The sequence below is a fragment of the Microcaecilia unicolor genome, chromosome 13 (assembly GCF_901765095.1).
Source record: "Microcaecilia unicolor chromosome 13, aMicUni1.1, whole genome shotgun sequence".
NCBI lineage: Eukaryota > Metazoa > Chordata > Amphibia > Gymnophiona > Siphonopidae > Microcaecilia > Microcaecilia unicolor.
Genome location: NC_044043.1, coordinates 70,889,966 through 71,034,144, shown reverse-complemented (window position 1 = coordinate 71,034,144; position 144,179 = coordinate 70,889,966). Strand labels below are relative to the sequence as shown.

At 44.5% G+C, this 144,179-nt stretch overlaps 3 protein-coding genes and 1 long non-coding RNA gene across 10 annotated transcripts in view; 3 read left to right on the top strand and 1 right to left on the bottom strand.

Moving 5' to 3' along the window:
- Positions 1-12,063, top strand: part of LOC115482497 (C-factor-like) — a 36,163-nt gene extending 24,100 nt beyond the window's left edge. The window contains exons 5-6 of the mRNA XM_030222317.1: positions 463-573; positions 11,600-12,063. Of these exons, the coding sequence (XP_030078177.1) occupies positions 463-573; positions 11,600-11,713 (225 nt within the window). The 3' untranslated portion in view covers positions 11,714-12,063. The remainder of the gene's footprint in view (positions 1-462; positions 574-11,599) is intronic.
- Positions 10,121-27,620, bottom strand: LOC115482498. The gene is made up of 3 exons (XR_003944094.1): positions 27,608-27,620; positions 25,737-25,744; positions 10,121-10,261 (listed from the first exon to the last, which is right to left on the bottom strand). It is a non-coding gene; the product is annotated as an uncharacterized LOC115482498 (long non-coding RNA).
- An 8,594-nt stretch (positions 27,621-36,214) lies between these two features.
- Positions 36,215-44,061, top strand: AURKAIP1 (aurora kinase A interacting protein 1). Of its 7 annotated transcripts, none has more exons than XM_030186079.1 (4): positions 36,215-36,327; positions 36,542-36,627; positions 40,343-40,788; positions 43,889-44,061. In XM_030186079.1, the coding sequence occupies exons 2-4, from the start codon at positions 36,576-36,578 to the stop codon at positions 43,997-43,999; spliced, it is 609 nt and encodes a 202-aa protein (XP_030041939.1). In that variant the 5' UTR covers positions 36,215-36,327; positions 36,542-36,575; the 3' UTR covers positions 44,000-44,061. The 7 variants fall into 7 exon arrangements, with proteins under 7 accessions (XP_030041939.1, XP_030041937.1, XP_030041938.1 ...); XM_030186077.1 differs by having other exon boundaries at positions 36,539-36,627; XM_030186078.1 differs by having other exon boundaries at positions 36,215-36,331; positions 36,539-36,627.
- A 31,375-nt stretch (positions 44,062-75,436) lies between these two features.
- MXRA8 (matrix remodeling associated 8) lies at positions 75,437-125,900 on the top strand. The gene is made up of 10 exons (XM_030185965.1): positions 75,437-75,567; positions 100,309-100,332; positions 103,332-103,637; positions 105,672-105,773; positions 107,906-108,364; positions 119,004-119,162; positions 121,735-121,765; positions 122,413-122,486; positions 124,515-124,592; positions 125,105-125,900. Exons 1-10 carry the CDS (start codon positions 75,519-75,521, stop codon positions 125,128-125,130), a joined length of 1,308 nt encoding a protein of 435 aa, XP_030041825.1. The 5' UTR covers positions 75,437-75,518; the 3' UTR covers positions 125,131-125,900.
- Positions 125,901-144,179: the final 18,279 nt, after the last annotated feature.

Below are 144,179 nucleotides of genomic sequence, written 5' to 3'. Positions count from 1 at the left end.
TGCCTGTGCCAGTTAACCAAGATTTCAAATTTACCGCCCCTTTGTCATGTGCCAAACGGCTTCCATATTCCGTGCGTGTGCTTATGCGAAGTCTTTCCTGCAGAGGAGTGGTCTTAAACCATGCATATAAGTGACTCTTACTTATCAGTGGTGCGTTAAACCGAAGTTTGTCCCCATAGAAATTGATGGCGCCAAAACCGGGTCCGAAGTGCGGCATGCAATTAAACAGAGCATGCGCTTATCCGACGTGCACTTAAATGGAGTGCACTGTATATATATATATATATATATATATATATGTGTGTGTGAGAGAGAGAGAGAGAGAATATATGATGATAGCATTCAAATACATGACATCATGCTACAGAGACATTACTTTAGAAGCATAGGTTTATCATATATGACAATTACTGTCCCTGTGCAAAGCTCCTGACCATCCTCTTTCTGTCTTTCTTTCCTTAGACAGCATTGAATATGCTGACGAAATGTCTGGCAGAAGACTTGAAGGTAGATGGGATTCTTTGCATCTCTCTGCACCCTGGCTGGCTCCAAACAGATATGGGGGGAAACCAAGTGAGTGATCTGACCCAGATTAAAACCTGTCCCCTGGTATCCAGAGCTTGTCAGATATTCAAGATATCCACATTAAATATGCATAAGATATAGTGACATGCACTGGAGACCCGGCATATAAGGCATATCAAAATGTATAGAAAAGAAATAGGGTTGCAGAAGATCTTCCAGCAAAAGATGCTTGTGCAAGAACGTATGTTCAAATGTTTATTGAAGTAACAGCTATTACCCAATATGGGACCGTGTTTTTTGGTGTAGTTGCCTTAGGGGTCTAGATAATACTACAATAATTTAAAATTAATTTTAATACAAATTTTTAAAAGGCTAAATAAAAAATACAACATATAAAACGTGTACGTGTGTATGTATATAATGTGATAAAACATGTTATTGACTTTTACATTCATGTTTTATCACATCCTATAATAATTTGCACCTCCAACGTTCTACTACTACTACTATTTAGCATTTCTATAGCGCTACAAGGCGTACGCAGCGCTGCACAAACATAGAAGAAAGACAGTCCCTGTTCAAAGAACGTTCCATCACTGTCTGGCTGCCTGGGTTCGTAACATCTCATGACATCAGCCAGCCTCCATCATTCCATTCCCTCTCACTGCCCTGCCCTCGCGTCAAAACATAATGACGTCAGAGGGCGGAACAGTGAGAGGGAAGGGAACGCTGGAGGCGAGCTGACATCAGGATGTTACCAATGGAAGGGAAGCCAGCCAGGCCAACCAGAGAACAATGAGGTACAAAGGAAGAGAGAATCGCGGCACATCGAGGGGAGGGCAGGGCCGATGGACATGGATGGGATGGGAGGAGAGGACAAGAGAGAAGAGAATCGCAGGACACGGATGGGAGGGCAGGTAAGAGACAAAAAAAAATTGCTTACAAGAGAGCCTTCCTAGGGCCCGTTTCACTGTTGAGGAAACAGGCTGGGTTCCACTAGTACTATGGAATGCACTACCAAACGTCATGAGAACAATGCACAACCTAACAAACTTTCGGAAATCATTAAAAAACAATTTGTTCTAAAAGGCATACCATAACGATCCAACCTAAACACCTGAACCCTGCAACACAGCAAAACTTATACCAGAAATGGACAAAACCTAACTCTTCCTCCTTGACTACCTAATCTTCTCTGTCACTTATGAACTTTAACGTATTACCACTCTGTATTTTCATTCCGGAATTGGCGATCGCCATCACGGTACTATGTAAGCCACATTGAGCCTGCAATTAGGTGGGAAAATGTGGGATACAAATGCAACAAATAAATATTGCAACGTGATTGTTCATGTGAACAAGTGCAAAGTGGCTGAACCACCTTTTACTGAAATCTTGTAGAGCAGTCCAGATCGCCCAAAGTTCCAGAAGGGTGAGAGAGAGAGCTGCATCCTGGGCTGACCAAGCACCTTGAGCATGAGGCCTGGTGAAAGGAACTTCCCACCCTAGGTGGGATGCAGCCACTGTCAGCACCCTGCAAGGCTAAGGAATTTGAAAAGGCAGTAACAGAGTCAAGGAGGAGCGTAGACTCCACCAATGCCGAGAATAAACAAGCTATGGGGACACTCAAATGATAACAGCACCAAGAATCTGGGGTCCACTGAGCAGTTCCGATGTGAAAATGAGGCATGGATGTTACATGGAGGCCATGTGATTAAACAACTTCAATATCTGTCGAGGTGCGACTTGCTGACGGGTTCGAACCTGAATGGCAAGAGTGACAAAGAGTCCACCCCCAGCATGGGAAGAGACACCCGAGCCCGATGAGTATCGGGCAGGATTCCAATGATCTCCAAATGGGAGATGAGAAGCAGGGTTAGTTAAAACAAACCCCAGCAGCCCCAAGACCCAAAACGTCCTCTATATGGACTCCTGAGCATCGATCATCGATGTGCTCTGCACCAGCCAACCGGCCAGAAAGGAAATAAATGGACTCCCTGTCAGCACAGAGACACTGTGAGTACCTCTGGACACTTGGTGAATATCCTGGGAGCCAACTCAGTACTGGAAGTGAAATGCTCCCAGGTGAAATTTAAGATACTTGACGTGCATAAAAGTCCTTCAAGTGCAGAATACATAGCCAATCATGGCCCTGAACCATGGAGAGTTGGGTGCGCAGGGAAATCATCCTGAACTTTTCTGTGATCAGAAAGTTGAAATAGGCCCTTAGATCCAGGATGGAATGAATCCTTTGTGTCTTCAATGGCACAAGGAAGAACCTGGAATAGAATCGCAGCCCTGTTCCCCCTGGTGATACGGACGACCGTAGGGGCCTTCAGAAGGGTGCTAGAAGCTGTTCATGCTGGGAGCCAGTGGCCAACTGAGGCAAGGGCCTCAGGCAGCATTCTCCAGGGAGTGGCACTCTACTCTTCTCTCCTCAAACTTCTTCCCACATTTACCTTATTTTTTCTTTTCCAAAAAGCGGCAGCAGCAGCGATTCCCATAGGCTGCCCTGCTGGCCCCAGCCGCTTCTCCCTATGCGGCCTGCCTTGACGTAACTTCCTGTTTCCTAAGGAGGTAGGACGAAGTAGAGCGAAGAGGCCAGTGTCAGCGGCACTGTAGCAGGGCAGACTATGGGAATTGCTGCTACTACTGCCTTTTGGAAGAGAATAAAATAATCACAGGAAAGAGGGTTGAGAAGGGAAGGGGGGAGATGCCAGACCAGGCAGGGGCGGCAGTGGCGGCAAGGGCAGCATCTCATCTCTGTGTCAGGTGGCAGATTGCCTTCGACCACCCCTGCTGAAAGCTGATGTAAGTCCTGAAGAACTGCAACCTCCCTTCGAATGATAGGTTGTCCAAGATGGTTACTGGCACTGCAGCTATGCTCCCCTGGAGTCAGTAAAAAGCTCACCCCTTGCTGTGACTGGAGAGCTGTCCAGGGCTGGGGTGCATGCTATTGACGAGCACGAATGCACTGGTGCTGAGCCTGTAGAGGTTAACGATAAGAGGTGTTATACCCACATCTCCACAAGTAGGAGGGACTCCTCCCCAACTTGCCAAAAAACTTCCTAGATGAGGAGGGAAGTGCAGAAGCCATCCAGGAGGAGACAGTGCGATGATATCTGTGTATTTCTTTATGAGGTCAGAGAGCCCCTCCAACTTCTATCCAAAAAGGTTATCCCCTCAGCACGTGGCATCCACCAGTCCCCACTGAACGCACAATTTCAAGACAGAGACGTACAGGCATGAGAGTGCACGCAGCGCCACGCTGTGGGCATAGATCCTGGAAGCCACAGCAAAAATGTCACCTGGCCCAAGAACTTGTGACATGCTGTCTGCTGCTCGGCCAACCAGTGAAGCGGCCCAACCCGCTCCAGTGGGAGAGAGGCCACTAAAGCTAGTGTGGCACACACCAGGTCCCGTAAGAATACGCTTATGGAGAGCTGGTAGGACAATACGGGAGAAGAGCAGTGAAACCTGGTGCATTTTCCACCCAAGGAATCCAGGATTCTAGCATCCCCGTTTGGGGGCACCCAAGCATAGTTCCTAGAGCTCCTTGCTCTCTTGAGCACGGATCCAACCACCATGGAATGAGGAGGCATCTGGGCCCTATGAAAACCAGGGAAGTTCTGAAACCGGTCCATGGATTCAATCTCTGTTGGGAGGACAGGGCCAATAGAGGGGCCCCCCCCAATTCTTCATGAGAAAATCAGGGAAGAGCTGATGGAGCAGGACTAGCACAGCCCTCCTAGGAGATGACTCGTAGTCCAGGAGATCGAAGAGGTGAGTTCTGGGCTGATCCTCCACCTCTAAAGGAATTAGAATGGTGTTCACAATGTCCTTGACAAAAGAAGGAAAGGAAAAGATTGCAGATGGAAACGCCATCCGTTCCCGTGGAGGGGAGAGATCAGATGGTTTCTAGAGGACTTCTCCGACGACAAGCACTAAAGGATCTCTGCGATTCCCATGTGCCCCGAACTGTTAGTTGTGAGAAGTAAACACACCTCTCCACACTGCGGAAAAAAAGAGACTGTTGGTCCCATGCTCGCAGGGTGGGCAGAAAGGCACTCACGCATGCATGGTGGAGCACAACGCATTCCAAAGAGCTCTGTAAAACCTTGATACAAGCTCTGGACTGGGCAGTGGGTTGTGCTGGAAGATAGGAGACAGATTCAGGCACCTTTTCTTTTTAATTTTGAATTTCTTTTAAGTTTGATTGATTCTTTCCTGTTTTTTATGAAATTCTTTACTATCTTTTATATATTACTAGTAAAAAAGGCCCGTTTCTGACACAAATGAAACGGGCGCTAGCAAGGTTTTCCTTGGAGTGTGTATGTTTGGGAGAGTGTATGTGAGAGTGACTGTTTGAGAGTCAGAGTGAAAGTGTGAGTGTGTGAGAGAGAGTCTGGGTGTGAGTGTGTTTGTGAGAGAGTGTGTGTGAGAATGAGAGTGTGTGCAAGTCTGTATGTGAGACACAGTGTGAGAGAGTGTGTGTGTGTGGGCAAGAGAGAGAGTGTGTGTGTGAGACACAGATTCTCTGTGAGAGTGAGTGTATGACACCAAGCGAGTGTGTGTGTGAGCCGTGCCCTCCCAATCCATGGCCATCTGTCCCCTGCCCCCTCCATTCATCCTTTTCCAGCAATTCCCCTCTGTCCCTGAGTCGTGCCCTCCCAATCCATGGCCATCCATGTTTGTCTGTCACCTGCCCCCTCCATTCATCCCTATCCAGCATTTCCCCTCTCTGCCTGAGGCCTGCCCTGCAATCCATATCCATCCATGCCCATCTGTGCCCTCCATTCATCCCTATGCAGCAATTCCCCTCTCCCTGAGTCCTGCCCTTCCAATCCATGCCCATCCATGCTCCTCTGTCACCTGGCCCCTCCATTTTTCCCTATCCAGCATTTCCCCTCTCTGCCTGAGGCCTGCTCTGCAATCCATATCCATCCATGCCCATCTGTCCCCTCCATTCATCCCTATCCAGCAATTCCCCTCTCCCTGAGTCCTGCCCTTCCAATCCATGCCCATCCATGCTCATCTGTCACCTGGCCCCTCCATTTTTTCCTATCCAGCATTTCCCCTCTCTGCCTGAGGCCTGCTGTGCAATCCATATCCATCCATGCCCATCTGTCCCCTCCATTCATCCCTATCCAGCAATTCCCCTCTCCCTGAGTCCTGCCCTTCCAATCCATGCCCATCCATGCTCCTCTGTCACCTGGCCCCTCCATTTTTCCCTATCCTGCATTTCCCCTCTATGCCTGAGGCCTGCTGTGCAATCCATATCCATCCATGCCCATCTGTCCCATCCATTCATCCCTATCCAGCAATTCCCCTCTCCCTGTGTCCTGCCCCTTCCAATCCATGCCCATCCATGCTCATCTGTCACCTGGCCCCTCCATTTTTCCCTATCCAGCAATTTCCCTCTCTCCCTGAGTCCTGCCCTCCCAATCCATGCCCCTCTTTCCCCTGCCCCCTCCATTCATCCATTTCTAGTAATTCCCCTCTCTCCCTGTGCCCTGCCCTCCTAATCCATACCCATCCATGCTCCTCTGTCCCCTGCCGCCTCCATTCATCCTTTTCCAGCAATTCCCCTCTGTCCCTGAGTCGTGCCCTCCCAATCCATGCCCATCCATGCTCCTCTGTCCCCTGCCGCCTCCATTCATCCTTTTCCAGCAAGTCCCCTCTTGCCCTTCCATGACCCCCCCCCCGCATCCATGCTACTCTCTCTCCCCTGTCCCAACCTGGCCCGCCCTCTTTCCCCCCCCCCCCCCCCCCCCTTCGCATCCATGCCTCGCATCCATGCCCCCCCTTCGCATCCATGCATCCCCCCCCCCCCGTTCGCATCCATGCTTCCTTTTTTTTTTTTCTTCTTCGTTTTAACTTTACCTCCGTGGCGGTTCGTGCAGCGAAGCGTCAGGGAAGGAGGCGGCGCTCCCGACGTCTAGCTTTACGTCGGGAGCGCCGCCTCCTTCCCTGACGCTTCGCTTCCCGATTTGTTTGGTTTGAGGCGAGGGCGGGGCAGAGACGGCTGGCTGGCTTGAAGGCTTCACTGGGAGTGACGTCAGATGGCTTCAAGGCTTCAAGGCTTCAGCTTGAAGCTTCCGGCTTCAAACTTCCGGCTTCACAGAACGTTGTCTTCAGAACGTTCACGGTGCGTTTTATTATATTAGATGAGGCTGATTTTCAAAGCACATAGACTTACAAAGTTCCGTAGGTTACTATTGGGCTTATTTTTGAAAGAAAAAAAACTTCTAAAAAGTATCAAAGCACCATTTGGACGGATTTCTTCTCAAATTGTCCAAATCTGTATTTTCAAAACCAGTTTTGCAGACATCTATCTATGCATTTTGTCTGCAGTGCGTCCAAATCACAAAGAGGCATGTCCAGGGAGTTCTGAAGGCGGGATTTGGGCACGCCTAATACTTGGATGCTTTATAGCCATAATGGAACAAAACCAAAACATCTAGGGTGAAAACGTCAATGTTTTGGTCTAGACCTGTTTTCAGAATAAATAAGACACAAAAAGGTGCCCTAAATGACCAGATGACCACTGTAGGGAATCAGGGATGACCCCCCTTACTCCCCCAGTGGTCACTGACCCCCCCTCCCACCACCAAAAAAATGTAAATAAAAATAGTACTCACCAGCCTCTATGACAGCCTCAGATGTTATAGCCAAGTCTATTGGAACAGCATACAGGTCCCTGGAGTAGTACAGTGGTGGGTGTGGTACACCGTAGACAGGTGGGCCCAGGCCCATATCTCCTACCCATTACACTTGTGGTGGAAACAGTGAGCCCTCCAAAACTCATTAGAAACCCATTATACCCACACATAGGTGCCTCCTTCACCCATAATGAGGGCACCTATATGTGGGTATAAAGTTGGGGGCAGTGGGTTTTGGAGAGCTCAGCAGACAAAATAAGGGCATGATGGTGAGATGTGTACCTGGAAGCATTTATAAGAAGTCCACAGCAGTGCCCCCTAGGGTGCCCCACTGCTCTCCTGGGATGTCTGGGGGACCAGTCTGCTAAAGATGCTGTTCCCGCCTACATCCCAATGGCTTGATTTTGTGTGTTTGTAACTTGTGCGGGGGGTTCCCCCCCCCCGAAAATGGCCTAAAAAGATAAACACACAAAGAAAACCTTGTTCAAGACAGTATTTAAAAAAAAAGAAAAAAAGACATTTTTCTTTTCAAAAATGGGTATATTTCTTATCGGCTTTGGTACATTTAATGCAAAACGTCCAAAGTCCGACTTAGATCACTTTCGAAAATGCCCCTCCACATAACTTTGTAAGTCTATGTGCTTTGAAAATAAGCACCTTAGTGCACTGTACACCTGTTCCCAAATTAGGCAGTATAGCAAATTGCTAACAAACAATAAAACAATATTTGAAAGCAAATATCTGTACTAAAACCATCACTAATTAGATTGTACACCAACAGAGTTTTTCTACATAACAGATGTCTAACATCATACTGTTTGTCCAAAAGTCTTACTGAACACTACCCACAGATTCTATATAGTGCATCTTACATTGCGTGTACAAATCCGGTCGTATTCTGGATTTACGCACACAACCTAATTAGCTTAACAAGCCAATCAGCGCCAATTGCACCCAATAAGCAATTATTCAACACTAATTGGCATTAATTTAAATTTACGTGCAGAACTGTAAGCGTATTTTATATAGTGATATGCATAAATTCTAAGACGCGGATCTGAAAAGGGGGCATGCCCATAGAAGGGGCATGGGCATTCATTGAATTTATGTGCAGTGTTATAGAACATGCCTATTCTGTGCGTAATTTAGATGTCACCATTCAGTTTTTCACTGGTGTAAACAGCCGCGACTAAATTGAGTTGCAGATAACGGGCGCTGGGAGTATTCTATTAACTACGCTTAGATTTAGGTGCATTCTATAAACCATGCCTAACTTTAGGTGTAGTTTATAGAATACGCCTAGGTGTATTTTTTTTCGGCACCATTGTTTATAGGCATGATATATAGAATCTAGCCCTAACTGGCTGATATACAAAGTGACTTAAGTGAGAGAGGCTACTGCCACTAAAATCACCTAGGGCCACCTAACCAGTTAGCACTGCTGAAAGGGAAAGGGAATATACCGCCTTTCTATGGTTACAATCAAAGTAGTTTACACAGGGCCACTGAGAGACAGAGCCAAGCTGGGCCAGGGGCAGGGCCGCTGCAGCCACCGCCCCACACTTGGGATGCCACTGCTACCACCGCCCCTCACTCGCTTGCACAGGCCTCCACCACCCTCGCCCCCTACCTTCTTGCATCAGTGTGTGTGCTCCTCCCCAGGCTCCAAGGGAGGCTGGCACTGGGGTCTGTCTCTCTCTTGCTTCATGTGTGCCGGGACCAGGTTATCACATTAACGCAATTACCCGGGTCTTTCCAGGAGCAGGGGAGAGACAGACTCTGTTGCCGAGCTCCCCTTGGAGGCCAGGCCCAGGGAATTCCTCCCCCCCCCCACACCTCGGTAGCCCTAAGTTTACATATCATATACAGGTATTTATGTTGTACCTGGGGCAATGGAGGGTTAAGTGACGCCCAGAGTCACGAGCTGCAGTGGGAATCGAACACCTGTGCTTAAACTGGCTAACTTGTGGGTGTTCTGGGGGTGGGGAGGCAGAGTTGGCACTTGACTGCATAAGATACCACTTAAATTGGGGCCACATAAATTGCAGTCCTACCTTTAAGCAGCTCAGCTTATGTGGTCAAGGACTGAATATTGCACTTAGGGTCCTGTTTACTAAGGTGTGATAGCATTTTTAGCACATGCACAAAATTAGCGTGTGCTGTGTAGGCACCCATAGGAATATTGTGGGCACCTACACAGCAGGTTTAAAAACACTAACGTGCCTCTAGCGTGGCTTAGTAAACAGGGCCCTTAATCGGATATTCAATGCCGGTGTCCGGACATGGCCCGGCATTGACTATCTGGGAATACAGTTGGCGGCAGACATAAAAATGTTGATCACTGCCAGCTGAATATCGGTCAGTAAAGTTTTAGAAGCTTCTTAAATGAGCCCATCTCTTCATTTAGCCTAATCTGGGTAGGGCAGTCATAGGAGCAGCTATTGAAAAAGCACATCTCCTAGTTTGTTCCAAATGTATTTTTCAAAACAGGGATGTTCAATAAACCTGTTCCCTTTGATCTTAATGACCTAGCTGGATTGTGTGCTTGAAGAATCATCTTCAAATAGTAAGGTACTCCCTTCTTCAAACTTTATGAATCAGTCATAAAACTTTGAACTGTATCCTAATTTGCATTAGTACTGTTTATTAATTTGATATTCTGCCTCTTTCGCGCAAGAGTCGAAGCGGTTTACAAATAAAAGCTTACAAAGCAAAAATGTTTAATCTAGGTTAATTGCAGGAATTTTATTTATTTCCTACTGTAGCTCCTTGTAACTCTGGGTAAGTCACTTAACTTTCTCCATTGCCCCAGGTACAAAATAAGTAGCTGTATATAATATGTAAACTGCTTTCATTGTAACCACAGTAAGGCGGTATATCAAATCCCACCCCCCTTCCCTTCCCTAAAGGAATGATAATCTCCCTCCCTCCCACCTCCATATCCAACATCTCTCCCTACCCTACCCTCCCTCCCTCTTCTCTTTTCCCAGATCCATCATCTCTATCTTTCCTGGGGTTCATTCTCATTTTCTCTCTTCCCTTCCTTTCTCATTCCCATTGTCCAGCACCTCTTCCTCCCCCCCCCCCCCCCCTTGACCTCCATGAGCAGCAACACAAACTTGATGGTGAGTGACACCAAGCTCTTCTCGTTGCTGCTGGAGCACACTGCTAGCTTCCATCAGTGGTCCCCTCCAGATCTGCTCATGGGTTTGCAGCTTACTCCCTTCCCCCCATGCTGGGTTCAACATCTCCCCCCCCCCCACTCAATCCCCTCTGCCAGTCTACCTCAAAGGTGGTAGGTGTTGGTCCCTGGAAGTGGCATTGCACATATGCTATCTGTGGCCTACCCCAATGCTTTCCCTCTGGGCCTGTCCTGCCTTCTCTGGCATCACTTCTTTTTTCTGCACGGGTGAGATGGGTCAGAGGGAAAGCTTTGGACCAGGCTGCAGGCAATATGTGCAACACTGCCACTGGAAAGGATCAACAGAAGACCATCTTTAAGGTAGACTGGCGGGGGGTGGGGTGATGTTGAAATGCAGGTGGGGGGGAAATGTCACATTGCGCTGAGAACAGGGATTGGTAGTGGAAAAGTGAAGAGATGTTTGAAGGAGACAGGAGACACTGCAATGTGATTCATTTTTTTAATCTTGATTTCTTTTAACGTCACAATCGACTAATGCATTAATCGCAAAATTAACTGCGATTAAACTGTAGCCCTATTAAGGATTACGTATTAGAAAACAATGCCAAACTTTGATAGGACAGAACAACACACACAACCAAAAGTAACAGAAGGTCATTCATTCATAGACTGCCAATCCCTGCCCCCAAACCCATGCGTCCCAGTGGCAGAGTCACCAGCAGTCAAATGCCATGTGGAATAAATGTGCTTTCAACACAGATCTAAAAGAGGAATACGATGTTTCTAATCTCAGATATTGAGGCAGTGAATTCCACAGTGCTGGGGCCACAAAATAAAAAGCATTGCATCTGATTCCCATTTTGCCTTGGAGGGATGACACAGTACCAGTCACCAATGCAGCTGTATAAAACATGGAGTAATATGCTCCCAACATGAAGACCCTGTAATAAGCCTCACTGCTGCATTTTGCACTAACTGAGAAGACAATGCCCTAGTGATGTCAGGTGTCAATCACTGAACACTGGACTGAGACAACAAACTCATGTCAGCTAGTCTTCCAATTGGCTTTCAGATGGAAGTGACCTTTGAGCAGCCACCTAGAAGTGACCTGTGCCACTCACCGAGTGCTACAAGAATTGGTTTAGCTGATTAGCCTAAGCTTGTTCCACGTTTTTATTTGCACCTTTCTTATATCGATGGTTTTTTTTTTTGTTTTTTTGTTTTAATTTTGAGAAGTCTTTATTGAAAACCAAAACTTTTCTCCCCCAAGGCTCCCATGCAGGTAGAAGACAGTGTGCCCAGCATTGTGTCGCTGATAGCCCGCCTTCGGGAAGAGGACAGTGGATGCTTTCTGGACTGGAAGGGGGAGATTGTACCTTGGTAGCTTCCCCCCCCCCCCCCCCATCATCATCAGCAGCTTGGTGGCAACAATAGCTGCAACCTATCAGAACCATCTGTCCTGACCTGTGCAAGCTGAGACAGGTGCCGGGTAGGGGAGTTTGTTGGGTGGAGCTGTTTCACCACTTCTTCCAGCTGTCCAGTGCCATATTATCTTTCATCTCAAATTATTATCATGTTGAACATACAAAAACTGCACATAGATCTCAGGTATTCTGAAATGTGTTTTTTATACCCCTTTTCTACTGTTTCAGTTCTTTGTGGTAACTGTACACAATTTTCATGCAAGTCTCATACTCATCCTGAATCACAGAAAAACATTTCTTCTTAAACTGCTGTCTGTGAAATTCAGTAACCTGCTTTTATCTGTATTGGTAACATATACACTTGCTCTTGCACCTGCTGTCACATTATGTGAGCCCTAGAATTCAGGGACTGTGTCATGAAGAATAAACTAACCCTCCCCCCCCCCCACCCCATTTACTAAGGTGTGCTAGCGGCTGCTGTGCGCTAATGCCGACACAGCCCATTCACTTTGAATGGGATGTGTCGGCATTGCTGCGTGGTTTAGTAAACAGGGGGTCAGAGAGTATTTGTGGGATAATTATTCACTTTTTTAATCCAAATAAATTATGTTTCAACTGTTTTTATTGATGATTCAACATTTTAAACATTGCCAGTATATCTAACATTTGACATTGTAAATAATACAGCATATTAACTTGCATACATCAATAAATTCCATCATCAATGTTTTTGTCATTCCCCCCCCCCCCCTCCCCTTCCTACCCTCCCAAACATTCTCATTAACATCCAAACATTTATGGGGTATTTTGTTAAATAAACATCACATTCATCTTATGCATTTTTTTTTACCCACCTTTCCCCCCTTCAGTTCCTCCCCCCACCCTTCCCTTTCCTGATGTTCACTAAATGCATATTTGTACTTATGGGTTCATGTATGTGTACCATTATTCTATAGTTTTATCAGAGCATGTTGAGTATGAGACTCCGGCCTCTCTGCGATAGTATATCCAACATAGGCCCCCAGATTTTAAGGAAACATTTTTTTCGACGACAAAATCCTTTTGCATCTCTTGCTTCCCATGTCATTAAAAGATGCACTTGGTTTCGCCAATGCCAGTATTCTGGGGATTAATCCAAATAAATTAAATCTGTGAAATAAAACTCTAGGGTTTATCAACCTTACTCCTCGATTCAGTATTTTATTAGAGAACATTCCTTGGGCAGTACAAGTTCATATATATTTTTTCACCGAGAGGGAGGTGGTGGAGATGAATACAGTAATGGAATTAAAAAATGCAGAGGATAAAGGAATCCTGTTCAGAAGGAATGAATCAAAAGAAGCTTAGCAGAGATTAGGTGGCAACTCTAATCATTGGGAAGCAAAGCCAGTGCTGGGTAGACTCTATGGTCTGTGCCCTGATCATGGCTGAACAGATTTAGATGGGTTGGAGTGGAGCTTTTCAAGGGCCTCAATAACAACTTCAGAAGTTTTAGAACAAGGACAGTGCCAGGATGACTTCTATGGTCTATGCCCTGAAAATGGCAAGGACAAATTAAGATCAGATATGCATATGACTACACGCGGACAAAATCAATATAAAGGAAAGAAAGGACCTAACAAACCCAAAAGGCAAGAGAATAAGCAACTAATAAAAATCAATATAACTTAAAACCTAACTGACCCTTACAAGCTATCCAATTGGGATTACGACAGACAACCTCGACCTTCTATTCATCAATGAAACCTGACTTCACGATCATAGTGACCCCATAATTTTAGACTTATGCCCACCAGGCTACAAAATTACTCACTGGACAAGAAAAGAAAAATGAGGAGGAGGCATAGCACTAATCCATAAATCCCAATTCATCATAACAACAACAGCTGAATCCATAACACCCCATCTTGAAATCGCCTCAGTAAGAATCCACCATACATCCTTGCTCGACCATCTGAATGTTGTTCTGTTTTATAGACCACCAGGCAACTGGCCCGAATGCCAACCTCAATTCATGGACTTTATATCGAATACAAGTATAGTTAATTCCAACAGTGGAGTGGAGGAGTGGCCTAGTGGTTAGGGTGGTGGACTTTGGTCCTGGGGAACTGAGGAACTGAGTTCGATTCCCACTTCAGGCACAGGCAGCTCCTTGTGACTCTGGGCAAGTCACTTAACCCTCCATTGCCCTATGTACGCCGAATTCAGCCTGCCATGAGTGGGAAAGCGCGGGGTACAAATGTAACAAAAAAAAAAACATACTTATAATAGGGGATATAAACCTACATCTAGATGATCCTAATTCAACTAATGCAAGGATTTCCTCCAACTATGCGACCTTAACTGGCCAAATATACAAGCAACCCATGACACACTCTCGACCTTTTTACTTACAAACTGTCCTCAGAACTAAACCTGATACTAGCAGACTCAAACTGGAAAGATGTGCTTTGGTCAGACCACCACAAACTAAACCTATCCTTACAATGGCGAAGAAAAGGCTTACGCCTTAACCAAGAATGTACAACCTACACCTCAAGAGGCCAAATCGATCCTGCAACTTTCTGGCAACAGCTTTATAAGGATGGATGGAAAACACAAACAGACTCGAATAACTATCTCCAAGATTGGGACAATAGATGTAGAAATATACTAGATAACATAGCACCACTACAAACAAGAACATCATGGAGACAGAACTCAACACCTTGGTTTAACGAAGAATTGAAAAGACTAAAAACACAAGTTAGAAGACACGAACGAGCATGGAATAAAAGAAAACGATTAACACACACTAAACGCATGGAAAGAAGTGCAAAGGAAATACAAATATGCAATACGTCTTACCAAAAGGTCTTACTACAAAACCAAAATAGGACCAGACTACAAAAACACGCATAAACCTTTCCTACTAGTGAGCAAACTTCTAGATACCACTACAGTCACAACTTGTACAGACACCACATCAGCAGATAACCTTGCTAAATACTTCAATTAGAAAATTGTTAAGATACGACTCACATTCCAGCTCATTTTCGAAAGTGATCGCCGGCCAGTTTCCGACATAAATTGGGAGATGGCCGGCGATCTCGGAAAAGCGGCCAAATCGGTATAATCAAAAGCCGCTTTTTTGACAACATCGCCGCTTTCCCGTCATGTCGCCGGCCAAAGTTCAAAGGGGCGTGTCAGCGGTGAAGGCGGGACATGGGCGGGCATGGGCGTGGCTACCAGATGGCCAGCTTTCGGCGATAATGGAAAAAAAAATGGCAATAAGCAGTATATTGCCGGCTTAACTTGGTCCGACCTTTTATTTTCACGACCAAGCCTCAAAAAGGTGCCCCAAATGACCAGATGACCACTGGAGGGAATGGGGGATGACCTCCCCATAATCCCCCAGTGGTCACCAACCCCCTCCCATACTAAAAAAATAAAACTAAAAACCTTTTTTGCCAGCCTGTATGCCAGCCTCAAATGCCGTACCCACCTCCATGACAGCAGAATGTGTTGTATCCTCCGACAGCCTTTCCCTGGTTGCAATGTGGCTCTCGGGTGAGTGTGACACCTTTTCTGTTAGGTGCCCTGCAGAGTCACATCGGCAATGCATTGTGGTGGGTGTAGGGTACTGAGCTCTACTCCCATAGTGCTCTTCCCCCCTGCTAACTGGGTCAGAGTGTGCCCTGTTTTGTTTCCGGTAGTCCATGAGGTAGTGGCCATTTTTGTAAGCCAGTTTTAGATCCCTTTCATGTGTTACCCACGTTAGAGAACGTTATTACCTTGAATGTACGTTATTACCTTGAATGTGGCTGAAAGAGGGCATTGTACACCATTCTGCCAGCTCTGACCTACTGCTAATCTCAGTACCATGGAGACTCTTTGCCAGTGGGGCACAACCTCTGATCTGCAGTTAACTGTGAGTAAACGTGCTTATTCAAATAAAGGACTTTTTCAAAGAGATTAGTCTTCAGGTGTCAACTGCTGTGCCAAGGTTATACAGCAGCAACAAGTCCTAGAGGCCTGAGTGTATGCAGGTCCCTGGAGCACTTTTAGTGGGTACCGCAGTGCACTTAAGGCAGGCGGACCCAGGCCCATCCCCCCCTACCTGTACCACTTGTGCTGGTAATGGCAGCCCTCCAAAACCCACTGTACCCACATGTAGTTGCCCCCTTCACCCCTAAGAGCTTTGGTAGTGTTGTACATTTGTGGGTAGTGGGCTTTGGGGGGGTTGGGGGGCTCAGCACCCAAAGTAAGGGAGCTATGCATGTGGGAGGTTTTTCTGAAGTCCACCGCACTGACCCCTAGGGTGCCCAGCTGGTGTCCTGGCATGTCAGGGGGGCCAGTGTGCTACAAATGTTGGCTCCTCCCATGACCAAATGCCTTGGATTTCGCCGGGTTGGATATGGCCGGCATTTTTTTCCATTATCGCTGAAAAACAAACCCGGCCATCTCAAACCCGGCGAACTCCAAGGCATTTGGCCGGGCTAAACTGTATTATCGAAAAAAAAGATGGCCGGCCATCTTTTTCGATAATACGGTTCCAGCCAGCTGTAGTGCCACCGCCAACATAGATCGCCGGCGATCTATTTGGCCAGCGATGTTCGATTATGCCCCTCATTATCACCTAATACCACCGATCACGACAAATTCTTAGATTGTATGGACCCAATTTCTGATGAACTCCCGGCTGACAGAATCTGGACTAACTTCGTTACACTTACTGATGAATCCATCACCCAAGTGATCAATAAGTTCGCAAAGTCCCACTGCAAGCTCGACACATGTCCCAACAACCTAATAAGATCCGCTTCTCAATGCTTCATAACAGACCTTACGAAGCACCTAAATCACATGCTACAAAATGGACTCTTCCCTTATAATAAAGGAAATATACTACTTACACCAATACCCAAGGACACAAAGAAAAAAGCAAATGACATAACCAACTACCGCCCAGTAGCATCCATCCCTTTGGCAGTCAAACTAATGGAAAGTATGGTAGCCAAACAACTTACCGATTATTTAAATAAGTTCTCAATATTACATGAAGTTCAATCAGGATTTCAATCCAACCATAGTACCAAAACAGTATTAATCACTCTCCTAACCAAATTTAAGCAAGCAATCACAACTGGTGACAGCATACTTCTCGTACAATTCGACATGTCCAGTGCGTTCGACATAGTAAATCACAAAATACTACTAAATATTTTAGAATATTTCAGAATTTCAGGAAATGTACTTAACTGGTTCAAAGGCTTCCTAACAGCAAGAACATACCAAGTGACATCAAATTTGATAATATCACCACCATGGAAACCAGAATGCGGAGTACCTCAAAGATCACCGCTCTCACTGACCCTTTTCAACCTAATGATGACACCTTTAGCCAAAACGCTATCCAACCAAGGCCTCAATCCTTTTATTTACGGTCTATATCCCGTTTAAACATGACCTAACAGAAATCACTAAAGAAATCAAACACAGCTTCCAAATTATGAACTCATGGGCGGATGCATTCCAACTAAAACTCAATGCAGATAAAACACTGTCTCATTCTCTCATCACAACATAACATGTACAAACCCTCTATTATAAGTGCCCCAAACTTTACCCTTCCTATCTCAGACAGTCTGAAAATTTTAGGAGTCACAATTGACCGTTACCTTACACTAGAAAGCCACGTGAAAAATACAACAAAGAAAATGTTTTACTGAATGTGGAAATGCAAAAGACTTAAACCTTTCTTCCCAAGGGACACATTCAGCAGACTGGTACAATCAATAGTACTAAGCCAGCTAGACTACTGCAATGCAATTTATGCCAGATGCAAAGAACAAATCATCAAGAAACTCCAAACTGCACAAAACACAGCAGCCAGACTCATATTTGGTAAAACAAAATACGAAAGCGCCGGACCCCTAAGAGAAAAACTGCATTGGCTTCCACTAAAAGAACGCATTGCGTTCAAGGTCTGCACTTTGGTTCATAAGATCATACATGGTGAAGCTCCGGGGTATATGTCAAGCCTTATAGACCTACCAACCAGGAATTCTACTAGATTATCACGTACGTTCATGAATCTCCACTACCCTAGTCACAAGGGACTAAAATATAAATCAACATATGCATCCAGTTTCTCCTATATAGGCACGCAAATATGGAACGAATTACCAAAATCCATAAAAACAACACACGACATAAATAATTTCCAAACCATCAATTATCAAAACATGAGGTCTCTGCTCTCCAAAGGGCTCTCATTCTGCCCATCTAGTAAACTAGATGAAATCCAACTATACTCAGACCTAGAAGAATTCTTTAGAAAAATGCGCCTTAAAACACATTTCTATAATAAAGGGAAACCAAACAGACCGAAGTACAGTCTTAAACAAAAGAACACTTATTTCACCCCATAAGAGGGACAAAACTACAAGCTGGATAATTACATAGAAAGTTTCAGACATAGGGTGAAATCCCAACTTTCCAACAAACAAAAGAGAATCCTGTACAATCTTACCCCACCAGAAAGAGCGGCCATAAGAACCCTACAAACTAACGAACGCATTATCATCAAACCCGCAGACAAAGGAGGCGCAGTGGTAATTATGGACATACAAAAATACATTGAAGAGGGGCACAGACAGCTCTCAGACAATAAATACTACAGGAAACTAACTGAGGACCCCACACAGGATTACACAAAACAGCTGAAAGACCTTATCAAAACATTTCCTACACAAGCGCAACCTCACCTGAAGAAACTCATACCAAACCAGCCTGCTGTGGGCACATTCTACATGCTACCCAAGATCCACAAACCGGGAAACCCTGGCAGACCAATCATATCAGGTATTGGCACACTCACGGAAGAAATATCTGGATTCATAGAGGGAATTCTGAAACCTCTCGTACACAAAACTAACAGCTTCATACAAGACACCACAGACTTTCTGAATAAATTGAAAAATATCAAGCAACTACCACCTAACACCCTTCTGGTCACGATGGATGTAGAATCACTATACAGCAACATTCCACATGTGGATTGCATAGCTCACCAGAAACTATTACAAAATTAATCAAATTCATTTTAACTCACAACTACTTCCGCTTTAACAATGATATCTGCAAATAATGGGCACTGCGATGGGCACCAGGACAGCACCCCAATATGCCAACCTTTTTATGGCTGAGCTGGAAGAGACATTTCTGAATACACACCAGACCAAACCTCTAAAATACTACCGGTACATCGATGACATTTTTATAATTTGGACGGAGGGTGAAGAAACTCTGAAACAATTTTATTCTGCCTTCAATACATACCATCCTACAATCAGATTCAAAATTGACTACTCCCCAGAAAAAGTCAATTTTTTGGACACCACGGTCTCAATCAGTGATGGCTGTATACAAACATCTATATACAAGAAACCCACAGACAGATGCAGCTACCTCCACAACTCCAGCTTCCATCCTTCACATACAAAAAGATCCATCATTTACAGCCAAGCCACAAGATACCACCGTATCTGCTCTGAGCCAGGGGACAGAGACAGACACCTTAAAAGCCTTCAAACAGAAAGGCTACAACCCCAAAATAATCTCCAAGAATATTGCCTCCTCCCTCAAAACACCCAAGGGGAATCTGCTACATTACAAGGAGAAAAAATCCACAGACAGAATCCCCCTTGTAGTGACATACAATCCAGAGCTGGAAAAACTGAGGAAAATCATAAGAGATCTACAACCTATTCTCCAGGAGGATGAATTACTGAAAAAGATATTCCCATCCCCACCAGTACTGGCCTTCCGACAGCCACCCAACTTAAAACACAAGCTAATCAGAAGTAAACTTCCATCACAGACTGAAAAGGAACAGAAGGGCACACGTCCCTGTAATTTATCCAGTTGCAAACTATGCCAAAATATTTCACAGGACCCCACAGTTATCCACAAAGGAAAGATATTCAACATAAAGAGATCTTTCACTTGCTCATCTTCCAATGTGGTATATATCATTCAGTGTAAAAAATGTAATGAAGGATGCTATATTGGAGAAACAGGCCAGATGCTTAAGACAAGATTCAATTTACATAGACATCACATGAACAATACTGGTGCCAGTAGGGCCCCCACCCCGATGGGACAGCACTTCACAGAACCAGGACACTGTACCAGTGATTTCACAGTGAGAATACTGAAAGGTAACTTTAAAACCATACAAGAACGTAAGACCTTTGAAGTCAGAATGATTGAATATTTTAACACCCAACAGAAAGGACTTAACAAGGATCTGGGGTTCCTAGCCCATTATAAACCATAAAGCTGTATGTCTCTGTTGATCACCCCACCCCTCACCTATCCACACCCATCCTGTTAGAATATCAATGATATGCTTTGATGTCCCCATGCACACCTCCGACCCACCCCCATCCTCCCACCCTGTCAGACTGTCATAGTAATGCTTGAATGTTTTCACTTATATACACTGTCAGCTAGCACATTTGCTTATTTCCGATCTGACAAAGAAGGGCAACCTTCGAAAGCTAATCAAGAAATGTATTAAGTTATGTCCAATAAAAAAGGTATCATCTTATTTTCTTTTCCATGTTTTATTTTGTTTGATTTCTATGGAAATTAATGAAAACCAACCTATTCAATAAGGCATACCACAAAGATCCATCCTAACTACCAGTAACAAAATTTACACTAGAATTACACAAATCATAACTCCTTATTCCTGATTGTTCAAGCTAATCTATCACGATTGAAGTTTTAATATTCCTGATGGTTTAAATTAATCTATTACAACTGAAGTTTAATCCATACCTTTTATTACTTATTATGAAAATGAACTTTCTTTATTTGACTACCTAACCTACTCTGTTACCTCCATTCTATTATGTATTTCTCTTTTCCATATTGGTGATCACCATTACGGAACAATGTAAGCCAAATTGAGCCTGCAAATAGGTGGAAAAATGTGGGATACAAATGCTATAAATAAATAAATAAATATCACATCATACCTTATGATATGAGTATATGTTGATGGGCAGACTGGATGGACCAGATAGTAGATGATGGCAGATAAAGACCTATGTTATTATATGTTACTATATATGATGTCAGCAATTGATAAGATACATATATATTTTTAATGTATAGCCTGCACTATCCAATCTACTAGGTGGGTAACAATAAAACATACAATATATTCCAAAGAAAAAATCGTACCAAAAAATACATACCAGCCGATATTCAAAGTGATTTATCCAGGCAGGACAGACTTGTGATGTTTAAGTGGTGACACTCAGTAGCACATAAAAGTGGACCGTGTCGCTTACTATCACCACAGACTGCCCCCTCCATTGGGCTATTAGGGCCCCTTTTACTAAGCTGAAGTAAAATGTTTTTGATGCGTGCTGAGGCCTCCCTTTTACTGCAGCAAGTAACAGGCTGTCATTTTTTTTTCTAAGAAATGGCCATACGGTAAGTGAACCACTTGCCATGTGGCCATTTCAGGGGGGAGCACTTACTGCCACCCACTGAGGTGGTGGTCAGGGCTCCTGTGCTAACCGAGCAGCACGCAGCAATGCCCGATTACTGTTGGGTAAACACTAGCACTACAAAATATTTTTGTAGCGCCAGAAATGGCACATGCTGAGAGTGGTAACTACCTGTCGGCAGGGCCGCAGGAGCTGGGCCTGGGACAAGGCCGGTACCGGGCCCCCCCACCCGAGGTCGCCACCCACCCGAGATCGCCGGGCCCCCCCGCCCACCCACCCACCCGAGGTCATCGGGCCGGGCCCTCGGAACTAACCGTAAGCCTCCCTTTCACTTCGCAGCAAGCAGCGGCAGGGCAGACCTCTTCTCCTTCCTTCCGTGCCCCACCCTCGCGGACGTTACGTCAGGCGAGGGCGGGACATGGAAGGAAGGAGTGGCCTGACCTGCTGCTGCTTGCTGCGAAGTGAAAGGAGGCTTAAGGTTAGTTCTGGGAGTGACGGAGGGCGGGCCAGGCAGTGACAGAGGGCGGGCCAGGCAGCGACAGAGGGCGGGCCAGGCAGCGCCGGGCCCCCCTGGAGGCCCGGGCCCCGGGACTTTTGTCCCCCCTCTCGGCGGCCCTGCCTGTTGGGCCACTGCAGTAGCCCAGCGGTAGTTCTGGATTTGAAAGAGGTAAGCCCACATTGGGCTTACCACTGCTTAGTAAAAGACTCCCTTAGTGCTGGGTCAGTCCATGAACAGAGCCTGGGAAAAGCCAGAACTTAACCAGTTAGTGGCCATGTTCAGACAGTTAACTGGCAGTGTTGCTAAAGTTAATGCAGCAAAAAAGGCTGTATTAACTTTAGCCGGGCACCAGTCTGAATACTGGCTGGTGCCAATTTTCTGGTTTGTGACATCAGCCTTCTTGGTTCCCCCTCCCTCCCCTGTGATCCTGATCCCCCCTCCGCCCCTACCGCCCACCCCCACCAGCCTCCCTGGGCCTACCTCACAGATGCCTAGTGGTCCAATGGTGTCCAAACGGTAGAAGTGATGCCTGCTCATTCCTGCCCGTCACAACTGCTGTTACACAATGGCTGCCACAACCTCTAGTGCAGCATTTCCCAAGTCCAGTCCTGGTTGCCAGTCAGGTTTTCAGGATATCCACAATGAATATGCAAGAGCTTGATTTGCATATATTGTCTCCATTATATGCAAATATTTCATGCATATTCATTGTGGAGGAGTGGCCTAGTGGTTAGGGTGGTGGACTTTGGTCCTGGGGAACTGAGGAACTGAGTTCGATTCCTGGCACAGGCAGCTCCTTGTGACTCTGGGCAAGTCACTTAACCCTCCATTGCCTGCCACATAGAGCCTGCCATGAGTGGGAAAGCGTGGGGTACAAATGTAACAAAAACAAAAACAAAAAAAAATCTGACCGGCAAGGGATACTCCAGGACTGGACTTGGGAAATGCTGCTCTGGTGGAAGCCTCACGGAACCAGGACTGAAAAAGCTCCCCAGATGGTACAGACAATGGACTGCGGGACTATATAGTGAGGAAGCAGAAAGCCAGACATGAGCATCGACATTCTTAGACGTAGCTTATGGGCTGCTTATGTTTATCCACTCTTCAATAAAAACACCCAAATTATACAAGTGCAGCATGTCAGTAAATCCAATAGAAAAGTATCACTTTATATATTTGACAGAAGATTTTTTTTATTGCATTTGTATCCCACATTTTCCCACCTTTTTGCAGGCTCAATGTGGCTTACAATACATCATGAATGGTGAAGATATATTAGAAGAATAGACAATCTAGTTAACAGAAGAATCATGGTAACATGATAATGATAGAACATGATAGCAGAGTAACAAACAAATATTATAAGACAGTTCTGAATATATATGAAGGAAATGTGTATGTTTACATTTGTTGATCTTTGTGGTATGCTTTATCAAAGAGATGGGTCTTCAGTAGTTTTCGGAAGTTGGTTAGTTCGTAAATCGTTTTTAAGTTGCGCGGCAATGCATTCCATGACTGTGTACTCAAGTAGGTGAAATTCAACGCATGCTTATGTTTATCCACTCTTCAATAAAACACCCAAATTATACAAGTGCAGCATGTCAGTAAATCCAATAGAAACGTATCACTTTATATATTTGAGAGAAGATACCATTTTTATTTAATGGAACCGAGAGAAAAGGAGGGCCACGCCTTCCACAAAAATGCAAACAAAACAGACCAGGGGTGGAAGACCAAGTCCAAATGACCAGCACAACGAATGAGTAGGAGCTTCAATACAAGTTTATTAGGACCCGACACGGTCCATGTTTCAGCAAAAATGCCTTCTTCAGGGGTCGGGTAATGTAAAACTTTAGCACAACTGAGAAACGCAAAGTGGAAGTGCTAATTAAAGCACAACCAAAAGAAAGCTGTATCAAAGTGCTCTGTCTGTTTCTGGGTAACACAATTAATAGTGCTTTTCAGATTTTTGTAATATGCTAAAAAAATGCAAGGAAGCCCTGGGAATAAAACAAACTAGGAGCAGGTAAGTTGGTATTTTGAGCAATTATCTTATAGCAGTAGTTCCCAAACCTGGTCCTGGAGGCACCCCAGCCAGTCAGTTTTTCAGTATATCCACAATGAATATTAATGAGATAGTTGCATGAACTGTCGCCACTGCATTCAAACCTATCTCATGAATGTTCATTGTGGGTATCCCGAAAACCTGACTGGCTGGGGTGCCTCCAGGACCAAGTTTGGGAAGCACTGTCATAGTAGCAACATGAAGGGACAAGAGGAATATAGGGCAAATATGAAATTTGTTTTGAACACTATTATTTTTCAAAGCTCATATCCCAAGAGCCAGCCTTATGGGTCCAACTGTTGCATAAAATATCAGACTTGACTCGGGAGGGTCGACAAGCTGGATCCGAGCAGGAGTAAGGGAAGAGCGAGAGAGGATGCCGCCACCACTGGCCTAGACCAGGGGTTCTCAATCCAGTCCATGGGACACAGAAAGTAGAGAGCTGCACGGGGACGGGGTTCGCGGGAATCCTGCGGAACCTGCGGGATTCCCGCAGGGACGGAAGCAGGTCCTGCGGGGTTCCTGTGGGGGTGGAAACAGTTCTGCGGGGTTCCCGCGGGGATGGAAGCAGGTCCTGCGGGGTTCCCGCAGGGATGGAAGCAGTTCTGCAGGGTTCCCGTGGAAGTGTAAGCTGCACTGCATCAGCCTCTCATCTACCGAGTACCTTGAATGCTGTCTCCTCCTCCTCCTCTTCCTCCTTGCTTTAACAGCACAAATGTGTAAAGTCTTCCGTTAAGGAGGTGGTAGAGACACAAATGATGAAGGAATTCAAAAAGGCTTGGATGAACACAGAGGATCTCTAATTAGAAAATGGAAGTTATAAAAATCCTAACCTTAAATGGCTGCATGTGTGTGGATGTGTCAAGTGACGCTTAGATGGTGACTCTGGCTGTGATTAACTAGGACCGATACCGGGAAGACTTGTATGGTCTGTGTCTAATATATGGCAGTCTGGTTTAGGATGGGCTAGAAAGGGCTTAGACAGCAACTTCAGTAGCTGGAACATAAGGACAGTGCTGGACAGATTTTTGCGGTCTGTATCCCACAAATGAGATGAATAGACTGGAGTGGGCTTCAGCGAGAACTCCAGCAGTTGGAACATAAGGATAGGGCCAGATAGACTTCTATGGTCTATGTTCCAGAAACACGGAAGAAAAGTATATAATATCACACTCATTGATTTAATCATGGATTGATAATGTGTGACTATTGGGCAGACTGGATGGACCATTCAGGTCTTTATTTGCTGTCACTTACTATGTTACAATCAATCCTCTTTGCTCCCGGGCTGATGCGCAGACCTCAGCTCTGACACAGGCAAGAGCATCGGATGTCACCTGACCTACTGGCGCGTGCATGTGGTGACCTCTCAGCACACAGTGCCAAAAATCAGAGACAAATCTTACATGTGCACACCAGAATGTTCTAAGTTTCAGCTTCCATTCCTTCCTTGCCTACAGTGATGTGGCTCAAATCCAGAGAGAGACTGAAGGAGCTGACCAGAATTTTCTTTTATGTACCATTAAATTCTTGCGGGGATGGGTGGGGATGGGTTAAATTCTTGCGGGGACGGGTGGGGACGGGTTGGGATGGATTAAATTTTTGCGGGGATGGGTAAGATTCCAGTGGGGAAGGGTGGGGATGGGTGAGATTCTAGCAGGGACGGGCGGGGATGGGTAAGATTTCTGTCCCCGTGCAACTCTCTAACAGAAAGCCAGTCTGGTTTTCAGGCTATCCACCATGAATATGCATGAGGTAGACTTACATACCAAGGAGGCGGTGCATGCAAATCTCTCTCATGCATATTCATTGTGGATATTCTGAAAACCAGACTAGCTTGGGGTTGAGAACCCCTAGCCTAGCCCCTGCTAGTGATAAAGAACACTGCTTAGGGATGATGTTGAAGGAACCTCCTTCCCTACCCGCCCCAAACCTGGAACTACCGCCGGCCCAACGTGGCCATTTCTGGTGCAGTGGAATTTTTTTTTCATAATGTGGCGCTAACCCAGCAGTAATCGGGCACTGCCGCATGCTGCGTGGTTACCAACAGGTTACTGAGGGAGCCCTTACCGAAGTGCTCCCCCACATGGCCACGCAGTAAAAGTAATCTTACTACATGGCCATTTTTTTCAGGGCTTTTAACTCGCTGCGGTTAAAAGGGCTCTGGCGTACAGGAAAACTGGCCCCGCCACTACGGCAGGGCCCTTTTTTCCCGCTGCTTAGTAAAAGGACCCCTTAAACTGTTATAGAATAGTAGCACAAAGCTGCTTTGGTGTGCACGACAGCTTATGCTAGATCAATGCAGGCAAAGCTGGCACCTAAGTGCAACTTGCAATCCATGCATCTGATACTATTCTATGACGTGTGCACATTGCTAGGAGGAATGCTCATGACATGCCCATGCTCCGCCCATTGGCACAGTAACATGACATGCGAATAGCTTGCCAACTTTACAGTATAGCATCTACCACCTGTATACATAAATGCCAATTTGTGATGTCACTCACATACGTAAGTGCACTTATTCTATAAATTAGCAAGAATTGCCTCTAAATTCTATAAATGGTGCTCAAAATTGCACACACCTAATTTTTGTGCACAATCTAATTGAATAACAAACCAATTAGTGCCAATAATTGGGTACTAGCAATTATTGGTGCTGGCAACAATTTGAATTTATGCATGCATCTTACTAGTTTCTATTCTGTAAAGATGTGCCAGTACATTTTTTAGTGTGCAAGTGAAAAGGGTGTGTGGCATGGGTGGGAGAGGGGCATCAACTGAAGATGCGTGCAATATTGTAGAAGTTGGAAGAGCTAATTTAGGCGCAAGAATTCACAGCAGGTTTCAGTTGATGTAAATCCTCGTGCCCAAAATTGAATGCGGATCTCAGCACTAAATGTTAGTCTACAAACGGCGCCCAACTCGGAGTGCTGTTTATAGAATAGCTCTCATTTTTCTGGCATCCAAATTTGGGTGCCATTTACTGAATCTAGTTCTTGGTGCCTAAATTTAGGCAGCCTTGTAGAACTGCCCTTCACATATTTCAACATGACAAATACGAGTACAAGTCCTAGAAGGGTAAAACTGGACTGTACCGGCTGATTTAAAGAGGTCAATCGGGGGAACTGGACTAGTATTAGCAGATACCCAACAGAAGGGGGAGGGGGACCCAGGAAACTGATGTCTTCTTTAGTCCCATTTCCCTTTTGAAGAAGGCTGCAATATTGGGATTCTTTCTGCTGGTGTCTTTGGTGCAAAGGGTTGCCCTGGTTCCAGGATACAAATATTTGCTTGTGTATTCACTGAATTTTATGACTCACTGAGCCTGCAGAAGAATTCAGTGATGTGAAAGCAAACAAATAAAATATATAAATCAATAACATTAATAATAAAATAGTAAACAGACTAGAGCAAATGTATTATTCAATATTTATGATGAAAATGATAACCCGTTTTCTGTGTCAAGGGTAAGGATAATGGGATTTGATATACTGCCTTTCTGTGGTACAATCAAAGCAGCTTACACTTATTACATGCAGGTACTTTCTCTGTTCCTAGTGGGCTCACAATCTAAGTATTGTACCTGAGGCAATGGAGCGTTAAGTGACTTGCCCAGAGTCACAGGGAATCTAACCCAGTTCCCCAGATTCTCAGCCCACTGCACTAACCACTAGACTACTCCTCCAATTAACCAATGTCGCCAGATCCTCATCAAAGAGCAACCAGCCCGTTAAGGATGAATGCCATAGCCACATCCCAGTGGCGAAGCCAGAATCACCTCCTTCCCATCACTCATGGAGTGGGAGGAAGGTGAACCAGCTATATAGGACATCAGTGAAAAAGGTAGCCCCCCAACCCTGGTGAGAAGCTTCAGAAGATTTGGGCATCTGCCAATACCAATGCTGTATAACCCTTTCCAGTGGCAATTTTTGGGTGGGCCAACAGGTTGAATGGGTGGGAACTACAACTTTTTTGAAAGAGAAAAAACAGCAACCTGATGCACCCATGCTCTGTCCCTACCCCACTCCATGCTCGACCTCTACCTCACTCCCCATAACTTCAATGAGGGTTGCAGTGCAGGCTTCAGTGGTTGGCCAACTGAGAGCTAAGGGAAGTACAATAGACTGCACTTCAGCCCCATTGAGCCATGGTCCTCCAACACATATATGGTATTGAAGCCAAACACATTCTGCATCCAGAGAACCTCCTGGCCCTCCACCAACAATGGATACAGAGCACAGCATGGACATTTCCCCATAAAATTCATCATACAAAGAAATTTTGGTTTCTAGTGTAATCTCAATAACAGACATATTATAAATTAATTTTAAAAAAATCTATAAAACAAAAGTAACTCAGAACCTAGAGCAAATATACCATGCCAACACTAACTTCCAAAAACAAAGGAACCTACCTATGAAAAGGAAGTGCCTTAAAAATTATAGTGGGGTCCTAAAATATAAATAATCAGGAAAGCTGAACAAGCCAAATTACTACAGAGTGCTACATAGAAACTTCATGCTAACAGAATACCTCAGTCACACACAGAAAACACAACTGCCAAATACAGAATAAGTGACCACAAACTCTAGAAATTACTACTACTACTACTATTTAGCATTTCTATAGCGCTACAAGGCGTACGCAGCGCTGCACAAACATAGAAGAAAGACAGTCCCTGCTCAAAGAGCTTACAATCTAATAGACAAAAAAAATAAAATAAAGTAAGCAAATCAAATCAATTAATGTGAATGGGAAGGAAGAGAGGAGGGTAGGTGGAGGTGAGTGGTTACGAGTCAAAAGCAATGTTAAAGAGGTGGGCTTTCAGTCTAGATTTAAAGGTGGCCAAGGATGGGGCAAGACGTAGGGGCTCAGGAAGTTTATTCCAGGCGTAAGGTGCAGCGAGACAGAAGGCGCGAAGTCTGGAGTTGGCAGTAGTGGAGAAGGGAACGGATAAGAAGGATTTATCCATGGAGCGGAGTGCACGGGAAGGGGTGTAGGGACGGACGAGTGTGGAGAGATAATGGGGAGCAGCAGAGTGAGTACATTTATAGGTTAGTAGAAGAAGTTTGAACAGGATGTGAAAACGGATAGGGAGCCAGTGAAGGGACTTGAGGAGAGGGGTAGTATGAGTAAAGCGACCCTGGCGGAAGACGAGACGGGCAGCAGAGTTTTGAACCGACTGGAGAGGGGAGAGGTGACTAAGTGGGAGGCCAGCAAGAAGCAGATTGCAGTAGTCTAAACAAGAGGTGACAAGGGTGTGGATGAGGGTTTTAGTAGAGTGCTCGGAAAGAAAGGGGCGGATTTTACGAATGTTGTAAAGAAAGAAACGACAGGTCTTGGCGGTCTGCTGGATATGAGCAGAGAAGGAGAGAGAAGAGTCAAAGATGACCCCAAGGTTTTGAGCTGAGGAGACAGGGAGAATGAGAGAGCCATCAACAGAAATAGAAAACGGGGGGAGCGGGGAGGTGGGTTTGGGGGGGGGGGGGGGGGGAAATGAGAAGCTCGGTTTTGGTCATATTTAATTTCAGGTGGCGTTGAGACATCCAGACAGCAATGTCAGACAAGCACACTGAAACTTTGGTTTGGATGCAAGGTGAGATATCAGGGGTAGAAAGGTAGATTTGGGAGTCATCAGCATAGAGATGGTAGGAAAAGCCATGGGATGAGATTAATGAACCAAGGGAAGAAGTGTAGATAGAAAAGAGGAGGGGACCAAGAACAGAACCCCAACAATAGATACACTGCACAGCATGAACATTTCCCCATAAAATTCATCATACAAAGAAATTTTGGCTTCTAGTGTAATCTCAATAACAGACATATTATAAATTAATTTAAAAAAATCTATAAAACAAAAGTAACTCAGAACCTAGAGCAAATATACCATGCCAACACTAACTTCCAAAAACAAAGGAACCTACCTATGAAAAGGAAGTGCCTTAAAAATTATAGTGGGGTCCTAAAATATAAATAATCAGGGATGCTGAACAAGCCAAATTACTAGAGTGTTACAACACCAGAGAAACAAGAAAGAAAGGCATTTCCTCCTGTGTAAAATGGAAAAATTATGTTCTTACCTGATCATTTTCTTTCCTTTAATCATACCAGACCAGTCCAGACTAATGGGTTGTGTCCATCTACCAGCGGAAGGAGACAGAGAAAATAGTTCTAAGTGAACCGCCCCTTAAGGCAAAACAAAAACATATCAGTGTTGTAGAGCACAATTTTCTCTTTCAGATGATAATACTGTTCACAAGCTGATTCAGGCAGACTCTTTTTTAATAATTGGCTTTGAACTTTGGTACATTTTACCATTTGCGCTGACAGTGCCAACTTTGAAGAGATCCTGCAGGGCGGTTATAGATGCTGGTTAGTTGCAAATCTGGCAGTATTATGTCCAGCACAAGCATAATGCTTGTTCAAAATTTCAAGTCTGTATCTTTGTTTGCATGGAAGTTGTTGCAGTCTAAATATTGGTCCAAATATGTTCCGATGAGTCGTGACCAATTTTGATGCACACTTTGAGTCAACTTGTTTGACTGGATTTTGCATCCATAATGTTAAAATGTATTTCATCAGAATTATCATCAAAAACTGTACAGGATTTGAATTTTTTAGCCATTCTTATAAATGTGTTTGGATTTTATTAGACCCCCAAAATGGCATTTTGGTAAATGCCGCGCGCTAATGGACTGACAACCTTTCAGAAAAGGGGGTCTAGATCTGCAACTATTGCAGTTACAGACCTCAAATTTTGGGAAACTTCGTTTAACACCTGACTCGCGCAACATATAAAATTTGAACAAAATTGGAGAACTTGATGGTGGGAACTTTTTTTTAATTTTAGACCACTTGGCATGGAATGACCCTATACACCTATGGTGATGGTGGGTTAGGGTTAAGTAACTTGCCCAGAATCACAAGTAGCTGCAGTGGGAATTGAACCCAGTTCTCCAAGATCACGGCTGCACTAACCACTAGGCTACTAGCCTAACTACCATCAGAGGCAGGCATGGTCATATAATTAACGATTATACTTGTGTTCAGATTCGGGTAATTATTGAGTAAGTGACGTCATCAAATGCATATTCATTGTGCATATTCAGAAAACCATAGGCGTAGACTGGGGGGGGCGAGGGGGGGCAATGCCCCCCCCAAACGATGATGAGGCGCCGCCGCGCCATTAGTTAAAAAAAAAAAAACACATGCAGGCACGCGCTCCTCTCCATCCGCTTGGCTTCCCTGCCCTCTCTGTCTGCGTCCTGCCTTCCTCTGACGTCAGAGGAAGGCGGGACGCAGATAGAGAGGGCAGGGAAGCCAAGCAGACGGAGAGGAGCGTGTCCGTCTACCCCTCTCTCTTCCTCCCTCCCTCTGGCGCAGGCAGCAGTCTTTTTCAGCGTTCCTGGCAGCGGTAGCGATGTACAAGCTGCCTTTGGCTCTGCCCCAAAGCCTTCTCTTCAAGTTCCTGTTCCCGCATCGGTGGGAACAGGAACTTGAAGAGAAGGCTTCCGGGGCAGACCGAAGGCAGCGTGTACATCGCTACCGCTGCCAGGAACGCTGAAAATGCTGAAGACTGTTGCCTGCGCCGGAGGGAGGGAGGAAGAGAGAGGGTAAACGGAGTCACGATCTTGGACCTCGCGGGGGGGGGGGCAGTAGAAGGAAGATGCATGGAACTGGGAGGGGTGGGGAGCAGAGGGAAGATGGATGGTACTGGGAGGGGTGGGGAGCAGAGGGAAGGAGCAAGAGATGGATGGGACTGGGAGGGGTGGGGAGCAGAGGGATGGACCAGGAGATGGATGGGATTGGGAGAGGGAAGGAGCAGAAGATGGATGGGATGGGAGCAGAGGGAAGGAGCAGAAGATGGATGGGACGGAGGGATGGTGAGCAGAGGGAAGGAACAGAAGATGGATGGGACTGGGAGGGGTGGGGAGCAGAGGGAAGGAGCAAGAGATGGATGGGACTGGGAGGGGTGGGGAGCAGAGGGAAGGAGCAAGAGATGGATGGGACTGGGAGGGGTGGGGAGCAGAGGGATGGACCAGGAGATGGATGGGATTGGGAGAGGGAAGGAGCAGAAGATGGATGGGATGGGAGCAGAGGGAAGGAACAGAAGATGGATGGGACTGGGAGGGGTGGGGAGCAGAGGGAAGGAGCAAGAGATGGATGGGACTGGGAGGGGTGGGGAGCAGAGGGATGGACCAGGAGATGGATGGGATTGGGAGAGGTCAGGCACAGCAGAGGGAAGGAGCAGAAGATGGATGGGACGGAGGGATGGTGAGCAGAGGGAAGGAACAGAAGATGGATGGGACTGGGAGGGGTGGGGAGCAGAGGGAAGGAGCAAGAGATGGATGGGACTGGGAGGGGTGGGGAGCAGAGGGAAGGAGCAAGAGATGGATGGGACTGGGAGGGTGGGGAGCAGAGGGAAGCCTACTGGAAAGAAGACATTGCATAAAACAGAAGACACTGGGACCAAAGAGAATAGAAAAACTAAATGATCAGACAACAAAGGTAGATAAAAGTATTTTATTCATAATTTATAAATTGAAATGTGTCAGCTTTTTGAAATGTGCATCTGTGATATTGTGCCTGTAAATTTCAATTCCTTCCTCCATATTAGCATATTCATTTGCATATGTATATATGCAAATGATATGCTAATATGCTCCACCCATTCTTTGCCCCCCCCCCCCCCAAATGAAACAGTCAAACTACGCCTATGCAGAAAACTCACTAGTTTTAGGGAACTTAAGGGCCCGATTGTGAACTGTTGTGCTAGCAGTCCGACTCCGGACTAAGGGGTAGATGCATCAATCAAACGTAAAAAAATCAGAAACGTAAAAACCTTTACCGAATCTGAAATAACGAAGCATGCTCCAAAAACACAGCCCCAAAAAGTTTGGTGCAGTATTGTAAAGAACGATGCACTAATCCCTGTCGGTAATCAGCTCGTAAAGCATGCGCAAAGCAGCCAAGCGTTATGCTGGCTGCTCTGCGCATGCCAGAAACGTAAGAAAAAAAAGAAAACACAAACACGTGGCTCCCCACTTTCCCCTGCATGTCTCCACAAACATTAAAGGATCGGGAGGGGGCAAAGGCGCTCATCAGCAGCGTCCTGTATGGACGGCCTTGCCCCCCCCCCCCCCCCCCCCCCCGAAGTCCCCGCTGCTCCGTTTGTGAAATAAAAGCTTTTAAAAATGAAACCTTTGCAGTTGCTGGGCTCCCCCTCCCTTCCTGTGTCTCTCTTCTTTAGTCGGCAATGCTCCGCCTCCTGCCCTCCTCCACTTCCGTGCCCCGCCCCCCCAATTTCATCCCTGCCGCTCCCCCCCCCCACCGGACCCCCCCTCCACCATAATGGCCGGTGCAGCGCCTCTCACCTATGTTTGAAGGCGCTGCACAGGATGGATCAGCTATTCTTGAGCTCTTCTGTCTCCTCCGACGTCTCCTTTTTCTTCCTGTGTCCGCCCTCCTCTGACGTCAGCTATCTACGTAGATAACTGAGGTCAGAGGAGGGCGGACACAGGAAGAAGAAGGAGACATTGGAGGAGGCAGAAGAGCTCAAGAATAGCTGATCCATCCTGTGCAGCGCCTTCAAACATAGGTGAGAGGCGCTGCACCGGCCATTATGGTGGAGGGGGGGTCCGGTGGGGGGGGGGGGGAGGGGGGGGGACGAAATGGGGGGGGCGGGGCACGGAAGTGGAGGAGGGCAGGAGGCGGAGCATTGCCGACTAAAGAAGAGAGACACAGGAAGGGAGGGGGAGCCCAGCAACTGCAAAGGTTTCATTTTTAAAAGCTTTTATTTCACAAACGGAGCAGCGGGGAGCAGCGGGGACTTCGGGGGGGGGGGGGGGGCAAGGCAAGGCCGTCCATACAGGACGCTGCTGATGAGCGCCTTTGCCCCCTCCCGTAGGGTTACCATTCGTCCGGATTTCCCCGGACATGTCCTCTTTTTGAGGGCGCCGTGGGGAGTCCGGGCGGATTTCCACGATTTGTCCGGGTTTCGTGACGTCGGGACTCGCGGGATCATCATCATCAGTCACTGACTCCTCTGATGCGCCGGCCGACGCAGGCAAGCTACACAGGCAGCGTCTGCGTGTGTGCGTGACAGCCAGCGCCTGCCTGCCTGAAGATCAGCTGATGACGCTGCACGGCACGCAGGCGCAGTTCCTGCTGTACTGCAGCTTGCCGCTTCTGAGCCTGCCATAAAGTCGACGACGACGAGGGAAGCTGCAGCGTGAGCGTCTCTGCTGGAGTCTGGACAGCTCACGGCTGGAGTCCACTGTCCGGAGCGAGTGGAGTCGGTGATGCGGGGCCGAGCCAGCCCTGGCCCGCCCGCTGGCACCGAGAGCCCGGCTCGCCGCTCGCGTATGTTCTGGTCCAAACGCTCCAAGTCTAGCCTGTTGCGGCGCCTGTGGAGAAGCCGAGGAGCGAGCGCGGGGGCGGCGGTCTGGAGCCGCGATCCCGGTCCGGTGGCTGCTGCTGCGGGGGCGAGTCAGTGTGGCACGGTGCATGCATGTGGCAGGACTTGGGAGCTGCAGGACCTGCGGTCTTTGGTGTCTGTCTCTGACTCTGTGCCCCGCCTGGCCCTGGGCCTCGCCTTGCTGCCCTTCTAGACGCATAACCTGGCTGAGCTGCTGGATCTGAGGTAAATAATACTGTTGTAGGAAGATTCGCGATCTTTAAAATTCAGAGGTGGGGAGGGACTGGACCCTAGAACTTGAAGAAGGAAGGAAGGGACAGAGCAGGCAGGGCAGGGGGGCCTGGAACTTGATGGGAGAGAGAGAGGGGGGGCCCTGGAATTTAGAGGGAGGGGGGAACTGGGAAGGATGGGGACTGGAACTGTCTGGGAGGGGAGGGGAATGCTGCATCACCTGTAAAAAAAAAAAAAACATTTCAGCACCCCCCCAATGCTGCATTATGCTAGAAATAAGAAGTGGATTTTCCAAGACAGTCCATGTTGCTTTCACCTGCAGTACTGATTCAGCACTCATCCCCTTCCTCACCCTAGTTCTGTCTATTAGCTTTTTCTTTATTGAAACCTTTTTAAAACCCTGCGCTAACTGTTTTACCACACATTCTCTGGCAACAAATTCCACGTTGTGAGTGAAGAAATATTTTCTACAGTTTGTTTTCAATTTACTACTCAGTAGTTTTGTTATGATCCCCTAGGCGGCGGCGGCCTTGTATTTTTGGAAATAGTAAATAAGCAGTTCATCATGTCTACTCATTCCTCTCCACTCATTATTTCATAGACCTCTATCATACCTCCCTTCAGCTGTCTCTTTTCCAAGGTGAAGAGCCCTAGCCTCTTTATCCTTTTTCTTCATAGGGAAGTCTGTCATCCTGTTTGCCATTTTTGTCACTCTTGTCTTCTCTATACCTTTTCTACTTCCGTTATATATTTTTTTTAGGTACGGTGACCAGAATTGCACTCAGTATTCAAGGTGCAGTCGCACAATGGAGTGATACAAAGGCATCCTAATATTCTAATTTTTGTTTTTCATTCCTAATAGCTTAACAGACAAGGGGGGGGGGGGGGGGGTTTGGAACTGGGAATGAGGTTGAGCATGGGGGAGATATGCTGGATAAGAAGACAGGATGAAAGTGGAAGAGTGAACAGGGAGACATTGGGAATCCTGGACATACAAGGAATAGATATTACAGTTTTCTTGAAGTCTTGCATAGGGGGCGGGGCGGGGAAGGGGTATGTCAGGGGCGGGGTATGTGTCCTCTTTTTTCTTAGGGCAAATATGGTAACCCTACCCTCCCGAACCTTTTTTAATTTAGTTTCCTTTTTTATTTTAGGCACAGGGAAGCAGGGAGCCACTTTTCTTTGAAAACATGCCAGCAATTTGGTTTTTCATCATGCAGGGGGCAGTGGGGAGATGACAGCTCAGGCTTTAACGACAGGTCTGAGCTGACGTTAAATTTCTGGCGGTAAGTGAATCGTTGCTATCGTCGGTATGGTTAGTGCATTCCGAATTGTCTACATTTCAATGGTAGTTTCTCATTTGCATTCCAGTTTCGTTAGCTGCTACTGCCGTCGAAAAATAGGCTTTAGTGCATGGAAAGGATAGGAAATTCTTCCTTAAGGGCTCATTTAACGATGAAAAACGTTTAGTGCATCTGGGCCTAAGTGCAGCCATGCTGAATTATTGAAGGGAAGAGGAAGCGGTACTCGCCTTGGACAACCCCGGCTAGGTAGGTGGTCACCGAGAGGCTCGTACACTCCCAAGAGAAACTAGCAGAAGCCACTCTATCCCCGCGGGATTCCCGCAGACCCCGGCCGTTCCCATGCAGCTCTCTACCAATCTTCGCCCACTAAGGAGGTTTGGCCCTTACAGCTTTCCTTCCCCGGCGGCGTCCCGCCCTCCTCCTCTGACGTAACTTCCGGTGGCTGTTTCCGGCAAAGCGGGACGGAGTGGTCACGACTACCTCAGAGGGAGGGAAGTAATGCCATAGGAGACGGTATACCGGAGAATGCAAGCTGCAGGATTAATGGTGGGCAACCTCTGATGTGAGTTTGATGTTGGAGGGGTGTCGGATAGGGAGGAGAGGGGAAGACCGGTTCCCCGGATGCGTGTTTTTGAATGGATGATGTAAGTCCGGGGTTGTTTTTGTGACGTAGCATCTCCCAGGCCATCGAGTTGAACGGGAAATGGGTTAATTTCTAATGTCGGGGACTGTGTAATTGTAATTGTTTCTTCTTTAGCAGGCTGTGAATATGTCCGAATGAATTTATCACAAATATGTGGTTGACACGGGTTATGTCCCAGGTGGCGAAAACTACAAGACTTGCAGGTAATGACTAAATTGCTATGAACCTTTGAGGAGTAGGAGTGACCTTGTTACGTTGTTCTAAAGCATTTGTGATTTTGAAGGAGTCCTGGACTGTGTAATGAGTAGAGAATCACCTCTGCCATTGCCTTCTGTGCTTTTGGCCAAGTCATTATATCTGCTTGGGTCACAGGTTGAAGAATAAGTTCCAAGTCAAAATCAAAACATATTGTTGAGATCGAAGTAAGAAAACATTTCTTTGTAGTTTAAAACAAATATTGGCAAAGGAAAGTAAAATCTTTCATGAGAAACACTCAAGTGTACTGCATATAAAATCTGTGTTTAATGGCAAGTTAATTTTCAATAAAACATCTAATCTAGCTAGCACTGTTAAATATGCAAGTAGAAATTATACAAAGTATATGTAGAATATTAAATATAATCAGGACATCTACATATAATACTCATGGGGAATTCTGCACAAAAGAGAGAAATAAAGTGTATAGAATGTCTCCATTATAATGGCTGACATCTTCCCCAGGCACACCCAATCAATGAAGAACAATTGCACAAAAATAGGGCAGCTAAAACATAATTGAATGTGAAATACCATACACCAACCAAACCAATTATAAGGTGTTATTGGGAAAAAAACATTTTTAATCTCTTAATTTCTTGATTTCAAACAACAAAAATTTTAATTTCTTAAAAAGGAGGGAAAAGGTCTCAGCAGTGAAAGGTTATTGCCATGAACAAGGGTATAATTTATCGAACCCACTTTGTATCATTTTCACAAACCACAGCACCTTATGACTATTTGCCAAAAACCTCCAATATTTTAAAATTTTAATATGAAACATCTTCAATATCAATCATCAGTGTCACCAACTTGACACCAATACCACTGCAATGTTCAAATTAATGTTCATGAATCAATTAACCTTTCTGCCTTTAAAATTTCACTTCCTGCTCTCTGCCATCCCAGCCCAACTGTTCCTTTGAACCATGTGGGCCTCTGTACAGCTGCATGGCTTAAAGGAACAGCTGGGGACCAAGGTGGCAGAGGAGTAGGAAGCAGCCCAATGTATGATAGGCAGCTCCTTCTTCAGCCAGAGTGGTGAGTGTGCAGGAAGGGAAGGAATCAGCTGGGAAAAAAGTACAACACAGATGCTCCAAGCAGGCACATTATGAATCTACCTGTCACGCAGCTTTTTACTTTCTGGCTTCCAATTATGGAATTATCTTCCCCTCGCTCTCTTGTGTTTTAAGTTCCTCCTTAAAACCCAATCTGGCTTTTGGCTTTTTGCCTCTGGTGACCTAGAAACAATTTCTCAGTTTTATTGTTGAGTGGTGCTCTTTGATGATTGAGTCTGTCGTATTTTACCTTTGGCATTCCTTTTTATTTTATTTTGTTTTTATCTGTTTTGTGAACCACTGCAACCTTTTGTTTAGAAGTGGCAGTATATTAAGCAAACCCATAAACATAAAATTCTGTGCAGTCTGCAGAGGTGGGGAGTTTTGCGCATATTCTGTATTGTTCAGTAGCACAGAATTCCCCCAGCAGTAATATAAGCTATATGCTATCGGAGCTATCCATCGCTATACTACACTAGCAACTACCACAACACTGCCGCTGGTGGTTGTGGCAGCCATTTTGAGGCCTAGAACTGTTGAAAAGTAGGAGCAAGTGGGTATTGCTCCTGCCCCCAGAACCTCCTTAGATCACCAGGGCAAGAAAAGGTAGTCCAGGGATGTGGCTATATGTGTGAGAGCGAGTTGGGGCCTGGTTGGGGCTTCCTGTCTTTGGGAGGAGGAGAGAAGGGGGATCCAGATCATGGGGTAGAGAGGGGACACCAGAAACCCTTCTTACCATTTTTCAGAAGTTAACCAGCCACTGACCAATATTTAGCTTTTTTTTTACTGTACTAACGTTAGCTGTCTGAATATTGTTTTCAACCAGTTAAGTACCAGCTTCACCTACTACCTTGGCAGTAACCACTCAGTACAGGGGCAGTTAGTGCTGATATTCAGCGGCACCATCCAGTTAAGTGCTGCTGAATATAAGTTGGTAGGTTGGCACAAATGGTTTAACCGGGCAGAAGGCTCTCCTGCCCAGTTAAACCACTTTGAATATCAAGCCCTTTCTGTATAGTGGATTTATACAATAAAACTCTGTGGTAGTTATTTTAGAAGCAGCCTGTAAATGTCTGGAGAGGTCCAGATGTTCAAATATCATTTCAAAACATGGGCCTTTCAGACATTTGGAAGCTTATTACATTTAAATTGCAAGGGGATGTGGGAAGGGCAGGGAGAGGTGTGGGTGAGACAACAATACAGATTTCACATAGAGAATCCACATCTGTAGTAGAAAACTTGGACATTGGGATTTAGACTTGATCTGAGGCAAGAATAAGTGCCTGCTATAGAGGCTGCCCTAAATCCCAACATCATGTCCTGCAAAGGCAGGCTCCCCCTCCCTCATCATTGCCGTACGTCAGTGCATTCCTCCCCACCCTTCCCAGACATCATACCATAAACCTCTCTCAGACAAAAGTCAAACCCCCCTCTCCCAGGATTACCATGGTTCCTGGTGGGTGATGTGGCAAGAGCGATGCCTGCTCACTCCCACTTTGTGGCCACCCATGTCCAGTATGGCTGCTGAGACCTCTATGGCCTGAGCCCTAGCAGTAATGCCACAATATTTGGGTTCTCGGTGGCCATATTGGTCCCAGATGACCACAAGGTGGGAGTGAGTGGGCATCTCTCCTGCCCCACTACCCACCAGAGAACTCAGCCTGGGGACTGGGGGAGGGTTTGGGGGCTTTGTGTCCCAACACCTATTTTGGTGGGCATTCTGTCCCAAGGAGGGGGAGGATATCTTGGGGAGGCTCTCGCATGTTGGGGATTGACTCTGGTGATGGAAATTCCATACGTCCTGATGGGGACATTGGAATTCCCCTCTGCAAGTCTTTTCTAAAATGGCCTTCCACTTATATAACATCTTGGGGGGGGGGGGTGTTTTTAAAAACAGTTACATATTTGGCACAGTGCAAAATATAGAGTTGCTGTTTGAATATCAGCCTCCCATGTACATTTGAATGGTGAGCCTATAAATTAGGTGCTGACAGTTAGATGCTCATTCCATGCATAAAAGTTTAGAATAATGACACATACTTGCATATATGTGCACACATACATGTAAATGGCAATAGTCTGTGTAGGCGCTATTCTGCAAATAATTGCTTACCTTACATAATGGGTATTTGCGGGGAGGCGGAGCATGGGCAGGACTTCCCCTTATGTAAATTACAGAACACTGTAAGTTACATGTATCCCTGCCACTTTTAGGTGCTGGCACTTATGCCATCTGTATGACTGGTGTAAATGCTGATGCCTAAATGTTAGGAGCGCTTATACTGGGGTATGCTTGTATTCTGTAATGGAACCCAGGCACCTAGGTTCTGTTGTAGAATAGGCTCCTACTCCGCAGCCTCAGGTTGCCTTTGGGGGACGCCCAGTTATAGAAATATTCCTACTGGGAGGTATAGCCATTCATATTGCAGAAGATCTTCCAATAAGGAGAGGAAATAATACTATTATTGTTTGCCATCTATTACTGTTGGTTAAAATAAAATAATGTGCAAAAATTGTACGGAATGTGTGTGGCAGAGCCAAGACAGAAACCAAAAGTTTGTGCTCCCATATTTAAATGGTTTGGGGTTTTTTTGTTTTCCTTCAGGAAGCTTGTCTGGGTCAGTGCATGCTAGTGTGTGTCCTGGCCTTAAGTATGTGAATTACAGCACCCAGCATAGCAAAAGTACGGGTACACCCCCACAGCGATGGTATGCACTGGACTCCGAACTGGAAGAAATGCTAGTGCCTAGGAGAATGTCCATCAGCCCTCTAGAAAGCTGGTTAACTGTTCGCTATTCTCTGCCAAGGGCAGAAGTCTTCAACATTGTGGAGAAGATAAGCTATGCACCTGGTGGAGCTGCCAGCCAGTACAACTGCCCTCAGCAGGACTTGGGAGAGATCAGAGGCGAGAGAGACCATAACGGGGTGCAGTGTAAAAATGTGCTAAAGATACGCAGGAGGAAAATGAACCGACATCAGTATAGGAAGCGTCAAAAAAGGACAAAGTTTTTACGACGAAAGATCTTGGAAGGCCGAAGGAAGAAACGCCAGGTGAGATACAGTTAGAAGCTCTCAGAAAATACTGGAAGAAAACAGAGACATGTATAAGGACCCCAATGTCCATCTAATCTGTTCAGCTCCATTCCTTCTGCATTGCTGTAGCTTGCGTTTACCATTTTCCATCATTTTTTTCACAGCCTTTCTTCTGTCATTGTTTCTTTTGCCACCAGCTCCTTGAGAGGTTAATTATTGCTCCTGACTCCACTCCCGTAGAGTCTCATACTGTGACCTCTTGATCTATAGCATTCTTTCTTGTGAAAAAGGTTTGCTGCTTTTACGTTATTGGAACCATTGAGATATTTGGAACTTTAGTATCAAATTCTTAGGATTTTGGATGCAGGCAGTGCCCCATTTTGGTAGTTCTCTGGTTTGCCACCATCCTTTCTATTTGGAGGGACAGCCTTCAGCAGTGGGACAGTATTCTAGGTGAGGTCTTGAAAAACAAATTGACATATTCAGAAAGACTTTTGCGTGGCCACAGTTAGTCTGGCAGTCCCTTCAGCCTGATGATTTTAAAATTATGTCATGCAGGCTGTAGTGGGGGTCACACTTACACCATTGTAGCAGCCATTATATGGTCCTTCCAGATAACTTAATAAATTCCAACTAATGAGGGTAGTGGCTGGAATTAAATTCAATTAGCATAAATCTCATAATGTTTAAAATTCTGCCTTAGCTTCCGATTAACTGCTTAATGCTCTGTGACAAGTGGCATATCAAATTAAAAAAATTCAGTAACATTACAGTAGATGGCAGTTCCAAGTTCTAATGCTTGATTTCATGTTTAAGAAGTTGGGTCCAGCTTACCTCCTGAACTGGGTATATTGGTGTTTCCATCTTAGGTTCCTGGGTCAGTGCACGAGATGTTACTCAGGTAAAACAAGAAAACAAGCCTTTTTGGAATATAATGCGTAAAGAACTGCATTTGAAATTAGAATATCTTTCTTTTGAACATCAGCTGAAAAGAATCAAATTAATCTTGGATAATTCTGTACTTTATGGTTTATGCTTTTTATTGGTAAACATCAAGAAAAAGTAATATAAGTCCATCCCTTAACAGTTTTCCCAATCATTTCATCAACAACCAACAATAGAAAAAAATGAACATCAGAACACCACTGTTTTACCCCTTATCCCCCCCCCTAAAAAAAATAAAAAACTAGAATAGAACCCAACCCATACTAACTCCCTGTCCCTCTCCTGAACAACATCCAAGTACTAATATTTAAAGCCCCTAGCTGGAAAGGAAGGGAAATGTTTAAAAAACAGAAGATTTTCCCTTTCCACCCAAAAAACTATAATTTCTGTACTTTATTGACCATCATTAAGTGCAGTTGTACGTAATGCTTACAAATTTACCCCCCCCCCCCCCCCCCCCCCCCGTTTACTAAGCCGCCCTAGTGGCTGCCATGCGGCAATGCAGACACAGCCCATTCAACGTAAATGAGCTGTGTTGGAATTAGAGCATGGCAGCCGCTATTGCGGTTTAGTAAACAGGGAGGTTGGTGTACCTGCTTATTTATCTGTATGAATTACAAGTGTACATGGGGACATAATTTGGTCCACATCCCCAGTCAGTTTTTTCCATCCCCATCATATCGGTACCATCACCACAGTTTTCTTTCCCATCCCCGTGCCCAACCCACATGGCCTCCTTTTTAATTTTAGCTGAGGTGGTGTTTCAGGTTTCCGAATTGAGGTGTGCTCAGGGTCATAATCTCGTCCCCACTCATTTCTGATCTATCCCTGTGATATTAATGACTGTTTTGTTACCAACTCCATGGATATCCTTGGTTTCTCTTTGTCCCCATCCCTGTGCACACCTCTAGTATGGATGTTGACTACTTTACATCTTCATCTCAGTGTTTATAACCATGCTGTTATATTTAGATATTGTAACTGTGTTGCTGTATTATAATATTGTACTGAGCAATTTGTGTTTTTTTTTCTGGGTAGGAACAAATGCTATTAAGCGTGCACACTTGAGTGAGCTCTATTAACCATGATGACACACACATGCAAACCATCATGTGCGTGTACTGTTTGAAAAGAGTGAGTCCTAAGTGCAAATAATGAGCATTCTTTTTAAAATATGCACTGTGTGCACATACCCCTGCATTCTATATATAACACCCAAAGTTGAACACCCAACTTTAGACGTGCCTTCCGAGATGCACGTGCAAATTGTATGAGCTCTGAACCATCAATAATTGGGTGCTAACAACCAATTATTGATTTTACTTGGCACTCATTAAAATTTGTGCATGCATCTGGTTGCATTCTATTCTGTAGGGCACGGCGCCTAACTCCCATGCCACGTATCTCAAAAGGGTCGTGGCCATGTGCATATCAGGGGCATTCCGAAAAGTTGCACATTGAATTGTAGAATAATGCCTATTTTTGGTTGCCGGCATTTATACCAGGTTTTAGGAGGTGTAAATCCAGTACCCAAAAGTTAGGCGTGGGATCCACGCTAAGTGTTAATTCTCTGGGGGGGGTTTCAGTACTGTTTATTACATTCCCTCCATAGTGTGTACTCTTAACAGCAAACAACATTCATTTGAAAGAGTTGCTCCTCCCTAGTAATGAGCTACTCGGAGGTGTGATTTATAAAAAAAGAAAATTGAAACAACCTATACAGAGGCATTTTTGTCTCTCATCTCTCTTCTCCCTGTACACGCCAGCCTTGATCTGGCTTTGACCACCCCTCCGTCACACTGCTTCATCATTTGTAATTTAGTTAGGTTTAAAAACCATGTTTCTTACAGTGCAATCTAGACCAACTTGGTGTACATCACATAAATTATATAGCATGAAAACCATGGTCTGCAGCTGGACTGTGATGTCACCTTCTCATTTTCTTCTTTCTACGCATGTAATGCAAAGAATGTTGGTAGTAATCCCGGCAGCCAAGGATCTTGATAAGTCTTAGACCTTTCTGTTTACCTCTAATTTTTCCCTTCTTGTTGGTAATGCATTTCTTGCAGGAACATGTAGTGAGTCGTCTTTTTTTTTTTTTTTTTTTTTTTTTTTTATGCAATTTCTCAGGTATACTCTTACCTTTTCATGTGCCACCCTTTTTATTCTCCAGAAAAAGTTTGAGATGGACTTGAAGCGTATCTGGAAGAAAGCTGGTCTAAAGAATCCACCTGCAGGATGGGAAGCACCCAAGATATTTCTGAGACAAGGAAAGTCTGAATGAGACACCATATTGTGTGTGTTTTAATAATATGTATTTAAAAAACTTAAATGTGTTTTGAAGTCTTTAATAATGAGACTAACTATGAGGAAACAGCTTTGGGGTAAAATCCTTTTGACTTCTGAGCACTGCAGGTGGTGGTGGTTTCCTCCATATTCATTGAACTAGATGGTATCCTGCCCATCTTACAAAGAAGACTTGGCAGATTGGCATAGAGCAGTGGTTCTCAACCAGTGTGTCATCAAAAATTTGACAGACAGGGTTTGCTTTTCTTAACAACCTTGTGTGCTGTAGGTTGGGAAGACTTAAGAACCAGGAAGTCAGGTACTTGAAATCTCCATATCTGGTCCCTTCTTCTGTCACCACCGTTGCATCTATATTTCCCTTATTTTATTGTTGGGAATAATTAAATGATATATAGTTTTTTTTCCTTTGTTCATTTACAGATTGTAATGTTTAGTGTGTCACACATGCAGGGCTTTCTTTGAGGGGGTACTGAATACCGGCACCTTTTCCATTGTCTGCTAAAATTGACCCATGGTCCCCAAGTTTTACTGAAAGAGCTCATGCTCTACACACCAATTCTGCTGTGCCATAGATCCTGTGATTGGTTGCAGGAGGCCTGGCTATTGTAGGGTGCGTCCCTCAGTGATCATCCTGTTGTAACAGAAGAAAGTTTGAAAACCACTGGTATATACAGACAGAACTTTACATCTCTGTTACTAAGTTATCCCTAACCATCCTGCTGTTTTCACTCCATGTCTGATATTCTGAAACATCCCATGACTTGCACTGCATTTAGCCCTGTCAAGAAATGAAATTGGATGGATGTTGAATGCCCTTCTCAAAATCAATAGTGATAGGCTGAAATATTTATGCCCAGGATCCTTAGGTTTCTAAAGTTTTGCACATGCAGGAACAGCAGTATAATTTCCTTTTCCCAATATCTTACTATTAAAAACACCATCTTTCCATTAATAGTTAACCCTTTAGTGTCCAATGTTCCTGTAATAAGCCATATGGGAACAGATTGATGGGGACATTGGACACTAAAGGGATAAAGTGTGTAGAAAGTATTTGACAAATTCAGAATAATGTGCTTTCTTTCAGAGATTCAAGCTTAGCATAGGACAGGCAATGGTAGTAAGGGCTGATTTAACAGGATGCAACATCCTTTGATATCAATTAAAGAATCACTGATTGCAAACAATATATTGAAACAAAGAGAATAAAGGGGACATAGTCTTTGTAATTAAGCCTCTGAAGGAATATGGGTAGGCCAAGGGCGTCTGCTCTTTTTTGGGGCTTGGCATTGAAACACCAGTGGTTAACAGCTGCCTTTAACTATCATCAAACCAACCGGAGAACTTTTAAAGGGAGATCAAGTGAAACCTGACTAATCTATACCAGTAGGTAATCATTTGTTATAACGTGATGGTAATAGAGGATGAGTAATGTACACCACTGACATACTGCAACTTCTTTCCATGCACCTTGCCACAGAATTTCTGTGATGCTTTGCGTAGAATCACTTTTTGTTATTGCTTACCTACCATCCACAAACAGATGCATGAGCCGTTCATCCAGTCCCACTCCCTGATGCGTGCCCTGTTCTGAGTCTCTAGTAAATTGGTTGTCATCACATACATCATTTTCATTCGCGATGTGTTCTAAAACTGACCCTTCTGCTGCTCTAGAGCCAGAAACAAGCTGGCACTGAAAATTTGCACTGAAGCACTATAGCAGTTTTTCCTACATAAGCACACAACTGTGGAACGCATTTCCAAAAGCCTTGAAAACTACGAACGACCACCTAAATGTCCGGAAAACACTAAAAACTAACCTGTTTGAAAAGGCATATCCTACCGATCCAACATAAATGCCTGATCTTTACAACACAACAAAACTAAAGAACGTAATGGACATAACACAACTCTTCCGTTGTATGATTCCCTAGTGTGGCTGTGCCACATGAACTTTATCTTACCACAGCATCACTTTGTATTTGTTTACACTGGAGTCTGTAACACCTCTCTGGTACTATGTAAGCCACATTGAGCCTACAAATAGGTGGGAAAATGTGGGATATAAATGTAATAAATAAATAGCAAGTTTATATCATTGTGCCAGCTAATCATGGCAAGGTTTGAGCAAAATTTCCCATCACATGTCCCTCATCGAGAAATTGATTCTACATGAAAGTAACAGAAGCAATAGCTCTTCTGACCACTAGGCGGAGCAAGAATCAAGGAATTCGACTTCTGCATTTTCTGTTGAAGAATCCACCTTTTGTAGTAAGGATAACAGTGGCAGGTGGAGATAGCAAAATGTACCCTTTAACTTTTCAATAACTGATCTCTTAGGGTTTTTCAGAATCCCAGTATAATCTGAAGTATGTAGTAACAGTGGATGATGTCAAATGAGGACCAGTTGTCCTCTCCAGTGTATGCATTCATCTTCCTGTGTGGTTGTCTACCACTTTAATAGATAAGCACATAAATTGCTCTATTAAACCAATTCCTTCATTCTCCCGTGTCTTTTACCTGATCTCTGAATACTATGCCTATATTTACAGGCATTCATCTATACACACACACACACACACACACACACACGCTTGCTAGCAAAGGAGTGTTTGAAGTGTTTTATTTATTTATTTATTTTAGAACATTTATACCCCGCTTTTTGCCACGTAAAGCAGCCCCACAGCGGCTTACAATGAACTAATAAAAGCAATTATAATGACAGTTGAGAGGGCAGAAGGGAAGGGTATATAAATACAGTATTTAAACAAATAAACAGCAGGCAGGGAAAAGAAAACAAAAAGAAGAGAAAGCAAAGAGTAAAAAGTCCAGAATATACCATCACTTTATTGTGTGCCAAAAGGGGTCCTTTTACCAAGCTGCGGGAAAAAAGGCCCTGCGCTAGCGGCAGGGGCCATTTTTCCACATGCCAGGGCCCTTTTTACTACAGTGGGTAAAAAGCTCCCAGATAAATGTGATAAGAGAACTTTTATTGCGTGGAACTGTGATAAGGGCTCCTGCAGTAACCTGGTGGTAACCGGGCAGCATGCGGTGATGCCCGATTACCACTGGGCTACTGCTGCGCAAGCCATTTCCGGGATTTTACAGCAGTAACAATTACATTTGCATCTGTCTATAACTATCACAAGTATGTTCAAATTGCAATAAGGTGTTAAAAGGCAACTGCCAGCCTTACCTGTCTTTTAATTAACTTTTTACATTTCTGATCCTTAATCTACAACAAAGCCCCTGTTTTGTTTTACCACTAAACTTTGAAATATTCCAAATAGCCGTCAAACTTGAAACTGTTGTCTAAACTTTCTGGCCATCTTATGCTGGTTGATGTTGGGCATTGTGCGTTATAGTCATGCCCACTCTGTACCAGTTACTTGTAGGCTTTTTGGAAGCTTAATGCAGCTGTACCACTGGCAGGGTTGTAAATGTGGTTTGAAAGTTGAGAATTCAAGGAGGCAAGATTTATAAGTTACATCCTTGTAACAAACATCTACGAATTGTGGGGTTTTTTTTTTAAAAAGGAGGTATATTGGGGTTTGGGACCGACACTGCCTAAATAGTTAATAACAGAAAGAATGCATCGAGTTCATTAGTGCTTATAAAAACAGAAATCAGCATAGCTCCCTGTCTTTCAGGAGCAGCATGCTTGCAGCTTTCCTATCCCTACTGTTTGCTGATGCCTCTTCTGTATCAGCTACACAGTCAGGAGATCTCTGGGCACCAGGATGAATTCTTTGAACAGTGTTCTGGCTGGAGGACATTGCAGACTGAGGAGGAGATCTGTGTTGGAAGTCTAGAATGAATAGCTGGTTCCAGGTTCTAAAGTACAATAGCATCAAATACGGCTTTTCAAATACTATTTATGTTTTTTTGTAATGATAGACTGCTGGACTGATGAACCAATCCCTTGTGACCTGAAGCCATGTGATCATCATTAAATTAATAGCTCGTTCATATCTTGTCTGAACCTGCCTAGACCTATATAGAAACAGAAGATAAAAGCCTAGATTGCAGTTCCTCTGCTCTTTTTGCTAACAGTGTGGAGGAGCAGAGGCAAGGAATAGAGAGAGCTTCTAGTACCAGTACTATGTAGTCTCTGCTGTCTTATACTGTACTGCTATCAACGTTGTCTCCTGTGGCCGTACTTTACTCTGCATGTGGGAATGATGTCATCATAGCACAGCTAAATGGTACAGACCATGATGGAATACTGTCACGTTTTCCAAAAGCAGGAACTGGGTTTGTGAGCCCTTGGACCACTGCCGAGGAGCGGCAGTGGCAGGCAAAACCACCCCACACAGGGATAAGGCAGAACTCTGACAGGACCAGCTAGATGTCACCTGCACTTGACCACCGTTCCTCAGAAGTTGAGCCTCTGAGTGCAGGTGGCCGGCAGGACAGGAACTGGATACCAGCAGGATACACACAGGGAGGCTAGGCAGAATACTAGATTAGGACTCTCAGACAGACAAGGGACAGAACTGAAAGCTGCAAGCAGCCACTGAAACAGGGAACAAACACTGGTAGACAAGAGACAGAACTGAAAGCTGCCAGGCATCCACTGAACAAGAAACACAGACAACCTAGCACTAGACAAAGACATACAAACAAGAACAAGACTGGGAAACAAGCAATACAGTAAACAAGCAGTACAGAACACAAAGCTACACAAAGACTAAACTAGAATCAGACAAGAATACAAACTGTAAACTGGACTAGGCAGAAGTGCAGCAAGCACCAACAAACCAGGGCCTTAGGCGAGGCAAAGCAGAGAGTTTCAAAATGGGCAATAAGCCCAGCAGCAGCTGAGGCTCAGATGCCGCAATCACCAGGCAACTACAGGTGCTGTGTAGGTTCAAACAAAACAAGCAAGTCTGGCAGGCCGGAAGATCCGGACTGGACTGAGCTGAAGTCTGGAACGGGAAACAGCACACAGACAATCCAATGCAGCCAGCACATTGGAAGAACAGACAGGAGCCAGCTCAGAAGCTGACCGCCGGCAATATGGTGAGTCTGAGAGGGGTCACGGCCACAGACGTGACAAATACAAACAGTAATGCAATCTTATGTTGTGAGATATATTTCTTCAAAATATAGATTACATAGAGGGTTCTTGGAAAAGTAGTACTTAAATGCTCTTCATTAAATCCTTGAAATAGCTCCTTCAGTCTTGCCCAGGCAAACAAATAAGGAAAGAACCAGAGGACAGGGCAGAAAAGGAAAGTAGGTCTAGAAAGAGAAAGAATGCAGGGAGTAAGAGGAAGGTGTTCAGCTGCAGAGACAACATGCCAACAGCAATCTGTGAAAATAACAGCATGTGTAGTTCTGGGAGGTGAGTCTCGCTTGGTCCAGAAGCCCCCAGCAACGTTTCTACTAAGGAGTAGCCTGGTGTGTGCAAACATTATTTTGTGTGAGCAAGAAGTTTTAAAAACCAACAATTTTTTAGTGCCAGTATTAGCAATGCATTTCTATGTATAGCACAAAAAAAAAACATTTTTGTGAGCAACCATGTAAAATCTGTGGGAGACACTCCTCCACTCGGAGGAGAGGGAGGGAGGGCGGGAGCCTGAAACTCAGAGGAGGGAGGGGGGCCTGGAACTCGGAGGAGGGAGAGAGAGGGAGGTAGGCCTGGAACTCGGATGAGAGGGAGGAGGGAGGGGGCCAGGCTGGAACTTGGAGGGAGGGCAGGGCCTGGAACTCAGAGTGGGGAGGAGAGGGAGGGCAGGGCCTGGAACTCGGAGGAGAGGGGGGCCTGGAACTCAGATGAGAGGGAGGGAGGGGGCCAAGCTGGAACTCGGAAGATAGACTTGCTAGTGCCCGTTTCATTTGTGTGAGAAACGGGCCTTTTTTTTACTAGTTATTGATAAATTGGTCACTTTGCATAAAATAGGACCTCTGGTAAATTAGATATAAATAAAAACATAAGAATAGCCATATTGGATCAGACCAATGGTCCATCTAACCCAGTATCCTGCTTCCAAAAGTGGCCAATCCAGGTCACAAGTACCTGACAGAAACCCAAATAGTAGCAACATTCCATGCTACCAATCCCAGGGCAAGCAGTGGCTTCCCCATGTCCAGCTCAATAACAGACTATGGACTTTTCCTCCAGGAACTTGTCCAAACCTTAAAACCAGCTACACTAACTGCTGTTACCGCATCCTCCAGCAGCAAGATCCAGAGCTTAACTATTCTTTGAGTGAAAAAATACTTCCTCCTATTTGTTCTTAAAAGTATTTCCATGTAATTTCCTCGAGTGTCCCCTGGTCTTTGTACTTTTTGAAAGAGTGAAAATTGATTCACTTTTACCTGTTCTACACCAGTCAGGATTTTGTAGACCTCCATCTTCTCTCTCTTCAACTGTCTCTTTTCCAGGCTGAAGAGCCCTAATCTCTTTAACCTTTCCTCATACAAGAGGAATTACATCCCCTTTATCATTTTGGTAACTCTCTGAATCTTTTTCTAATTACTACTATAAATCACTTTTATAGTGCTACCAGTCATACGCAGCGCTTTACAATTGAACATGAAGAAGAAAGAAATTCCGCTATATCCTTTTTGAGATACAGCGACCAGAACTGAACACAATAGTGAGGTTGCACCATGGAGCAATACAGAGGCATTATAATATTCTTGTTCTTATCTTGCATCCCTTTCCTAATAATTCTTGGCATCCTGTTAGCTTTTTTGGCCTCTGCTGCACACTGGGCAAGATTTCAGCATATTTGTCTGCTATGACACCTAGACCTTTTTCTTGAGTGCTGACTCCTAAGGTGGATCCTAGCATCAAATAACTATGATTCAGATTATTCTTCCCAATGTGCATCACTTTGCATTTGTCCACATTAAATTTCATCTGCCATTCCAGTTTCCTTCCTTCAATTTTTCACAATCCACATGTGTTTTGAGAATTTTGAATAGTTTTGTGTCATCTGTAAATTTAATCACCTCACGCATCGTTCCAGTTTCCAGATCATTTATAATATGTTAATAGCACTAGTCCCAGTACAGATCCCTGCGACACTCCACTATTCACCCTCCTCCATACAGAAAAATGGCCATTTAACAGTACCCTCTTTAAGAAAGCTTACCTGAAAGACTGTACTTAAACTTTTAAACCAGCCACTTGATCCTGATGACTGTTATTCCTTTAGACTATATCTCCCAATCTCCTTATGCACTTCTCTCTACCTTTCCTTACCGTCCTTCCTACTCCTTACCACTTCCCTCTATCCTTCCTACTCCTTACCCTTCCCTATCTCTTTTCCTTTTGTTATCCCATCTTTGCTTGCATATACATTTAACTTACACTTTCTCAAACCCCACAATTATTACGTTTACTACAATTTGTAATATTCTCCTCCAGACTTTGTAATTGTATTTACTATGTAAGCCACATTGAGCCTGCAATATGTGGGAAAGCGCGGGGTACAAGTGTAATAAATAAATAAATACCCTCTGTTTTTTGTCCAATAACCAATTCCTAATCCACAGGACATTGCCTTCTATCCATTTACTTTTTATTTTTCTCAGGAGTTTGTTGTGAGGAAGTTTGTCAAATGGTTTCTGAAAATCTACACTACCTTTATCCGCATACTTATTCACGCGTTCAAAGAAATAAAGCAAATTGGTGAGGCAAGACTTCCCTCAGCTGAACCCATTCTGACTGTCCCCTTAAACCATGTTTGTCTATATGTTCTGTAATTTTATACTTTATAATAGTTTCCACTATTTGCTCGGCACTGAAGTCAGGCTTACCGGTCTGTATTTCCTAGATCACCCTGAAACCTTTTTAAAAGTCGGGGTTATATTGGCCACCCTCCAATCTTCAGGTACTACGGACAATTTTAACGACAGGTTACAAATCACAGCAGATCAGCAGTTTCATGTTTGAGTCCTTTCAGTACTCTGGGGTGTATGCCATCTGGTTCAGGTAATTTATCACTCTAACTTGCCGATTTGGCTCAGTATGTCTTTCAGGTTCACCGATATTTCTTTAAGTTCCTCTGCATCCGTCATCCTTGAAAACCATTTACAGTACAGGTAGATCTCTTACATTTTCTTCCGTAAAAACCAAAGTAAAGAATTTATTTCATTCAATCTCTCCACTATGGCCTTGTTCTCCCTGAGTTCCTCTTTTGCTTCTTCATTATCTGACGGTCCTGCGGATTCCCTCACAGGTTTTCTGTTTCTGATGTACCTGAAAAAGGACTTACTAGGAGTTTTGGTCTCTTTGGCAAGTTTTTCTTCATATTCTCTCATGGCCTTCTTTATCAGAGCTTTGTATCTAGATTGACACTGCTTATGTTGCTTCTTATTTTCTTCATTCAGATCATTTTTCCATTCTTTGAATGATTTTCCTTTGGCTGTAATAGCCTCTTTCACTTCACCTTTTAACCATGGTGGGTGTCATTTGCTTTTCTTTATACCTTTGTTAATGTGTGGTAACCTAGTAAAATGTTTTAGTAAATCTAGCCCATAGACAGTTACTTGAAAAATCACAACTACATCACTACCTGAAGGGTTAAGGAGGGGTGAGTTTAAAACTATAGATGAGAGATTGACATTTACAGCACAGGGTAGTAGATTTAGACAAGATGGTTCAAAGCCCACGTAGAAAAATATGATAAAAAGAGACAGATACAGATTTTGCAGCACTGAACTTGGAATGGTTATGTCATCTCTCTGTCACATGCTGAGGTCAGAGAAATTGTATATAGAGAGGCACAAAAAGACAGCATATCTCAGGCCAATTACATTCTTAACTTTTCATTGTTAAATTAGGCATTGATTGGCCTTAAGTACTAATAATAGCCTTTAAGCACCACCTGTGTTAGGTAGTGGCAAACGACTACTACTATTACTTATCATTTCTATAGCGCTACTAGACGTAAGCAGCACTGTACACTTGAATATGAAGAGACAGTCCCTGCTCGACAGAGCTTACAATCTAATCAAGACAGACAAACAGGACAAATAAGGGATAAGGACAAAGAGTAGCAGGATTCAAGAGTAGCAAGATTCCGGAATCCCAAAGACTAATACTACTAGTTCTTATCATTTCTACAGAACTACTCGATGTACGCAGTGCTGTACACTTGAACATGAAGCGACAGTCCCTGCTCGACAGAGCTTACAATCTAATTAGGACAGACAAACTGGACAAATAAGAGATAAGAGCAGGGGCGTATCTGGACTCTGGCAGTAGGGGGGGCCAGGGCCAGAGGGAGGGGCACATTTAGCCCCCCCCCCCCGGCACCACCGACCCCCCCCCCCCCCGCCATTGCCAGAGCCCCCCCTGCCACCAACGACTCTCTCCACCTCCTCTCCCGCCGCCAAACCCTCCCCCGCTGACGCTGTTTACCTTTGCTGGCGGGGACCCCAACCCCGCCAGCCGAGGTCCGCTTCCGCCTGCTTTTAAAAATAATTCTTCAGCTGGCGGGAGACCCCAACCCCCGCCAGCCGCCGAGGTCTTCAAAGTTCTTGTTCGTCGTCCTCCGTGGCCATGCTGTACGCTGCTGATTCGGAGTCTATCTGACGTCGCACCACGTTGTATGCGCGTACAACGTGGTGCGACGTCAGACAGACTCCAAATCAACAGGGTACAGCATGGCCACGGAGGACGACGACAAGAACTTTGAAGACCTCGGCTGGCTGGCGGGGGTTGGGGTGCCCCGCCAGCAAAGGTAAACAGTGGGGGAGGGTTGGCGGCGGGAGGGGGGCCAGGGCGAAATCTGCGGGGGGCCAGGCCCCTGTGGCCCCACGCAGATACACCCCTGGATAAGAGCAAACAAGGCAGTTACCCTGGGCCCCCCAACCATAGGGGGGCCCCAAACCTGCCTGAAGCTAAAGGAATCAATCAAATTAAGAGGACCTCACAGTATAAGTGTGGGGACTAATTACCATTTCAAATCAATTTGTCCCAAACACCTTCAGATCATAAGTATTACACAGTCCAAGTTCACATCTCATTGTCTTTAACGTCCCATAAATTTTTTGTCTTTAACTTCACATAATTTGTTTTGTATACGGGGATCATCAGAATAATCAACAGCATAGCCCATTCGGGAACAACGTCCCATAATTTTATGGTGCTGCATACATCTTCATTGATCCACCCGATTTTTATTAAACTCTTTTTTTTTTCTTTCAATCTTCACTCTTCATCAATCATATAATTAGTTTAAACTATTGAGATGCTTGCTATTGAGATGCTTATGAGTAGTACTTAGCTTTGGCAGCGATTTTTCACCCATGCTAAACCTCCGCCGACATGGCCAGGTTTCGTGTTCCTTCTTCAGGGAAGAGGTTCGCATCTCCTTGTTGCTCCTGCATTTTTTTTTTCAGGAAGAGGTGCCAGTTGCTGGTAGTGCTGCTGTTTCATTCCAAACTTTGATGAGCTGGGCATCTAGCAGGCAGGAGCTGTGTGCTTTATGTGGGTGATCTAGGAGATATTAACGCACAGTTTGTAACGTGCTGGAGAGAGGCTTAAAAAGCAGGTCTTTAAAGACGCTTGACCCTACAGAAAAAGCAATCATGCTTTTCATCCCATGCTCCCTTTTTCTTATGAACACACGAAAGCTAGTCATATCATGAAAAAGAAGAATCCTGCAGTAATCCTGTAACCACAATGTGAATGTCATGCTGGCTGCCACTTGCTCCTTTCTTTGACAGCCCTAATGCCAGCTCCAAGCCCTTGTTAAGGGTGCTCTTTGGCGTTCGTCTAAAATTATCTAATTTACATTCTACCCGCGTTAGCCTTTGCCGCACTCGATCCCTGTGCTGGAGCCTCTCTGCGCATCAAGCATTAGCAAATATGGGCGCTGATGGTCTTTAATGCCCACATTTGCTAATGAGCATTGGGGCCAAAATGAGAAAGATGACGATACAATACATGTAAGACCTGTGACAAAACAGCACGTACAAATCAGCAGATTGGGTCGGCCAGAATGGTCCTTTTATGTTAAAAATTTTAAAGTAATTTCCAGACCCTATTTGGTCTGGAACTCCGCCCCCCTCCCTCCCCCCCACACACACACTCTTTTTGTCCACCAGTAATCCTCCGTGCTGTCCCTGGGTTTTTATAACATTCTTGGACCATTTTTTTCCACTGCCCTCTTGTACAGTCACCTTACCCCTACCCCCATGGGTTCTGGAACTGGGAACACGCAAAGGTGCTCTTGACAAAAAGAGGGGGGGTGTTCTCTGTAAAGATAGCACTAGGTGCTTTGGCACCTTTCCAATGTTAGAGAAACAGATTAATGTAATACCTGTCAGACAATGATTTACAAACTATGATTAGAGCTGCAAAGTGAAGGAAAAAAGGTTAAACAAAATGCTGGAAAGGTGAAGGGACTCAGAGGAAACCTTTCTAAGGAAAAAAGCAGTGGCAGATTTAACTCTCCAGCTGCCTCTGGGTATTGGGCCAACCAGCTTCTCCCCTTTAAAATCGTGAGTTGTGGTGGTCCTGTAGGACTTTCTAATTTTGAACTAGCCAGTTTTCCTAAAATAAGGGGCTGTTCAGGATCCCCATTTCTGGTGACAGGCGTGGACTTCCAGTAGAGGGGCAGCCATTGGGAAGTTTGTCCCTAGAAAGGAACACAAAACTTCAAGATGTGAACAGCAGAGCCTGTAGAAGAGGGCGCTCCATGTTACAATAAAGCACAAAGCACTGCAGTGACTTTCTGTACTGGATCTGGTACAGATGTGGGTGGGGTGACAGCTGGAATATGCACAGTACATGGGGAGGAGAGTTGGACAACCAGCCCTCATCCCTGGTCAGAGTAATAATCACTTTTGCTGAATACCAACGGCTTTTGTGAAGGAAGAAAGCACCAGATCTGTTTGCTGCTCCCATATTGTTCTACCATTTACACATTTTTGTGGTCTGGTTTCTAGTCTGGGCCAGAGGGAGTGAGAGCTCCTCCCGGCCAGCCCTTTCTGTGGCTCTTCAAGGGAGGCTGAAGAAAGCCTGAGAGCAGCCAGCCAGTTTGCACTTACAGATACATTCCAGGTCTTGAATTTCACCCTTTAAAGTTAAAAAGCAAACAATTCTGTCCCCAATTCCCAAAGAAAGAATTTAAATGGCCTTTAGCCAGTGTCCTATTCCCAGCTCCCAAGTTCCAGATGAGCCAGAAGTTTCATTGCTTCTCTGCCCTATTCTGGGAAGCGTGGCATTTGCCTTTTTTTTTAAGATGAGAAATATGTAAACAGTTTCCAAATTTAGAGAAAAAAATCACAAGTCAGATACATTCAGAATTCAGGCTGCCGGGAACCCTCTTGCAGATGCAGGGGATACAGAATCAGGCCCTGTATGGTGAGTAGTCCTTAGAGCAGGGTCTGCTTGTATGGTCATTCCATGTGCCAACCTCTGAGTTGTGGATCTGCTGGTAGAAATACAGTATTGAAAAAAAGAAGCCAGCAGATCAATATAACATCAGAAAGATTTTATTGAAGATAACGCATGTAAACAAATTGCCCGACACAGGCCGTGTTTCACCCACTAAGGGCTGCGTCAGGGGCTACAATAAACAGATTGAATTATGAAATTAAATAAAACATCAAATTTAAAATATAAAAACAACATACCACCATAGTTTCTCATATATTCATGAACAAATAGATAATATATAAGGTATAAAATGATAATAAAATGTTATACATATTCCCTTCCCTAACAGCTTGCCCTCTATCGCCCTGCCTACCTATTTGGTTTAAAATTGTATTTATATTCCCTTCCTTTATCTCTCTGTTCCTTCTACCTTCTCAGTTCTCACTGCATTTATTTTAATGGTTCATTGTAAGCCGCTTTGAGGCTGCAAAACTGCGGCAAAAGGCGGGGTATAAATGATCAAAATAAATAAATACATACATGTATGTAAAATCTAACCATAAATAAATAAGTATGTGGTGTACATAGAAAGGACCACTTAATACAAATAAATAAATCATCCCATCACAAAAAACGCATTATATATATTTAAAAATTGTATATATATATAAACATGTATACAGTATTTACATCCTGCCTTGTACACTCCTTGCTGTCCCAGTACTGAGTTCAACCTACCTCCCACCCCCAATATACACACAGCTCTGCTAATAAATCTGCTGCCTCTGCTGTTATTCTCCAAACACACAAAGAGCTCTGCTAGTGCTGTTCACTCCTGCCCTACAGCACCCCCTGCTGTTCCAGTACTGAGACTCTGACTTGTATCTACCGTGTTTCCCCGAAAATAGGACATCCCCCGAAAATAAGACCTACCCAGGTTTTGGTGCCCTTAGTAAATGTAAGGCCTCCCCCGAAAGTAAGGCCTAGCAAAGTCTTATTTTCAGGGGATGTCTTATTTCGGGGAAACACGGTTGGTCCGCCCACCCTCCCTCCGTCGCTCCTGCAAACTAACCCCCCACCCGAGGTCGCCCCCACCACCCGAGATGGCCCCCCCCCCACCCGAGATCGCCGCCCCCCCCCCTCCATCGCTCCGAAACTAACCTGAAGCCTCCTTTCACTTGCCTTCCAGTTCGCATCGCAGCAAGCAGCAGGGCAGGCCACTCCTTCCTTCCGTGTCCCCGCCCTCGCCTGACGTAACGTAACGTCAGGCGAGGGCGGGACACGGAAGGAAGGAGTGGCCTGCCCTGCTGCTTGTTGCGACGCGAACTGGAAGGCAAGTGAAAGGAGGCTTCAGGTTAGTTCCGGTGCGACGGAGGAGGGGGCCCGGCGACTTCAGGTGGGGGGGGGGCATCTCGGGTGGGGGGTTAGTTGCAGGAGTGATGGAGGGAGGGTGGGCAGGCCAACCGTGTTTCCCCGAAATAAGACATCCCCTGAAAATAAGACCTAGCGCCGTTTTGGGAGCAAAAATTAATGTAAGACAGTGTCTTATATTCGGGGAAACATGGTATGTCAAAGCATTTCATTTCAGTCCTGCCCTGCAGGCTCTCTGCTGTTGCAGTATAGACGCCTGTACACAGCACTTTGCTAAACTACCTCATTCCTGCCCTTCAGTGCCAGCTGCTGTTCTGGCACCAAGACACTGACATGCATCCCTGATGAAGCATTTCAGTCGTGCCCTGCAGCATTCCTGCTATTACAGTAGAGCAGGGGTTCTTAATCCAAACCTTGGGCCACACCCAGCCAGTCAAATTTTCAGCATACGCACAAGGAATATACATACAATGGAGGCAATATATGTACATTTATCTCATGCATATTCATTGTGGATATCTTGAAAACCAGATTGGCTTGGTGTGTCCCAAGCATAAGAGTTTCTATGGGGTGACAAGTGCCACCACAAAAGATTGCCTTGTCACCCCTTTACCACCCAAACCACAACTAGCCCCCCCCCCCACACACACACACCTACCTCTGCAGTAGGCCTACAAACGTGATGAGTTTGATGGCAGTTATTAAATCAGGCTGCCTCCAGCCAGCCACGGGAGCCTTCCCTCTGTTGCAACTTCCCGTTGTGTAGGTGGGATGCAGCAGAGGAAAAGCCTCGCGATGGCTCAGAGGCAGCCTGATTTAATCGCTGCCAACAGCCACAAAAAGTTTGTAGTGGAGAGGGGGAGGGAAATAGGGAGGCAATGCCAGAGTGCCTCGTGGGAGGAAACGGGGGGGGGGGGGTTGATACTGGACTCACAGAAGGGAAGGGGTGTACTGGGGGGGGAGGGAGAGATGCTGAACCTACAGAGGAAAGAGAGAAGTGCTGGCTTTAAGTGTGGGAGGAAGGGAAGAGAGAGGGGAGAAGCTACACATAAAGGGAAGAGAAGAGGGAAGGGTAAGTGCTGCAGGTAGATGGAGGAGAAGGGAAGAGAGAGAAAACTAGATAGATTTGAGAAGCAGGCAGAAAAAATGGGAGAAAACTGAACGTGAAAGATCAGCACCAAAGATGGATGTAGGGCAGGAAGTGAAGAAGAAAGTAAGAGAGAGAAAAAAACAAACAGCAAGTGGACAGGAGGCCCTGGAAAGAGAGTTAAGAGCACAGAAAAAGGAAAGAGAAAACCAGAGACTAGGAACAAGGTAATTAGAAAAATAAAATCACCATAGAAAGGTAGAAAAAAATAATTCTATTTTCAGTTTAGAGATTAAATTATGTCAGTTTTGAGAATTTACATCTGCCAGCTTTATTTTGCACAGACAGGAGGAAATGCATTTCTTTCTATTTCTCTGTGTTGCACGATGTGCATTGTCTGGCATCTTAGAGTTTCGGTTTAATCTTTTGCCTATATTAGTACTTCTAGTTTGTAGCCGCTTATCCTGTATTTGAACGGGGCTATTTGTGTTCTGCATATGTGACTGAGCCCAGGATGAGGTGCTGTGGAAGAAAGACAGGAAGGACACCGGACTCTTAAGGGGTTGAGTGAGGAGGACTGAAATGGGTTTAAAATGATTGTGAAAGAGAGGCAACAAGAGATGTGGTATACTGAAGAGAAAACGACATTGACCCAGAATCTATCCACCACCTTACCCTCCTTTCTCTATCACCTGTCTCTACCTGCCTACCCATCCATTTACTACCCATCCATCCTTCTATTATGTTATACTTAATTTCCTACTTTACATAACAAAATTCTGTGTTACCTATTACTGTGTAAGCCGCATTGAGCCTGCTTTTAGTGGGAAAGCGCAGGATACAAAAATAATAAATAAATAGAGCGTAAGAGATAGAATGGCCTGGAGATAAGGGAAGGAAGGAGAGTCAAGGATAGATCTGGGGCTGGTGAGGGAATGAGCTGAGAGGATGAATACAGACAGGAGCAGGCCCAGGCGTTCTGCCACCTGAGGCAGGGATGAGATGGTGCCCTGCCGCCCCCCCCCCCAATCCAACATCTTTCCACACTCTACCAACTCCCTCTTCCCCCCCCCCCCCCCAACCCTGCCTGGCTGCAGTTTGTCATCTAACATGCTTTAAATTAAAATCATGAGTGCTAGCTTAGTAGGAAGCCAATCATTTGGCTAGCAATTTCAAGTGGGCTGCATTTGGCAAATGTGCTACAAATTGGAATCTCTGTTGTAGAGTTTAATTATCTGAATTTTAGTGGGGGAGCTAGCTGTCAGAACACAAGGTTGAAAGTTCACCAAGGACAGAGGTTCTCAACCCAGTCTTTGAGACACACCAAGCTACTCTGATTTTCAAGATATCCACCAATGAATACACATGAGAGATTTGCATACAACGGAGGCAGTACATGGAAATTTATCTCATGCATATTTAGTGTGGATATCCTGAAAACCTGACTAGCTGGATGTGTCTCAAGAACTTGGTTGAGAACCCTTGACTCAGGGCCTTGGTCCTCACGTCCACTCCTTAAGGGCCACTGACAGGCCAGAGTTATAGGATACCCATAGTGAATAAGCATGAGAGAAATTGTCATGTAACGGAAGTTAATAGGAATGCACATCTCTCTCATGCATATGTTTAAAGGTTATCCTGAAAGCCTGACCCATTGGTGGCCTTCAAGGACTGGCAGTGAAGACCAAGGCTCCAGGATGACTAATACTCTAGCATCAAAGTTGGCCCCAACCCAAGCTCTGGGGGTGAGTTACTCCTTAATGTCCCAAACCTGGTTTCAATTTGTGTTTTGGACATACAGTAGTTGGCCCTTGGCCTAGTGCAGGCCTTTGATGATTACTCCATCCTTTAGTTTTTCACATCCTGAAACCAGTTTTGAGTTTGTTCTCTCAGCAGTTCTAACTCCTATTTTTATCAGAAAAAAAATACCACTAATAGTTTACAGAGCGACATTCCATGTTAAATATAGGTGAGTTTCTCTGTAAATCCACTGCAGAACTTTCACTTGTTCTCATCTGCATTTTAGAGTCCCAAACCTCAGAAAGAACTTACAGCTGTGCCCTTACATTCTGTAATGTCTGTGGCTCCCTTATACCTGCAAAGCTTAGGTAACTTATAGGAACATCAGTGCGTAATGATCAGCAGGCTGTTTACCTAAGTGGAAGAAAAATCATTTATTCAAAAAAGATGTTTAATTTGTTGCACAGCAACCCCTTTAATCTTTGAGATCCTGTTAAGCTACTGGGTGATTAACTGATCCTATAGATTTGGGACGATAAGTCTTCTACTGGGGCTGAATCTCCTTATTCCTAGACACACTGTTTATCCTACTGAGAAGAATTTTACACTCATGAAACCTACTTAATATACAGTTATTCTGTAATCCATGAAGAGATCAATTCTTTACTCGGAGAGAGGTTTATGTACCTGTGGCTTCAGGAATCATTACTAGTCTTGACTGCAGCTCAGTCAGTAACTTTTCCCACTGAGATGAAATCTTCAACATAAATCAAGTTTACACTGTCAAGGAGACACAGACTGTAAGGGCAATGCAGCCCCGTCTCCTGCCCACCGCGTTGTTACTGATCCAGTGCCCAGAGCAGCTGGACATCACATCTGGTGCACAGGCGGATCCAGAGAACACATAATCAGACAGTGCGTAAATGTGTTTCCATTTGTTCGGGGTGGAGTGGTTGGCATGTGTGGGATGAAGGAATGCCACCACAAGTCATTGAGAATTGGAGAATTTTTTTTTTCTTCATAGCTGTTTCTGAATTTTAATCAGATGTAAATTCTGAGTTCTTCACAATCGGATTGCCTATTAGCTGACTCATTGCACTCTCGCCACTGGTTTTCCATTGATGAGGAGGCAAGAAGGGGATGTAGTTGGATCATTCCACTGCACACAGTAGGGGAAGCTTTGGACCACTCCACTGCACACAGTAGGGGAGGTTTTCCCCAAAGCCAGAATAACCCCATATTTATATCATGTAAGATTGTCACTGAACATGCAGAGCTGTTCACCTCACTATCTTCTTCTTAGGAGACTTCTGGTAACACTTCTGCAATAAGAGGTTTCACTGCTGCTGCCGCCGGGACCCCGGTGAGATGACTTGGATTGTGGGCAGCATGCAGGAAGGCGAGGGGCAGGCGAAGGACTGTTGTGGGAGTGGGAGGGAGAGCCTGGAACTCGGAGGAAGGAGGGATTGAGGTCTGGAACTCTGAGGAGAGTGGGGGGCTTGAACTCTGAGGAGAGGGAGGGGGGCCTGGAACTCTGAGGGGGGGGGGGGACAAATGCACCACCTGTAAAAAATATTTAAAAAAATTAAGCACCCCCAATCATTTTGAAATGTTGGCTCCTATGCTCTCCCTTAGCTGGTTTTTCCTCAGTTTGGTGTTAGTGGCCGGCTTCCTCGTTGTTCCTGGCCTGGCAAGAGTTGTTTCTTCCTCACTGCCTTACGGCTGCATTTTGCTCCCTATGGTCTGAGGATTATACGGTCTGTGCCAGAGCCAGTGATGGGAGGCGGGACTGGTGGTTGGGAGGCGGGAAATACTGCTGGGCAGACTTGTACGGTCTGTGCCCTGAAAAAGGCAGGTACAAATCAAGGTAAGATATACACATACGAGTTTATCTTGTTGGGCAGACTGGATGGACCATGCAGGTCTTTTTCTGCCGTCATCTACTATGTTACTATGTTATCAACCACCTCAGCACCTATTCGTTTAGGACATACCATGTCCTGCCTCCTCCTGAGTTACAGTGGATGCCAGGATTATGCTCTGTGCATGTCTGCCGGACTCACCTTCACATGTCTTGCTCTGCCTGGATGAATTTAGGATGTAACAGTGTGATTCAAGAAGAGGCCACAGAACAGCTTATTTATTTATTTATTTATCAACTTGCTTAACACCAAAGTGATCAAAGCAGGGAACAACATAATTAGAGTTTCTATTTTTAGGTGCTTATAAATGGTAAATGTAGGTGTTTATTTTCCAGCTAATAATTTTTATTTTTTTTTTGTTACATTTGTACCCCGCACTTTCCCACTCATGGCAGGCTCAATGCGGCTTACATGGGGCAATGGAGTGTTAAGTGACTTGCCCATAGTCACAAGGAGTTGCCTGTGCCTGAAGTGGGAATCGAACTCAGTTCTTCAGGACCAAAGTCCACCACCCTAACCACTAGGCCACTCCTCCACTGTTGCTACTATTTGAGATTCTACATGGAATGTTGCTATTCCACTAGAAGTCGGCCCTTGCAGATCACCAATGTGGCCGCGCAGGCTTCTGCTTCTGTGAGTCTGACGTCCTGCACATACGTGCAGGACGTCAGACTCACAGAAACAGAAGCCTGCTCAGCCTTCTACATGGAATGTTGCTAGTGGAATAGCAACATTCCATGTAGAATCTCCAATAGTAGCAACATTCCATGTAGAATCTCCCATAGTATCTATTTTATTTTTGTTACATTTGTACCCCGCGCTTTCCCACTCATGGCAGGCTCAATGCGGCTTACATGGGGCAATGGAGGGTTAAGTGACTTGGAAGGGATTGTGGATTTAGCTCACACATTTTAATTGTAGCTGAAGGCAAGTTACATTCAGGTGTAAGTAGGTAATTTTCTATCCCTGGAGGATTTACAATCTAAGGGGCCGATGCTCAGAACTCTCACGCTAAAGCCAACAGCACACACCCCATGCCACTGGAACAGTGAAGAAAACTAGCTCTCTAATGTTGAAAGGAAATTATATTCAAATTATATGTGTGCTGTAAAAGTGAAGGAGAGGAACGTGCTTGGCGCATGCACAGAAGTTTCACAGTAAGCGTAGCTCTTGTGTGCATGCGCTAGGCAAACCCGAAATATATTAGCACCACTGAGCTCTTCTGTGCCTTTCAGTATAAGCTTATCAGTTATAACAAAAAGCATGCACGGGGTGAGAGAAAAAGCAGCCGAAGGGCAGGCCATGCAGCAGAGTGAAGAAGAGCAGCGTGGGAGGAAGATCCTCGCCAGCCAAGATAGTTGCAGTTGCAGCGGGTGGGGAGTCAGCAGCAGCGATCCTGAGGGTGTGGCAGAAACAGTGGCGATCCTGGGGGAGTGGCCAGCAGTGGGAGGGATGATCCTAAGGGGGGGGGCCGCGGCAGCCGTGCCCCTTGTTCTTAACCCAGTGCTCTAACTATTAGGCTACTCCTCCATTAGGGGTTCTGTTTGTTTATCCAATAAATACCAATTTATAGTTTTGTAAAATTTAAATCATAAAATACAAATAAAAAACAGCAAGCAATATTAACAAAACAGCACATAATTCAACATCTTATCTTTATGGTAAACCAAGAGCAGAAAGCCAACTGAAATCACCCCCAGATAAAGGTGCTAGTCAGTATAGATTACAACAGTTACAGTGGGGATGGGTTGGGGTATCTGGCTGACCCCTTGATTTCCGGTGGACCCTGTGCTTAGCTTGGTTTAAATTCTGAAATTAAGAACAGAAGCAGTGAAACAGGAGAGTGTGCCCCCACAACCCCCACATTTGCATACCCTAGCAGTCTGGTGTGTCGGATGGCTCCTATAGACTCCAGCTAGGCCCAACCTGCTTCTGGCTCACTTTTCTGGTCTTCCTCTCTCCTTTTACTGTTCATGCTGTTTCTGCTGTCCTCTCTGTGTCTGTCTTTATGTCCTTTCTTTTTTCACTTTGTCTCTGACTTTGTGTCTTTTTCATTGCTGAGGATATAAAATTACTTATTTAGTTTTGAATACTTGTCCAGCACCACTCTACATTTTATGTGAAGGGAAATTAAACTTTGAATGTTGTAGTTTAATTAAAGAACTTTAAAGCCTAAGTCTCTCTCTTGTCTCTCTATCCTCTCACCCCACCCCCACTCCCCATTCCTTCTCTTGGAAAGGCTATGGATTTGCTTGGTTTGGATGTTTTCACTCAGGAAATAGCCAGCTCATTACAACACTAACCGCTGGAGTCTCTGAAGCAGTCACGAGAAGTCATTCTTAGAGCCTGATAAAGGTGCAGCTGCCACCAAGAAAGCAAAAGAAAACAACCAGCTGCTGATGCGCAAAACTGAGCCTTGCTTCTTGATCTTAAGGAAACACAGGAAGCAGCCTGGGACAGCAGGATCCATGATCCATTCCAGGCTGAGTGGTGCACCCCTGCCCCAACTGGCCATGCTCCCATTCCCCCCTCAGACAGAGAGGTGGCCTCCTCTGGCTGCATCTGCCATCACCCCCTTCCCTCAACACCAGTAACAAGCTGGGTCAGTTTGAGACCATTTGACATTCCGGGTCTGCATGTGCTTGGCACAGTGGGGGTGGGTTGTTTTGACAGGGGGCTCTGTGGTACTTCTCTTTCACATTTGCTTACAGTTCCTGGTGACACCTTGAGGGGCATTCTTGAAAGAAACATCCAAGTTGTGATTTGGATGTCCTTGCAAAACGGCTAAATCCAGGGGCGGGGAAACCCGTATTTTCGAAAAAAAGATGGACATCCATCTTTCATTTTGAAAATACCCTCAGAGACGTCCAAATCCTTAAATTTGGACTTCCCTAGATTTGGATGTCCATAGACATGGGCATTTCTGACTTTTGGCGATTTTCGAAACCAAAGACGTCCATGTCAAAAACCTCCTAATGCAAGCCATTTGGATGTGGGAGGAGCCAGCATTTTTAGTGCACTGGTCCCCCTGACATGCCAGGACACCAACCGGGCACCCTAGGGGGCACTGCAGTGGACTTCATAAAATGCTCCCAGGTACATAGCTCCCTTACCTTGTGTGCTGAGCCCCCCAAAACCCACTACCCACTACCATAGCCCTTACGGGTGAAGGGGGGCACCTAGATGTGGGTACAGTGGGTTTCTGGTGGGTTTTTTAGGGCTCGCTGTTTCCTCCACAAAACGTAACAGGTGGGGGGATGGGCCTGGGTCCGCCTGTCTGAAGTGCACTGCACCCACTAAAACTGCTCCTGGGACCTGCATGCGCTGTCATGGACCTGAGTATGAAATCTGAGGTTGGCACAAAATATTTTTAAAGATGTTTTTTGAGGGGTGGGAGGGAGTTAGTGATCACTGGGGGAGTAATGGGAGGTCATCCCTGAATTCCTTCAGTGGTCATCTGGTCATTTCAGGCACATTTTTGTGCCTTATTCGTAAGAAAAACACGTCTGGGTGAAAACATCCAAGTGTTCGTCAGGGATGTCCTTGCTTTTTTCGATTATGGGTCAAAGACATCCAAGTGTTAGGCACTCCCAAGTCCCGTCTTCAACACGCCCCCTTGAAATTTGGATGTCCTTGCGACGGACTGCAGTTGGAGACGTCCAAAATCGGGTTTTGATTATACCAATTTGGACGTCTCTGGGAGAAGGACGTCCATCTTCTGTTTTATGTCGAAAGATGGACGTCCTTCTCTTTCGAAAATGAGCCCACTTGTGTCACTCAGCACTCTAGTGGAATTAGAGAAGGGCGACAAAAATTATAAAGGGGATGGGACGACTTCCCTATGAAGAAAAGCTAAAGTGGCTAGGGCTCTTCAGCTTGGAGTAAAGACGGCTGAGGGGAGATATGATAGAGGTCTATAAAATAATAAGACAAGGTTGCATTCAATGAAGCTACAAACTAGTAAACTTAAAACAAATCGGAGAAAATGTTTCTTCACTCAACGTGTAATTAAACTCTGGAATTCGTTGCCAGAGAATGTGGTAAAGGTGGTTAGCTTAGTGGGGTTTAAAAAAGGTTTGGACAGCTTCCTCAAGGAAAAGTCCATAGACCATTATTAAAATGGACTTGGGGCAAATCCACTGCTTATTTCTGGGATAAGCAGCATAAAATGTTTTGTACCTTTTTTGGGAACTTGCCAGGTATTTGTGACCTGGATTGGCCACTGTTGGAAACAGGATGCTGGGCTTGATGGACCTTTGGTCTGTCCCAGTATGGCAATACTTATGTACTTATGACAATTGCCTTATTCTCCCTACCTTGCTGGCCCTGCACTCACAGCCCATGTCCTAAAACTTACTCTGTAGGATGCAGCCTATCTGCTCACAGTCCGCTTCTTACAGCTTATCTTAAGGGTTCTTACAACTTACCTCTTTTAGCTTACTCTGAGTGATCAAGACTGATTCAATCACAGTCCACTTCCTACAGGTAAATTATCTGCCTATAGCCTACTTCCATCAAGTGTGAAATGGACTTATGACTGTCCCGTGCTGGTCCCTCCTACTCAGGGTTCCAATATAACAAAGGGTTATACTGGCATCCAGCTTCCCTCTGTATCCTTCCAAATCATGTGGACAGGAAGAAATAAAGAGGGCTTAAGAGCATAATGGTGCTGGGATAGAAGATGATGGAGAGAGATAAGAGGATGCTGTAAAGGGGCCACTGCCACTATTAAAGGAGAGAGCTTTGTGCCAAAACTGTCAGCCCTGAAAGGTGGGGTGCTGATTTCAGTTTTTGTACAAGGCACCAATTAGCCTAGAGCTGGTTCTATCCTTAAGCCATGATCATTAGAAACTGGGGAGGTTATGACCACTTAATAGTGCCCTGTTACACACTTCCCCTAAGCACTATCTGTTGGTCTGGTATATTTTTGGCAGGTTTTTCTTTTTTGTTACATTTGTACCCCGCGCTTTCCCACTCATGGCAGGCTCAATGTGGCTTACATATTGTATACAGGTACTTATTTGTACCTGGGGCAATGGAGGGTTAAGTGACTTGCCCAGAGTCACAAGGAGCTGCCTGTGCCTGAAGTGGGAATCGAACTCTCAGTTCCCCAGGACCAAAGTCCACCACCCTAACCACTAGGCCACTCCTCTACAAGCTTCATATCCTGGCTGCTCTCTTCTGGAACCAATGAGCAGTTAGGGGATTGCAAGGCTTTGGTGACTGGCTCTGGAGAGCAATGGTTATCCTTGGTCACCCCCTTCCCACAGGTCACGCTATAGGAATGTATTGGGGGATGGGAAAACATGGTCCAGGCTACCTCCTGGTAATTCTCATCCCCCTGGCTTTAATGAGGATAGGAAAGTAAAAAGCAAAACCTACCATAACTGTTCCTCAGTCAGTGGGAGATGTTTTTTTTAATGGTGTGTGTGTATGTTAAAAAGAGAGAAGTGCACATGGATGAAGGGAGATTGGTCCTGGTGATGGTTCCTCTAGAAGCCTCAATGGGTTCGATGCTGACACAGTCAAAGAAGCAGTGACAGCCACAATGTAGAAAGCCAGTTCTGCAGGGCGAGTGGCCAAAGGAATATGTGTGCAAGTAAAAGGTCTGGAAATTGTCTGTTTACCATATAAGAACATAAGTGTTGCCATACTGGGACAGAGCAAAGGTCCATCAAGTCCAATATCCTGTTTCCAACAGTGGCCAATCCAGGTCACAAGTACTTGGCAAGATCCCAAGAACAGTAAAACAGATTTTATGGAGGGAGTAAATATGTCTTCCTCAATTAGGAGGGAGGGGCCAATTATAAGTGGAAAAATTAGAACTGCTAAAAAGACTTATATCTCTAATCTGGTTCATTCACAATCGAACCACTCATCAACTTTTCTGAGCAGTAACCAATCCTCTTTAACTGACGTAGTGTACTCATCCAGCTTGTATTGACCCTGAGGTCTATGCAAACTATTTGATTAATATAATACATGTATATGTAATGAACTTGATATACTGCTTTTCCAAAATTTTATATCAAAGCAGTGTGCAGAATCTGCATACTAAAATACAGAGCAGTAAATAACAAATCATTAATAATCATAAGATGCAACAATCCAAAAAATAGTGTTTCTAAGCTTGGCTGGTTCATTAGTATGTTCGAAGAATCATGTTTTTCCCAACAGTCCACTTCTATGAGTAATTTTTATTCTGATTTATCTCTATTTCCAGAGATCTAGGTGTTTCCCATCATCTCTGCTGCTGCTGGCAAAGTTCACTGAATAATTTTTATCCCCAGTTCAGAAGTAGCCTAGAAAAAGTGATACGTTCCCTGAATAGGGGCTTTTCAGTGGCTGATATCATCCCAGACTCACTATGGAAATATTCGCTTCCCTATTTTGCTGACAAAATCATTGAGATGGTGAGCTGTAGTTTATCAGGGAGTTGAGGGGGTAATTCTCTACAGGTCACCTAAAGTTAGGCGCAGGGATGCTGCGTGCTAAGACAAATTCTATATCAGCAATTTCACACATAATTGCCATCCTAGAGTACTAAGGTAAGTTTGCAGTTATGTGCACTTATGCTAGCTCAATGACTGATGCAAATACTTAGGCACGTAACTTCTAGTATTCTATAATGTGTGTAAAAGTACTGTACTGGGAGGGGCATGGGCAGGTCAAAGCACACCCGAGTTGACACCCCCTCATATTTGCACACTATGAATTTTGCGTGCTCAATTTATATAACTTTGACTAAGGGCACTGACTGCTAATTAGTTCCAATTAGCACCAATTATAGTAAATAATTAGTTGTTAATGCCGATTAGCAGCTAATTATTAAACTACTAGGAAAAAATGCCCGTTTCTGAGCGCAATGAAATGGGCGCTAGCAAGGGGCCCCCTCCCTCCATCCCTCCAAGCAACTTGCCTGCGTCCGTATGACCGTCGGTCGTTGTTCGGGGTTCGCTGTGTGTGGGGAAGGTTTTTTTGGGGGGTTTTTTGCTGCGCCTCTGTGGCCGTGCCTGTGGCATTTCCGTTTCAGCCCTCGAGTGTCATTGCTCCGCCCCGAGTGTCATTGCTCCACCCTCGACGTCATGACGTTTTGACGTGAGGGCGGTGCAGACACTCCAGGGCACACCAGATATCTCGGGCGCCTCAACTTCCATGGAGGCTTCATTAGAACGTTGGGGTTGCCTTTTATATAGAGAGAAGTTCTACACATAACTGCCATTATTATAAAACCTATGTGCACAACTTTATGAGCTAACCCCCAGATTCTATAAATGGTGACTAAAATTGCACATGCACACCTGCACACAGAGCCGATTCGCACTTGCAACTTAATTGTTTAGTAAACTGTTCAGCACCATTAATTGGCCCAGTAACAAGCAATTACTGACACTAATTAGAATTTATGCAATCAACTTTCTAAACATATTCTGTGAAGTGGTCCACGTATATTCTAATGCATGGATCAGAAAAGGAGGCATGGCTGGATCATGGACATTCCTGGAAATGGCACACACTGTTACAGAATATGCCCGATCTGCGTCTAAATAAGACGTGGGCATTTACACCAGGTTTTAGTTGGCATAAATGGCTGCACCTAAATTTTAGTCATGGGATGGCCGCGATGTGTATTCTATAAACCGTCTTGTCTTAAATGTTAAATAAAACCACCGCATGCCGGATCATAGACACAGGGACCTTCCGTCTATAGTCGCTATGTTGCTAGCGGTCCCAGTAATTGTGGTAAACTCTTTTAGCTATTTAAGGGGGTCTTTTACTAAGGTGCGCTCACATTTTTAGCGCGTGCTAAAAATAGGTGCGCGCTAAACGTTAGAGATGCCAATGTATTCCTATGGGCATCTCTAACGTTTAGCACGTGCCTATTTTTAGCGCACACTAAAAACGTGAGCGCGCCTTAGTAAAAGACCCCCTCCCCCCCAAGCATGACAGTGGATTATCAGCTGTCTTTCTCAGAGTGAATCTCTTTTTTAATGGAGGTTTTTTTTTTGGTGTTACATCAGCTGTGAGCAATCAGATATTTGATGATATGGCATTGCATTTGCATATTCATGCTTTGCTGATTTTGAGAATGGATTCTTGTAATATTGCATATGCAGGTGTGACTGCCTCTAATTGGAAACAGTTGTAAACTCTTCAAAATACAGCAGATTGATTTTTTTTTTTAAATATGACCAAGTAATACCATTATTGGCACATTAGCTTTGGTTGCCAATTTGGTAAGGAATAAAGTATTGACACTCATTCATAAGTACATAAGTACATAATGCCACACTGGGAAAAGACCAAGGGTCCATCGAGCCCAGCATCCTGTCCACGACAGCGGCCAATCCAGGCCAAGGGCACCTGGCGAGCTTCCCAAACGTACAAACATTCTATACATGTTATTCCTGGAATTGTGGATTTTTCCCAAGTCCATTTAGTAGCAGTTTATGGACTTGTCCTTTAGGAAACCGTCCAACCCCTTTTTAAACTCTGCTAAGCTAACCGCCTTCACCACGTTCTCCGGCAACGAATTCCAGAGTTGAATTACGCGTTGGGTGAAGAAACATTTTCTCCGATTTGTTTTAAATTTACTACACTGTAGTTTCATCGCATGCCCCCTAGTCCTAGTATTTTTGGAAAGCGTGAACAGACGCTTCACATCCACCTGTTCCACTCCACTCATTATTTTATATACCTCTATCATGTCTCCCCTCAGCCGTCTCTTCTCCAAGCTGAAAAGCCCTAGCCTCCTTGTCTTTCTTCATAGGGAAGTCGTCTCATAGAGCAGTGCGTGAAGGTTCTTCTTATTAGGCTTCTTTGATCTGGGAAGGGCCCTCAGATCTTCTTTAGAGTGCAGGTTAGCTATACCTTCTCTTTCCAGAGCTCATTTGGAATTAAAAAAAAAAAGAGTAAATATGCTTTTTTGGCTTGCATTAACCCTATGGAATAGATTATTGATTGATTACTGGGCGGAACTGTCATTGAAGGAATTTAAAATTACGTTGAAAATGTATTTATTTGTATTCGCTTTTGGAACTCAGGTCTTATTGGCTGAGAGAGATGGTTGAAAGGTACCTGATGGCATCTGATATAGCTCTGTTTGATTAGGAATGTATGTATCTGAGATCATTTAAATTCTCTCCTGTCTGAATTTTTGGAGGTTTTTTTCTCATTCTTAATTCATTTGTATTTGTAAACCACCGTGACCTTTTTTAACTAGGCAGCATATAAACGTACCGGCTGATATTTAGCCTGCGGGAAGCAGGCCGGCCAAGTCTCGCGATCGGTGCTGAGCCTGAATATTCAATATAGAGACATTTCTGGTGACTGGCATTGAATATCCATTTTTTTGTTTCCAGTTTAAACTTAACTGGCCAAGTTAATATTCAGCGCTGGTCAGTTAAGTTTATAGCAGTCAAAGATAGGAGTGCTACTTAGGTGGTCCTATTTGGCTGCTAAACTTAGCCAGCGATGCCCTGAATATTCACTGCTAGCTGGTTATATTGCACAATATAGCTGGTTAGCCGCTATGCGCTAAGTGCTGATACTCGGCGGAGATAACTGGCTATCTCATGCTGAATGTTAGTGCTTAGCCGGTTAAGTGCTATTTAACTGACCAGGAGCCGTTCCTGGCCAGTTAAATAGCGCTAAATATTGAATGTATATTAAACATAAACATAAAATGGTTTCACTATCCAGCTTATAATCGAAAAAGAAAAACGCCTATATTGCGACCCAAATCGGGAGATAGACGTTTATCTCACAAAAACGAATAAAGCGGTATAATCGAAAGCCGAATTTGGACGTTTTCAACTGCACTCCGTCGCGGATGCGGACAAAGTTGATGGAGCGTGTCAAAGGCGTGGTGAAGGCGGAACTGGGGCGTGGTTATCGGGCGATCAGAGATGGGCGCCTTTCGCCGATAATGGAAGAAAAATATGCGTTTTTAGCGAGAATTTAGGGCACTTTTCCTGGACCCTGTTTTTCCAGGAATAAGGCCCCAAAAAGTGCCCTAAATGACCAGATGACCACTGGAGAGAATCGGGGATGGCCTCCCCTGACTCCCCCAGTGGTCACAAACCCCCTCCCACCACAAAATATGCCGTTTCACAACTGTTTATTTTCACCCTCAAATGTCATACCCACCTCCCTGGCAGCAGTATGCAGGTCACTGGAGCAGTTATTAGGGGGTGCAGTGGACTTCAGGCAGGTGGACCCAGGCCCATCCCCCCCCCACCTGTTACACTTGTGCTGGTAAATGGGAGCCCTCCACACCGCCCCCCAAACCCACTGTACCCACATGTAGGTGCCCCCCCTTCACCCCTTAGGGCTATAGTAATGGTGTAGACTTGTGGGCAGTGGGTTTTGAGGGGGATTTGGGGGGCTCAACACCCAAGGGAAGGGTGCTATGCACCTGGGAGCTCTTTTACCTTTTTTTTGTTTTTGTAAAAGTGCCCCCTAGGGTGCCCGGTTGGTGTCCTGGCATGTGAGGGGGACCAGTGCACTACGAATCCTGGCCCCTCCCACGAACAAATGCCTTGGATTTATTCGTTTTTGAGCTGGGCGCTTTCATTTTCCATTATCACTGAAAAACAAAAACGCCCAGCTCACAAATTGTCGAATAAAACATGGACGTCTATTTTTTGCGAAAATACGGTTCGGTCCGCCCCTTCACGGACCCGTTCTTGGAGATAAACGCCCATGGAAATAGACGTTTTCGTTCGATTATGCCCCTCCACATCTCTTTTAAGATTATAGCATCAAAAATGCATCATTTGCAGTCTGCTGTCCCGCGGGATTCCATCTTATCGCCAGCTCTTTTTAATATATTCTGATCTCTTCTAGTAACTCTGATGCAGGCCGTGGGACACAGTTGTTACTAGATGACATATTGCAATGCAGAGTTCCAGCTGCAAAGCAATCACTTATGAAACAGCAATGGAGAGTGGGTAAAAGCTAAGAAATGTATATTGTTTATCAAAGTGTAAGGTTGTTTGGCTCCCCTGGGGTAACCAGACCCCCTGCTGTACTGCAGGATCTGAAATGTATTTACTTTATTTATTTACTAGCATTTGCTATACAGCGATTAGTGCCCAAGGACACAACACAACAGTTTACAAACTTAGGTCCTGAAGTCAGGAGTAAGAAAAGTATGTGCAGAAAGAGGAAAACTGAGAAGAGGGAGGACATAGCAATAGGATTACAAATCATAGACTCTTGCAGTTCCGAGAAAGAGAGTGGGAGAGGAGTCTGTACTCCTTGGGGTCGTTTTAGACAGATCACTTACATTTGCCCCTCAACATGTTGTTCAGTGGTATAAAATCTTTCAGTGTGCTCAGAGGATGGTTTGAACACTCGGACCATTCCTTAACAAGACAGCTTGAAAGACCTTACTTCATGCTTTCATTCTGAATTGTCTTAACTATTGGAATTCTCTTTTTGTGGGAGTCTCAATCTACAGCCTCAATTGACTCCACTGATTGCAGAATACTATTGTCAAACTCCTGTGCAATGCTAAATGCACAGACTATGTTTCTCCTCTTCTATTTGAACATCCAAATAAATAAATAAATAAATAAATAAATAAATAAATAAAACAAACAAACATTGGCTTCCTATTTCTTGTCACATAAAAATTTGATCTTCTCCCACTGGGCAGTGTATTTGAATTCTTTAGTTGTTCCTTACTGCCCTTTCTGTTTATTGCAGTCACCTCAGGTTAACCTTCTTGCAGGTTCCCCCTCCACCCCACCCCCATCCTGTGTATGGATTCTACTTGCAGAGCTGCTTTCTGGCCCCAACTTTATGGAACTTTCCAGGGGCGGTGGAATATCTTTGTAGTTGGAGGAGTCAAACAAACCAATCTGCAACCCAAAAGCTCTCTAGTTGCTGGTGCTGTGTTGGGGAAAATACTGACAGATCCATGGCCCTTGTGGCCCACCCTAATGTAAGAGTCAACCACCAAAGTGGAGGTACAAGAGTCACTACAAACGAAAACAGGTCAAAAAGAGAAGTAACGTGATCAACAGGATTCTTCCAAGGATACCATAGAGATGGAGAATGTTATATACACTTTATTCCATAAATAAGAAGGTGTTAAAAATGATGACTCAACAAGGCATTGTGTTTCGGCTAAAGTGCCTGCCTCAGGAGTCTGTATGTATAATAGAGCTCAATTATAGGGTATTTAAAGGATTAAAATCCAACAGACAGGGAAATACCCTTGCCCCTTGAACTACCACTTAAAAGACGTGCTAAATTATATATATAATTTATATATATTAATGTATAGATATAGATATATGTCTCTTTAATTTTCTGTTGTAATTATGTCTTTATTGAGTGTTTGGAATGATTTGTTTAAATATATTGTTTGTATTATTTTTCTTCATAAAAGCTAATACAACTGTTTAAAAGATGGAGTACAAAGTCCTTACAGTGCAGCTGAACTAATAATAAGTAAAACTATGTCAAACTGGAGCCCTACATCTGTTTCAGGTTCACAACTGCAGTCTGAAGTGCAACCTCCTGGATTTTAAGTAAAGCCAAGAGTGGAAGGAAAGATTTAAAAAAAACAAAAAAAAACACAACTAAGCTTAAAAGAAGAGGGCTGGAGGATTGTCAAGGAAAGGCAAGCACAGCTGGATCCAGGAAAAACAAAGAGAGAATCAGTTCCATATTTCGGGAAGGCAGGGGAGGGGGAGTTTGGGGGACTGTTTTCCTTAGACCCTTGTGCAACAGATTTGTTACCCACAGATACAGTGTCCATTTTGACTGGATGAGTTGGGGTTTTTTTTCTACCAAAGAGTCTTTAGTTGATGAAAGTTTGTTTATGAACTGTGTGAGGTGTAAAGCAACCAGGAGGCGGGGAGGAGGAGAGAGGGAGGGAGGGAGGGAGGTTGATACTGCAGAATCTGAGCTGGGCTGAATCTCTGGCCGAATCCCGCTGCTGCTGATGTCAGAGTGTTTTTGAGCTTCAGTTTAGTAATTTGTTTTTTTCCAAGGACAAACTAAAAACCCGGGCGAAGAGATGGAGGACACAGTGAAGCTCCTGCTCTGGCATCTTTTACTTCTGCAGAGTAAGGTTTTCAGATTTCTTTCTTCTCTTTTGAACGGGAAAGGGGATTTGCTGGAAAGGTTGTAGGGGTTAAGGGAGCATCCTAGCTCTTTCTCCTTTGGCTCTGGGGAGGGTTTGTTTCTTACCTGCACTTGTGCCCCTCCCCCTCCTCTTCTCTCCCGCAGTTCCCAGTCCTTTTTGTACTGGATTCTTTCTTTGTACCCGAGAGACTTCTTAAGAAAGGAAGGGAGCCAAACTGGGTCAGCAGAAAGGCTGAATCTCCTGCAGCTGGGTTTAGCAGAGGTTTGGCACTGCCTAGGAATGCCAGCACTGCAGCCTGGACATTAAACTTTTTTTGTTTTTTTTTTGGGAGTCTGGCGAGTGAAGCTCTGATCAAGGCTACGAAAAAAACAACTTGATGGATTAATTAATTTAATAAATTTGAACCGTTAGTCTGAAAGTGTTTGCTACTTTCTCTAATTACTTTGAAGTAGGTAGACATACGGAATATTTCAGAGGCACACTTTGGTGCAGAAGTGATTTGCAGTCTCTGAGTGACAGAGATGTCAAAAATCATTTTCTATAAGGACCACCCAGGCGCCTGCACGAGGCACATTAACTTTGCTTTTGTTGCTCCTGAGCCTGCTGTTTCACTGGTAAAAGATGTAGTAATGTTCATAATTTCTCTGGTCTTTTATACTAAGGAGAGCAGGATAAGGCTCTAACTCTGTCAGCACTGTGTTGGGAACCAATATTTTTCTAGTGTAAATTATTTCAAAACTGTCCACCTAGTCACAGTGCTGCGGACATATAGTTACTTAAAAGTAAGATTGTTAACAAAAAATGTGCAGCTTCCAAGATATGGAGACGTATATAGTTAGGTTTACAGTTACAAACCATCTCTGGGTCAGATGGACAGTGGCAGTCCTCCTGTATCCACGGATCTGGAGTTCCCACTTTTCCAACTGGCATTGGAACTGCAGGCTTAGAAATGCACAGGAATAAAACCAGGGCTGGCTCAGTCTGTCCACAGGGTTAAATTCAGTTCAGATGTATATAGCACAAGAGCTCCAGTACAAGCAGCAATGAGTGATCTGCTGTGGCTGGGAGTCAAGTCTGTCAGATGCTGTTCCTTTGCTTCAGCGTTTTATCTGATTCTCTCTTTTTTTCTTTGTCTTCAGTCACCAGTCTTCTCCTGCTTCTTTAGGCTTTCAGCTCGCTCAGGTCTGGGGCTGGAATTTGGTGCCATGCCATGAACCTTCCTTCACAGCTACTTGGGAATAGTTTTTCCTTATTTTATACCTCTGCCCTCAAATATATCTAATCTGGTCATTGCAGTGACAGGGGCCAAATGCTCCAGAGAATCACAGACCCTAAATCCAGTTGTTAGGTGTCCTCCATATTCCCTCAGCTCAATTTATTCCCCTGAATAACTGTCATTGGAAAATAATCCTCTGTTTTCAGCTTCTCTTGTGTACATAGGGTGAACAGTTAGCAGGAGGGAGGACCTTTTTTCCTGAGGGGTTGTATATTTTCCAGCTTTTCATGTTTAGTTGGATTTTGCTTCCACCTTTTTTCAGTAGTAGCTCAAGGAGAGTTACATTCAGGTACACTGGGGTATTTCTCTGTCCCTGTTGCTTCATAATCTAAGAGACCCTTTTACCAAGCTGCGGGAAAAACAGCCCCCCACCGGCAGTACATGGCCCTTTTTCCCACAGCTTGGTAAAAGGTAAAACCGCATGGCCATGTGACAGGGAGACCTTGCTGCCACCCATTGAGGTGACGATAAGGGCTCCTTTGCTAACCCAGTGGTAACTAGGCAGTATGCGGCAACGCCCGATTACCGCTGCACAAGCCATTTCTGGGGGGGTTTCTCTTTCCACCAGAAATGGCGCACACTTGGGGCGGGGCTATCACCAGCAGTCCCGAAAGAGCGAGCGGTAAGCCTGTGTTGGGCTTACCAACACTCTCTAAAAGGACCCTCTAAAAGGACTCTGTAAAAGGACCTGATGTAGTGGAGGGCTAAGTGACTCGCCCAAGATTGTAAGGAACAAGCAGTGGGATTTGAACCAGGCACCCTAGGGTGTCAAGACCAGTGCTCTAGGCCACTTCTCCACTGATTTGGAGGTCAGGCCTGGCCTCCATATCCACTTGAGAAGGTATCATTCTTTGAGGGTTACTCATGAAGGTCTCTAACCTCTGAATGCTATATATGGCACTGTTCCAAGATGTGCACTCAACTAAATTGGCTAACGAGCCAATTAGTGCCAGTAATTGGGTGCTAATTGGAACTACTTGGCACCAATTTGAATTTTTGTGCACATCCTGCTATGCGCTATTCTGTAACAGTGTACACCCAAATCCCATAACGTACAACCCAAAAGGGATGTGGCCAAGGGAGGTGCATGGGCGGATCAGGGGCGTTCCTAAAACTTGTACGCAGTGTTATAGAATACCAGGAATGCGCACGCAAATTGGGTACACCTGGTTTCAGCAGGTGTAAGATCTGCTGCCCAAATCTGGGTGCCGAAATTGGCAATCTGTGCTGTCCTATAATAGGGTGGGGGGGTCATCTTTGAGTGACCATTATAGAACAGCATTGAGTGCTAATATTTTTTGGCACCGATTTCTGAGTGTCATTTACTGAATCCAACACTAAATGTGCAGTCTGTGTCTAAATGGTCCAGATCTTGATTTACTAGTGTAAGCAGATTCAGTTCCCACTGCAGCTCCTTGTGACTGGATAAATCACTTAACCCTTCATTGCCCAGGCAGGGCCGCCGAGACGGAGGGACGGGGGGGGGGGGGGGAGAGGACAAAATTCCCCGGGCCCAGCACCACCGCCGCAGTCTGGCCCACCCGCCGTCGCTCCCTGGCATTGAATTTAAGCGCCTCACCTTCGAAAGCACAGCAAGCAGTGGCAGACCACTCCTTCCTTCCGTGTCCCACCCTCGCCTGACGTAACTTCCGCGAGGGTGGGACACAGAAGGAAGGAGTGGTCTGCCGCTGCTTGCTGCGCTTTCGAAGGTGAGGCGCTTAAGGTCAGTGCAGAGGGCCCGGGGGTGGAGAGAGGGCCGGGTGGAGGGGCCCCCGGGGGCGCCTTGTCCCGGGCCTGGCCCAGTCTCTCGGCGGCCTTGTGCCCAGGTACAAAATAAGTACCTGTAGATAACATGTAAACCACTTTGATTGTAAGCACAGGAAGGCGGTATATCAAATCCTATCCCCATTCCCTATTTTTAGGATTACATTTGTCATCTCCAAATTTACCTCATTGATTGTATTTATGTTTATGTTTGGTCATTTTACTATTGTTATGATGTTAACAAAATTGCAAGTTTTATGTTCAATTGTATCTGCTGTACCCCACCTTGGGTGAATCTCTTCACAAAGGCGGTTAATAAATCCCAATCCCAATAAATAAGCACATGCAGGAGAGAGAAGACCAGCTGGTCTGATAAACTGGCTACAGGTTTAGGATTTCTAGTAAGGGAGAAGTCACAGTGTGATCCTGAACTGTCAAGAGACCAGGGGACATTCAATGAAATTGCATGGAAATACTTTTAAAACAAATAGGAGGAAATAGTTTTTCACTCAAAGAATAGTTAAGCTCTGATACTCACTGCCGGAGGATGTGGTAATGGTGGTTAGCATATTTGGGTTTAAAAAAGGTTTAGACAAGTTCCTGGAGGAAAAGACCATAGTCTGTTATTGAGATGAACATGGGGGAAGCCACTGCACACCTCGGGACTGGTAACATAGAATAATTGAGTTTCTGTCAGATACTTGTGACCTGGATTGGCCACTGTTAAAAGCAGAATACTGGGCTAGATGGACCACTGGTCTGACCCAATATGGCTATCCTTATGTTCTTATTTTTTAAAGGTTTTTGGCACTTAATAGCAGTTCATGGACAACCCGGGCAGAAATTGAAGACAGTAAAGGTTCTGACTGTGGATTTCTCACAAAATCCTACCAGTCTTGTGAGTCATATATGATAAGAGAGGATGAGAGAGGAACATGGGCTATCATTGTTTCTACTGAGCTGTATAAAATAGTTACATATAATTAGACACCCAGAATTCTGTCCTTCATCAATCACATAGGGCAAAAAAAGAGAAAGGATTCAGAGATGGAAATTTGGGGGTCTACATTCAACAGCTCCTACCCAGATAAGTGTCACTCATCAGCAGGGGCGTAGCTACGGGTGGGCCTGGGTGGGCCCAGGCCAGCCCATTCTCGGCTCAGGCCCACCCAGCGGCTGCCAGCTGTCTGGTCCTCCTCTGCCTAATTTTGTTTTTAATGCAGCCTGTAGTGTTAGACGCTGGCGCCGCTACTCTGTAGCTCACTCCCTGAGTCCCCATTCAGTACTGAAGTTTCTGGACTCTGCTGCTTTGCTTTGTTCTGCTCCTCCCCCTCATCAGTGTTGCCAGGTGGGCGGTTTTACCGCCCAATTGGGCGGTTTTCCGCGACCCGCCGCAGGAAATTTTTGCCCGCGGCGGGTCGCGGTTTTTTAGGCTTCTTTTTTTTTTCTTTTCCGCGGTTTTCGGGCGGTTTTTTCGGCCGTGGGGGGCGGGGTTAGTGATGTTTTGGGCGGGGTTAGTGACGTTCTGGGCGGGGCCGATGACGGGGGAGGCGGGCCGGTGACGGGGGAGGCGGGGCCGATGATGGCGGGGGCGGGGTTGATGACGGCGGGGTGATGACGCGGGGGTGGGGTGTCAGGGGCGGGGTTTGAGTTTGGGCGGGTTTTGGGCTGTTTTTTAGGCTGGATTGGGTGGGAAAAAAATTTTCCACCTGGCAACCCTGCCCCTCATGCGTGATGGCACCGCAGTGCTGCATGGGAGGGGAAACTGTGCTGGCTATCATCACGGTTCCTCCACTCTGCCCTGCTTCTGAATGAAGATCAGCCTTTGATTCCACCCAGGCCTCAGCAGTGGCCCCACAACAGCATACATGGAGCAGAGCACAATGATTGCGCTCTGAGTCTGCACCACTATCTGCCACCACCACCCAGTGGCGTAGCCAGACTTGACATTTTGGGTGGGCCCAGAGTTAATATGGGTGGGCACTATGTATATAGGTATGAGTAGTGTTTCTTGGGATACTACAAAATAAGGCCTTAGAATGCACTTGGTGATGGATTTCTAAGTAGTCTAACAGCTGCATCAGTGTAAACCACATACATAACAGAAAAACCAATATTTTTAAACATAATTACATTTTCCCATATCTTAAAATTGACCAGACATAAGTCTACTACAGAAGCAAACCTCTCAACACACGACAGGATCTTGCAATATAAATACACAGGAAAGATGTATTCAAATTCTGGTAGCACCTCAATATTAGCAATACAAAATCCCTTAACTGTCAGGTACTTTGTGAAGTAACACTAAATCCTGCAAAGAAACTTCTTAAAGCCACACTCTGTAAGCCACTCCTTACTCCTTGGGGTCGTTTTAGACAGATCACTTACATTTGCCCCTCAACGTGTGTTTAGTGGTATAAAATCTTTTAGTGTGCTCAGGATGGTTTGAACACTGGGACCATTCCTTAACAAGACAGCTTGAAAGACCTTACTTCATGCTTTCATTCTGAATTGTCTTAACTATTGGAATTCTCTTTTTGTGGGGGTCTGAATCTACAGCCTCAAATGACTCCACTGATTGTTCAGATTTGGTGTTGCAAATCTCAACACCAATTCTGAACACGAATACCAATAACAGTACTTTTATAAATGCAGCAATGCATATACATAACAGCAATACACTTCCCATTGGAAAAGTCAGACAAGTCAGACTCATACAACCCGACACAAACTACATGCAAGCAGAATCTCTCACCTTGGTCACATGCAGAGCACATACCAACTCTCATCAATTACAGAATAGAGGACCAAACATTAAGCAATTGTCCTATAGACTGACATCAGTCCATCCCTTCCCTTCAGCCTGGCATTGGCTTTTCCCTTCCCTACCCCACCATCCATATCCATAGCCCAGCATCAGCCCTTCCTTTCTCTACCTTACCCTCTTCCCCATTTATCCCCGTAGCACTGTATCAGCCCTTCCCAATCATTCATCCCATAGATAAGCCCTACCCTAGCCCCCACCCCACCCTTTAGCCTAGCATCAGCCTTGTCCTACCCCCTACCCATCCTCCCACGGTCTGGGATCTCTTCCCCCAACCATGAAGGACACCAGCATTAAATATAAGACTTTTTTTTAATGTCCTGGGCACTGCAGAGCCCACCTCTACCCAGAAACCTGCCTATATTAAATTTAAAACATTTTTTTTTTAATTTGTAACCCGGGCACTGCAGAAAACATCCCCCCAAAACCCATCAACATGAAAAATATACAACCTTTTTTAGATTGTAACCTGAGCATTATAACAAATTTATTGTTTGTGGGCTTCTGGGTGGGGGTGGGCTCTTCACTGCCTAGTGAAAAAAAGGTATATTAAAATTATTAAATATGCCATTTTTTTTAACCTAGGCAGTGAAGAGCCCACCCCCACCCACCATTACACTGTACACGATGTTAAAATTAAAAAAAAAATATTTATTTTACCTGGCCTGGGATTTGGACGTCCCAGATCATATTATCAAAATGAAAGATGGACGTCCATCTTGTTTCGAAAATACGGGTTTCCCCGCCCCTGGATCGGGACGTTTTGCGAGGACGTCCAAATCAAAACGTGGACATCCCTTTTGAAAATCCCCTCCACATGATCTACTTAAAAAAAAGAATTTCAAACCAAGTTAACACTGTCCCTGACATTCCCAATTCAGATAAACTGAACAAGATTACAAAATGATTAATAGCATCAAAGGCAGCTGAAATATCAAACTGCAGTAACACAGCCTGTTGCCTTTGACTAAAAAGATACCTGATTTGAGTTGTAAGAGCCAGTAGTAGCGTTTCTGTGCTATGTCTTGATCTAAATCCATTCTGTGATTTATATAAGATGTTAAACTGTTCTATAAAAGTCTACAATTGTTTGCTAACTGAAAATTCTAGCAGCTTTGCCATCCATGAAATGCTTGCAACAGGACGGTAGTTCTCTACTTTTCTCAAATCAGCACCCATAGACTTCGGCAAAGGGGTCAGGACTATTTCTGCCAAAGATTCCAGATAACACCCCGATTGGAGATTTACGTTAACAAATTCAGTTATTATTTATTTATTGCATTTGTACCCCCACATTATGCCACCTATTTGCAGGCTCAATGTGGCTTACAGAGTGTTGTTATGACATAGTCATGATAGGATCTTAGATACAATCGGTAGTAAGCAGAAGATGTAACCATTTAAGCCCTTCCAGTGGCATTTTAGATAACAAATATGATGGGCAAACATCTAAATTGCATAATTTTTTAGCAAGCCTGTTCAGATATTTCTTAACCGTTATTGTAAGAATCCTCTCAAAAACATCCCGTGGAGGGGCATAATTGAACAAAAACGTCTATCTCCATGGGCGTTTATCTCCGAGAACAGGTCCGTGAAGTGGCGGACCGAACCGTATTTTCGAAAAAAATAGACGTCCATGTTTTATTCGACAATTTGTGAGCTGGGCGTTTTTGTTTTTCAGTGATAATGGAAAATGAAAGCGCCCAGCTCAAAAACGAATAAATCCAAGGCATTTGTTCGTGGGAGGGGCCAGGAGTCGTAGTGCACTGGTCCCCCTCACATGCCAGGACACCAACCGGGCACCCTAGGGGGCACTTTTACAAAAACAAAAAAAAAGGTAAAAGAGCTCCCAGGTGCATAGCACCCTTCCCTTGGGTGTTGAGCCCCCCAAATCCCCCTCAAAACCCACCGCCCTCAAGTCTACACCATTACTATAGCCCTAAGGGGTGAAGGGGGGCACCTACATGTGGGTACAGTGGGTTTGGGGGGCAGTTTGGAGGGCTCCCATTTACCAGCACAAGTGTAACAGGTGGGGGGGGGGATGGGCCTGGGTCCACCTGCCTGAAGTCCACTGCACCCCCTAATAACTGCTCCAGTGACCTGCATACTGCTGCCAGGGAGGTGGGTATGACATTTGAGGGTGAAAATAAAAAGTTGTGAAACGGCATGTTTTGTGGTGGGAGGGGGTTTGTGACCACTGGGGGAGGCAGGGGAGGTCATCCGGTCATTTAGGGCACTTTTTGGGGCCTTATTCGTGGAAAAACAGGGTCCAGGAAAAGTGCCCTAAATTCTCGCTAAAAACGCATATTTTTCTTCCATTATCGGCGAAAGGCGCCCATCTCTGATCGCCCGATAACCACGCCCCAGCTCCGCCTTCACCACGCCTTCGACACGCCCCCATCAACTTTGTCCGCATCCGCGACGGAGTGCAGTTGAAAACGTCCAAATTCGGCTTTCGATTATACCGCTTTATTCATTTTTGTGAGATAAACGTCTATCTCCCGATTTGGGTCGCAATATAGGCGTTTTTCTTTTTCAGTTATAAGCTGGATAGTCTATCTCCAGGGACGTCAACTTGCAGATTACAGAACGGAACAATTATAGAATCTGAATCGGTCAAAATTGTTTAATTTTCTCAACTTTATCCTGAAACAATTGTGCTAGTACTTCTGGAACTGTTAATATATTATCAAATTAGTCCAATTCTCATATACTTATACCTTACTAATTGCACTTTTCAAATCTGTGCTTACTCAACTTATTCTTCCACCTTTCCTTTGGAACATGGAGTATCTCAGGGTTCCTTTTTTGCACCTACATTGTTTAATATTTTCTTAGTCCCCCCCCCCCCCCTCCCCCCGCTTACCCAGTCTCTGGGATGTAGCCCATTTGCTACACTGATGATATTCACATTTTATATACGCTTCCTGGATATTCCTTTTACTCATCGTCCCTAAACAATTGTCTTCAACAGGTGGATGGCTGGCCAAAAGACCATCATTTGTTCCTCAGTCATACCAAATATGAAACATTATTTTCCCATTTCTTAATCTATTTGTCCTGCCCCTCTCCCCCCATGCACTTGTCAGTAGTTACCCTCTTGGTCGTCAAGATTCTGTACATGTACTTGGCATGATTGTTGGACCCCAAATTGTCTTTCAAGTCTCAAATAGATGCAGTAGTTTGGTCTTTTTTTCTCTTCATCTTGCATCATATCAAAGCGGTCAAGCCTCTCTTACCTGCAGCCCTAAATAGAACCCTTCTCTTATCACTTGCAATTTTACACTTAGATTACTGTAACACACTCTATAAGGCCCACCACTTGCATCTGTCAAACATATACAGTAAGTCCAGGCTAATTATTCCTTGTAAGATATATTTCCTTAATCAAGAAAACTATTGCTGTGTTCCTGTTTTGTATGTACCATTTTGGACCGGCCTAAGCGCTAAAGTTCACCCACTTATTTCACACCCAGCACCCCTTCTTTTCCATGTCTAAGCACAAAGTTTTGTAATCATCTAAATAGTTACCAGTACCAGCTGTTCCCGAATTATCTCATCTGTGCCAGACATACCTGGTTAAAAGGGCTTCTTACATTTCCCGAGGTTGCTCCTCATTCTACCTCCTTGGAGCATCATATCATGACTCCTTGTCCCTAGTCTAGACAGAAGTCCTTTCCTTTAAAAAAAATTTATTTTTTTGGCCCAAATTATATATATATATATATATATATATATATATATATATATATATATAAAACACTGTAAAAAAAAAAACGAGCGCTAAAGTGCTATTCTATAAACGGCACCGATTATAAAAAGGATCTGTGTCTAACTTTTACTCATGAGGATTTACACCAACTGAAACCTGGTATAAATCCCCGCATCTAAATTAGGCCCCTTTTCAGATCCACGCACAAGAATTTACATGTGTGTCTTTACAGAATAGCACCTATCGAGACTTGAGCATTAAATTCTAATGCTTGCCAATTAGTGCCGATAATTATTTGTGCCCAATTATCAGTGCTAATTGGTTCATTACTCAATTAAATTGTGCACGTAAATTGTGTGCATGCTCAAACTTGCGTGTACAATTTTGTGTGCCATAAATAGAATCCAGGGGTTTGTGTATTATGTACACCTTTCAGGCATTTGAAGGTCTCTATTGTTTTCTCACCTGAAATGGAAATCTGAAAACCAGGTTCTCTTGCTATAGGGTTTTAACTGACTTGAAACCAACCAGTTCACCTTAGTAAATCTATTTTACTATTCGGCCGAATACAAATAATGAAAAATATTATTCGGCCAAATATGAATACCGAATATGAATAATGGGCACTGAGCTTTAATATCTAATATAATAATTTGTGCTGTCAACGTTCTATGGCTGGCTGGCAGTCTGGGTTCATAATCTTCTGACGTCAGCAAGCCTCCAGAGTTCCCTTCCCTCTCACTGTCCCGCCCTCGCATAAAGACAAAATGACATCAGAGGAGGGCAGAACAGTGAGAGGGAAGGGAATGCTGGAGGCGAGCTGACGTCAGGATGTTACGAACGCAAGCAAGTGAAGGCAACGGAATGCTGTAGGGGACACGAGCCCAACGGAGGGGAGGCCAGGGCAGAGGACAATCGCTGGATATGGAGGGGAGGCCAGAATCCTGGGATACGGAGGGGAGGGCTGGACAGAGGAGAATTGCTGGACATGGAGGGGATGAGAGGCGAGGGAAGAATCACGGCACATGGAGGCGGGCAGGGCAGAGGAGAACCGCTGCACATGGAGGGGAGGGAAGAATTGCGGCACAAGGAGGGGAGGATGGGAGGGGAGGGAAGAATTGCGGGACATGGAGGGGAGGGCAGGGGAGAGAGGACAAATCGCTTAGACAAGAGCCTTCCTAGGGCCCGTTTCATTTTTGACGAAACAGGCTTGGTTGCACTAGTAACAAATACAAGAAGCAACATGAAATTAGAGATCAAGGGGCCTTTTTACTAAGTTGCGTATGCGCCTACATGCGCCTAACTTATGCCAGTTTGGAACTACCTCCTGGCTATCACATGGCCCGGGTGGCAATTTCATTTTTTATGTGCGCCTACTACACGCACCGGAAATTTTCCAGCGTGCAGCACTAACCGGGCAGTAATCAGCATTGTATGCACGCTGATGATTACCACCCAGTTAACACACAAGACCTTACCGCTAAGTCCAATGGGTGGCGGTAAGGTCTCAGGCCCGAAATGGATGTGCACCAATTTTCATTTTATGCAGGTGTGCTGAAAAAATGAACCTGCGCGCATCCAGTACATGCATCTACACCAGCGCAGGCCACTTTTCAGCGCACCTTAGTAAAAGGACCCCTAAGTAGGATTTAGCACAGTAGAGCCCTGAATTATTCGTATTCAAATTTAAGTAACTATTCTGCAAAATACGAATAATAGATTTGGGGCACTATTCGGGGTCAAATTGAATACGAATATTCGGTTCAGCCCTGGTAAATACCGATAAATGTACAGAATGCAACATCTGAAAACTCATCCGCCAGGAAGCTGCTAATGATTAGAATACCCTATCTCATCCACATTAGACAAACTAAACACTTAAAATATTTCTTTAATTATATGTCAGATGAAAGGACAGGAGTGACAGAAAAGTGATGTAAACTCAGATTTCTTGCTTGAGCAGAGGAGTGTGGTAGCCGTGTTAGTCCACTCTTAAGGTTATCAATAGAAATCAAACAAAATAAAACATGGAAAAGAAAATAAGATGATACCTTTTTTATTGGACATAACTTAATACATTTCTTGATTAGCTTTCGAAGGTTGCCCTTCTTCCTCAGATCGGAAATAAGCAAATGTGCTAGCTGACAGTGTATATAAGTGAAAACATTCAAGCATTACTATGACAGTAAAATAGATACTATTGGAGATTCTACATGGAATGTTGCTACTATTGGAGATTCTACATGGAATGTTGCTACTATTGGACATTCTACATGGAATGTTGCTATTCCACTAGCAACATTCCATGTAGAAGGCTGCGCAGGCTTCTGTTTCTGTGAGTCTGACGTCCTGCACGTACGTGCAGGACATCAGACTCACAGAAGCAGAAGCCTGCGCGGCCACATTGGTGATCCGCAAGGGCCGACTTCTACATGGAATGTTGCTAGTGGAATAGCAACATTCCATGTAGAATCTATAGAAATCAAACAAAATAAAACATGGAAAAGAAAATAAGATGATACCTTTTTTATTGGACATAACTTAATACATTTCTTGATTAGCTTTCGAAGGTTGCCCTTCTTCGTCAGATCAGAAATAAGCAAATGTGCTAGCTGACAGTGTATATAAGTGAAAACATTCAAGCATTACTATGACAGTCTGACAGGGTGGGAGGAGGGGGGTGGGTAGGAAGTATGCATGGGGACATCAAAGCATATCATTGATATTCTAACAGGATGGGTGTGGATAGGTGAGGGGAGAATTTTCCAAGGTTTTGAATTTATAATGTCTTGACCAATCTACATCAGTACGAACCAATATTGAACTTTCTTAATTTAGACACTTTGACCCACACTATCATTACTGAACATTAAACCTTGTCTTACCCCCACTCACATATTTTGAAGTACTTACTTATTACTTCTAATTTGCCTGTTATTCTTTGTACCTTATTTACAACAATATTTTGTATTCTGTTAATGGTGTCCGCCTTTGCGACATAATGTAAGCCACATTGAGCCTGCAAATAGGTGGGAAAATGTGGGATACAAATGCAGCAAATAAATAAATAAATAAATAACTGTTTGATATGAGCCCCCCACCCCCCCCATTCTTGAACCGGTTCTCTTGCAACAATTCTTGTTTTATTTGCACAGCCTTACCCGGCTGCCCCTCCCAACTCCCACTGAAATAGAGACCTCTTTTCTTAAAGACAGTCTGCCATTTATAATGCACTGAAATTATAGGCGATGAATCCTGCAGGTTTTCCCCCATGCAAGCACAATTGTAAACGGCAAAAACAGCATAATTTCTTCTTTGTTGCTGCCCTGAGCAATTTTCATTGGAGTATTTACTTGTTTGGGGTAAAAACAACTGGTTGTGTGGTATCAGGATATTGTTGTAATGAAAGTCTCTCCTACTGTAATTATACCCTCATGTGGTATCAGGCAAGATTTGCTGATCTGTTTCAAGCTGATGTTTAGCAATACCCTTTGGATACAATGTATAATTAGTCTGCAGGCATCCCAGGGGAGAAAAGGAGAGAGCCACTTCAAACAGAACTTCCACCCTCCTCTGAGCCCACTGTCCAAACTTTAACTCTCAGAGTGCCAAAGGCGGATGAAATGGACCACTCTGTTTAGTGTCCAAGGCAGCTACAGGAATGTGAGAGCCACTGGGGACCCTGGATTGGGGTGGTCAAGTATTTGTGCACACACTGTGGCATCACTGTGATGTCAGATATGATACGAGTGAGTCAAGCCTTCAAGAAGGCAAACAAGCAGGGCTTTTTTTTGAGCGGGTACTTGGGGGTACTAAGTACCGGCACCTTTTCCACTGTCTGCTAAAATTGACCCATTGACCCCAAGTTTTAATGAAAAAGCTCAGGATCTACACACCAATTCTGCCTTGTCATAGATTCTGTGACTGGTTGCAGGGGGCCTGGCTATTGTGGGGTGGGTCCCTCAGTGATCACCTCACCCCTGAAGGGTGGCTTAGTATTTGAGTACCGGCACCTTTTTTGCTAATAAAACAAACAAGTAACATTCACAGACTCCGTAGCCCTCAGCTGCAAGATGTCAGCCCTTCGAATTATCTTGCAGTACATTTCCCTCAAACCCATATTATACTGTATATCAATAGTTTACTCTTAGTACAACAGCATCAGGCCACCTCGGTGAATGTGCAGAGGCTGGATTTTCTCTTATTTACTTATTTTCAAAAGCCTCACTATCCTCATTGGTTGTAAGGATTATGACAAAACTTGGTAATAAGTCTAATAAGATATATAAGAGGGCTTAAATATTGACTGAAGCATAGTACATAAGTAATGCCACACTGGGAAAAGACCAAGGGTCCATCGAGCCCAGCATCCTGTCCACGACAGCGGCCAATGCAGGCCAAGGGCACCTGGCGAGCTTCCCAAACGTACAAACATTCTATACAATCAAGCCATTGTGACATCACTAATGAGGTTGGCTCTTATTGGTGGAATGAGCCACTATGACATCACAATAGGTTAAATCACTGCTCTATGTAATAAAAGTGAGCCAAGTAGAGGACATAAGTACATAAGTAATGCCACACTGGGAAAAGACCAAGGGTCCATCGAGCCCAGCATCCTGTCCACGACAGCGGCCAATCCAGGCCAAGGGCACCTGGCAAGCTTCCCAAACGTACAAACATTCTATACAATCAAGCCATTGTGACATCACTAATGAGGTTGGCTCTTATTGGTGGAATGAGCCACTATGACATCACAATAGGTTAAATCACTGCTCTATGTAATAAAAGTGAGCCAAGTAGAGGACATAAGTACATAAGTAATGCCACACTGGGAAAAGACCAAGGGTCCATCGAGCCCAGCATCCTGTCCACGACAGCGGCCAATCCAGGCCAAGGGCCAAGGGCACCTGGCAAGCTTCCCAAACGTATAAACATTCTATACATGTTATTCCTGGAATTGTGGATTTTTCCAACTCTGTGGATGCTTGCGCACCCCCAATATTGAGAAAATTCTTTGTATGTGTCCAGGGGGGGGTTATTTCCAGTGGGCTTAGCACCCCCAATAATTAAAATAAACCTGGCTCCTATGGACTGAAGTGCTGGACTTTTTTAAAGAAGCACAGTTGATGATGGCAAGGCCTGAAATGGCCTGCCAGCGGAGGTGGGAGAGGTCACCACAGATATGGAGGGGAGCGGGAGGAAAAGAGGTGGGGGAGGGGAAGTCAGTGTTGGGTTGCACATGGCAATTTTTCTATGCGTCTTTGTACCCAAAGCAGGTGAATCTCATCTGGGCAGATGGGCCATTTCAGCCTTTGTCACGTAGGGGTCCTTTTACAATGGTGCGGTGGAGCTCTATTGGTGTTCGCCAATCCGGCACTACTGCCAGCCCACTATGAGAGCCAGCCCGCACGCCATTTCTGGCATGACATAAATGTATTTTTTGCGTTGGGGGCTTACTCTGTGGTAATTGGGCAGGGTTAGCATGGGAGCCCTTAGCACTTCCTAAATAGGTGGCGGTAAGGGCTCCCCCCAGAAATGGCCGTGTGGCAACTGTGCACTTACCCACAGTTGTAAAAGAGGCCTCAGCATGCGGCAAATCCATGCATCAACTCTACCTCAGGGCCCCTTTTACCGCAGCTTGGTAAAAGTGGCCCTATGTTACTATGAATCCATTCATACAAACATAGAAAGCTGGGTAAAATAAGACATAACCTCATATTTTAATTGAGCAAGCAAGATAGCTGAGTGATGTCGGGAAATAAGTACATAAGTATTGCCGTACTGGGACAGACCAAAGGTCCATCAAGCCCAGCATCCTGTTTCCAACAGTGGCCAATCCAGGTCACAAATACCTGGCAAGATCCCAAAAAAGTACAAAACATTTTATACCGCTTATCCCAGAAATAGTGGATTTTCCCCAAGTCCATTTAATAATGGTCTATGGACTTTTCCTTTAGGAAGCCGTCCAAGCCTTTTTTAAACTCCGCTAAGCTAACCGCCTTTATCACATTCTCTGGCAATGAATTCCAGAGTTGAATTACACGTTGAGTGAAGAAACATTTTCTCCGATTCGTTTTAAATATACATTGTAGCTTCATCGCATGCCCCCTAGTCCTAGTATTTTTCATGAAAGGACGATGGATGCATGGAATGGCTTCCTAGAGCGGGGGCTGGAGACTAAAATATAAAGAATTGTTGTGGAACTTTGTGAATAGACACAGCAGAGGGAGTGCATGGTGTGGCTTTGAATCTTGTCAGGAGTGAATTTACTTTGAAGTCACACTGCCTGCTTGAGATGTCCTCCTTTAATGGTGGAATTTATCTCCACTGGCATCAGGCAGAGCAGCCCATTGGGCTGACACCTGTAGAAGGAAGCTTTTTATGCCTATTGAGAGATCTACCCCTGAATCTTGCATGCTTAGCTACTTGGGAGAAAGGGGTAGGCTTACAACACAATTTGTCTCTGGCTGGCTGTTGGTATATATTTTTGGCAGCATGGATAGGAAGTTACTGGACAAAATTGATGGTTCGATTTTTTTCCGCCTTCATCTACCGCGATACTGTTTTATGTTTAAACGATTTTTATTGAAATTTCAGCATATTGACCATATCAATACATTTAACTGAGCATAGTGCCCTAGCAAATAAGGCAATATACATCTGATACCTCATGAAACAATATCCAAAACCTTTTTTTGTTTTCCCGTTCCCAGCCCCCTGAACCCCCTCCATCCCCCCACTTTTTAACTGTAGACATCCCCTTGAAAAGATAACAACAACATATATAACCATTTGCAAACATAATCCAACATCTCATAACCTGTAACCGTCTCCATCTAACTTATAAACTCTCATACTAATACAACGTATGTCTGTTTCATTTATCATATTCACCTCTCTCCCATCTCATCTCTGTCCCTCCCCCCTTCCTTCTCCCCCCCTCACCACCAGAGACATTCATCATCTTCAAGAAAGTGAAAATTCTTTCCTTAGGCAATGTAAACCCTGCATCCAGACTTCAGTTCCTAATTGGGTCTTTGATACATTGTTACTTAAAGTCATCTCTAGTGTTGTTGTGTTTATGGAGGCATAATCATAAACCAGATATCCAATTGCTCAACAAAAAAACCACCTTGTCATCTCTTCTCTTCCCCTTCTCTCTCCCCCCCCCCCCCCCCCCCATCCCCTACTCCTCAATATCATGTCACGCAGGGCCGGTCCTGGTCTGGCGCCCCCCCTGCAGACTATGAGTTGGCGCCCACGCACCCCCGCCCCCCCGCCCCCCCAGCATCTCCTTTCTCTCTTCTCCCACCCTGCCCCTGTCCAGCGATTCTCCTTTGCCCCCATTCCCCACCACCCTTGGTACTTTAAATCTTTAATTTACCTCCGTTCCAGCAGCCACGTCATTTGAAAGCCTTGCCCCACCTCTAGCCTTCCCTCCCTTTGTGAGTTCGTTCTGCAGTCCCGCCCTTGAGGAAATGACATCAGAAGGCGGGACTGTGGAACGAACTCACAAAGGGAGGGAAGGCTAGAGACGGGGCAGGGCTTTCAAATGATGCGGCTGCTGGAACGGAGGTAAATTAAAGATTTAAAGCACCAAGGGCAGCGCGGTATGGCGGCGCAGCGCCGCAGCGGCGCCCTTGAAGGCAGGCACCCCCCTGTGGCGCTTACCCCGCTTACTGGGTTTGACCGGCCCTGATGTCATGGACTCCTCCATCCTCCCTTGATCTTCCAACATAGTGTCCTCTTCCCTCTCCCACATCATTCACTCCACACTCAGCCTAACTCATTCAATACCTGACTTCATGCTCTAGACGAGTCTTTCCCCAAGTATGCTCCCCAAACTCTAATAAAATGTTGTCGTCTTTTTGCCGTATCGCGATACTGTTTTAATTGACTCATGTTTGATCATTACCTCTGTGTTGAGATGCAGAAGGGGAATAACACTACAGAATGTCAGATAATTCTGCTTTTTGAATGAAGAATTTGTTCCTAGTCCCCAAGAACATGTTATAACTAATCTCCAAAATCAACACCTCTCAATATGCATCACACCAAATCTGAAAATAACAGTAATACTGATAAATTTTCCAAATGTCTTTTCTTTAAATGGAGTCACACAGAATTCTCTGCAGGATAACCACCCTCAAGGCAACAGTGTAAAGGACTCTGCCTTCTACTGAACTTAATCTACTTTCTCTCTGATGCCAGCAGGTGTTGCTAGTTGTGATAGGCTTCCTCTGCCAAATCCTCAGAGATTCATTTGATACATTTACACAGTATGTTAAACAGCTGTAAAGGTTTTTGCCAAGATTAAACAACTGACATTTAACAGGGGTTTCAGAGAAATGCATTGTAAGATTCAGAGGGCTTCCATCTCATCGCACAGGACTATTAAGTTTGGCATGACAGATACAGAAGTACAAGTGGACGGTAGGCACACTAGGGCAGGCATTCTGGTCAGGGCTTCTAGGATAGAATGATAAGGTGCCTGGGAAGTATGCTTGAAGTGGCTGTGGGAGTGAAAATGGAGGTGATGTTTGCAGAACTGCCAAGTTACCCATTCCAGGAGGGAGACTTTTTGGCCTGTCCTGGTTTTAAACTTACATCCAAAAGAAGTGTAAGAGTTGTAATCCATTGAAATCAGTGCTGCAGGTCCCACAATGCACCAGGATGAGGATGGCAGAAATACAGGACTGGCCAAAAAGTCTCCCTCCTGGAATGGGCAACTTGGCAGCTGTGTGTTTGGGGAGAAGGTGCAGGCCAAACAGTCCTGGAACGATATAAGAGCCTCTTTCTCCCTAAGGCCTGCCTGATAGCCAAATGGGCTATGCTGCTGAACTGGAAGTTGGAAGAGGCTCCCCCTTTCTGTGAGTGGAGGAATTTGCTTCATAATATGGTAGACAATAAACTTTTCTGGTCTCAAAGTTTCGTATCCAATAGCTGTCGCGCCAGGCAAGAAGTTTAAATTTTTTTTTGTTACATTTGTACCCCGCAGTTTCCCACTCATGGCAGGCTCAATGCGGCTTACATGGGGCAATGGAGGGTTAAGTGACTTGCCCAGAGTCACAAGAAGCTGCCTGTGCCTGAAGTGGGAATCAAACTCAGTTCCTCAGGACCAAAGTCCACCACCCTAACCACTAGGCCACACCTCCACTGTTGCTACTATTTGAGATTCTGCATGGAATGTTGCTATTCCACTAGCAACATTCCATGTAGAAGTCGGCCCTTGCAGATCACCAATGTGGCCGCGCAGGCTTCTGCTTCTGTGAGTCTGACGTCCTGCACTTACGTGCAGGACGTCAGACTCACAGAAACAGAAGCCTGCGCAGCCTTCTACATGGAATGTTGCTAGTGGAATAGCAACATTCCATGTAGAACCTCCAATAGTAGCAACATTCCATGTAGAATCTCCAATAGTATCTATTTTATTTTTGTTACATTTGTACCCTGCGCTTTCTCACTCATGGCAGGCTCAATGCGGCTTACATGGGGCAATGGAGGGTTAAGTGACTTGCCCAGAGTCACAAGGAGCTGCCTGTGCCTGAAGTGGGAATCGAACTCAGTTCCTCAGTTCCCCAGGACCAAAGTCCACCACCCTAACCAATAGATGATCTTTGACTAAAAGGGGTGGGGAGGTTTCTGGAGCTTGCAGAGGGGCTGACTGGCGGAGAGGCAGGATGGGAGAGGGGGGCATAGTTATATTCAGGTACTATAGGTATTTTCCTGGCCCCAGGTGCCAATGCAGAGAGCTACCACGGGTAGAAAGAAGCATGTAGTTAATAAAGCACCTGCACGCAGTTTTACGAGAGGTTTTTAAGAGATAATACTGCACAACTCCACGTGTAGGACACACAGCATAATGTAGCTATTAGGTATTCAGCCCAATGCAGAGATGTGCGCAGAAGACTTTAAGGCAAGCACAGCACTAAAAGCTAGGAGATCAGGTCTGAGTAGGCGTGGAAGAGTCAGCTCATTCTTCTAAAGTAGGGTTTGAGAAGATTTAATGCCAGTGCTGTGAGCATTACAATACCTGTAACTTTTAAAACAGAATGGGAGATGAGGGCACTATGCACAGGTCTGAGCAGGAAATAATTATATCTGTGCATGAACCTGAAATGTTGCTCTGCTCTTAAATATCTGTCTCACAAAACATATGTGTAAGAAATTTTTGTGAGTCTGATATTTATCTTTAGAAAAACCATTCCAGCACATGCGTAGAGGTGCGCTGACACTTTCACTCTGCTCAGACATGCACAGTGCTAGCTGCCCTCGGTGCATACATCTGGCAGGCTTCCCCTGATTAGCGCACAAGTTCTGCCCGTTTCAGATTTGCCTATGATTAGCTTCCAGCATTGGCACAGAATATTTGTGCAGCTTTCTGCATTGGCCCTAAGTTTGCCCAAGATCACAAGGAGTCACATGGGGATTTGGACGGGGCTGCAGAGAGATAAAGCTGGGCCCAGGGCAAACAATCTCAGGGCCCCGTCGCCATTGCCCCCATCACTGCTGCCCCCCCCCCCCCCCCACAGCCACCACTGGTGCTCTGCCAGCTATAGGTCCTTCTTCCTGTTTCCATACAGGCAAGACGTGGCAAGAAGAAGGACATGTGACTAGCAGAATAGTCTCTTTTGATCACCGGTGCCAGGCCCTCCTTGGAGAATGAGCCTGGGGAATCTTCCCCCACCTCCCTCTCTCCCTCTTGGCAGCCCTGGATTTGAACCTGGCCTCCCTGGTGTTCAGCCTCTTGCTCTGTTAGGCTACTCCTCCAGCGCAAAATGATGCATAGAGAAAATAATAATCTAACCATAGTCATATGATGCTGGGTTCCATAGCAGTGGCCTAGCCAAGGGTGGGCCTGGGTGGGCCAGGCCCACCTACTTTGGGCTCAGGCCCACCCAGTAGCAGCACACCTATGCTGATTCCCTAGCACCGCCAGCTGAAAACTCCCAACAACTGTCCCTCCTGCATACCTTGTAAATAGCAGATGGCATGCAGGTGAGACAAGGAGAGACCAAATCACCTGTGGGAAAGGGAGGGGTTCTTCTGCCCACCCATCTTGAGTCCAGGCCCACCCAAAGTTGGGTGTCTGGCTACGCCCCTGTTCCATAGTTGGAGTCACCACCCAGGAGAAGAATCCTGGAGTCACTGTGGACAGTACCTTGACATCCTCAGCATAGTGTGCAGCAACAGTCAAAAACAGAATGTTAGAAATTATTCAGGAAGGGATAGATAATAAAATGAAGATTATAATGCCCCTGTACTCAGGGCCAGTTTTAGATATGGTGGGGCCCAGGGCAGAAATTAAGGAGGGGGGCCCTTGATCCCCCCTCCCCACAATCTCCCTACCTGCATTGCTACTATGCATAGCAGGTATGTCTTCCCCTTCTCCCCACCACAGTCCATCTCCCTCCCTTCCCCTCACCTTGCAGTCTTCTTTAAAAATGTTATTTCCCTTCTCAAAGGGGCCCTGGCATGGTAGCCATCCTTACAAGCTGCCTCCAGATGTCCTGAAGCTTTCTCTCTGACGGCTGCTGGAATCCGCCCAGGCGGAAACAGGAAATTGCATCAGAAGGGGGCAGATCGTGGCAGACAGGGAAAGTTTCAGGGCAGCCGGAGGCAGCTTGCAAGGATGGCTACAGTGCCAGGGCCCCTCTGAGAAGGGAAATACATTTTTAAAGAAGATTGGGTGGAGGAGATGCCTGGACCATGGGGCCCTCTGCTGCTGTGGGGCCCAGGGCAGTCCCCCCCCCCTTCTAACGCCAGCCCTGCCTGTACTGAACCACGGTGTAACTATAACTTGAGCATTGTGTGCAATTCTAGTCGTCCCATCTCAGAAACATATAGCAGAACTAGAAAAAGTGCAGAAAAGGGCAACCAAAATGATAAATGGGATAGAATGGCATCCCTGTCAGAAGAAAGGTTGTACAGCTTAGGGCTCTTCAGCTTGGTGAAGAGAAGGAAGAAATGCTGAGAGGAGATATGATAGAAGACTATAAAACCATGAGTAGGTGAAACAGGTAAAGAAGGAATGGTTGTTTAATCTTTCAACTAGTACTACATAGTAACATAGTAACATAGTAGATGATGGCAGAAAAAGACCTGCATGGTCCATCCAGTCTGCCCAAGACAAACTCATATGTGTATACCTTACCTTGAATTTGTACCTGTCCTTTTCAGGGCACAGACCATATAAGTCTGCCCAGCAGTATTTCCCGCCTCCCAACCACCAGTCCCGCCTCCCATCAGCGACTCTGGTACAGACCGTATAAGTCTGCCCTCCCCTATCCTCGCCTCCCAACCACCACCCCCCCTCTTCCCCCCAACTGCTCCGCCACCCAATTTTAGCTAAGCTTCTGTGGATCCATTCCTTCTGCACAGGATTCCTCTATGCCTATCCCGCGCATGTTTGAACTCCGTTACCGTTTTCATCTCCACCACCTCCCGCGGGAGGGCATTCCAAGCATCCACCACCCTCTCCGTGAAAAAATACTTCCTGACATCTTTCCTGAGTCTGCCCCCCTTCAATCTCATTTCATGTCCTCTCGTTCTACCGCCTTCCCATCTCCGGAAAAGATTCGTTTGCGGATTACTAAGACCAGGGGATACACTGTGAAACTATTAGGTAGAACACTAACCAGCTTATAATCGAACGAGAATAACGCCCAAGTTCCGACCTAAATCGGGAGATGGGCGTTCTTCTCACAAAAACAAATAAAGCGGTATAATCGAAAGCCGAACTTTGGACGCTTTCAACTGCACTCCGTCGTGGATGCGGACAAAGTTGACGGGGGCGTATCGAAGGCGTGTCGAAGGCGGAACTGGGGCGTGGTTATCGGGCGAACAGAGATGGGCGCCCTTCGCCGATAATGGAACAGTTTTGAGCTAGAATTTAGGACACTTTTCCTGGACCCTGTTTTTTGACGAATAAGGCCCCCAAAAGTGCCCTAAATGACCAGATGACCCCCAGAGGGAGTCGGGGATGACCTCCCCTGACTCCCCCAGTGGTCACTAACCCCCTCCCACCACAACAAATGATGTTTCACAACTTTTTACTTTCACCCTCAAATGTCATACCCTCCTCCCAAGCAGCAGTATGCAGGTCCCTGGAGCAGTTGTTAGGGGGTGCAGTGGACGTCAGGCAGGTGGACCCAGGCCCATCCCCCCCCTACCTGTTACAATTGTGCTGCTTAATGCTACTAGTCGTCCAACCCCCCCAAACCCACTGTACCCACATGTAGGTGCCCCCCTTCACCTCTAGGGCTATAGTAATGATGTAGACTTGTGGGCAGTGGGTTTTGAGGGGGATTTGGGGGGCTCAACACCCAAGGGAAGGGTGCTATGCACCTGGGAGCTCTTTTACCTTTTATTTGGTTTTTGTAAAAGTGCCCCCTAGGGTGCCCGGTTGGTGTCCTGGCATGTGAGGGGGACCAGTGCACTATGAATCCTGGCCCCTCCCACGAACAAATGCCTTGGATTTATTCGTTTTTGAGCTGGGCGATTTCATATTCCATTATCGCTGAAAAGCAAAAACGCCCAGCTCACACCTTGACGAATAAAACATGGGCGTCTTTTTCTTTTAAAAAATATGATCCGCCCCGCCCCTTCACGGACCCGTTCTCGGAGATAAACGCCCATGGAGATAGGCGTTTCTGTTCCATTATGCCCCTCTAAGTATGTTTGTCACTCAGTGAACAATTAAGCTGAGGAATTTGTTGCTGGAAGATATGATTAAGGCACAAACAGTTTAGAGAGTAGTGTAGAACGGGTAGAAGTGAATCGATTTTTCACTCTTTCAAAAAGTACAAAGACCAGGGAATACACAATGAAATTACCTGGAAATACTTTTAAAACAAATAGGAGGAAATATTTTTTCACTCAAAGAATAGTTCAGCTCTGGAACTTGTTGCCGGAGGATAAGGTATCTGGGTTTAAAAAAGGTTTGGACAAGTACCCGGAGGAAAAGTCCATAGTCTGCTATTGAGATGGACATGGGGAAGCCACTGCTTGCCCTGGGGTTGGTAGAATGGAATGTTGCTACTTTTGGGGTTTCTGCCAGGTGCTTGTGACCTGGATTGGTCACGGAAGCAGAATACTGGGCTAGATGGACCATTGGTCTGACCTAGTGTGGCTATTCTTATGGTCTTATGTAGAGGGGTTCCTGGAGGAAAAATGCACAAACAATTATTAGCCATATAGTCTTTGGAAAGCCACTGTTTACTTCTGACTATGAACAATAAGGAATGGACTTACACCTGCCCGACACTTGTGACCTGAATCAGCCACTGTTGGAGACAGGATCCTGGGCTTGAACTTAAAGCTTTTTACTCTGACCCAGTTTGGCATATGTCAGCTCTGTCCAATAATTCACATGAATTGCTGTGCTTCTCTTATATCCTTTACCTGCTTTATTAAAGGTCCCAAGAAGGAAGAAGCAGAGACTGACAGTAACGTTTGCTGGGCAGGCCTCATCAATTTGTTTTATTCAATCATACAATTTGTTGTCCGCTAATCCAGTGTATAGCGTTGTCCATGGGTGACCGAATCAAGACATATATACAATGTAAATCACAGGAGAGCGCTTTTGCTGAAGTGCAGAAAAATCCAGGCTTCTAATGTACTTTCCAGCGTGCTAATCTCAGATTTAGCACAGCACTTTTGTCTGGCTTTTTTTTTTTTTTTGCAGACCATGTGCTAACGTTCCCATTAGTGTGTGGTACCTGCACAAAATTAATGCAGTAGCACTTACCACCTCTACGAGTTGTTAAGTGCTCCCTTGTTAATGCTGCGTTATCCAGTTAGCATGCGCTAATCCTAACATGTTAGCAGGATAATGTGGGTACGCCTACTTTATGCCCGTGACATTCCCCCTCACCAAAATATTTTTTTAAAATAGGTAGCAAATGCAAACAGTCAAAATACCTCAAAACACTTTAACGTGTTCTGTGTTAGCCTCTGAACATGTGCTAAATGCATGTTAAGGGCGTAACATCCTTTAGTAAAAGGGCCCCTTTGATTTCTTCCATTTTATACTGCTTTTCTAGTAATATGGCACAGTGGTTTCCAACTAAAGACACAGCTAAAATTCAGGTAATATTCTCTCATTGCATTCACTAGTAATTTTTTTTTCTTCTTTCAGGGTCTGTGGTTCATTTGTACTCGGGTAAGTAGCAGCCTTTAATCTCTACATTGTATTGTTTGCTCTTCTCAGGGTGATGTTTTGCTTTTTCTTTTTTTTACAGAAAATTAACTCCCAATTTCACTATCCATTAATTGAATGAAGGCCCTGTACATTACAAGGCTCATATCTCTAGCACATTCTGTGATCTTCAGTGATCTCAGAATCAATCAGTGTCCAGCAGGCTCCTGCATTAGAATCCCAGGCACAGCACATGCAACTCGCTGATCCTCTAGGTGTTCCCCATAAACCCATATCTGTTCCCCAGAGCCTTCTTTGGTGTGAGCCATAAGACATATGAACTATATTGTTCACCTTGCCCTGGCTCATCCAAATTTGGAAATAAATAAAATCCCCACCCTGGTGCATCACCCCATCTCACCCCACCCTCGGCACATCACCCACCTCCCTGTCCTCTGAAGTGCATCATCCTCACCACCTGGGGATGCATGGAGCAGTTGCAAAGCTGTTGGCTCCGCGTTCCCTGCCCCAGAACAGGAAGTAACGTGGGGAGGGGGCAGGGAATCGGCGGAGCCAACAGCCGCATGACTGCTTTGTGCACCCCCTTGCTGCCTGCACCAGGGGCAGATCACCCCCACTGCCCCATACTTGGTATGCTAGAGATATAGTCCTAAAAGTTTTAAAGACATGTTAACAGGGTAAGCAAACATACATGGAGGGGCATTTTCGATATGGCATTTAAATCCGACTTTGGATGTTTTGCTCAAAACATTAAAAATTCAAGTGGTGAATATAGCGATTTTTGAAACAGCAAAATGTTTATCTTTTTGTTTTGAAAATGACCATTTTCTAGATGTTGCTGTACTCAGTGGGGCTGATATTCAGATCCTGCAGTCACCACTAAACCCGGATATTCAATGCCAGGCTGTTTCCGGTGACCGGCATTGAATATCTGGTTTATTTTTGGCTGGTTAGACGATAACCGGCTATGTTGATAATCAGACTTAGCCAGTTCTTTTCAAACTGGTCAAAGATATCCCACGTATTTATGTGGCCAAATATAGCTGCTAAAGTAGGGCTGAAAATCTGCAGATAGCTGGTTATGCCGGCCAATATAACTGGCTATCTGCTGGCTGCTAACTGGTGATATTCAGTGGGAAACAGCTGGCTATCCCCCGATGAATATCGCCAGATAGCCAGTTATGGGGCATTTAACCGGACAGTTGCCAATCCTGGCTGGTTAAATGCTTTTGAATATCAGGGGGAGTGTGTCTATCTTTTTGGACCATTTTTTTTTTTTGGGGGGGGGGAGGGGAGTCCAAGTGAAAAACACACAAAATCAGGCCATTGAGTAGGAGGAGCCAACATTCTTAGTACACTGGCCACACAGACATCCCAGCAGAGCAGGGGGGCACCCTATGGGACACTGCAGTGGACTTCACATAAAAGGTCCCAGGTACACATCTCAGCGTTACCCCCTTGTATTGTATGTTGAGCCCTCCAAAACCCACCAAAAACCCACTGTACTCAACTGTACACCACTACAATAGCCCTTATGGCTGCAGGTGTCACCTATATTTATTTATTTATTTTATTTATGACAGTTATATCCCACAGTATTCCCACCCAAGGGCAGGCTCAATGTGGCGTACAATAGTTAATAAGCAAACAATAGTACAAAATACAGGTCACAAGAGGGAGAAAGAAATAACTGAGGAGGAAAGGAAGAGAGGGGAGGTGATAAATTATCACAGAGAGAGCCGTGGGTTAAAAGGGTAGGGCACCAGAAGGGCTAACACCATATGCGCTGCCAAAAAAGAAGGTCTTGAGTTGCTTCTTAAAGGTCGGGTGATCAGGAGTGAATTTGACCTCTCGAGGCAGCCTGTTCCACATTTGAGTGCTGAGATAAGGGAAAGAGGAACCATAGACGGTCTTATATTTGAGGGCACAAGGAACCGGGTAGTGGAGATTGAGTATGAGCGGGCCAACCGTCAGGAAATCCTGGGTGGCAGGTTAATGAGAGTGTCCATATAGGAAGGGGCTTCTCCATAGATGATTTTGTGCACCAATGCGCAGATCTTGAACGCGATGCGGTCCTTCACAGGAAGCCAATGCAGCCGCTCACGTAGTGGTCTTGAACTTTCAAATCTCGATATGCCGAAGATGAGTCGAGCTACTGTATTTTGAGCAGTTTGCAATTTATTTAGGAGCAGGTTTGTACATCCCCCGTAGATACTGTTGCAGTAATCAAGACGGCTAATTACCAGGGACTGGACTAGATTGCGGAATACGTCTCAAGGGAAGTAAGGCTTGATACACTTAAGCCTCCAAAGAGAGTAGAACATTTGCTTGACTGTAGAGTTCACATGCTGCTCCAATGTCAGAGATCTATCAACCAGGACTCCCAAGATTTTTAGGGATGCTGAGATAGGCAGGACTAGCTCAGGAGTAATTAATGTAGGAGGCATGAGTTTGCTATAGGGGGAGGAGAGGATCAAACAGTGCGTTTTCTCTGTGTTGAGTTTAAATCGAAAAGAATTGTCCCAGTCAAGCATGGTTTTAAAGCCTTGCCGAACAGTAGGAAAAGCAAGGCTTTAAAACACACGCAAAAACTCTTTTTCCCTTCACTGGAGGAACCAATGATAGTACTCTACTCCTGACTAAAATAGTGGATGCTATAATACTTTGAGTATTTTCCCTATTAGGAGCTTTGAGGTTCCTTGTTGGTTAATTTTGAAAGCAAGGATTTCAGTGGTTTAAACCTAGAATTACAAAGAGAGACACTTGCAAAACTTTGGTTTCAAACTCTTTTTAATACGTAGAATCTACTTAAATGTAGGTGCCATTATGATCTGCGCTAAGATAATAATCTGTAAAGGTCGCTCTGTGCAGTGCATCCGTTACAAAATACTGGTGTGGCATACTTTTCACATCTAACTTTAGGCGCGAGCACTTACATCTGTCAAAAGCTGGATGACCCTTCCTACTTGATAGAGTATTTCTTTGCCTTGTATGTTTCACAGTTCCAGCAGATGAATCAAATTCAGCCAGCGTGGTTGTTTCTGTATCTAATATCAATGCTACGGTGGGTTCCAGAGCTATCCTGCGGTGTCAAAGCCACCGCATGGTATGGACCCAGGACAGTCTGAAAGATCGTCAGCGTGTTGTGCACTGGGACCTCTACAGTTCCGATGGCTCCTATAAGGCAGAAAGACTGGTTGACATGTACTCAGCTGGTGAACAGCGGATCTACAGCTCGTACAACCAGGGCAGGGTCTTCATGCCAGAGACTGCATTCGTTGATGGAAACTTTTCCTTGGTAATAAAAGGTAAGCTGAGCCACCTTGTTGCTTTGCCTTAACCCAGTGATCCAATCAGTGGCTCATGTATTTTATCTTCATGCCTCAAAAAGCTGTGGGATCCATATCAAGGCAAGTTAACCAGGCTTAACAAAGTGAATTGTGCGATTAAAGTCGGGCCATAGCTAGTTCTTCGTAGGGGGCATAGGATGGACTGGGAGAGGCACAGGGAGGAGCACAGGGATGGATGGGAGCACACATTTTCTCTCCCTCCTCCCCACATTAGACATCATACTTTTGCTGGTGGGGATGTCAAAGCCAGTTGAAGAAATCCACTGCCAAAGCGTCCCCCTTCCTCCTTGTTCTGCCTCAGAAGCGAGGAGGTCGGTGAGGTCCCTCCAGCCGCCAAAGCAGGCACTCCCCAAGCATTCTCAGTTCATGCAAGAGGCAGTATGGGAAGGAAGGGGGTGACTTAGGCAGCAGATTTCTTCGGCTGGCTGGGCTTCAGCTACCCCACCTGCCATTGAACAGGTACTGTAGCTTTGGAGGGGGCCTTCACTCATTCTGTCTCCCATGTGCCCCCCCATGCCTTCACCCATTCTCTCTCTTTCCCTCCATTTGCCCCTGTGCCTTCACCCATTCTCTCTCTCTCTCTCCCTCCATGTGCCCCCCTGTGCCTTCACCCACACTCTCTCTCTCTCTCTCTCTCTCTCTCTCTCTCTCTCTCTCTCAAATATGCCTCGCCTCCCGCGTTTTCTCTCAATTCCCCCTACTACCCGCATTCTCTCTCAATTCTCCTGCCCTCTCGTGTTCTCCCTTTCTCCCTTGCTCTCCCACCTGCCATCCCATGGAGCACCACTGCCCTCCCCTTCCCTCCTTGTTTACCTTGTTACTTGTCTTGCAGTCTTCGCCCTGCACTGGCAGCATATTGAAACACTGCCTTGGCCTGCACCGAGCCTTTCCTTCTGAGCTGGTGCCCCCTTCTGAAAACAGGAAGTTGCATCAGAAGAGGGCAGAACGGGTCAGAAGGAAAGGCCCGGTGCAGTCCAAGGCAGCATTTCAATATGCTGCCACTGCAGGGTGAAGACTTACCACAAGACAAGTAACAAGATAAACCAAGAGGGGATGGGAAAGGAAGGGAGGGGAGGAAGAGATGCTGGACTAGGCATGCGGGCAGGGGAAGGAAAGAGGGAAGATGGTTAATCATTAATTATGATTAATTTTTTTAATTGCAATTAATGATTAGTGTTAATTGTGGCATTAATTGTGATTAACGTGGAGCCTTAATAAATAGTAGCCTTAAATTTGCCCAGTTAGCGATGTGAATACAGAACTGAATATCGGCTATACCAGAATAGCTTCCAGGTAGCATCAAAGACCTGGATATTCAGTGCAGCCAGCCCTGCAAACCTGGGTCTAAGTTAACCAGCAGTGTCATATTTAAACTAGGTCCTTCAGTGGTATACACATCCCCTGTCAGACCCTGCCCCCACCTTAAAATCCTCTCTGCTGTAGTTTTCACTCAGACAGTGGCACTCATAGGCTGCCCGTGGCCTGCACCGCGACTTCCTCCCTGAGAGGTGGGACAGTTCAGGGAGGAAGTCCTGGTCCAGGCCACAGGCAGCCTTTGAGTTCCGCTGCCACTGTCCAGGTGAGGACTACAGCAGAGAGGATTAAGGTACAGGGAGGGGAGAAGATGGGGGGGGGGGGTGGCGGTGGCACAGGGGGGCAGGGGGAGATGCACCCCCTGTAAAATGTTGTGACTATGCTACTGTTAGGCAGTGCCTGTCAGCATTTTAATTTGAAATGCTGACCACTGCCAGGTGAATATCGACCCCTTTGGGCTTAATGTGCCAAGGTCGCTTGAGATACCAAAGAACTGAGAAACCTTTGGGTACTATGAATGGTTGTTTTAGAAAGTCCAGCATAAGTGGGAGCTCTCTGTCCTTCTCAAATTCAACTCCTCTTCTAAGATATGTAAAGGTGACCTGCTGTGTTGTAGCATTAAAGAACCAGGAACTCACTGTCTACAAATGCATTTTCTGTCTTGGTTTTTTTTGGAAGGTATTGCAGACCGGGACCAGGGTATTTACTCCTGCAATCTGCACCACCATTACTGTCACCTGTACAAAACGGAGAAAATCCAGCTGGATGTCACTTACACAGGTAGAGTATTGTCTAGTACTGCAGGTCTCCTACACCAAAAAACAAACAAAAAGGTTTCCCATGCAATACTTTTCACAGACTCTAAACTTTGCTTTTTACTAGCATGCACAGAAATTGACTTGATCTTTTAATGAGGAGTGTCTTTATGGCAAAGAAAAGAGAAGAGGCAGGAAAGGACAGGGAAGAAAGACTAAACTATCAGCCTAAATTTTCCCATTCACAAATTAATACAAATTTAGTATATGATTTTCCACAGTGTCTCTTTGATTTGCTTTTTATTTGCATCATGCGTTTTAAGAAAGAGAGAAGTGTGGTAGCCGTGTTAGTCCACTCTTAAGGTTATCAATAGAAATCAAACAAAATAAAACATGGAAAAGAAAATAAGATGATACCTTTTTTATTGGACATAACTTAATACATTTCTTGATTAGCTTTCGAAGGTTACCCTTCTTCCTCAGATCGGAGATAAGCAAATGTGCTAGCTGACAGTCAGCTAGCACATTTGCTTATTTCCGATCTGAGGAAGAAGGGCAACCTTCGAAAGCTAATCAAGAAATGTATTAAGTTATGTCCAATAAAAAAGGTATCATCTTATTTTCTTTTCCATGTTTTATTTTGTTTGATTTCTATTGATAAGAAAGAGAGAGAAACTGGAAACCCTCATAGTCTCTGTCCAACCCACTTATCACGTCAGTAGTGCCATTCTGCTCTTTTGTTTGAGCCTATGAGTTGGAAAGGCCTGATTCTGCCTCCACTGATTGTAATTCTTCTGTCTGTGGGCAGCAAACCATTTCCTGTGAGTAGGCAGCCTGAGATAAGGCATCAGGAAAGGGCAATCAGAGCCAGGGAACAAGCTCTGGATTGTGCGCTGCTGATACTCTTATGGAAAGCAACACATGGTCTAAACTGGAAAAATGGATGCACACAGCCATAGGACTCTCTATTTAAATTCTAAAATTAGGTTTGTCCAAGTCTAGTCCTTGAGAACCTCAAACAGGCCAGATTTTCAGATAATCCTAATGAATATGCATGAATAGGTTTGCATACAATGGAGGTAGTGGGCATGCAAATCTTTCTCATGCATATTTATTAGGGATACCATGAAATCTTATCTGTTTGCAGCTCTCAAGGACTGAATCTGGCCAAGCTAGCTCTAAAACATATATAACTTGAACCAGAACGTGCAAGTTGGATGTCATGTCATAAGCAACCTGCGGCCTCTTTTCCTTAATTCAGTGCTGTGGGAGGTCCATTGGGAACCCAAGGCACCAATGAGTTAGCAAAGAAAATTTCCAAGGAAAGTATAGTGGCCAGGAGACCGGTAATCTTTGTTGCAAGCCTGTGCTCCATGCCTGGCTCAGACTCCTCTGTCTGGTGCTGCTGTGTAAAACTCATGCAAACAACTCTTGCAGAAGACAAATGAACCCAAGTTTTACACCTGTAATTACACCTAATGGGTTGCCAAAGAGCAAGGCTGGAAGAGCTTGGATTGAGTTTCATCCTCATGCCTCATCTGATGGAACCTTACTGTGTGGGTTGCCTGAATGTAGTACATAAAAGGTTCAGAAAGAAAAGGCAGAGCCACCAAGTTACCCACTTCCAGGAGGGAGAATTTAAGCCAGTCCTGGATTTTTGACAGCCCCAAAATTATGCATTATGGGAGCTGCAGTGTTGGTTTAAATGGGTAGAATGAGAGACTACAAATACCACACTGGCCAAAAAATCTCCCTCCTGGACCTGGATAATTTGGCTGCTCTGAAAAGGAGAGAACAAATTGGCAGGCCCTGTATGATATTCATGGGTTAAGTAACTCTGATTGCCCCTTGTGTGCGAGTGATTGAGGAGGTAGTGTATTTACTGACATGAATGTATATAGTTTGGGGTGCAAACTGTTTCACTCCTGAGAGTAAAGGGTGGGTCAGTCAGTGCTAGGGAATTTATATTATTTTTTTATATTTTTTTTTTTTGGGGGGGGGTGATAAAAGTACAAAATGAAATGACTCCTCGTCCATGGGAGATAGTTAAGCATTAGGACCAAGGCCACACATAACTGGTTCCTGATAAGAGCTGAATGAGAACAGGTAAGGAAGGAAAGTAAACAGAGCACAAGCAAGTATGTTTTCTCTTTACAGCTGAGGAAGAGAAGATGTACTGGGATGGAGAGAAGATTGTGATGGTGGCTGTGGCTGGAAGCACAGTCATGCTACCCTGTGAAAATCGAAACCACCTGTGGACAGAACGACACTGGGAGGAGGATCAGCAAGTGGTTCACTGGGACCGGCAGCCCCCAGGGGTCTCGCATGACCAGGCTGACCGACTCATTGACCTGTATGCCTCAGGAGAACGCCGCTCCTATGGGCCCCTTTTCATCCGCAAGAAGATGAACATCAGCCACTTGGCCTTCGCTCGAGGGGACTTCTCACTACGTATATCAGAGCTGGAGCAGGCAGATGAGGGCACATATTCCTGCCACCTGCACCACCATTATTGCGGGCTGCATGAACGCCGCATCTTCCACCTGTTAGTGATACAGCCTATGAGGGAAGAGAAGCCAGCCAACAGGACAAACCTAAACATCGCTCCTGCTATAGGTATGTCCATTACTCATTAATACCATTTCCACACACACTTTTCTCACAAAATCTAACATGTATCCATGGTAAACGCATCGCAAAACCCAAGCTCCACATTAATCCTGGAATAACTAATCCCATCCAGGGAGGAAATGTCACTCCTGGATTAATTATTCCCTAGGAAATAACTGGATTTTCAGGCATCTTACTGATGCTTTGGAATCAACTTCAGAATTAGGTGTGAACACAAACTAATCCAGTTTGGAGTCATTTTCCAGTGTGAACAGAATAGATTAATTAATTAGAAACTCTTCATAAAGGTAGTTAGTAAACCCCAATAACTCAGTTATATATGTAAATAAAATAATAGAAGTGTGTGATAGGAAAGAAGTGTTTTTCACCAGAACCCTTTAATTTTTATTTCTCTACTGTACTGTATAATTCTTTTTACCACTTTTGTCTGTCCTAATTAGATTGCAAGCTCTGTCGAGCAGGGACTGTCTCTTCATGTTCAAGTGTCTTGTAGCGCTATAGAAATGATAAGTAGTAGTAGTAGTAGCAGTGGAATAACTAATTTAACAGCAGCAAGGAGCGGCCATGATGGTCAATTGATTAGATCTGTTAATTACCAGACACACAAGATTCTTCCTTCTGCCACAGGATGTCACAAGCTGCAAGTGGGAAGCACTTTGGGATATAGTTTAGGTGACAGGCACAACCCTGCCTGGCTGCAGTGCACACACTACTGACTTGATGCAGTAGTGAACAAGGTCAAGTGTGCTATAGCAGACAGGAATAAGAGACAAGACAGGGCTGTGTGTCCACAAAGTCATGGTCTCCTTACTGCTGTCGGGTTATATGTGATTGTTATACTGCAGGTGACTGCTTTCTAACTTCCAAATCACACTCACACAGTTCAAAGGTTAACAAGAATCATCTTTACGCACTCAGGTGCTGTAAACAGAAACTGGAATATTAAGCTCAAGCTGTGTTGTTCTCTGAGCGGGCCTTATCAGTTGTAGCGACTATCCAGGAGTCGGAAGATATAGGAAATGCAAAATATGAGCATGTTTCATATTATATAACCTGAGAACGGTGGGGAAAACTATCCTGCTCGTAGTCACATCCATAGAGTGAATGATTAACTTGTTTGAATAAAACAAAATTCTTATAATCAAATGAAATGTTTCAAGATCCAGTGTAAAGCAGGAAGAAGACTTTTAAAATCTTGATTGTATAGTATAGAAACACTGTTCAGCTAAGTTAGCATGGATGTTGTGCTGAGACAAGGTAGCAGTACAACTGTCCAAAACCAAATGAATAATAGAGAGAGAAGAGATAGAATTGAAATAGGAAGTCTGGGTGTTTCCATCAAGTCTAGATGATTCTGAATGTATTCAAAATATTTGTCTGAATAAAGAAGCAATGTCAGTGAGACAGGACATTAGTAATCATTACAAATGATAGTCACTGAGTTGCATCACGACTTCCATAGGAGAAACAGGAGTAGGTACAGCGTTTTACAGAAACATACATCGGTTAAAGAAGCTGATGTATCTTCTTTTGTTAGCTAAAACAGAGTAGAAATTTAAAAACAAGCAGCACAAAAAAAAAAGAAGAAGAAAGAACTCTTCAGAGTAGCTCTGAAGATATTTGGATATGGAGCCAAATGTATACCAGCATTGGCTATGTAAAGGTCAGTGCTTACTTCAAATATACTGCAAGGTACAGAATTGCAGTGTTACATTGATGTTACTGCTATAGTAAGATCAAGGAAGTAGGAAGCCATGATCTCAGAACACTGCATCTTATGCTTCTCAATATATTATTGGAGCGCAGCCGGATCCATATATGAAGTGGTTTCAATCGCAATTGTAACCAACATTCTTGCGGGATATAAGTGGCCAAATTTGGCGCCATGAAAATTAAAGTCAGATCTAAGAGGTAGAAAGGCTTTCCTCTTCGCCTCTGTTGCTTTGGCAAGATCAGGTATAATTAATATTTTTCTTCCCTGAAAAAGAAGCTGTTTCTTCAGTCAGGCGGTATATAATATTAGAAATGTCGATATCTAAGTAGTTTGGTTACTACAGGCCTTGGGTACTTGTTATTGTTCAATGGCCTCAAGGGGACCTGGTACGCTCTTTCAATTTCCAAGGCAGGGTCAAAGGAGAGGCCTAACATTGTCGGAAGCCAGTTTGACAAAAAGGAGATCATGTCTGATCCTTCAGAGGTTTCTGCTAATCCAAGGATTTGAATATTCGATCTCCTGTTTCTGTTGGAGAGATCTTCCAGATCAGCTTGTAGGATTTTTTTAGATATCATCAGAATATTTTGAAGCTTGTGTCAAAAAAGGCTCAATTTGTGCTTTGCATTTTTTTATTTCTTCTAGTTTTTGCAGGGAAAGGTTAAACTTATTGTTGAGATGTTCCATTTCCCTCTGGATTTCTTTGGTTAATTCTAGTTGAGTCTTCAACATATCTTTCAGTGCCTATATTTCAGACAAAATGAGATCTTGAGCTATGTTCTTTTCCTTATCCGCCATTTTGTCTGGTATTAGAAGTATCATTTTAGGCCTTTTAAGACTAGAAGAAATAGTGAATTACGGGTCAGACTTCACCACTTTATTTTCAGCCATCTCACCTGAGATGATGTTAATCAACACAGAAGGATACAGGAATATGAAAAGCGTGTATCCAGTAACCAATTTTAATTCAAGTTAATGCCTGTCATTGGAGGAGCTCCTATCACATGCGTCCACTCCGGTCAGGCCATCTAGCACCTGCCCCCCCCACCCCCACCCCGACACTTATTACATGGCAGGTTCTAAACTGGGAAACACTTTTAGCAATTCTTAGTTTTGAGCTTAACATCCCAAAGCAGTGTGGGATTTGTAGTCCCTGATTCTACCCACTGAATGAGTTTGGGTTGACTTAAATCCAGAACTGACCTAAAATCATTCTGGTACATTCCCTATAATTAGGATGATGATCCAAGAATACAGTGTATAAGTTTAAGATTAGATTAGCTGAAGAGAGAGTACATTGAGCAACTTCTGGTTTAATCCACTGCATGCAGGTTGATACAGCCTTGGATTTTCTTAGGGAATGCAACAGGGAAATCAGAACTGCATCTCCCTGCATTCACTGGGGTAAAACCAGAACTGGCTTGACTTGTCCCTCTGGACATGCAACATGGTCACTCTACCAGCAGACATCACAAGCTCTGGCCCTCAAGGGCTGTAAAAAGGTTTGGATTTTGGGGGTCTATCAACAATGAATATTCATAAGATGTATGGCCTAAAAACCAAGGTAATTTGCAACTTTCCTTAATCCGACAGCCAAACATTTTTAGGGGTTCTTAAGGATTGGTCAGCAACCCTTTGCTACACAAATGTGTGCAGGCTTCTGGTTTTGATACTTGTAATTAAAAAAATGCTAATCACTGCTCTTTTCATGAAGTAACTTGCATTAATTGATGGGTTTGGTGCTGCATAGCAGAATGTCTCGGCACAGACTGTACAGATTATGGTAAATGTTGAGATCCCCACCCTGTAAACCTTCAGGCCCCAGGATTTCACGTGGTCAGTGGGAGACATCATCTCACCAGTTTGAAGAGAATCCAGGAGACTGCAATTTGCATGCTGGAAAGCTGGATTGACAACAGAAGAAGTCATAATAGGCTCACATACATTTTGGCCTACCTTGTAGACTGACATTCTCATAGAGAGAGCCACCCCCAAGCCCAAGAGGATTATTCCATGGCACAGACTTTAATGAGACATTATTTGTATCATATAGCATAATATTATTATTAATGATGATAGAGAATCTGCTATGTTGTATCACTGTAATAATTCTTATGCTGGTAATTTACTTAAATAAGCTTTGCACTCAGTGAAATTCCTCCATTCCTAAAGTAGCCAGGCCTTTTTAAATCTACAAACACTCTGGCAGTGCTGGTTTCTTGGCATATGAATCTGCATGATGATGGTGGCATCTGATGTTTTTGTTTATTAAATTTGATATACCGCTTATCTTATTCATCAAAAAGTGGCTTACATTTAACAATCTAAAAAATAAAGAAAAAGGAATGCCATTTCTTTGATAGAAAAGCCTAATCAGACAACAGATAAAAGCATTCATCACAAAATCTCAGCCTACTAGCATTCTGTTACATGTGTTATGCATCATCGCCGAAGTCACTCAATTTTCAAAAGCCTGAGTAAATAAAAATGTTTTTAGCAACACTTTAATTTTTTTCAAACTCTGCTTCACCTCGAATCTCTTTAGGCAATTAGTTCCACAAATATGATGCCTTGACGGGGTCTATGTCCCGTCCCATAAGAAACCTCAAACCTGGGAGGAAAAGGTGAAGGTGGGGACCAACATCAAAGATCCAGCTTCAGTCTCACAAGGGAAAATAGAATTCAGCAGCCGTATGAACCACAAGATCAATTCCCAGAGAAACAGCTAGAACAGGGAGATCACATGACAGTCAGAGGGAGGTCCTCTGGCTCTTCCAATAGAATCCATGGATCAGCAGGGCCTCCAATCAGGCTGGAGGGGTGGTGCATAAGGTAGTAGTCTACAGCCCTATAAAAGAGGGAAGTGAGTGCAGTTCTCAGTCTCCCTGTGAGGAGGCCAAAGGGAAGGATGCTAGAGTCTAGTCTGAAGCTGGCAATGCTGACAGAAGGTATGGAACTCTATTGTTTGTTTTACCTGTGGGAGTTTTTTTTCTGTTGGATTTATTTTGTTCCCCACAAAGTGCCTTGTTTTTGAATGTGTTTTGGAAAAACCAAATTGAGTCTTTCTTGCCAGTTGTAGTCGCAAGTGAAGCTATGTGGGTGGTGGCAGGTGGGCAGGCCAAATCTGAGACCTTTTTGTCTTGGTTATTTGTTTGAGCTAATTGTGCAATTGCTATGAACATTTTTTTTTGTTGTTGTTGATACTCAAACTACTAACTATTTGGACTTATGCTGTTGGATGAGGAGATTTGATTTGGGTTGTTTCTGGGTCTGTAAAGACCCAGACAAAGTTTGCCCCATGTTGTGGGGAGGGTCCATCAGACATTTGTTCCATGCTTATGAGTGGACAGTGTGCACAACTGGAGACTCAGCCCACATGGATGACTGGGCGGGTGGCAGAGTGAGAGGAAACTTGGCCTATACCCATGGGTAGGCAGCTTGACAAGTGCTAAATAAAAGAAAACCCTCTTACAGGTCCATTTCCCTAAAAATCTGATATGTCAGGCATGAGTATTCTATGGTCCTGTGAAGACCTTAGAGCCTTACTTGGAATACAAAGAAATGCCAACAAATGTAAAAAAAAAAAGGTGGCTGACAATAATATGCAGTGTGTGCCAATTTCAAAACCTTAAATTCTTTGCATTACTGGTAATCAATGATAACTTTTATATAATGATGTTGTATGCTGTGTTGTTTGAAGTACTAGGTCAAGTACTTAAGTAAAAGTAAAAATACAATTAAGAGCACATTAAAACATTTACTTAAGTGAAAGTAAAAAAAAATTACTGCCTAATACTGTGGTTCCCAAAACCTGATCCTGGAGGCACCTCAGCCAGTCAATATTTTTGAGATAGATTTGCATGTAGTGGAGGCAGTGCATGCAAATCTCTCTCATGAATAGTCATTGTAGATATCCTGAAAACCTGACTGGGATGCTTCCAGGACCAGGTTTGGGAATCAATGTCCTAATATAATATTTTGAGTGAAAAGTAAAAGTACTGTAACTACAGTGAATGTAATTATTGTTAACATTTTTATCCCAACAATTTTATTGCTCTGCAATTCAATCTACTTCGCTTTTAGTAAAACTAAATTTTGAAAATGACTCTCACTCATGTGAGTGTGCTTGTGAATCTTTAACCCAGCACAGCTAAAAAGGTTCAACGATCTGATAAAAAGTTCCTTCAAATCAGGCCAGGCCGTAATATTACTGATGCCATTTAACTGGGTCTGCAGGTATTGATCAAAGGAATCTCTGTCTGAAAAACTTGACTGTCTTATAGCAAAGAATGCTTATCATCATCATTATCATTGTCATTCTCATCTACATTAGTATTAATACTAATTCATCACTTGATCTTCATCTTTATCATTGTCATGCTGTCCAATTACAGTGAAAGCTTGTCCTTATCAGCCACCTAACAATTTTTTCATCTGATGGCAAACTCTGTTTGAATATCTTCAAGAACTGATGCACGAATGTCAAGTGGCCTAGTGGTTAGGGTGGTGGACTTTGGTCCTGGGGAACTGAGGAACTGAGTTTGATTCCCGGCACAGGCAGCTCCTTGTGACTCTGGGCAAGTCACTTAACCCTACATTGCCTGCCATGAGTGGGACAGCACGGGATACAAAATGTAACAAAAATAAAATAAGTGTATGGAAACTCTTCAGTGTTAAGGCTAGACAAGCAGACTATCAATCCAGTGGATAGTCATGCCAATTTAAAATTTTCCATGGGATATCCAGCAGTCTATTAAGGTAGAGACATATGTCTATTCACCAAAAATTTGCTACTAGCTTCATCTCCGCTTCAAAGTGACCAAACTCATCACTGTTCTGTTTGACTGCAGACTAGTAACCAGTTCAACAAGCATGAGCAACTCTACTGTTCACACAGGCTGTATTCCCTGAACACCAAAATTTAAGAACTCTATCAACGCACAAGAATGAAAGGAATTTCTCTGTTTATGCGATCTCAAATGGCCACAAATGCAAGCAACCCATGTCAAAGGACACACACTTGATCTCATCTCACACAAACTCTCAACAGACCAGAACCTAACAATAACAAATATGAAATGGACAGAGACACCCTGGACTGACCACTACAAACTAAACTTATCCCTACATTGGCGTAAGAAGAATACTAGAACACACATCCTACAGCACAAGAGGTCAAGTAGACACAAAAACATTCTGGCAAATAATATATAATAACGAATGGGCAACACAAACAAACTCCATATACTACCTCATAGAATGGGACAAAAGATGCAAAAGCATACTAGATGAAATTACGCCCTTACGAACAAGAACCCCACGAAAGCATAACTCGACACCATGGTTCAACGATGAACTGAAGAAGTTAAAAACACAAACCAGGAAACTCAAACGAGCATGGAATAAAACAAAAGATGAACATACACTCAACACATGGAAACAAATACAAAGAAAATACAAATATGCAATAAGACAGACCAAAAGATCATACTATAAAACCAAAATAGGGACATATTACAAAGACATGAAGAAATTATACTAACTCATGAACAAACTCCTAGACACCAACTTGGTCACTACCATGAATACAGACATCCCATCTGCAGATAAACTTGTGAAGTACTTCAATGAAAAAATTGTAAACCTAAGCAATACGTTACCTCAGAACAACACCAACATTGAAAACTTCCTTAATGAATTGAACCCAACCATTGGAGAATACCCAGCAGATCAGACCTGGTTAAACTTTGCCCTCCTTACCGTCGAAACAGTTACCCAGGTGATTAGTAGGTTTTTCCAACATTCACTGTAAACTAGATACCTGTCCCAGCTACCTAATGAAATCCGCCCCTGACCGCTTCATAGCAGACCTCACATCCCACCTAAATTTCATGCTTCAGCAAGGCCTCTTCTATAAGGAAAATGGCAATATCCTATTCACCCCAATGCCAAAAAATACCAAGAAAAAAACAAAATGAAATCACTAACTACCGTCCAGTAGCATCTATCCCCTTGGTGGTCAAACTGATGGAAAGCATGGTAACCAAACAACTTACAGATTACATAAACAAATTCTCAATATTACACGAATCACAGTCAGGCTTTCGCTCCCTCCACAGCACGGAAACAGTATTACTCACTCTTCTAGCCAAATTCAAGCAGAAAATAGCAACAGGCAAAACCATCCTTCTCTTCCAATTCGACATGTCTAGTGCATTCGACATGGTAAACCATAATATATTAATAAGATTACTAGATAAGTTCGGGGTTGGTGGAAACATACTTAACTGGATCAAGGGCTTCCTAACCACAAGAACATATCAAGTAAAATCAAATTCAAACATATCATCACCGTGGAAAGCAGACTGTGGAGTACCACAAGGATCACCGCTATCATCGATCCTATTTAACTTAATGATGACCCCACTTGCCAAGTCCTTATCCAACCATGGCCTTGACCCTTTCATATATGCAGATGATGTCACAATATACATTCCTTACAAAACCAAACTGACAGAAATCACCAGCTCGGCCTGAACATCATGGATTCATGGGCAAATGCATTTCAATTAAAACTCAATAAAGAAAAAACTCATTGTCTCATCCTCTCATGCCAACACAGTGCGGACATCCCTACAAGTATCAACACCCCAGATCACACCCTTCCTATCTCAGACAGCTTGAAAATCCTCGGCGTTACAATGGACCGTAGCTTAACACTAGAGAGCTAAGTGGCATCCACAACAAAGAAAATGTTCCACTCAATGTGGAAACTCAAACTCGTGAAGCAATTCTTCCCGAGGGAAACATTTCACAATCTGATACAATCAATGGTACTAAGCCACTTAGATTACTGCAATGGAATTTATGCGGGATGTAAAGAACAAACCTTAAAGAAACTTCAGACCGCTCAAAACACGGCAGCTAGGCTTATATTTGGTAAAACGCGATTTGAAAGCGCAAAACCCCTCCGAAAAACTACACTGGCTCCCAATCAAAGAACGAATCATCTACGGAGAAGCCCCGAGTTACATGACAGACTTGATCGACTTACCAATTAGAAATACATCCGAATCAACACGATCTTATCTAAATCTGCACTACCCAAACTGCAAAGGACTTAAATACAAAACAACTTACACATCTAGTTTTTCCTACATAAGCACACAACTGTGGAACGCATTACCAAAAGCCTTGAAAACGACATACGACCAACTAAACTTCCGGAAATCACTAAAAACCAACCTGTTTAAAAAGGCATACTGTACCAATCCAACTTAAAATGCCAAATCTCTGCAACACAACCAAACTAAAGCACATAATGGACATAACACAACTCTTCCGTTCTCTGATTCCCTAATGTGGCTGTGCCACATGAACTTGATCTTACCACAACATCACCCGTATTTGTTCACACCGGAGCCTGCAAAGGCCTCTCCGGTACTATGTAAGCCACATTGAGTCTAGAAATAGGTGGGAAAATGTGGGATACAAATGTAACAAATAAATAAGATGAGATGATCCAATGTTTGTGTGACAAGGTTTGAAATAGCAAAATAGTGTTCCAGGTTTTGCTGTTTCATTTGGTTTACTGAGGACTCATCGTTTAGGTCTCTCAGCCACTTTTAACTGCAAGTATCAGAAGTAACTAGGTAAGAGCAGTAAAAATTGGTAAAATTATTACTTAAGTAAATGGCAACTGAGAAGGAGACAGAGCATCAGGTGGATAAGGGGAATCCAGCCTGGAAGCAGGGGAAGCCTATTCAAGGCCGGGGCACAGCCCTGCGAGGTGCATTGCTGGAAGAAGGACAGCCTACAGGGTCTGTGCCTGAAAGAGTTAGATTGATATCGAATGCAGGAGCAGCAGCTTTGGGGTTATTTCTGGCATGACATCATGGGTAAGGATAGAAGTTAGTGTAAATATGTACAGTAGTGGAACCTTCAAAGGGTGCAGAAGAGTAGCTAAGGTCATCCAGAATGATATTGGATTGAACAGAGTATATAAAGAGTTCTGAAGTGTTTGACTGCCAGTTGTAGAAGTTCCAGTAAAGTTATCTTGCATTAAATGAAAACCGCTGGCATGAAGATTTTTTTCTGGTGTGAGAATGAGAACACTTGCTCTTAGACTGAGAAAGGTATCACCGTTAAGTCTCTCAAGTTCCCAAGCCCCGGATCTCTATTCCGGGCCATTGACCCACTTCCAAGCTCAACTGTAGGCAAATTGGAATTTGAGTGCGGTGTGTTTGTGATCCCCTGTGGCACTGCGTCCAGAGAGAAAAGTGTGCAACTTATCCCTGTGACCTAGGTAGGGGTTTTGGACCTGAGCTAGTGGTGGCGAGACCTGGGTTACAGTAGGAATGGCTCACTCTGCTCCTGATGACCTGGAGCAAGTTGGTAAACCTAGACCAGGAGTCCTCAACCCAGTCCTTGGACACACGCAACCTGTTAGGTTTTTAGGATATCCACAATGAATATGCACGAGATAAATTTACATGCACTACTCCCATTGTATACAAATTTATTTCATGCATATTCATGGTGGGTGTCCTGAAGACCTGACTGTCCAGGTATGTCCATAGGGTTGAAAACCCTGCTCTAGTCCAATAATAAGGCCTACTACTACTACTATTACTACTATTTAGCATTTCTATAGTGCTATAAGGCATACGCAGCGCTGTGATCTGTTTACCAAACTATATTTTTACAGATATAAGTATACTTACATGGCTTACTTTATTCAAACTCTTTCTTTGGTCAAACCTTTGATGATAACACTAATAAGACTGTGTAGAAAACCGCTTCGTGTGTTGTATGATGCCTGCTTCAGGCACTGTGCTGGGACAGAGCTCAGGCTCAGCCATGAATAACATTCTGAAGCTCCGCACTGCTGCTCACTGCATTTCTTCATTCCAGATTCGAATGTGGGGAAAGAGCACAAGGTGATCAATGTCATCATTCCTGAGAGCCGCATGCATTTCATTCAGCAGCTGGGCTACATCCTGGCCACCCTCCTCCTCTTCCTCATCCTGCTGGCAGCTGTAGTTCTCATCACCCGTAGGCGGCGCAAGAGAGGTGAGTGGGCATGGCAGGTGGCATAGGCAGGAGTTTAGTTTTTGAACATGAGCTTTATGTTTCAACATTTTTATTGATGAGGAAATAAACATGGTATAATAGATACCATAAAATATAAAGCTTCAACAGTATAGTGGAACTTCACATATAAGTATTGAACAAACCATCATCAAATTTTTATATACTTCCCCCCCCCCCTCCTCCCTACCTTCTCTTCCACCCTCCCTCCTTCCCTCTCTCCCCCCTTCCCTCTGTGTGTGCTAACAAATATTGGGGATAGTGGGTTTAAACATTCAGACCATGTGTACTGCCAAGGCAACTCACAATAGATTAAGGAGCAAACTTCGCCCAGTGGACTAAGTCCTTATATATATCGGCCCCATATTGACATGAACTATTTTTTTCTTTTCGGGGCTCCCTTCGCCTCTCTGGCTTCCCAGGTGGCCAACTCATGTATCTGGTTCCTCCAGTGCCAATACACCGGTGGATCCGGGTCTATCCACTTCTGTAGAATAGTCTTGCGTGCCACTAAACATACCTTGCGGCACCAAACTCTATTTCCTTTCGCCTGGGTCGCAAAAGCTGCTTGTGTGTCTAAGACATAATGATCCCAGGTTCCACCTACTGAGACCTGTGTTATTTTAGTTAGATAACTCTGGATTTGTCTCCAAAAGGCACGCACCCTTGGGCAGCCCCAAAAAGCATGGTATAGGTTGTGAGGTGCATGATTGCATTTTACACATCTAGTATCATTTGTGGCCCTCATATGTCCCCATTGTTGCCCTGACATATATGCCCGCATAACCACCCTATATCCGCACTCTCCTAATCTCTCATCTATGGTGAGTGACGGAATGCGTCCCAGCGTTGCCCCGATGTCCCATCCTCTTAATGACATCCCTGAGTCTCTTTCCCAGTTTTGTATGATATATCCTAAATTATTTTGGGGATAGCGTGACATCAGTGCTCTATATAGGGTTGAAACTGTCATTCCCGTTATCTCTAGGTTTTGAAAAAATGTAATTGCCAGATGTCCAAGTTTCAGTCTTAGGGCATGCTGGTTTAGATGTAGAATGTAATGCTTAACCTGAGCATAGGCAAAGCGGTCTCCCCAAGTATTCCCTATCTTATCTCGTAATTCCTCAAATGTTAGTAGGTTCCCTTCTGGTCCCATCAGGTCCTCCACCCTTGTGATTCCTTTATTTCCCCATCTTATAACTGTAGTATTACTCTGCCCTGGCTCAAAATTCGTGTTTCCTCTGAGTGCTAACAGTTCCGATGTTGCTGGTGTGCCCCTCATGTTGATAGCCAGCCTTCTCCAAGCCATGCGCATGGGTTGTAACAGTCGATAACGTTTATCTGTCTTTGATCAAGATGTAGGAGGGTAAGAACATCATAGGGGGCAAAATATTCTCGCTCCACCTCTATTGGCGTAAATATATTTGATTGGCCTATCCAATCTCCTACATGTCTCAGCAGGCAAGCCTGGTTTTGAACATGAGCTTTAATCTTGTTTTGTCCACAGATGTAATATTTTCATTCCCCATTGGGTTTGGCTGTCAAGGCATAAACTCCCCCATGCTACCCACCCCCATCGCCTATACTGTAGAGATTCTCAGTCTTAACCAAAAGAATATAGAGACCATCTTCAGCTCATAGCTTAGATCAGAGATGCAGGAGTTTAGGCCTTGAGCGCCATAAACAGACCAGATTTTCAGGAATTCTCTAATGAATGTACATGAGATACATTTGCATGGATACTACCTCCACTGTATGCAAATCTATCTTATGCATATTCATTAAGGATGTCTTGAAAACCGGACTGGGTTGAGAACCTCTGGCATAAAACCTATGCTGGGATCCCAGCCAAAGAGAAAGCAAAGTGAGGTTAACTGCAGTTTAGCCAGTCTAAAGGGCATCCAGAAGATACACATTTAATATGGGTTCATGTGCTGGGGTTATGAGCAGTTTTAGTATACAGCAGATTCCTGATTTACTTAGATTCATAACCATAGAAACATCTAATATTGCAGCAATATTAGATATTCCAGAGTTACTCATCCCAGTCCTCAGGGCACACCCATCCAGTCAGGTTTTCTGAATATCTACAATGCATATGCATGAAAGAGATCTGCATACGCTACTTCCTTGGTATGCAAATCTATCTTATGCATATTTATTGCGGATATCCTGAAAATCTGACTGGATAGGTGTGCCCTGACTGGGTGGAGAAACTGTGCCTCGGACAATGAAAAAAAAAGCCTGAATGAAAAACGGGGATGTTTTAAAGGCAGAAATGTTCTGAAGCAAAGAAAAAGCAGACCTAGCAAATCTGTATTATTTTAGTTAGCAGCTCATGTTCAGCTTGCTTTTCTCAAAGTAAAGAGACACAGCCTTGGGCTCACTCTGGCACTGTGCTTCGTTTCTCCAACCTCTAATTCTCTTGCTGCCCCACTCCTACCCTGGCCCCCTCTCCTCTTCACCTCTTGGTAAGTGCAGTGTAAGAAGAACCGTTTGTCATTCCAGAACATTTGTTTGGTCTAACTGGAACTCTCTTTTCATTTCCATTCAGGCTTTGGGTATGATGTCAGGAAGTCTGAGGAGTGAGTATCTTACCCACCTCTGCCAGCTGTTTCTTGGTTAACTGAAAAGCTAAGGGTGTTGTGAGGTTATATGTACATGTGTGTGTACATATAAATGTTCTATATGAAAGATGCTGCTGTTTAAATCTAATAAACATCTAATTAGATAAACGGGTCTTCAGAGGTGAACTTCCACTGAAGCCTTCGGCTTTGGAAAACATGGACATAGGTTTATCACCTTATATCTTCATCAATCCGAATTCTTTTTTCACACTTTCTTTTTTTATATTATCTTATGACATTTTTATCTCCAAAGTCATATATTTCTTTGACTGGGAGAGGGCGGAGGACAGTGGCTGCCCAAGTGGGGAGGAAGTGGGGGAAGGGGTGGTGGCCCAAATGGGTGGGGTGGGACGGAGTGGCGGTGGCTCGAATGGAGGGACAGCGGTAGCCCTGGATATGGGGAGGGAGGGAAAGGGTTTTTGAATGAGTTTTATTATCGTTATATATATATTTTTGCCGTTATCCATCTGTACGGTCTTAAGGCCAAAAGTAGTGGGCTATAAGACTTTGTATTAAATGAAATCCTTCCAAATACAGTTTCTTTATTTTATTTTTAACAGTTAAAGCTTATGCATGTTGTTAACCCTGTGGTTCTGCTTTTTTAGTAAAGAAGTGAATCTGGACTATGCATTAGAGACCATGGATCAGAATCTCTGCAAAAGTGAAAACATCCAGCTAGGTGGGTGCTAGAAGCAGGTGTGGATGGTAAAGGCCTGTGAATCCATCCAAAACCAGAGTTTCAAAGCAATTGGTAGAGAAGTGTTACTCAATTAGGGAATATTTAGAGATACATCTTTTGGGGCACTTGAAGTTCTCTGCATCCCAGTAAGCCACTGGGCTAACTTAAAGCCTCATTTCAAATCCATGTATCCTTGGATAGGTCACTTTCTCTCTCATCTATGATCACAATTTGCCACAAATAGCTCTAAAATAACCTCCAACATGCAAGACTTCAAATAGATATTTGGGATAGCATTTAGATATAAAGCCTTTTAGGTGTCAGATGCTGCATGAGCTGTGGATACTTATCCTTCATTCACTGGTGTAACTGAGCCATTGTTTTCTTTTTTTAATGCTGGGTGCAAGGGAGAGGTCTCAAAGCAGCCTTAATCTAGCTGATAAGTTGGAACCATGTGAGAGGCCAACAGTCAAATCCAAGGTGGAGGAAGGGGAGCACCAATGCAAAGCTATAAATCAGGGGTGTCCAACCTTGGCCCTCGCCAGGTCGGGTTTTCAAGATTTTCACTATCATGAGATCTATTTGCATACGATGGAGTCAGTGCATGCAAATAGATCTCATGCATATTCATTGGGGAAATCCCAGAAACCCAACTGGATTGTGGCCCTCTTGGATTGATGTTGGACACCTTTGCTGTAAATGGAGAACATTCCCATTGTCCTCTTTCAATCTTTTATCAAACAAACTTGTGTATGTGCAGTACACACAACATACATTGACAATACAGGGATAATTCTCTATAGATGTGCGCTAAGCATGACTTCAGTAATAGCAATTGGATGTGCAGTTGCTGTTATAGAAGGCCACATGGACCATGTCAAAGGCTGGTGTAAACGCTCATTTGTGTAACTGTCTGATATTGTATAATCTGTATAACCTCTAGGACCACATCCCCTTGCAGTTGGGTGCAATAGATTTTGGGAAGGCAATTTATAGAATACCAACTAATGCTAGTAACACGGGTAACTGCTAATTAGTACCAATTAGCCCTAGTTAATTCCAATTATAGCCAATAATCAGCTGTTACTGCCAATTAGCAACTAATGGTTACATTAAGTTGCATGCACAGCTGACACTATTTTATAACTTATGCACACTAAGTATAAAAATGAGTGTGGAAGGTTATAGAATGAGGGGATATATGTGTTTCTGTACAGAAGAAGAAACCATAGTGTATTTTACTCCGTTTTCTATGTATACATTGACTTGCTCACCTTTCAATTGAGCAACAGACACAAATGCCATTTCCATGATTTTATTATTGTTTTGCTTTACATATGTGTGTGTGTGTGTCGCAACACATCTGAGTCACACCAGACACTTTTTTGCTGACTAAAAACAATAAGATTTCCAGCCAGAAGCAGGTTGTTGTTTCCAGTTTGTACTTAAGAGTAGAAACGGTGACCAGTGGGAAAGCAGATGACACTTGGGCAACCAGTCAGAGCCAAGCTGGGGCACCTGATGCTTGTGGAGGAAGAGTAAAGGGGACGGCCTTGTCGCCTTCCATGCTTTGTGCAAAGTTGCCAGATGGGCGGTTTTCCCGCCCAATTGGGCAGCTTTCCGCAACCCACTGCGGGACATTTTTGCCCACTGCGGGTCGCGGTTTTTTGGGCGGTTTTTAATTTCGTTGGGTGGGTTGTTTTTTCTCCGCCAGCGGTGGGTTTTCTCGCCCTGCGGGGGGCGTGGTTAGGACGTGTCAATGACGTGTTAACGATGTGTTAACGACGTCAGTGACGTGGGTGGAGTTGGTGACGGTGGGGCGGAGCTGATGACGGCGGGGGCGGGGGTGTGCGGTTTTGGACGGGCTTTGAACTGGTTTGGGGTCGGAAAATTTATTTAAACCTGGCAACCCTGGCTTTGTGCTCAAGCTTTGTGCACAATAGATTTGGCTATAAGGGACACCCCTGGCAGAATAGTAGCAACGCAGAAACTTCAGGAAACTGATATAAATATCTTTCCTCTGTACAGATTACAAAAATAACATTCTGAAGGAGAAGGCTGGGCTGGACAAGCTCCTGCCTGCAAAGAACATTGACTTAGACAAAGGTAATGTCTTGTAAACCCGCCACTTTCCCTTACCACTAAGTACTGGTTACATATTGTTTCTCCTTGTTTGGAACCTTCTCTCATGCTGCCGATGAAGAGACAGTATGAAAGGCATCATTCTTTGTATTTGAGTTCTCATCCTGAAACCACAGTTTACAAGTGGTCATTAGAAATGACAGGGTTCAGGAAGAAGAGATGCAGAAACTGGCTGCCTCAGCTGGCTTAGGAGTGTCCTTTTCTAGGCCTGCCCTCCGGCTCAGTGAAATGCACCCTGGGGTCCCATGTGAAAACTTATGATCACTCCCTGGATCAATTGGCTGAAGCTGTGAAAAGTGCTAGTGAGACTCCAGCAAAATGCAGGGGCTGAAAAGGACAGTAGAGATTTCAGCAAAGTACAAAAAGGGAAGAGGCCAGAGTGGACTCCAGCACCATGTAGACTAGCAGTGGCATCAGCAGAGGTAAATCGGGGTGGTGTGCAGTCCTCTACTAACAGTTTTCTTCTTTGTCTCCAGAGTTTAGGAAGGAATATTGCAAATGAAGACTTGGAAGCTGCTGGCTGGTCCAGAGCTGAAGCTCAGATGCAAGGAAGAGATGTGTGCTTCTTAAGAGCCATTTCCATGTTACATACATGTAGAAAAGACAAGATTTTTCACAGCCGCTTTTCACACTTGTACCTTTCTGTTTGATTTTGCCTTTCTTTGCGCTGGGTTAGGGGTTGCACTGTTCATAGAATTATACAAAGCCCCTCTGATGATGAAAGTTACTCTGTAAAAAGGAGCTTGTGATGGGTTCTGTTTAGCTCTTGCATGACCTTTGACTCATATCAGCTCAGTTTGGTGATGAAATCATTGTTCACACACTCAGTCAGGTGCAGCACACAGCTCAGGGTTTCTTTTCCTGTACTAGATAACATTAAGTATTTAACCATAAGAACACACTCTAAGCTTTGTATGGAAATTTCTCTGTGCAGGAAAATATGTAAAAATAATCCAGACAATGTAGAAAGTCACAGAACAGTTGCATACACGACGAATGAAGCTCTCCTTTTTAGCACTGTGATTTTTATTATTAGTGGGGCACCTGTGCTTCAGCTCTTGCTGAGCTGAGCCGGCTTTGACAGCACAAATTAACATTGAATCACTTACATTCATGGAACTAATGTTCAATATGATTTTGTATCACTAGTAGGAACTGACCAATTGTATCAGTGTTTTCCAGCTGGACAAGGACCGTCTGGAGCGAGAACACAGCGTTGTTTGTAGAATAATGTTCATGCTTTTCCAAAAATATATGTATAACATTGTTGTTTTGGGGTGGGAATGTATTTTATCTCTTTTCTTTTAGAATGAGTAAGCATAGTGTACTTTCAGCCTAGGCCACGGTCTGACAGTGATGTAGGTAAAAGGAGTTTGTCTTTTATTTATAGCTCAGTGTTCACAAAATGAGTGCAAATAAGAGCAGGAACTCTTTTATTATATGGTAACTTAGAAATGATGCCTGTACAACATAAGTGAAAGAGAGTAGCTGCAGAAGCACAAGGAGCCTTTAAGAGTGAGGGTGTTACAACTATACTTCATTATTTAGACCTGACATGGTCCGTATTTCGGTGAAAGCACCTGCATCAGGGGTTTAATGGTGGTATTCGAGTCCAAAAGGTATCAATCATCCAGTGGAAAGGTACAATTTTCTTAATTAAGTCTCAAGCAGATTTGTCTTTTTCAAGAGAAGATTGTACCTTTCCACTGGATGATTGATACCTTTTGGACTCTAATACCACCATTAGACCCCTGATGCAGGTGCTTTCACCGAAATACGGACCGTGTCAGGTCTGATTAAGAGTGGGGGCGTCACACCTATAGTTTATTAAAGGCTCCTTGTGCTTCTTCCGCTGCTCACATTTGCTTATAGTAAATGACAGCAGATAAAGACCTGAATGGTCCATCCAGTCTGCCCAACAAGATAAACTCATTTTACATGGTATGCAATACTTTAGATGTATACTTGAGTTTGATTTGTCTTTGCCATTCTCAGGGCACAGACCGTAGAAGTCTGCCCAGCACTCTTCTTGTACTAAAGGTTCTGATGCCCCTTGAAATTTACACTCTAGCCCATCCCTATCTATGCTTGTGTTCTTTTGGATTCCCTCTCCTTCGTGACCTGTACAACATATACAGTAGAGAATACAGATTCACATAAACATTATAAAGGCACTTTAGGATTTTAAACATTATCCATCTTTTCTTCAGGTAAATTAAACTATGTATCTAAATTTACCGACATGTTGAGGTGGTATTCCTGGAGGCACTGGGGTTGGAGTAGGCTAGACTTACATTTGAACTTTTGTAAATCCAGGTTTCACTGAGAAATTATTCACTAAAATAGTTGGGGCAGGTTCATACACATCCTTTTCCTCACTTGGGATTTTCTGGGCACGTGAGAACTGTTCTGGCAACTATCGGAGATAGGATGCTGGGCTTAATGGACCTTGGTCTGACTCGGCATGGTTTTTCTTCTGTTCTTAGGAATCAGTTTTCAAAGGTAACTTTTTCCATTTGAAAACTGATGTACAGTCTGGGTAAAAAGAACCAAAGATTTTGCGTTTAGGTGCACTTTTTAATGCTGTCCTTTAAGGGTGCATTAGACAAGGAAGTTCATAATATATTGGGAAGAAAAGGAGACAGACTACTAGAGGTTGCAAATAACCCAGTATCTACAAGGAGATTTTTGGCACAGACAGGGCAGAAGCTGGACAAAATGGAGTCCCAGGCAGGCAAAGGTTTTATTTTCAGCATTCCTTTTCTCTTTTGGGTTCATGTGTTTGCGGACTCATAGGCTTAAGCAAAAGGGAAGTCTGAGCATTGTGGTTTGTCCTGGTTAGCCCACCCTTTCCAATAGCTCTGCCTTTAGATTCCACAATGCACTACGATGGAAGTTTAAACATCAGGAGTGCATGCAGGAAAATGAAGGTAGTTACAGGAACAAGGATCTGAGTGATAGGAGATATTGACTTAGTATGTAGAAGATAGGATGAACTTTTGAGGAAGACTGGTGGTCAGAAGCTGGCAATGTGTGCTGTTATGCAGAAGGACCCTGCTTCAGTCCCTCTGTCAGGTCTTTTGCTTCCTGGGCAGACTGAGGCTGCAAAGACAATGTTCACAGTAGGAATGTGCATTCATTTGAAACAACATGGCAAATGCCTGTTACACTTCACTGTTCATGAGAATCTGCAAATTGGAGAACGCAAAAGTCCCACGGAAAAGTCCAAAGCCAAAGAGAAAGTGGGAAGTTGACCACAGCACCCAGAGACTGGAGAACCACAATCGTAAATGAGTTTTGTTAAAACTGATGCAATTTACTCATGTCCAAGGGTCTTTGTAAAGACTAATTTGCATCCCATCAAACCAGGACTATTGATGTTCATTCATTCCCCTATTCATACAAACACCTGAGGAAGGCGTGGAGGGGCATAATCGAAAGGGACGCCCAAGTTTTGTTGAGGACGTCCTCACAAAATGTCCCAATGGAGGGGCGGGGAAACCCGTATTATTGAAATAAGATGGACGTCCATCTTTCGTTTCGATAATACGGTCGGGGATGCCCAAATCTTGAAATTTAGGTTGTCCTTAGGGTCGTCCCTAGACTTTGTCGTTTCTGATTTTCGGCGATAATGGAAACCAAGGACACCCATCTCGGAAACGACCAAATGCAAGCCCTTTGGTCATGGAAGGAGCCAGCATTTGTAGTGCACTGGTCCCCCTGACATGCTAGGACACCAACCGGGCACCCTAGGGGGCACTGCAGTGGACTTCATAAAATGCTCCCAGGAACATAGCTCCCTTACCTTGTCTGCTGAGCCCCCCCAAACCCCCCTAAAACCCACTACCCACAACTGTACACCACTACCATAGCCCTTATGGGTGAAGGGGGGCACCTAGATGTGGGTTTCTGGTGGGTTACAAACGTAACAGGTAGGGACGGGGATGGGCCTGGGTCCACCTGCCTGAAGTGCACTGCATCCACTAAAACTGCTCCAGGGACCTGCATACTGCTGTGATGGAGCTGAGTATGACATCTGAGGCTGGCAAAAAATATTTTGAAAGATGTTGTTTGAGGGTGGGAGGGGGTTAGTGATCACTGGGGGAGTAAGGGGAGGTCATACCCGATACTCTCCGGTGCTCATCTGGTCATTTAGGCCACCTTTTTGTGCCTTGGTCGTAAGAAAAACAGGACCAGGTAAAGTCGTCCAAGTGCTCGTCAGGGACGCCCTTTTTTTTCCATTATGGGTCGAGGATGTCCATGTGTTAGGCACGTCTAAGTCCCGCCTCTGATACGCCCCCTTGAACTTTGGCCATGCCTGCGATGGAAAGCAGTTGGGGACGTCCAAAATCGGCTTTCGATTATACCGATTTGAACGACCCTGTGAGAAGGACGCCCATCTTCCGATTTGTGTCGAAAGATGGGCGTCGTCTTTCGAAAATGAGCCTGCTAGCTGCAAAAACATAATGTTGTGTTGAGTCCTTATCAATAAATTGTTTTCATTTAAGATTGTGGTTCAACCTCCCACTTTCTCTTTGGCATTTCAGTGTTCGTAACATTTCCCCCAAAATGAAAAGATTTAAAAAATAAAAAAAGAACAAAAATGTGTATAAGCAACACAGGAAAGTAAATGAGGACAATTTTTGGTCTGTGCATCCCTAGTTCACAGGCCCTGGGGAAGAGTGACCATTGCTCAATGATGGAAGTCCAGACGAGGAAACAATAGTCTGCAAGCAGCACAAAGCAGTCCACAGAACCAGAACACGTTATCTGTTCTAAAAAGGGTTTTATTTCCACCACTTCAAAGTCAAACAATGCCCGACGTGGCCACATTTCACCTTCCTAGAGGCTGCTTCAGGGGCTAAAACTATTAGGGTCCCAGAGGGCACTTACACCTAAGGTTAATTGTTAGTCCAAATTTAAAAAAGCAGGAATTAGCAACTCACTAGCAGAGTATCTTCTCATTCAGTTGCTAGTTCCTGCTTTTCTAATTTGGACTAACAAATAACTGGGACCCTAACAGTTGTAGCCCCTGACGTAGCCTCTAGGAAGGTGAAACATAGCCATGTTGGGCATTGTTTGACTTTGAAGTGTTGGAAATAAAATCCTTTTTGGAACAGAAGACGTGTTCTGCTTTTGTGGACTGCATTGCTCAAGGGTGACATCGTGTGATCGGATTCAGGGTCCATTACTGTAGGGCTGTAGAAGTTCTGGTGTTTATTAGTACCTAGGCCAGGACCATTATTATGATGAAGGACAGGACCATTATGATGATCAGACTAAGCATGTCGGGGCAGGGGAGAGAAGATGAATATAAAATAGGAGGTAAATCCCAGGTGGATGTGAAGGAAGACTCAGGGTGCCAGATCCCAGGTCTGGATCTGATTAAACTGTGCCTAAAAGGAAGCAGATGGAAACTACTAGATAATGCCTTAGCAAAAGAGGGATATAAATTCTGAGTGAAGATGGGGGCATTTGAGAGGAAAGGCACTAAAAGGAGGTGAGATTAATGGGCAGCAGTTCCAGAATACACATGCCTACCTCCCCAGGGTGTGTCCTCCTTTTAGGCTAAGCAGAGATAAATGTCCCTCTTTCCTCACTAAATTCACCTCCTTGGCAGGGCCTGCAGAAGGAGCGCGTGGCACTCTGCAGGGCCTGTCAGCACATGAAGACTGGCAGGCCCTGCACTGAAGTTACTTGCTAGAGAAGGGTTACCAAATCCAGCTTAACCATAAGGCAGAATAAGTGGTCATCTCGATTGGCAGCTTAAGGCGATGGGAAAGAGCAGCTACAATCACACGAAATCAATGAACAATCAGCCCTTATTTTTACCCAGTGGGGGGGGGGGGGGGGCAGTTTTCAAATGGTTTTTGGAAACTGCTGTTTTAATGTACAGATATATCAGGACAGTCCAAGTTTTTTCAACAGTGGGCTATATGATTAGGATCCATTAATTTGTTAAATAGTAGGCCCCATGAATATTTCAATCTGTTATAATAATATGATTCATATACATCAAAATCCATGAATCTCTTCTGAAATTGTGACTTTATATCTATTAAATAGCTCTGCAACGCTTCAAAATCACATGTGCTGGCTAATTTGGTAAAAATTATGCTTTGCTAAAAATCTCAAGGTCAAGCAGACCGCTTTTGGCACATGGGCTGCTGTTTGGGTGCCGCTGATATATATGAAACAAAGTTTAATATTTAAAAGTATGATGCCCAATGATATTTTTTAAAACACAATTGTTCAGGGTGGGATGGTCATAATTGCTGAGTTTAATTATCAAAATTGTGAGAGGAAAGGGACTGGAAAGAAAATGGGTGGGGGGGGGGGGAGGCTGAAGGGTCACCTATGGCATCTGGTATGCTTGCATTGGCTCTAGGAGTAACTGTCATGGAGTTGGGTGCTCATGACAGTACTAGAGTTGGAAGGGGGGGGGGACATCCTCTGATACCTTCTGGGAGATGCGACTACCATCCTTGTTGCCTATAAGAGCTCATAATTTAACTGGCCTTGCCCATTGGGAAGATGAGCCATTTTCAAATCTCAAATGACTTGGATAAATGTTTTTTGGAAACTGTTCTCATTGGAGTAATTCTATAAACAACTTGAGATGTAGAACAACAATTTACCTGATCAAATAGGCACTAATGAAGTTGCTCCATATATGTATATGTATAAATAAGATGCTTGGAAGCATAGGTCAATTTTCAGAGGGAGTTATCTGGGTTGGAGCCACTTCTACGTCATAATACTCGCTGACTGGCTCCAATCCAGATATTCAGCCGCACTTATGGAACACTTATGAATGTCTGGGGAGACCACCTTGACACTAACTGTACAGATATGTATAACATTTGACAAAAATTACTGTTAAAGAATGATGTCTAGCTATGCATTTTTTAAAATGTCCTGAAGACTCCAAATCCTGTACCTTTTATCTTGCTGCACCGTATACCTGGAATAGACTTCCTGAGTCAGTACGTCAGGCTCCGTTTCTGGCTGTATTAAAATCTAGGCTAAAAGCCCCCCTTTTTGAGGCTGCTTTTAACTTCTATTCACTTGTACCCATGTATCATTCCCACATTTGTCCTGTTTGTCTGTCTTGATTAGATTGTAAGCTCTGTTGAGCAGGGACTGTCTCTTACATGTTTAGTGTACAGCACTGCAAACATTGTGTAGTGCTATAGAAACAATAAGTAGTAGTAGTAGTAAGATAAAAATTTTAAAAAATTGCAATGACAAATAAAAAAGAGGAAATTGTAGACTACAGTATCATGGCTGCAGCAAAATTGCCCAAAACAAATACAGAAAATAACACAACACAGTCGCCAGATTAATTTCTGACACGTAAAAATATGCATTCAGTGTGACAAAAAATTATTTGCAACATGACATTAAGAACAAAGTCATAGAAAATTAAAATGCAAAAATTGTGGAATTTTAGAGGGTCTTTTACTAAGCCATGGTAGCGTTTTAGCTCATGGTAGAAATCAGCTGACAGTAAACGCCAAGACGTCCTTTGAATTTTTGGGGGGGATTTGTTTTGTTTTATTAGTATTAGTATGCAGCATCTGAAAAAAATTAACATGGGAGCCCTTACTACCTCTTAATAAGGAGGCGCTTAAGGATTCCTGCATTACGGACATGTTAACCATTTAGTGCATGCTGGTTTCAGCACACTAGCTGGTTAATGCATCCAAGCCCATTCTCCTCCCATGACATGTCCTCTTCAAAAAATAAATACAAAAAAATAATGTGCACTTAGCACATGCAAAAAAGAAAATTATCACACAACACTTAAGTGTTTAGTGCACTATAGAAAAAGGCCCCTTAGACTTACTTAATCTTGAAGAACTACCACCTTACCAGCTACAAAAATTAGTCTTATTTGGAATTGCATATATTCTATGACGATACCTCTACAGTTCTCTGATCCTTGGGTAGGACTTGAATTTGTGGAAGACACAACCAGTGAAAAGACTGTGATGGCTCTTGAAGCTTTGATTTTTTCTTTTTTTATTTATGCATTCTTGTATCCCACTGTTATCCAAAAACAAGTTTCAGTTCAAAGTGGCTTACGATTTACATTTTGGTGGAGTTACAATAGTGTTATGTAATGTGGAGAGGGCATCTATAGTTCGTGTGGTTTTGAAGAGAGAGATTTGAAGTGGAAAAGGTAGCAGTAGCTTTTGTGTTCAATTGTAGAGTTTTGGTGATATTCATTCCTATAGTTTTTGAAGAGGTAGATTTGAAGGGAAGGAGACAAATATCTTTGTGATCAGCTGTAGGATTTTTTGAAGATGTAGTTTTGCATTTTTCTTTTCTGAATTGGAGGAGATTTGTGATACTTCTTATGGTTTTTGGTATCGAGTTCCACCATTTGGAACCCAGGTAGCTAAATCCTGCTTTGTAGATAGTTTTGTAGATGGTATTTTTGCAGTTGGGTAGATGTAGGAGTAGATGGTTTCTGTTTTCTGGGCTGGCATTTGTTGAGGATATTTCAGTCATGTTCAACATATATTCAGGTGCCATTCCGAATAGTATCTTGAAGATTAAGGTGCTTGCTTTGAAAAATATTCTTGCCTCGACAGGTAGCCAATGTAGTGTTTCATTTACTGAAGTTGCTCTTCATATTTTGATTTATTGAAAATCAGTCTTGCTGCCGTGTTTTGGACTGTTTGCAGTGATTTTAGTGTGTTTTCCTTGCACAAACCATTACAGTAGTCTAGTTGCAATAGTATCGTTGATTGGACCAGTATCCGGAAAGATTGCCTTGGGAAATAGTCTTTTATTCTCAGTTTCTATAGTGTTCTGAAGCATTTTGATGTTACTGCTGATATTTGATTGTCCAGTGTTAGGTGTTTGTCAAGAATGATTCCTAGTATTTTAAGTTGTGTTTCGATGTGGTATGTTTGTTGATTGATTGTGAATTTTTGGTAGGATGCGGGGTTGTGTGGTCTGGATAGTACTAGGAATTTGGTTTTGTCTCTGTTCAGTTGGAGTTTGAAAGTTGTTGCTCATTCGTCCATGAGGTCCAATCCTTTTTTGTTTTGTCCTTTATGTTTGTGATATTGTTTGGAAATGTATGAAGATGGTGACATCATCTGCATATATAAATGGGTTGAAACCCATTAATTCCAGTTTTTTTTCTGAGTGGCGCCATTATTACATTGAACAGTATTGGTGATATTGGCGATCCCTGTGGTACCCCACACTCAGAGATCCATGAGGATGGATGTTTTGTTGGACATCTTTAAAATGTAAGATCTGCAGTGGCGTACCAAGGGGGGGGGGGGGTCCGCCCCGGGTGCATGCTGCTGGGGGGGTGCCGTGCGTCTGTCGGCAACGCTCGTTCCCTGCTCCCTCTGCCCCAGAACGGGTTACTTCCTGTTCCGGGGCAGAGGGAGCAGGGAACGAGTGTTGCCGACAGACGTGCGGCACCCCCCCAGCAGGTAAAGATGCACTCGGGGGGGGGGGGTCCGTTGTTTCGCCGGGGAGGTCGCGCTGCACCTGGGGGGGGGGCGCATCTGCAATCCGCCCCGGGTGTCAGCCACCCTAGGAACGCCACTGAGGATCTGGTCTTTAGGAAGCCATTGAACCATGTTGCCACTGCACTGCTGATTCCTATATTGTTGAGCAGTGTCATTAGTCGAACACACTTGATATGTTGAATTGTAGTAGTAATATGTTTTGTCTTTGGCATATTATGCTTCAGAATTTTGTTATCAGGGTGGTTATGACCATTTCAGTAATGTGTTGTGGTCCGAAATCTGATTGGGATTTATGAAGAGTTGAGAATTTTGTCACGTATTCCATTAGTTGCTGTGTTACTAGACCTTCCATCGTTTTGATGAGTAGTGGTATTGAGGCTACTGGTCTCTATCTATATGAAACTAAATTTAATATTAAAATATGATGTCTAGTTATGTATTTTAAAAGGAATTTTCTGGGAGGGGTGGTGTTAGAGCGATGGTAATTGTTGTTTTTCAAAATTGCAGGGGGTATAGATGTATGAAAGTTAATTGAGGGGGTGGAAGCATGAAGTTTTAGTCAAGGGAGGGATGGGCTCTTACATGGGCAGATCAGTAGGGAATGAAAGGCAGGGGCAGGCACTGGCTTTGTCACCAGGGAGTGGGGATCCAGACCTGGGCATTTAGGACCTTGCACATAATGGATGCCAATTTAATGCCATCATAATCCAGCTCGTTAGCCACAGCAGCTCACAGGCACCTCTCAATGCACATTGTCAGTTCTTTTCTATTTTATTGTTATGACATTTTTTCAGAGGTAGTGCATTAATGATTTGGTACATTATTAAAACCTAATGAAGAAAAATATTTGGCTTCATTTTTTAAAGCCATAATTAAATCAGAAATACAACTGTTGAACCCAGATATGTTGACCCAGTGAGTCGACAGCTTCATAATAGGTATTGTTTAAAAGGATGAAGGTGGAAGGTATTACCAGGCTCATGGCACTAAAGGGGTCAATTTCAAAGAAGCATGAAGAAACTGCTGAGCGCAAAAGAATTAAAATACATACCGGTCAATGTTCAAAGTGCAAAACTGAAAGCCGGCTATTTTGTGGGATGGTCCAGGGATGGAGTCGGTACTTATGTAGTGAAGGGTTGATGGTCAACACTTAACCACCTAAGTTAAGTGGCAATGTTGGACTGCATAAAACTCAGTCCTATCTTATGAAGTGTCCCTTAGGCGCCCTTTTACTAAAGGGTTGCCACATGGCAAATCGGAACTACAGCCGGCCTAACGCAGCTGCAGGAGATAGTTCCGCCCCAAGCATATGGCATTTTGGTTACTGATTGGTTAGCACAGAGGCCCTTACAGCCACCTCGATGGGTGGCTGTAAGGGATCCCCCTGAAATGGCTGTGGTGCAAGTGTGTACTTACCGCACAGCTATTTCATTTTTCTTCACTTATACCTGCTAAGGTAAGAGGGGCCTTGGTGCATGGCAAATTTCGGGCGCCACCACTACCACAGGCCCCTTTTACCGCAGCTTAGTAAAAGGACCCCTTAGGCAGTTAAGGGCTTATAAGAGTACGCTGGCCGCATAAACTCGGAAATTCAGTGCCAGTACCCAGACATGGCCTGGCACTGAATATTTGGGGATAATGTGGCAGCTTTAAAAAAACAAAATCACTCACCGATACCGGCTGAATATATCTGCCCCATAAATTATAGCTCTGGATTTATTTTTGGCTTCAAAAGCATTGGAACACTTCCAGATTTGGAGATAGTGAATTTGCAAACATCCAAAAGTAAAATACCACTGGGACTGCTACAAAGCCCTGCAGGTTATAGAGAATCCCTTGCAAAGATTCTCCTCTGATGCTGCTCAAATAGATGGAAATTTGTGCATTGAGAGTTAAGCTTTTTGCATAGATTCTTTTTCTGAGCTGCTGTTAAAGGGCTTCCCCCTCACCCCAGGCTACTCCTTTTCAGGACACCTGCTGGGAGGCAGTAGTGGACAGATTTCTAAATTTCTTACAGAATATTCTGTTTCCAGAGGGTGGGGTGCACAGGAATGTTGAAAAACAGGATTTAAAAGCATCCAAAATAAATAACCCTCAGGGGTGAGAATTTAAAGAGTTCAAATGTATGCAGAAAGTCCTATGTGGGCCCTCCTGGCTATGCTTTTTGTTTTGGTCATTCCAATACATCAGGGATCTGGAATGCATTAGGACTTGGGATCTAGGTTCATGACTAGGGTTAATAACTGACTTCATATTTGCCTGACAATGTGTTGATTCAGTCCTGGGTTTATCCCACTGCATTCAGGGACTTTCTGCCAAGTTACCAGAAATTTTGGGCCAGTCCCCAGTTTCTGACAGAGCTCAGTTTTATCGGGGGGGGGGGGGGGGGGGCACTAGTCCTGTCTTCTCATTTGCCTCTCCCCTAATGTGCAGTCAGCACTCTGAAACCCTGCAGACCACAAGCCCCACCCATGATCTTGCAAGGTCATGAATGGGACATGCCACTGGAGAGGTCCCAGTGTGTTCCCAGTGTCAGCTGGCGAGGCCTGGAATTCCTTGCCAGTGCACTGAAGTTGGGGAGGGAGGGCCTGAGTCAATACTAGAGGGGCCTGTACCCGTCTAGGACAACCCATGGCTGCACCCTGCTGACAACTCCATCCTAATGCATTATGGAACAGGCAGACTGATTTCAATACATAGAATCAAGAGCTACAAATACTACACTGGGGTGTAAGTTCAAAACCAGCACTGGCCAAGAATTCTCCATCCTGGAACTGAGTACATTGACACCTCTATAGCAGCCAAGTAACTCAGTGTCTAGACACTAAGCCAGGCCTGGCATATCTGACATTCCTCCTGACTGATGAATTCTGGAACTTGCAGCACTGATTTCAAATGGAAGAAGCAGGAATACAGGTAGCACTGAGATATGAGCAGCCTAAAAATCTCCCTCCAGAAACAGAGTCACTAGGTGACTCTGCTACTACCTGCTTTTTCTCCTTCTCATCTTTCTGAAAGATGTATAGCTATACTGAATCTGAAATAATACTGTGGATGAGGCGTGTTATCTTGTTAGCTCGGGAGAATCATTATGAAGTCCAAGAGCTTGGCCAAGTGAGGCTGAAAATTGATCAACCAACCCAGGCCTCCTTCTCCTCTTTTCCTGATATCACCGAGGAGGAAACCGCCCACCTTCTTTCCTCCTCGAAATGCACCACCTGTTCCTCTGATCCCATCCCCACTAACTTACTAAACACCATCTCTCCCTACTGTCACCACCCCCATCTGTCATATCCTCAACCTCTCTCTCTCCACTGCAACTGTCCCTGACTCCTTCAAGCATGCTGTAGTCACACCACTCCTCAAAAAACCATCACTAGACCCTACCTGCCCTTCCAACTACCGCCCCATCTCCCTCCTACCCTTCCTCTCCAAGATACTTGAATGCGCCGTTCACAGCCGCTGCTTTGATTTTCTCTCTTCTCAAGCCATCCTTGATCCGCTTCAATCTAGTTTTCGCCCTCTACACTCAACAGAAACGGCACTCACTAATGTTTGTAATGACCTGTTCCTTGCCAAATCCAAAGGTCACTACTCCATCCTCATCCTCCTCGACCTATCCGCCGCTTTTGACACTGTCAATCATCTTGCTACACTATCCTCATTTGGATTCCAGGGCTCTGTCCTCTCCTGGTTCTCCTCTTATCTCTCCCACCGTACCTTCAGAGTACATTCTCATGGATCTTCCGCCACCCCATCCCGCTCTCTGTTGGAGTTCCTCAGGGATCTGTCCTTGGACCCCTTCTTTTTTCAATCAACACCTCTTCCCTGGGCTCGCTGATCTCATCTCATGGTTTCCAATATCATCTTTATACTGACGACACCCAGCTTTATCTGTCCAGACCAGACATCACTGCGGAAACCCAGGCCAAAGTATTGTCCTGCTTATCCAACATCGCTGCCTGGATGTCCAACCGCCACCTGAAATTGAACATGGCCAAGACCAAGCTCATTGTCTTTCCACCCAAACCCACTTCTCCTCTCCCTCCACTCTCTATATCAGTCGATAACACCCTCATCCTCCCTGTCTCATCTGCCCGCAACCTCGGAGTCATCTTCTACTTCTCCCTCTCCTTCTCTGCCCATATCCAGCAGACAGCCAAGACCTGTCGCTTCATTCTCTATAACATCAGCAAAATTCACCCTTTCCTCTCTGAGCACACCACCCGAACTCTCATCCACTCTCTCATTACCTCTCGACTACTGCTACCTACTCCTCACTGGCCTCCCACTTAACCATCTATCCCCCCTTCAATCTGTTCAGAACTCTGCTGCTCGTCTTATCTTCCGCCTAGACCGATATGCTCATATCACCCCTCTCCTCAAGTCACTTCACTGGCTTCTGATCAGGTACCGCATACAGTTCAAGCTTCTCCTACTAACCCCAGGAACAAATAAGTACCTAAGCCGCATTGAGCCTGATATGAGTGGGAAAGCGCGGGGTACAAATAAAAATAAAAAACCTACAAATGCACTCAATCTGCAGCCCCTCACTACCTCTCTATCCTCATCTCCCCTTATGCTCCTACCCGTAACCTCCGCTCACAGGACAAATCCCTCCTTTCAGTACCCTTCTCCACCACCGCCAACTCTAGACTCCGCCCTTTCTGCCTCGCCTCACCCTATGCTTGGAATAAACTCCCTGAGCCCATACGCCAAGCCCCCTCCCTACCCATCTTCAAATCCTTGCTCAAAGCCCACCTCTCCAATGTCGCTTTCAGCACCTAACCATTGTACCTCTATCCAGGAAATCTAGACTGCCTCAATCTTGATTGACTGCACTTTTTGTCCTTTAGATTGTAAGCTCCTTTGAGCAGGGACTGTTCTTCTTTGTTAATTGTACAGCGCTGCGCAACCCTGGTAGCGCTTTAGAAATGTTAAATAGTAGTAGTAGTAGAAGGTCTGATTGACTGAACTTCCACCTAATACTTCATTCATTTCAGAGCTGCTAAGTCAAGGGAGGGCAACCATGGTCCTTGAGGCCACAATGAATATGCATGAGATCTATTTGCATACAATGGAAGCAGTAAATGCAAGTCAATTTCACGCATATTCATTTGGAAATCTTGAAAACCAGACTGGGTTGTGGCCCTCGAGGGCCATGGTTGCCCACTCCTGTGTTAAGTCCTGCTTCTATGTCTATTTGCATAAGCACTGAACCTGTGAGTGAAACAGTTTTTGGTCCTCACTGGCCTCTTTCCTTGGATTATCCTTTAGGCAGGGCCTCCAGGTCTGAAGCTGTTGCTGGTCAGACTTAGGTAATGTGAGGGACATAGAGCTCCTTTTACGAATCCACACTAGTGATTAGCAGCACACCAAATGCAACAAAACCCATTCAATTCCTATGGGCTTCATCTTATTTGGTGCATGTTAAACCCTACTGCGGAATTGTAAAAGGAGCCCCATAGTGTTTCTTTCAAAAGGGCTAAGCAGAGAGCATTACTTATTTGGGTCTCCGGACATGTATATCTGCCTGTAAAATCTCACTTCTCAGCACAGATTTCGAGGCACAGTTTACATGGCAGAAAATTAAATACAAATATGGATAGGTGTGTCCCAAGCAGACTGGCAGTGACAGTCCTTGTTTGTTGAAATTAGCATGAATTACTCCTAGGACCAGGGGGCACTTTACAAAGTAGTAAATTTAAAACGAATCGGAGAAAATATTTCTTCACTTGTGTAATTAAAATCTGAAATTTGTTGCCAGAGAATGTAGTAAAAGCAGTTAGCTTAGCGGATAGCTTCCTAAAAGAAACGTTCATAAACCATTATTAAAATGGAGGAGGGGGGGGGGGGGGTCACATGATGCCTGCCACCTGAACGGCAGCAAGAAAGTGAGCTACACCAAAGCTCAGAAAAAATCTGCGAAATATCTGCATTTTCTCCAAGTCCGCAGATCTCTGTGAACTCACTCTTTGTTTGGGCACCGCTCGGGTACAGCTGAGCGAACGAGAGAACGTTCTGGGAGAAGGTATGCCCATGAGGAGCCAGAGAGGCCTGAAAAACAAAAAAGCTCCCTCTCTGAAAGTAACTAAGATGGCGACGGGCCAGGGACCTCAACAGGCGAATGCGCTGCAGCTGGGAGACTGGGCCAGGGAGATCTCACTTACGGTAGCAACGGCGCTGGAAGACTGTTTAAATAAAATTCATTCAGTGGTTGATAAGATAAATGAGAAATTCAACATGCAGACCCAGAGAATTGCTGAGGTGGAGCAGCGGGTGTCGGCGCAGGAGGAAGCAGCACATAGCATGGCGACACAGATTGTGGAACTGCAAAAGGAGGCAGCAGCCCTACGCAACCGTTTGGAGGAACAAGAGAACAGGAATCGCCACAACAATCTGCGGGTTGTTGGGCTGTCCGAGTCAGTTCAAGACAAAGAGCTCTATCAGTTCTTTAGTTCTTGGTTGCCAGCGCAGTTGCATTGCAATGTGACCGTGCACACCGGATTGGGATGCGAGGAGAGCGAGTAAACTGCGCACGGCCATTGCACACTACATGAATTGGCTGGAAAAGGAACAACTGCTGAAATCCTTTCATTCCAGAAAGTCGACACTGGAATATAAGGGGCACAAGTTGCTATTGTTTAATGACTATTCAGCTGTGGTAGCGCAATTGCGCAGAGCTATGGTGCCACATGCACACCGTTGCACAGAAAAGGTATAAGGTTTTCGCTTATGTATCCAGCTAAACTCCGGATCTGGCATGCAGGGAAATCTGTTCTGTTTTCGGAAGCGTCAGCAGCCCAGGTCTTCCTGGATAACCTTAACAGAGAGCCAAGGGAGCACGCTAAGTGAATGTTCCATCAGACGAGGGGCCTGGTCATTTTTTCATCATGATTCTGGATACTATCTCCAATAGATTGGTTAAAAGAGATTCTATAATCGTGGTCCTGTGTGTCAAGGAACTCTACTACAGAAGAGCAGCTATGACGGAGAGAATGGGGAGATTATTTGGAGTTTGTGGAACTTTGTTCTGTCAATGGGCCATGAGGAGTCTTCAGCTTTTGTACTTTTTTCTTCTTTATACGGTTTGGTTTGTTTGTTTGTTGGGGAGGACGTCCAGTGGGACTGGGGAGAACACTTGGGAAGAGAGGATGCGGGGTGGTTTTTTTTTGCTTTGTGGTTCGGGGAGGATGGTTTTCTGGATCATGAAGGAGAAGAGGTTTAACCGGAAGGGCTGGGGGGGGGGGGGGGGGGCGGTGGGATGATGGGAATGGTATGAATGTGATGACTAGAAGGGAGAGGGAGTATGATTGTGGGGAGTATGGGGTAGTAGTAGGGAACGGTATCGTAAGAAGGGATAAGGGGATAGAAAGTCTACTTGGAACAGTTTGTTGTTGATATTTAATGTGGGTCGCTGCTTAGGGGTTGAAAGAGTATAGTAGGCTCAGCTGGGAGACCTGTAGGACAGAAAGAGAGTACAGCATGCATAAAAACACTCTGTCTACTTGCTATGGTTAATTTAAAATTTATATCCCTTAATGTGGATGGAATACACTCTCCTGTTAAGCGTACAAAAATTTTATCCTGGTTGAAAACTGAAAGGGGTTGACATTGCTTTTCTGCAGGAAACTCACTTGTCCAGCGCTGAACATGCAAAGTTGAAGAGAAGCTAGGTGGGAGACCTAGTTTGTTCATCATTCAACTCTAGGCAACGGGGAGTAGCTATATTAATTCACAAGCAGCTTTCGTTTAATACTCAGAAAATAATTCAAGATAGAGATGGCAGATATGTTATAGTCCTAGGTGAACTTTGGGGTCGCAAGCTGGGCTTTTGTAACCTGTATGGCCCTAATGTACACCACCATAAATTTTTTTCTGACATAGAGGGGCATAATCGAACGGGGTACCCAAGTTTTCATGAGGGCGTCCTCGTAGGACAGCCCTGTAAAGGGGCAGGGAACCCCGTATTATCGAAACAAGATGGGCGTCCATCTGTCTTTTCGATAATACGGTCGGAGTCGCCCAAATCATGAAATTTAGGTTGACCTTAGAGATAATCGTCCTTAGGCCATTTTTGAGATGGTCACCCCCGGTTTTCGGTGATAATGGAAACCGAGGACGCCCATCTCAAAAGCGACCAAATCCAGGCCATTTGGTCATGGGAGGAGCCAGCATTCGTAGTGCACTTGTCCCCCTCACATGCCAGGACACCAACCGGGCACTGCAGTGGACATCAGAAAAAGCTCCCAGGTGCATAGCTCCCTTACCTTGGGTGCTAAGCCCCCCAACCACCCCCCCCAAAGCCCAAACCCCACAACTGTACACCACTACCATAGCCCTTAGGGATGAAGGGGGGCACCTACATGTGGGTACAGTGGGTTTGTGGTGGGTTTTAGAGGGCTCACATTTACCACCATATGTGTACAGGTGGGGGGGGGGGGAGATGGGCCTGGGTCCGCCTGCCTGAAGTACACTGCACCCACTACAACTGCTCCAGGTACCTGCATACTGCTGCGATGGACCTGAGTATGGCATTTGAGGCTGGCATAGAGGCTGGCAAAAAAGTACTTGTAAACTTTTTTTAATGGTGGGAGGGGGCTAGTGACCACTGTGGGAGTAAGGGGAGGTGATCCTCGTTCCCTCCGGTGGACATCTGGTCAGTTTGGGCACGTTTTTGATGCTTAGTCTTGAAAAAAAATCGACCAAGTAAAGTCGCCCAAGTGTTCGTCAGGAACGCCCTTCTTTTTTCCATTATCGGCCGAGGATGCCCATCTCCTAAGCACGCCCCAGTCCCGCCTTCGCTACACTGCCGACACACTCCCGTTAACTTTGGTCATCCCCGCAATGGAAAGCAGTTGAGGGCACTCAAAATCGGCTTTCAATTATGCTGATTTGGCCGACCTTGCGAGAAGGATGCCCATCTCTCGATTTGTGTGGGAAGATGGGCGCCCTTCTCTTTTGAAAATTCACCTGATAGTGGCCAAGCTGATCCCACATTCAGAGTACCAACTTGTTTTGGGAGGGTATTTTAACACCTACGCAGATCCCACTATTGACTGCAAACCAGCTAAATCACGGGGAAGAGCTTTGGAGAACAAGGGAGTTAATTTCATGATGCACCAGCTGGGGACCCTGAAGATCAGGTGGGTCTTGTTCCTGGTAGGTACGCCTCCATGAATCTCACCCGAGCCTTAGCAGCAATACATGTATACAGATGGAAGGGGGGAACAGAGGCCATCACGGGCCTGGACATGGAAAAAGCGTTTGACAGTATCTTGTGGCAATATCTATTCTGGGTTATGGAGAAATATGGGTTACACGGTAGGTTTGTTGACTGGATTCGGGTCTTGTATACCCGGCCAAAGGCAAGATTACTAGTCAACAACAAACTGATGGAGTGTTTCAACTTACCAGATGGGTGTCCACTGTCCCCACTGCTGTTTTTGTTAGCTATAGAACCTTTGGCGATTAAGATACGCCAAAGTGATAAGATTCGTGGTCTTCAGGTGGGAGGGCAGGAGATCCGTGTCAATCTATTTGCCAATGACATCTTGCTGTATCTTGCAGATGCCCCTCTACATCTAGAAAAAAGCATTAACTTTGGTTAAAGAGTTTGGGGCTATATCGGATTTAAGAATTAACTGCGACAAGTCTGAACTTCTTCCCCTCTCAGGCAGCCATCAAAACCTCCGCTTTGTGAGCCTTTCCATTCCGCCGGTACAGCACCCGATGCGTTATCTTGGTATATATCTTAGCACTAATCCGGTTGTGGTGTATAGGCGGAACATATTGGATCAAATAGATAAAATCAAGCACTTATGTTTAAGGTGGCAGGACCTTCCGATCTCCCTGCTAGGCCGAGTAGCACTGGCCGAGATGATCTTACTCCCTAAGTTGTTATATCCCTTGCAAACTATGCCCATCTGGATCAAAAGACAAGATGAACGACTATTTCGTTCCATACTGCGTTCTTTTATATGGAGGCAAAAGGGGTTGCGCATAGGACATCAAACATTAATCCATGGTAGGAGCGAGGAGGACTTAATCT

What these genes read in the sequence shown, in the direction of transcription:
- AURKAIP1 (XM_030186079.1), top strand. Translation starts at nt 36,576, where the DNA reads ATGTGGTTGACACGGGTTATGTCCCAGGTGGCGAAAACTACAAGACTT. An exon ending in GAAAACTACAAGACTTGCAG is followed by an intron (nt 36,628 to 40,342) that starts GTAATGACTAAA and finishes GTTTTCCTTCAG; the next exon opens with GAAGCTTGTCTGGGTCAGTG. An exon ending in GCCGAAGGAAGAAACGCCAG is followed by an intron (nt 40,789 to 43,888) that starts GTGAGATACAGT and finishes TTTATTCTCCAG; the next exon opens with AAAAAGTTTGAGATGGACTT.
- MXRA8 (XM_030185965.1), top strand. Translation starts at nt 75,519, where the DNA reads ATGGAGGACACAGTGAAGCTCCTGCTCTGGCATCTTTTACTTCTGCAG. An exon ending in AAACATCGCTCCTGCTATAG is followed by an intron (nt 108,365 to 119,003) that starts GTATGTCCATTA and finishes TCTTCATTCCAG; the next exon opens with ATTCGAATGTGGGGAAAGAG. An exon ending in GAACATTGACTTAGACAAAG is followed by an intron (nt 124,593 to 125,104) that starts GTAATGTCTTGT and finishes CTTTGTCTCCAG; the next exon opens with AGTTTAGGAAGGAATATTGC.